Genomic DNA, 114,946 nt, shown 5'->3' on the forward strand with positions numbered 1-114,946 from the left:
ATATAGTACATGGAGTCTCAGTGTAATTAATTGAGATAAAAATACTCATATCTTTTTTTTAGAGTTAAACATATTTTATTATCGTATACTTATGCTATAAATTACTTTATCATCGTATATTTTATAAACTATTTTCTCAAATATGTTTTAGTAAATTTAGTTGAAAGGGTGTTTTTGTACTTGTATTTGTCGAATTAAAAACAGCAAAGTATGATATAAAATTTATCGACAAAAAAGAATCGTCAGATTCCAAATAGCAAATTGTTAATCATAAGAATCATTGAAAATTCGTAACCGATACTTTTCTCATAATTTATTTTATAATCTTAATCTACCATTTCATTAAACAGCATAATGAAATAGATACAGCATTCTGCTTCATATGAAAAAAAAACATCACAACAATCTCATGTGAGATTTTTATTGAGAGCTTAAAATGAACTATGTAAGCAATGTCATTCAAATCTAACGCCTTTCTATCTCCAAATGAATCAAACCACCAATTATTTCTACAAAGGGAATTACAAATTCAAACTTAGACATGGACTAAAGCCTCCATATGTAACTCCTCACCCCCAAAGGACTTCTCACATTATGCTTTCCATCAGACCACACTAAGCTTCCAAAAACATAATCTTTTTCCGTGCCGTAATCTTCTTCCACCTTTAGTTTGACTCTGAACTTCTTCTCCTCACCTACCTTATTGAATGTTAAAGTTGATGGCTTCACTGTCACCTTAACTCCTCTAGGCGGTCTTACACGGACCGTGTATGTTCCTGGTGATCCTACATTCTTTACAGTGCGGATTATGGTCGTTGAATTTGAAAGATTAGGGATTATAATCGACGGATAATTTAGATCTTGAAGCTCTACCCGCTTCGATGGGCATTGATATGGATAGACATTTAACGTTGCAATTTGAGTAGAATTATAGCCAAGAGAGCACAAGAAGTTCAAGTAATCGACTGTCTTTAGGTCATAGACTAAACCCGGATCCATGGCGCGGTTTGGCCAGACATGACCTGATCCATAGCTGAATGGAGTGGCCTTGATGAAGGACGAATTTGACATAGGTTGTTTCTTATTATCCTGAGTTCGCGCTGCAAATTAAAATGAAAAAAAAAATTAAGAATTATATGCCGTTATTTTTTTTTTCAACTTAAGTTTTTAGAGCAGATGTTAATGCGCTCACCGCTGGTCATGATAGCAGATTTGATTGCTGAAGGGCTCCAGTCAGGGTGCAGAGTCCTGAGAAGTCCGACGACGCCGGAGATATGAGGGCACGACATGGAAGTGCCCGAGATAGAGTTGAATTTAACACGTCGAGTGTCGAACATGAGGCCGGTCGGCGCGGCAGCTCCGCTGAACGCAGCGATGACACTAACTCCAGGGGCAGTGATATCCGGCTGCAATGCAGTAAAAGTAAGTTTCAGATTCAATTTTTTTTTTTTTAAAAAGATTTGAATAGAAGAACAGAAATATATAGTAACCTTTAGGATCTCAGGGTTGACTGTGTTTGGACCTTGGGATGAGAAAGCTGCCATGAAGGGTGCTGGCTTTATGTCAAACTCTGTTGTTGCTTTTGTAATGTAACCAATTGGTGATCTATAAATTGAAATTGTTGGAAACTAAGAAGACCAACTCAAATAACTAGCGATACTACATCAGTGAGGATGGAATGAAGAATGCTTACATAGTAGACTCGAGATAAGAGAAAAGAACAAGGCCATCAGAATAGGAGATGTGGGTGGCCGGCAGGACATGCGCGTCGGCGATGATCTCGTTGCCGGTGGTATGATCGTTGGCGAGGACCATCCCAACGCCGCCGGCCTGGCGGACCGCCTCGCCTTTTTCGACCCTCGCATTAATTCCTCGCAGGCAGACGACAATCTTCCCTCTAACTTTCTCCGGGTCTAGAGACCTTAGATAGCACAATTCACTGCAGTAACAAGGGGGGAAATTGGATTCTCTCTTTGGTTTAAGATCACTAAAACAAACAATTGTTAGATTCAAACAAGAATAAAATTTTAATTGTTGGCATTATTTTTCGCATACGCATCGTGCTCCGAAGAGTTCGTGGCCTTGGCTTCTTTGGAGTTGATCATTGGATAGAGCTTGTTACTTGGTAGCCTTGTAGGAGAAAGGCTCTCTCCCTGTAAGCATAGAAGATAATTTAACAGAGAATTATGAATTCAAACACTTTAAAATTGATATAAGAAACCAACCTTAAGTCTCTTGTTGTTAAACAAAACGTAGGCTGGAAACTCCCTGTCCATTGTGCTAGCACCGACTGTAAAGATCCAAGGAGCCGTGTTTGAGACCGAGCCAGGCTGCGGCCCCGAATTGCCGGCCGAGCACACGACGGTGATGCCATTCTTAACGGCGTGGAACGACCCGATCGCGAGGCCGTCCAAGAAGTAATCCGTCGGGTTCCCGCCGAGGGACACCGATAGAACGTCGACGCCGTCATGTATGGCGGCATCGAAGGCGGCGATGATGTCCGCGTCATAGCATTCGCTACCGTTGACAGGCGGCCAGCACACCTTATACACCGCAACTCTAGCCCGCGGTGACCCGCCCTTGGCCGTGCCGTTGCCGTAGTTGAAAACGTTAGCTCCGGGCACAAACCCGCCAGCCGCCGTGGAGAGGGTGTGCGTCCCATGGCCTTCGGCGTCGCGTGGCGTCTCGAAGGTGGCGTTCAGCGGGCCAACGGCCGATTGGTAGCCCTTGTTGAAGTACCTTGCTCCGATAAGCTTCCTATATAACATCAAAGAATTCAATGTTATTAAACACTCATCATTTGGTATGATATCTATTGGGTATAGAATGAATGGAACAGTACCATCTAATTGGAGGGAAACCGTTGTTTAAATTATAAAGACGACTTTATTTGGATTTAATATCATTTTAATATAAAATATACTTTATAATAGTGAGTTCAAAGGTATTTATAACTAATGTGGTGCTTGACTGTTTGTGTGAAATTAGTTTCAGTGTTCTTAAATATGCCGAAATTTTTGACATTTGAAGAAAAATGTTCACATAAAAACACTATGTTGACTAGAAAGAAAATGTTGAAATTTTCACACTAAAAATTTTTAGACTTTTTTAATTTAATACTATTTTAGTGAAAAAAAAAATATTTTTAAATAACGGGTTTAAAATATTTATAAATTTAGACCCCTCTCTCTCTCTCTCTCTCTCTCTCTCTCTCTCTCTCTCTCTCTCTCTCTCTCTCTCTCTTCCTACATAAGAGAGGGAAGAACAGACATGTACATATAAGTTGTTCTCTTTTTTATGCGAGCAAAGAAACCTAAATTCACAAATACTTAAAAATATAAAATTTTCAATTAAAAAATTATTAAATATAGAAAGTTAAATTTTAACGGTTTTAATTAGGACAGTTACACACGTTTTAAGTTTTAACTAATTAAATATGTGAGGAGAGAGGAATCTAAATCTAAAATACTTTGAGTTGACTACTTAAATGTGATCTTTTTACTTTCTGGAGAGAAAAGAACTGAAGTGGGAAACGCATGTCCCAAGTGAGATCTAGTGAAAATTAATTGGCCAGTTAGAGGCTGGCAAATACTTCTATAGCTTTGATCATCTATTTCAGTGCAAATCACACTGGGATGCTGAATGGGCCACATAGAAACAATATGATGGCATTATATTTACATGAGAGATGCATTCATTGCATTGTGGCTTCCAAAGCTAGAACAATTTATATTGAGGGACTTTGTGGATCTCAAAGAGGTACATACAATTAATGACTAAAGAAGCAATTGTCATTGGACAGTTAGGATCAAGACAAAAGATTTTAATTGTCCCAGAAAATAAATAAATGCAATTGTACACTTCTATAATTGTGAGCCTAATTAATTTGACAGGGATAAGGCAGTCTATGGACAGACACAGAAGAACTTTCTTCCTTCCTTGGCTGACCATTGATCCTAATTAATTTGACAGGTATAAGGCAGTCTATGGACAGACACAGAAGAACTTTCTTCCTTCCTTGGCTGACCATTGATAAGGATCCTTAGATATCACAATATCTTAAAATAATGAACCAAGTTGATTTCAAAGATGATCTCTATTAGCAACAGTCTTGCATTAGTTGTCTATGATAATTTAGATAAAACTAAAGCATTTATAGTTATCCATAATTCAACAGTGTTCTATCTTTCTGGAGGTAAGACTTCCATGTATCTGCAAGATTCATCTGCTATTGACTTTGGCTTCTTGAGCATATGCATCAACTTATGACATCATATTCCTTTTGTCCTCAGATTACAGAGTTCTTTGTACTAAAGTTTGATTTCTATTTAATAATAAAATCATGTGAGCAAACAATTGAGAACATACAAGGCTCTTAGAAAAAAAAAATCAAGATGCTTTCCTGATTAGGTGGTCTACCTAAGTTTTACAAAATAGTTTAGTAGCGAGATATAATAATGCAGCATCGAACAAATTGCATAGTTTATTTTAATCAACCATTAAGCTAATAATTGCTTTAAGTTATCAGTGAGAAGAAAAAAGATTGCATCTACTGTATGTGATTTACATTTACTCACTCTAGAAAGTAGTAGAGGGGAGAGAGAGAGAGAGAGAGAGAGAGAGAGAGAGAGAGAGAGAGAGAGCTTCATGTATTAAAAAGGTGTGTGCCTTTGTATGCCCACATTGTTTTTAGAGGTAGAGGGAGTGCATAGTAGACCTGTTGCAAGAAAATCCTTTATCGCTGTTATTTTGGCAGATTCCTCTCCACTTTGATGGAATTGGCCCCATTTCATCATCCTTAAAGCTCTCAGATTCTGGCCAAACACCTACATATCCACAGACACATGCAATAAAGAGGCCAGCAAAAGTTAGATCAGGATATAGCAAGGAATCCAAAAAAAGATAAAGGAAAGGATTGAATAGGTTGGCTAGTCAATGGTCCTTGTCATCATGCAATGTCTCTCAGTTGATTCCTTTCAGAACAGCCAAATTGTCTGAAGTCAACAGATGCCCATGATCTCAATTGGATAATTGGAGCATGCACATGAAGAATTTTTTTTTCTCTTTTGGAAAGAGGCCTAGCAGAGTTCATAATCCACAATTAGATTAAATTACTGAATCCAAAATAGTCAGAAAAGAGCAAAGCATCTCAACTTTCTCATTAACTCCTCTAAAACTTTCTATGCTTCTAGACTTGACAACATCAAGTAAAGCAATTGGAAGAATCAACACTAAATACCATGGAATGTTGGATTTAGCGGAAGAATCAGCCCAAAGTATCTGATGAGAATTTTAACTAAAAAAGTAGAAACAGGAAGAAATAAAGGAGCTGTGAGCATTGCAGAGGCGTCTCTATTTTATCATATCTAATGTGGTTGATGTATCCTAATTATTGAAGAAGATTTGTCAGTAGCTTGGAATAAATCTTATTTCATAGTAACCAGATTATTGCTTGAAATTGGTCAATAACCCAGTAAGACTATTGCAGAAAGCTACACATCAACCACAACTCACTCCATCCTACTATTGAGTGAAGCAGTACCTTGAACTTAGTCAAGAATTCCTTTGATGCCAATAGAAACAAGTGGGCTATGACCTGACTGGGTATTGTAGCTCTGTTAGGAATTCAAAGGTTATATTATAATGCTATAGAAAAAAGTACCAGTATCAAGATTTCCTATGATCGTATCCTCGCCAAATCTCGCCTTCGTCCACAACGACTCGGTTGGAATCCTTCCGTCCCTCTCGAGGCCAAGAAATTGCCATGATCTTGTTGTGTGGAGCTTATATCCTCTATTGGGAAACACTGACACAACTCCAGGATGCTCTGCAATAAAATCCTCAAATTAGAAAAGCGAGAGTGATACCAAATAGTCAAAACAGTGGAATTAGATGCATCACTTGAGATTTCCATTGCCTTCTCCTCTTCGATGGTCGCCGCAAATCCATTGATGCACCTTGTGTAGGAGTAAAAGATTGCATCTTTGGCCTCCTCCTTACTGGATTTGATCCTCAAATCAGTAAATAATATTTGCAGCAAAGAAGGAAGTAAAGAGATTAAAACAAAAAAAGAAAAGAAAAGAAACTTTGCTGATGTCTCACTCTCCCAAAACCGAACCCAAGAGCTCATAATGGGATTCCGTTACTCTCTGAACGACATCTGAATAGTCCTCCTTGGCGATATCAGAATGCCCACCAAGGTAAACCACATAGGACTGCACGAGAAAAATGAAGCAAAAAGAAGAAGACCCAGATGAGCTTCTTAGTTGAAATCCTGAAAAAAAGTTCGTAAAAATGCTATCTTTGGAGGAAGTGAAGCAAGAGAAGCCATTAACAAGTGATTGCCTTTTTGGCAGCAAAGGTGGGCCTTTGCAATAGAAGGGAGAAGAGGAAGGCGCTGAGCAAAGAGTAGGAGCTCCTCTTCCCCATCTCTCTCTCTCTCTCTCTCTCTCTCTCTCTCTCTCTCTCTCTCTCTCTCTCTCTCTCTCTCTCTCTCTCTCTCTCTCTCTATAGAGATTAGGAGAGAACCCCAAAGAGTAACGCACCTGGTGTTCCCTATTTTATAGGTTTGAGAGAGAAGCTTCTCATGATCCGGCTCCGATTTCAAAGCAGCTAACATCTCTCTACTTTGTGATAGATAAAATGTGATAATCCATATAATAATTAATTAGATCCAAGATTTCGATCCGAATTCGGATAGATTATTATGCCGATAAATGCATAATCGAATAATTTTTAAATAGAAGATAGAATCTTAAATAGATATCAAAAGAATCTTAAACAAATTAAGAGACAATTAACGAAATATTAAGAATTTCAAAACAATAATTGTTTTTGTACGTCAAGTACATACAAATTTAATAAAATCGATCTCTATAAATAATATAAACCATTGCTACTAACAATATCAATATTTACGATTTAAATAAACAAATTAAAAATAATAATATGTGGATTATTAGTGCACTAGAGAAGATATCTTATGAAATTTTGGCTTCTGATGGTCGGGAAAAACTTGATTATAATATTTTTTTTGGATTAATAATAAGCTGAGATCTCAGCTAATGATATATACGGTGCCAATTCACTGAGACAAAAATAGAATCCAACTCCGGAGAAAGTTTTCCTCTCTGGATCAAAATATTGAATATTGAGAGGAGAGGATAGAGGACCGTGGCAATTAAGGGGATACTTTAAAATTGCTACATAATTTTGTCATCCTTAAAAGAAAAGTTGATGATAATAATCCTGTACCACTAACATATCTATATCTACGTCTACATCCTTGAGGGGGTATGGCTTCTCTGCAAACTAGTTGTATGGAATTTCATGCAATCTAATATGCAACATAATTAAAAAAACCATAGTATATTTTGTCTTTATTATTTGTAAAATTTGTATATAATACGCTGCTTTTTAACCTAATTGTAATTTACACTCTCTATTTTTAGCCCTATGATTTAGTGAATATGTGCAGAAAAATATCGTGAGTTAGATTTGGGCTAACACTGTGAGAATATTTCGTTAAATAGAGATATTTTATTTCTAAAATGCCATTAAGTATGACTTGACTGAGAATATTTTTATAATTTTCTTAGTAGAGTTAATTTAACCTAGAGGTTTAGTTAAGTTTAATTAACTGATCTAATTGCAAGGTGTTTTCTGCATATATTCGCTAAATTATAAGGCTCAATAAATAGTGAAAATATATGGTGTAAATCGTTTAAAAGATATTAAAAGATAGGGTGTTATATGCAAATTTTTCTTATTATTATTATACACACTCTACTCTATTTATACTTGTAATTGGACTCTTGCATTTTACCTTTAATACATTAGAAATGCATGTCCATTATATTTTTAACAGACAATTATCATATAAATAAATTAAAATAAGTATCGATATAAAATAACCTTCTTAATATTCTTGAGTAAGTTTTTCAATATTGAAGTAAAGATAAAAGGAGAACTACATTTTAAGGTCAAATTAGAGAGTATCTAGATTTTTTTTATTTTTTTTTAAAAGTAACATAATATTCTATATTCCATTAGATATTGTTAGGTTAAAAATAGTTTAGTATGTTTTTAAGGCGTTAAAAGGAAAATGTAAGAGTGGAATATAATAGGATGTGAATGATAATAAACACAATATATATATATATATATATATATATATATATTATCTTCCACTCCTTCTATCAAATTAAAATAAATCCTATATGAAAAGTTTGACCATTGTTCTAATAGGATCAATTTTATTTTTAAATAATCATCTAAAAGTTATTACAAGATAACATTGAAAATTTGATCAAGCTCTTCCTCCATGTGCATCAAAGGGGAAAACCATTAATTCTTGGAGCAATGAAGCTATCCCTAGATGACTCTGGCACTTCCAATAAGAAGCTTAGTTTGATTTGCCTTTTTCTTCCCTGTTCCATGGCTGCAAGTGATTACTGAGATGGTCATACCATACCAATCTATTTTGATCCTTATAAGGTTTTGAACCCTTATTTCGATTAAATTTTTCATCCAAAATATAATCCAGTGACATATTTTTCGCTATAAGTAAGTTGCTAAGTGACCAAACTACGACAGGTATCATCCTCGAATAAGACTATATATTTATGTGGGGGTTAATTTTATCTCACATAACTTCTAGATATTCCTCTCATTTAATGCAATCAAAGCTGTCCATGTTCTGGAAAAAAGAGGCTAAACTCTTGAGTTTCATAAATAAAGTAAATGGTATTCATAGAGTAAATGCTATTGTTTGGGAATTGGGTTTGCCTTCTTGGGAGATTGATCCTGATCTCCATCAAATATGATTGTTTCTAAGTTCCAGGACAAAGAATAATATTGCCACTGGAGTCCATTGCAAGCATTGTGCACATGGAACAAGTTGTCCTCCATCTACTTACTATCTTCAAGTCAGTGCAAGTGGTGAAGAGTTATCCTATGATTAATGAAACTGATATGATCTTCTATGGCTGTGACCAAATAAAAGACACAGAAATGTGCATCAATCAAGGGCTGTGCCCCCACATTATTGCATAATAATAGATGATAAGAGAATTTATAATTTATAATATGATAAGTATATTGAATAGATGTATATTTATAACATATTATTTAATATGTGTTGAAAATGTTATTCAATTCTTTACAACTTTGTGGTTATCTTTAAATTCGACATGTGATTTAATCAAATATAATATAAAAAGTGATAGATGAAACTATAAGAGGGTGAAGTAAAATTAAATTAATCATAGAAAGGTAAAATATAATTTTTTTTTCTAGGTAATAAATTGTGTGTAACAGATAAATAAAAGAAAATTTATATATAACACCCTGGTTTACAACGTAATTACAGTTTATATTCTATATTTTTACTATTTGTAAATTGAGCCATCTGATTTAGTGAATATATACAGAAAAAATTTTGGATTAGATTTGAACTAACACTGTCAGAATATTTTATTAAGTAGAGATATTTTATTTTTAAAATAACTAAAATGCCCTTAGTATGATTTAGTTAAAAATATTTTTGTAATTTTTTAATTTAGTTAACCTAACTCAGATATTTAGTTAAGTTTAATTAACTATACATATTCACTATATTATAGGGCTCAATTTGTAAAAAGTGAAAATGTAGGATGTAAACCACAATTTTATTAAAAAATAGGGTGTTATATGTAAATTTTCCTATTATAAAATATGGAATAAAAGTGGGAAAATGGGATTTAAATCCATGATCTCTGTAAAATAATTGGCTCAGATACTATGTTAAAAATCAGTTGACCTTAAAAAGGTCAAGACAATGGATCCACGAAGCATAGCATACCCCACTTAATAAAAATTTAATCTAGCAAATAAACACTATCAAGAAAACGGCCCCATTCTTGCCCAATCTAATTGGCTAGTTGATTAACTCTATGAATAGTTAAATTGGATAGTGGGTTGATGGTGAAGTATAAATTCTCTTGTTATGGGTTACCAAACTTTCAATTCCTACTTCAGTCAGCTGCTGACTCTTCCATGATATATTTGTAATAATTTCTTCAAGGAATCCTTTGCCATGAGCCCTCCTTTTCTAAGTTGCCATTTTGGACTCTTCCATTGTCTTATTGTTCTTCCTTTGTCACTGCATTATCTAAAAGACAAAAGAAGGTCATACCAACTCATGAGACTTAAGAGAAAACAGGGGATTTCTTTGCATGTGATACAATGTATAGAGATTAGTCCCTTGAAATAAAACTGATTAGTGTTCTTGGAGGAGAGAACTAAGAGAAAGGCAATGAGGATCACACCTTTTGCATTTATTGCTTTGATCATGGTTGCGGTGTTTGCCGTCGGGTTTGCGACTGCGAGACTGGAGGCCATGGAGCATGAAATCCACCCACAAGGTTAGTGATTGTAGAAATAAAGAGTCAATCTGCAAATTACTTAAAGGAGGTAGGAAAAAAAAAGATTTTCTAATTATGAACCTTGCTTGAAGCACTAGAACATAAAGATATCAAGGAACATATGCATAGAAAATTTAATCCCTAATAAGTATCAAGTACTAAATAAGAAGGCCAATTAGATATTAATAAGAATGCAAGATGAAGGTAACAAGTAGCCTTTAAGCTGTGCTTGCATAATAATAGATTTTATTTACTTGCTTTTCTTTTTCTTCTGATTCTTTCTGAATATTTGCTGCAGGATGCAGGTGCTGCTGGTTTGTTCTCAGGCCTTTGATCCACTGTGGCAAAGTTTGCTGTGGAGATGATTGCTGCATATAAACAGTACAAGAATTTAATTACCTTCCTAATAATTGAATTCTATCAAACTCTGAGATAGACTTGTGCAACATGAATGTTGTATGAGATCATTGTTCTACAAATTTTTGTTCCTGTTCTTCTTCACCCTGAATTCATTGATGTAATAGATGTGATACTCTTTCCATAAATAAGAGAAAGGAAGATTACACAGTTAATGCAAAATTAGCTTGAAGTGCTCCATGTTTTGTGATGGGTGGTTAAAACTGATAAATATAATAAATTCTCTTGCTAGTGAAAAATGAAAAAAAAAAATATTTAAAGCACAGAAAGTAGAAACTCATTCCAAATCATGTATTATAAATGATTGCTTCCCATGGTAAGTCATGAAATGTATCTTATGCTCAAAATGTGAGGAAATTGGGTGACAGGTTTTGAGTCTAGTAACCCTAGGAAATGATCCACCGCACACCAAGATAAAATAACTATTAAGCGAAGAAATCAATCACAAGACACAAATTTTTATATAGAAAAATATCTTATAAACTAGGGCAAAAAACTGCAGATCCTATCTTAGAATAAACCAAGCACTATTTTAATTGTATCAGTTACAAGAACAACTTATGGACCAATCGTCGAATATCTATGATTATATGTATAATGATTTCACTCAACTCCCCCGTGATGTTACTATTCTTGAAGCTTAATTTCAAACCTCTATGATTCTCGAGGTTGATCCCTTGAGACAAAGTCTGTCAAGATGCAAAGTAGCCAGGATATATAGAAAATATTTTAGTACCATTCATCGCCTGTGCGTTTGAATGCCCTGAAGTGAGTCTGAAATGGGCGCGAATCACTTTCTTACATCATCCGTTCTGGAAAAAATGAATTGAAACTAATTTTAACCAACTGCCCTCATCATACTTATTGAGAACCACTATCTAACATCTGCACAAAACTTCATATATATTTTCCCATTGCGAACTGCTGCCAAAGAATTAAATTCTTGACTTGAAATTCAGTCTTCCACATAAATATTTTTCATAAAAACTTCATCCAACTTCTCCAGATGTGTGTTAATAATCAAATATAAAAGCTTACATAGATGATTCAAGTTCAACTGTTTAATAACATAATCAAAAGATTTATCATCACAACAGTCATTAATTTTCTCCTCTCAAGGTTGAGATTGAAAGGAAGTAGTTGGCTAAGCATTTAAGTTGGACATGTCATCGCAATTAGATATTCCTGGACTTATTCAGGTTGAAGACTAGTCAACAATTTAGATTACCTAGCATTGAATGCATCTCACAACAGACACCAAGTAGGTATCTTGCAAACTTTCAATTCTTGTGATGTGGCAACTTGGCTCTCCTCTGATGTCTTCCCTTAAAGATGAGAAGGAAGACTTCGCCTATTCTCTTTCTCAACAGTCAGATGTCAGTGACCAACAAGAGATGCAATGCAAGAGTAGTGAGTCCAACAAAGTGGCTCTAACATGTCATACTTCCATCTCTTTCCACTCATGACATGAAGAAACATTTGAATGTTCTGGATTCATGAACATAATTATCCTATATAATGGTTTGAGCAGTGTACATATTCCACAACTAAACATCTTGGCTCTCAAAGAAAGAGAACCATGAGAAGGAAAACTGTGCTACCTCTCATCACTTGGTTCATGGTGGCAGCGTTCTTCATCACCACCACGACTGCATCACTGCGTATATATCTCTTATACTTCTAATATGTGTTAATGCAATATAGTTGACTTCAAGGTAAAAATAGTTTTGGTGCAGGAATTTAAATACAATAGTTTCCAGCCCTCAGAAAAAGTAGGTTGCGTAAACAATTCTTTGTTTCAATCCTTTTAATCTTACTGCAATAGAAGTGAAATATACTAGCTTCTAGGCTATACTGGCTATAATCTTTCCTTGATAGAGGAAGAACAGAAAATTTCTAGATTATTGTCCACAAGAAGATATATAAGAATCATTAATAGCTACCTTCAGAATTAGTTCTCTGGGGGAATTCAATCATAAAACATAATCCAAAATTTTAGAGGAATTCTGCTTGTTTAGGCAGTGCTTGTCGTTTGTTTTGTCATGTAATTGTCGAACAGAAAGAATATAAAGATCACCTTTTCTTGTTTGCTGAAGCTTGCAGGTGCTGCTGGCTGATTCACAAACCTCAACCAACATGCGGGCACGCCTGCTGCGGGTGGGATAATTGCTGCCCTCCGACACCACCACCACCACCACCACCACCACTGATGGGATAAAGTTCAGAACTTTGGAGTCCTGAGACAGAGCAGTTGTAAGGAACTGGGAAGGAACAATGGATAGTTTTGTATGCCAGCATATAATAGTAGCTAGTATTTGCCAATAAATACCCTATTCCTTCACTGTCCATGTATATAATTCTCTCAATGCTAAACAAACTTGATGATAAAAGTATAATTCAGATGCAGGAGTATAACAAAATGACATAAATGAATCCATTTACACGTAGTAAGAACTCTCTTTCTATCTCTACTTCTATAACTGAAGTACATGCAGCTTCAACAAGAGCACCAAATATGCCAAACAAGGAAGCTGTTTTAAATTACAAAGAACCCAAGATTTTAAGGTACATAAATACCCACAAGGTCACAATCCAAAACCCACAGAAGAACCCACAACCAACACATGAACAACTACTATCAGTGACTCCAACAAGAAAGCGACAGTCACCAATTGAAGGGTCAAGGTAAGTTATCATCCCGAGCCCATCAAAATCGCAGCTCTTTGCATCCTGCTTCTGTAGCTGATAATAGCTGTTGAAGGCATAAGAAATATTACCCTTCTCCCCAATAGCATTGCATGATCCTCCATAGTAGAGAGTGGTGCAATCTGCCATACTGCAAGCCAGCTTTATATGATTCCCGACACCATCAAGATTTTGAAATGGGTTGGCGACACACCACCTTGGTGGAAGATATTGAACATTTTTGGCGTTCTTCAACCCTCCGTTCCCTAAACCAAGGTTCAAGGGGTACTTGGCCTGACCATCAAAAGAAAAAATGCCCCAGTGCCTCTCAAAATTACCAGGAAGTACATTCTTTTGCTCTTCATCGAGAAGACCGAACAGATACACATCCACTGGAGGAACTCCTGGTCTGAGTGGGGTTCCTTTATTGCTCAGAACATGGTTGATAAGACCTTGGTTGAAAGCCCTTGCAGCACTTAGGTTTGCACTTGGTGCTCCATCAGTTGGCCAACCCACCTCCCCAATTGCAATAGGGATCTGTCCATATCCAATTCTGCTCAGAGCAGCCACTAATGTGTCAAAGTTGCCGTCAAAGGCATTGTAGTATACATTTTGGCCATCTACAACAGGGTGAGAAGAGCCCTCAAAGAAGGCATAATCTTGTGGAAAATCTGAACTCTGATATAGACTAAGGAAAGGATAGATGTTGACGACAAATGGAGACCCATTGGAGTTCAGAAATGAGACGATCTGGGTCATTATTTGAGTAAGCTCAGTTCTAAACATCCCTTGAGATGGAAGAGAAGCAGACTGATATGCATCAGCATTGCAAGGGACCACTAACTTTATGTAGCCTGCTAGATTTGCTTTCGCTAGTGATTGCTGAAGGTTGGCCATTGCTGGAAGAACAAAGGACTGAAATTGACCCTGGTAGCTTGAGAGGAAAGGCTCATTGCCTACAGCAATATATCTGTTTTTATATGATGGTAATGATGAGCATCATAAAACATGTACCAAAATAAAACTTCAATAAGCAACTTAACAAGAAAATAGAAGATGAGAAATAGTAAATCTCAAAAACTTTCTCAAATATAATTTCAGAAGCAATGATCAATAATCCTAAATTCTCATTATTGTAGTTGTGTGGACTGCACAAAAGAAAATGACAAAGGGATATCATAATAAAGCAGTGGACAAATATCTTATACATCTCTTTAGAAAGTAAACGTATTTTGGATGAAATAGAATAATGTGATAAAGCAGATTGTTAGTTGTACTCAGCAAGAGGCTTTCAAATACTAGCCACAACCATATAGTTATCCATATCCATTTTAACTCATTACACTGGAATTATAGAAAACACCCTAACCACAGGATATCACGCAAAACCAGAAATTGTTTATTTTATCTTTGCATTGGTCATTTACATGTGTAACATTATTCTAACTCATACAAAAAGGACATCATCATACACCAAGAGATTGAGAAATAAGACCAAAATGAGGAACATAAGAAAAGGGGAAAAAAACATGTTATCATCCCATTTTCCAATATCAAATATATTAACTTAGAAGCGTGACAACTTGTAATTTGATAAAGCAGCCTTTTTTTTAAAAGTGGATATATATAAAACAGTAAGATGCACTTACTGAAACATATAAGAAAAAGTTCTTTCATTTTGGCATCAGAGTTTAACATTCCAAACTCTCGATATTTTTCTATAAAGGAGGGATCTAACTTTTCCACTGATTTAAGTGAACCACAAAATATTTGTAGGTGACAAAAATTGGCAACTTTCATGTGAATCAAGTTAATCCCCTCGAGTTGAATGGTTCCACCAGCTGAATACAGAAATTCAAAGAAATCAAGTCAAGATTTCTTCCTTTGGTGGCAACTCATGACAAAGTTAAAATTAAACCCGAACAACTCCCTTTCTCATTTTTATAGTATTTTTAACTAATTAATGACGTGTTTAAAAGAGAAACAGCAATATGCAGGAACTGGAAAATCATTATATCTCATATTCCGGAATAAGTGCTTCAATGAAACTTATACACTCCATTATTAATTATATTTTCTTTTACTCACAGCAATTTACTGTTTTGTTCTAAAATAAGTATCTCGTATTAAATGAACAATAAGAAAGATCGTCAAAGACCCCCACAGATCTTTGGGCAACACTGACTTGCAGCATCAAAAATGCTATATCTGTGCATGGTGTATAGGACAACTCCATATACATCTGAATCACGTAATTGCTTATCCACTGAAATTGGAAAGAACTAGTGAAAGCATATGACATCCTAAAGAACAACATCAGCCATGGATGCTTAACTTACTACTGCATCATAGCTCAAAAAGGGAAATTTGACCCACAAAAGTAAAGAGCTCACTCAAATTAGTGCCAACTTACCTAATATTGACACCTCCTTTGACCATATATCTCGTAATATTCTGAGAAACCCAAACATCAGAAGTAGCAGCGGAAGAGGCCAAAGTCCCCAAAATGTCATTCGGGATCCCCACCATCACCTCAATGCCGCTCCCCATCAGTGCCCTTAAGACGGCCGGATCGGTATCGAACAGCTTCACTTTCCCAATCTTGTTCTCCTTCAAGAGATCTACCACTACGAAGGGCGAGATCTTGTGGGAAGACAAGGTCCCCCAGTTCACCCCAATGGCCGAATCCACAAAAAGATCGCATCTTTGAAGGACCAACAAGAAAATAAGGGGTAAAACTAAGTGGGTCTTCGCCATTTCGTCCCAAACTACGATCTTTAAAAGAGATTTGAAGGGCTCATGGGGAACCAAGGAGCATTGCGGTGGATTTAGGGAGGTGGGATGGTGGTTGCGGCCATAGAGGGTGGGGAGTGGTAGGAGCACCAGTGTCAGTAACTATGAAAAAGGAAATGGGATTCCATGTTTCATCTTATTGTATGAAATTCCTACTACTCCAATAAAATTAAGCTGTCTATAAAGATGTCACTTTTTTATTGATGATTTTACCATTTGGCGGAACTGAGCTTTGAGGAGATAAAACTTTTGTTGCAATAAATTTAAATAGGCTTTTCTTGAAAACGACAAGGTAACCTGCGTGTCTAGAATATATATTATTATGTTCTAATACTTTTTTTTAACTCAGTGGGAATCGTGAAAGGTAGAATTTCTTCTCTTTTTTTCTTCTTTTTTTTCCTCTTTTTTTGGGGGAAAGATGGATTTGAAGGGGTAGATGCAATCAGATATTATCATTTCAAATTTACTTGTTTCCAACTCTAAATAAATCCTTATCTATACTTTTAAACTTTTAATTTATACATTTAAAAATAGTTTACAGATGATAATGCTATGGAACAAGAACAAAGATAGCTTTCGTGTTTATTATCAATGATGTAATGGTGATATGCAAATAATGGACATTTGAGCGAGTATGTCCATTTCTTAGAAGGTATATAGTCAAGTTTGGGACCTATCAGGATTCAGGAGGTATATATGTGCAAAATTATGACAAGAATTTAATGTCTGAAATTACTAGATACCTTGCTCAACAATATGAGCATATGGTCACTATTTACATCTGGTTTCTTTAGTAAAAAAATCCATCAAAAGACTTAAACTTTGATTCGATATGGATATGATAAAGTGTGTTTATAACTTTGTAGAGTATATAGGACTAGAATCAGTATCTCAGAGCTGAAACTAGAATTTGCATCTTTGTGATTTCTTGTGGAGCTCTAACAGTAGAATCTAACAGTACTAATTCAGACTATATTTCACAACCATATGAAGACAGAAGGATGATGTTTAACATCAATTACGTTAGGATCAATGTAATAAATGTCTGAGAATGCTCATCAAAGGAAATATATATATATAATTTAAATCAAACGTGTAAACTAGGAAGCCCCATTCTTGAATCCAGAGTTAGGAAACAAATTCTTGTTCAAATTGCTAATTATCCACCCGATCCCCACACTCCACCGTCATAAGTCATCTCACAATCACATGTGAAGAATGAAGAGAAATCGATGTCTTCTAATCCGAGAACCTCCTTTTTTTCCATGTGTAGAAACTTAATATTTTCTACATGCCCAGAATTGCACAACCTCAAATAAAAACAAGAACGGAGAAAATAACCTCACAATAAAGCACCCAAATAATTACAATATATATAAATCATAATCTTCACCTCAAGAGATAATAATCAAGGTATAAACCTAATAAGGCCAAGTCTTCACAAATAGAAAATTACCAAATTTACAAGACAAGCTCACAAGAGAGGTAGGAGATATAATAGAAGGTCACCAACTTTTTATCTAGCAAAACTCCAAGATGGATTTTTTTTTTTCCCTTGCTCTCTAAGATGACACCAAAATAAAGAAGATGAGCTAAAGTTCTCTTGACATACAATGACTTACTTTTATATGACTAAGAAAACTCATACATAATAAGATAAAATATTATTCTCAAAATGCTCCTAATAAGTATGAGAACTATTAAAATAATCTTGGTAGTAACACACCAATTAATTAGATGAAATAGTAGGATAAAAATGATAACTAAGTTTGACACTAACTTTTAATAAAAACTTGACTCACTTAATGCTTCTCCAGTGACAGGAAGGACATTTGTTCCCTCTTGTTCAAGAAAATCACTATGTAGCTTTCCTGTCTATTGATGCAATAGTGGATTAAGAGCAGTGAAAGAAGGGTTTAGAAGACTAACAAGACTACAAGTCCATGCCCACATGTGGAAATTATGTCTGAAACTAGTTTTTATGTTTCAAAAGAAAACTAGACCACTGATTTGAGTCTCTGCTCTTCTTGTGTGCCTATATATTGGCAGAATCACTTCTTAGTCTTTAGAGGAGAGTTAAGAATAACAAAGGATCCAACTCCTGATGGCCAAGGTAGGTGTTTGAACTTTGAACACGGGCTCTATCAAGTTTAGTGAGCTGAGATGGTCTAAATTCTTAGTTGATTCACTTCCAGCAAAAGATTGTTCTGAAGCTCTACATGGAGGACAAGAAGAAGCGCAGAAAGGCCCTCAGAACTGCTGTCGGCCTCTCGGGTAATCGATGTCTGAATCTCCTCTGATTTATCTTACAAGCAATTGAGCAGTATCTGACATGCTTGTAATCTCCTACTCTACTTCCAACTTTGGTTCTTAGCAACTATTGATTCAAGCCACTACTACCCATCAACTGTAACAAGTTACTTTGTCATATAACTGAATAATACTTCAACTAGTTCTCTCTACCATCAACCTTCTGACTGTCTATTTATAGAACTTGTTGATAATATTAATCGCATAACATCTTGCCATCTTTTACTCTGTTCGTTCTTTTACTAGCTTTAATTTCCATTGGGGAGCTTTCAGATAAGAAAACATCGGCAGATGAAAAGTAATAAAAATTGTGTTGACTATCTATGTATAGGTGTTGAATCTGCATCACTGGAGGAGGACAAAATTGTGGTGGTCGGTGAGGGGATTGACTCGATCGCGCTAACGACGATGCTTCGAAAACGAATGAGCTACGCCGACTTGGTTAGCGTCACTTCAGTTGATGAGAAAGATGATCAGAAGAAAAAACAAGAAGAAACAATACTTTCCTATCAATTTGGTGCCATAAAACCACTCCCTGTTGTAATTCATGAGCCTGGCTATGATCATAATAGTTGTATCATTATGTAAAACGTATGTAGCTTGCTTTCTAAATTATAGATTCTGAGGGTTTATTTGTGTTCATATGATTGGCAAATTATGCTTCATAATTTTGTTCACCTAACGTATCTAGATTTGATGCATGAGTTCTAACAATACGAAAGATGATGAATAGTACTGGATGAACAGTGTCGATGAATATATTAAGGCTTTAGATCGAATCCTAAGAAATCTTTTTTGTACTATTAGAGCATCCACTTTGAAGTTTTGAAGAGATCAAACTTGTACCTTTGGGAGAAACAATTTTTATTTTAAGATCTCATCTTTACGGCATGTTCTATATCGAGAGTCACTAAGGTTAGAAGCTGATCACACGAAGATAAACAATTTTGTTTATTATTATATTGACAACGTGAGATAGATATGTTTCCCTCAAGTTTTGTTGGAAATAACAAGTTACAAACTAAAAACCTATTAAGTGGTGCACCTATTTTTTATCATGCATGAGAAAGACCTCAGCATAAAAATAATGAAAGGAGCTCCTTTTCTCATAGCTTTCATCCTGAGATAGACCTCAGCGTGCAAAATTTAGAGGTCTTTTTCTCAAGCACTGCTAATAATGCTTGCCTATCACTTGATTACATAGAAAAAAAGGAGCTCTGATTTGGATGCTCATCTCAATCTATGTCTAATTTCTTTTGCCATAGTTGCAAACATATTGTCATGATTTCATGTTACTAGATAATTTGCACACACACACACACACACACAGAGAGAGAGAGAGAGAGAGAGAGAGAGAGAGAGAGAGAGAGAGAGAGAGAGAGAGAAGTCTCATAATTAAGACGTGGAAGTAGAAACTAATTCCTTCAAATTTGACTGGTGGATGAGATTAGGCAGAAAAGGTTATTTTTAAGCTCCAAAATGGAGGACGAGAAGAAGAGTAAAACGGCATCTCTTGAAATCATTCAGAAGCGTAATCTTTGATATGATAATTAATTCCCTACTCTTTGGTTTCTCAATCATCTCTCAAAAGTACTCGTCTATTAATTATATCTTCTTAGGAACTACTGGTTCCAGCTACCTACTCATCTCCAATTGTAAAGAGTTCATATGACTGATCTCGAGTTACAACTCTATCTTAAGTACTATTTTCATTTGAGGGGAAAATCTGAAGACGGATATCAGTAGAATTTTTACTAATTGGTAACAACCGGAGACACAAATAAAAAATGGGAAATAGAGGGATTTATATCAGACAATAATAAAACATAATATCGAGCATAGAATAAAAAAATACAAGCACTCATGCACAAAGAGTAGGCCTTGAAAAGTGAAAACAAGCCTCCAACTTTGTCATAATCTGCAGCAAAAATCTTTAATTAATCTTATTCTTGGCGAGAATAAATGCATAGAGGGTCAGTCAGTCTTTGTGGCTTCATCTAGACCAAGATCCTAGAGAAGACAGCAAACAGACAAAGGAATAAATAAAAAAAGGAGAAAATCCCAAATGGACAGAGAAACCTCCATGAACGACGTGCAAACAAAGGAGGGAAGAGAAGAGCCTCTCGTCATGAACTTGGTTCCATGAAGGGGACGTATACACAAATTTCTTCACACATCTTCCAAAAATTGACTTCTATTTGACTTTTCAAATAGCACGAGTCACAATCTAATCACTGTTCTTTTGTGCCCACGTTATATTGCAGATAAATCGTGTTTACTTGGTTTCAAGGTTATATTGCAGATAACTTGATTGATATCACATGAACAAAGTAATTAGAACTTAAGAAGTTAGAAAGCTAGTTGGTAGCAAATTATCAATCTTATTAACAGGAATTTATGTTTACTTCCGCGCAAGCCAATATATATATAGATAGATTTATGCTCGCCCAACTAAGGACAATAAATGTACACTCAGCATCACTGCAGATTTTTAGATATCTAACCTTAAACTTCAAATCCAAAATATTGGAACTAATCAGAGTAATGGCCCTATAGCTAGAGGACACTGGACACCTCATGGAATTCAGATCAAATAGATCTAAGGCATAGAAGATCCAGCTACTAAGATGGGAACAGTTAGGACTTTCATTCTTCTTTTTCTTTTTTCAGTTTTCTCTTTTATTGCAACTAATAGAATGAATGAATCTTATGTCAATTTTTTTAATATTATTCTCTTCCTTCTCTTTCCCATACAGCAAAAGGTGGTCATGAGAGTGCAGATGGAAGACCAAACGAAGCTTACCAAAGTATTACAAGCAGTTGCTGGACATCATGGTATTCTCAAGATAAGCTTTTAAGAGAACTCCAATTGGCTCATAGCCAACATCACACACTTAGCTGATCATATTTACATAACTAATGTTTCAACAAGTTCAATTACTGTAACATGTTAGTATTTATTATTGCTTAGTACAATATTCACAGAGTTAGAAAGAAAGGGAAAAAAAATGTTCCTATAGTTTTGGAAAGCATCTAAGTTTGGATTTATGATAGGTGTGACTAATTTGGCAGTAGAAGGAGATGACACTCGTCATCATCGGTGAAGGACTTGATCCAGTTGCGCTAGAGCTAATTCTCAGGAAGCTGGCTTGTTTCCCGGAGCTACTTTGCGTGGCCGTCGTCGAGGCAAAGAAAGAAGAGGAGAAGAAGCCTGATGAGCCAGTGAGAATTGTGCAACCCTATATGTATGAGGTTCATGATTGCAGATATGAGCCTTTATATTGCTTCATTTGAGCTCCATCTGCAGATATATTGGATGCATTTGGAGATAGGCTATGTATAAGTATAAAACTCTGGTAAATTGTAGTATATATTATGGTAAGAGAAGAAGTAAACAACAATTTATGAATGTTTCTTGGAGAAAGTCCTCTCTGTTTGGATCATCCTTTTGGGCCCAAAGAAACTGTGGCTATATAAGAAAGGAAAGAGAAAATGCAGAATTTTGTGGTTTTCATTCTTCAATAAACAGAATAATAAAGATCACCTCACATAAATGGGCAAACTTGAGCATGGAGTAAGATTCATTCAAACTTGAAGTATATCAGAAGGATTCACAAGAATCTCTGTGGATAAGTCTTACATGAATGATAAATTGGCAAATAAACTGGTTATTGGGTTGTATTCTGCAATGATGCTGTCATTGATCAGAAAAGGAGTTGTAATGAATGATACTTGGCATGACTTCATGCAATAAACGAAATAGGATGATTGTTTTGATCATCACATCACTTCACTTCCTACAAGCTAACATGCAAACAGTACAAAAAGAGAGTTCTACCAACAAAAACATAGAATTCAAGTACAAAACAGGGCCTGCATGACTCCCTTGATGCCAACTAAGAAGTGCATCAAGTCCTTGACAGGCTTCTTTAGATGGCATTCAGGGAGCCAGGCAGACCACCATGGAAGCCATTTTATGTCAACTGGACAAGTCGAGCTACATTAACTCTACTTACCTTCTTCTCTAGAGTAACTAGAAGGGAACCCACAAATCCAAACAAACGCAATTTGGTATCTAGGTTCTCTCTAGCATTTCTACTCTTATTGCTCTTCATAAAGGGAAGGTGGGAGGAAGATCAGGGCAATGTGTGGTAGATATCAGTCCTCTCTTACAGAGGACTTCAAGCATTAAGTCATCTGCAATAAAAGTTTCTGGAGTAGAGCCAAAGGGCACCCTATTATTGTAGGCAGAGATCTTTGGATTCTTCCCTTCTTGTAGATGGTGAAGAAAATTATAAACACATGATATTTATGGTACTTGGAGCTTAACTGTGACAGATATTTGGACCAGTGTACATCCAACTACAAGCATCAGATTTATGGTAGTAATCTCGTGATAAGATTGTAGAATGAACCTTGCACTGTTCTAATCTAAATTAGAAGCCAGAGAGCTAAACACATATCAAACCTCTGCAGCACTGACACTTGAATCCAATGAAACTGGTTATCAAAATGTGTACATTACATTCAACATTTTTAGCATTTTATCCGTAGCTTTACAGACTAAGACCATCATCTAAAGAGAAGTTTATGAGCTTCTAGATGGAAAAACTATGAAAAAAGAATAAAATCTTCTGAAGGTTTCTGTTCATATTCTTCTTTTCTCCTCCTCTCACCATGCTTTCTATTGCCAAATGATGCGACAATTCAACAACTTTAGCCCCTGCTTGTTCCTAGAGCTTATTGAACTCTCCTGTTTCTTTGGTGAGGCTCATTTCACAGGATGAATGGAAGAGGGTCAAGTTCACTACAAAAAACAACAATGGAGCACTACATTATGCACAAGCTTGAGCATACTCTTTTTGCCTTCTCCAAGGTGTATAAGATATAGAAAAAGAGAGTCCTAATTCTCTAGTTTTCATCACCTGTGAGAATTACATCAGTTGTGCAAGTTCTCGTGGTAATATCATTTTCCAAAGATCACAGCCTGCAAAGCCCAAGACAGAAAAATAATTGAGGAAGACAGCTTTATAGAAGGGCAGAAAAAATGCCTTGCAAGAAAAGGAGAACTGTATCCTTTCCCACAAACTGAATCTTAACCAACATGCTCTCAAGAAAAGGAGAATGAAAAATATCATCTTAACCAACATGCTCTCAAGTATCCTTTCCCACAAATTAGGGTCTAGAACAAAGCTTGTATATGGAAATAGAGATAAATTAAACAGTTCCTTTCCCCAAAAAAAATGCAACTCTTTGCATGACTGAAGTACAAAACCAGAAAGAAATCAAGATTTAGCTTTTCGAACCAGTTATACCTTTGAAGTTTGAACATCTGTGCTACAATCATCAGAACAACAAAGAGAATGGTACCGTTTTGCCTCACTAAAATTGGGACTCCAAACGTAACCATTTTTTTTTATAAGAACAACAAATTTCTCTAGCTAGAAACTATACATGTTTTCAGGAACTTACGACTCGCATTAGGACTAATAGTCTCGAATCTCAATCCCATCCTCATATCGCATAAGATAAGATAGCAAGATAAACTCATCATGGATAACACAATGCTTAGATTTCAAATTTCTAACTTGATCATGTCATCAACATATTAAACCACATGCAATTAATGATTTGTCTGAAGATTTTACCTTTACATATTCGTTTTTCAGTAGCAGGCTTCTAGATTTTTATAAAATCAACCTCTAAAATCTAATGTAAGAGGTAAAAGTCCATATACCCATAAAATAACCATTCATAAAACCAATCTTGACTGATCGATTCATGATCCAAATCAATCTGATCTCTTACATAGTTTACAACCCAATTTCCATCTTGACTGATCAATTGGACATCATCTATGTTTTATAGCCTAAGAAACAAGTACTACTGTTGTTGCACTAGATCTTCTTTGCTAGCAATAACGTAAATTTCTCGCCTTCATCTCCAAAAGAGTTTGTATTAGCTTCCATCTAGGTTCTACACTCAAATTAAAAGAACCATCCATGGTTGCCAATGAAGAAGATTCGTATATTTAGATTCAATTTCTCTCAGTGGTATGAACTGGGCATCATCAACAGCTTCGCCATTGACAGAGACTCCAATAGTTTGGTTATGCAAAAAGAAAGCAACACATACAAAAGCTTGATCCTGTTCAAGCTAGAAGCAGTACCCAAGTGTCCAATAGAGAGGACTTCCAATCCATCAACAAAGAGAATAATGATAGACAGAAGAAACTAGAAGATTATAACCGCCAAATAATAAGCAAATAGCATGACAAACAGTTGATATTACAAGAATGAACCAAACAACCAAATTGGGGCACCATACTGACAATTATTAAACCAAACAAAATTAGAACTCTAGAATTTTGATATCACTAACTGTATACCAGAAAGAGAGTAAGAAAATGTATCATATGCAGAGACCCTCGAGGCTTTAATCTCAAATTAGATTTATAAAATGAAGAAAAAGGAAAAGGAGACAAAAGAACCTTGTGATGTCAACTTCAACTCTAACTCTAGACTAGACTTCAGATGGAGTCTTTGCTTCAATGGAGAGTGCATGCAAACCACTATTCAACTCCTCTTGTAATAGATCATAAACAAGCCTGTGCCTCTTCAACAAGCTCTTCCCTTCGAACTCCTTAGAAACCACCCTCAAATTGAAATGGGTTTCTCCTCCACTGTTTCCTGCTACCCCAGCATGACCTGCGTGGACATGCGATATGTCCTCGATCTGCAACTCCGTCGGCGATAACCCCTTCTCCAGTCTCTCTCTTATCCTCTTCTCCCTCCCACCAACCCAACCATTCGGTTTCACAGGATTGGCATCGTTTAAATCCTCCAAACTATCATCCTCCACAGGAACAGAAAAATCCTTACCCAAAGAAATTTCGCCAATTCCATCAGTTTTCCCATCCAAGGTCAAATTTTCCCCCGCCAAGACTCCGCCTTTATCATCCAAAACGCCAAACTCCCCCGAATCGCCGGCGACGGCGTCGAGCTGGAGGGCCTTCTGCTGCATGAGCTTGAGCATATTGAGCATCCCACTATTCCTCGACGGCGTAAGGCTCTGCCGAAGGCCAAGGAGGTCTATAAACTCCGCCGGGACCCGAGCAATCACCTTCGCCGGCTCTCCCGACAGCCCAAAAACGAGAAGCGCGGCGAGACCCTTGGTGAGCGCCGAATCCGAGTCCGCCTCGAATCGCACGCAACCGCCGCCGTCATCCCCTGAGTCCCGGAACGCGCGGACCCAGACCTGGGACACGCAGCCCCTGACCTTGTTGGCCTCGACCTTGTGCTCGGGCGCGAGAGGGGGCAACCGGGTGCCGTAATGGAGGAGCTGCTGGTACTTGGCCTTGGTGTCGTCGACGGACTGGAAGAGGGAGATGATCTCTTGGAGCTTTGCGGGGAGGACGGAGGAATCGAGGTTAGAGGGATGGTCTTGGAGCTGGGCTTTGATGGGTTGTGGACGGGGAAGGGAGGATTTGGTTAGCGATTGGAAGGAGATGGGGGAGGAGAAAAGGAGGGGTTTTGGGGCGAGGAGAGGGTTGACGAAGGAGGGAGGTTTGAAGAGAGGGTTGGGGGAGAAGAGGCGGAGAGAGGAGGAGAGCGAAGTCATGAGAGAGATGGAGAGCGAAGAGAGAGAAAGGTGCTTGTTTTAGTTGATTAGAAGGGGCAAGAGAGAAGGGTGAAGGGAGAAGGAGGAGCGAATATATGGGAGGTATTAAATTTTTGTGAATAAAGTAATCAAGGCCACAAAATTAAAGTTGGAAATTCTAGAGGGTTCCCATCATTTTTTTAAGAAATTTATATAAATTACCCTTATCTATTTTATATAATTTTAAAAAAAAGTTATAATATGATTTTTTTTTTATAATTTTTATTTAAGATTCTGACATAAATTGACTAACTAATATCGACCAAATAATTAAAATATATCTATCATTTCTATTATTTTTGATATACCTCTGGCATATTTTTCACCTACCTTTTTATCTTTTTAGTTGCCACTTTTTCTTATCTTTCTCTCTTTCCCATTTTTTTTTCTTCTCTAAAAATAAAAAAGACATAAATAATTTAAGTATTTATAAATTATTTTATATATTATAACGGAATACTTTTTTTAATTACTGTTTATATTAATTTAGGGTATTAAATAAAAATTATATAGAAAAAAAATATCGGGTTATAAAATTCTCAAAAGATAAATTATAAATCATAAAATAGATAAAATATATGTCACTATTTAATGGTAAATTTTATCATAAGTTTTATATTTCTCATTTTATTGACGTGCGATTGATCTTAATATACTAGAATACATTTTTAAAATTTAAGATGAAAATTATAAAAAAAAACCGATGAGGGATATTTTAAGCTTTTTTTTTATCAAAATTAATAAAATATAGGATTTGAATTATAAATATGGTCGGTGCGAGTGATAATAAAGATAAAATTTAGTTTGCTTCTAATAATGTTCCAAATATTTTTATTCTTATATAAGTTCTTATCTTATCCTTGTAACCTTGTTACACTATATATTGAAGCAAGACTATTAGAATAGCATGTAGTTATGTACAAAAGGTGAAATAAACATTATACTAAAACTAATATACCTTTTAGCCTACACCTCAAATTGGAGGTAGATTAAACATCTCTTTGTAACTACATTTTAACAAAATAAAACTTCAAAGAAGACTCCATCTTAACTGAGATCTGGAGCAAAATAATTTTGAATGTGGGATATGTCAGAATCATAGATAAAATAATGAGGATATGACAGTGGAGACTTCCATTTCATACTAAAACCTCATGTATTACGACACTCTTTTAATTATATAATTTAAGTTTCTTATAGTTCTTAAGAATTAACTAATAAATATTAGTATGATGACCAAGTTCATTTGAATTCTATTTGAATAAAATCCTTCTAATTAAAGTTAGTATGATGACCAAGTCAAGGAGGCTAAATTCATATTGCCATATACATTTATAACACCAATTGAATCTATAGCATAGACGAGTAATATCAGCTCAAGACACAAAAAGAAATGAACTTATAGCATAGACGAGTACACGCCATGCATGCAACCAAACCCCATGCAGCCATCGATCTAATACTTGTAGCCTTTCACGTACAAGCTCTCCGACGCCGCCGCATCCACACTGCCGGCGGCGTACTTCCCCAGCGTGGCCTCGGAGTTGGCCTTGCACCTCACCAATAACGCCTCCTGCGCCGCGCCCACGCTCTCCTTCTTCCCGCCCCACTTCTTGATCGTGCTCTGCTGCAGGGCCCTCCCGAAGGAGAAGGACAGCGTCCATGGCTTCAGCACCTCCAGCTTGTTCATGGCGTTGAGATTCTGGGTCGCCTCCTCCTCGCTCTGCCCGCCGGAGAGGAAGACGATGCCAGGGACCGCGGGAGGGACGGTGCGGCGGAGAGCGGTCACCGTGTACTCTGCGATCACCTCCGCTCCGACCTGAAAAATTTACATCTTGACGTCTGATTAGTATGTAATGAGGGATCCTCAAGAAAAATTTCACATAATTATCACCAAATTCTTTTCAAATATCGCCTCCTCGATCCTCACCTTTGGGCTATCGGATCCAGGGGTGACCATGTTGGGCTTCAATAGAGTCCCCTCCAGGAGCACATGGTGATCATTCAAGGCCTTGTAGACGGCGGCGAGCACTGCCTCCGTCACCGCCGCACACTTCTTAATGTCGTGGCTGCCGTCGGTGAGGATCTCCGGCTCGACGATCGGCACTAGCCCGTTCTCCTGGCATATGATTGCATACCTCGCCAGCCCCTGAGCATTCTGCTGTATGGCCAGCTCAGAGGGCTCATTGGGCCCAATCTTGAGCACCGCCCGCCACTTTGCGAATCGAGCCCCCGCCTTGTAGTACTGCTGGCAACGCGCCCCCAACGAGTCGAAGCCCTGGGTGGTCGTCTCGGAGTTTGTGCCGGCGAGCTCGACGGTCCCCTTGTCGACTTTGATCCCCGGGACCACAGAATTATCGGTGAGCACATCGACGAACGGCTTGCCTCCTGACGTCTTCTGGTATAGAGTTTCCTCGAATAGGATGACACCCGATAAGTACGTCAGGGCGTTCGGGGCGGTGAAGAGAAGCTCCCGGAGCGCCTGGCGGTTGGCCTCGATGTTCTCTACATTGATGCTTGCGAGGCGCTTCCCGATCGTCCCCGTGCTCTCGTCGGCGGCGAGGATGCCTTTCCCAGGGGTGGCAATGTACTTGGCGGTCTTGATTAGCTCATCTACGGAAGAGTGTAACATTTTGTTAGCCAGCACAAGGCGGCAAGAACGGACCAATTCAACAATATTCGGATCCGGGTGGTGGTTTTCATAAATGGATCGGGTATTGGCCAACCCAATAAGTCTTGTATTTTAGTTATGGATTTACCATCATATTCAAGTGTAAAAATATGATGAAAAATATAGTATTTTTTTGTCTCACTATAATTTGGAACAAAATGGATGGGGTTTTCAATCCGAACCAAAATTTGCCATTTTTAATTTTGTACTAATTGATGATAAAAATTACTCACCGTTATCCTCTCCTAAATTATAATTTTATCTTTCAAAGAAGTGCACTACATTTGAGCTATAAAATAAAATTAGAAGTTAATTAGTTAACACACTCACAAGCATATCCTCCTCATTATTGATTACTATCACAAACAAAACATGGAAATGAACTGAAAAATAAAAGTACGAAGATATATACCAATCTATAGTAACACCACTTACCTGCATATTTTCCTATGAAGGCAGACATGGCTGGTAATTACTAAAGAAAATAGAGAGAGAGAGAGGGGGAAAATGAAAGAGGAGATTGGAAGAAAAGATTGAGTAACTGAGCTCAAAACAAAATGGCATTTAGATGAGGAAGCTTTTATAAGCCCCTCAAGACGGAATATATCCATGGAATCTCCTACCTCTCACTGCCACGTGCCGAGATCGTGGCCCTCCGAGGTTTATCAGATTTGGATAGGGAAAGAGTGGTACCACTCGACTGGAAGCTGTGCATGGGCTTATCTTCCCATGGAGGTGCATGTACGTAGATAGAGGATTGAGTGGAATGGGAAATTTTGGATTTTTGGAGGTTGCTCTAATAAAAAATCCAATGTGTGTGAGACTTAGATCTGATCAAACGGCCCAGCCTAGCCCGAGCCCCAATTACCCATGGGCAGCACGGCCAGTCCTTTGCTCGTCCGACCCGGCTCAAAAGTCTGCCTGTTTGGCCCGCAACTAGGCCCGCCCGTTCTGCTACAGTAAAAACAAACAAAAATTTTGGTACTGTACCGTTTTACATTTTTTTAAGCACACATTTAAATTTTTTAATTTATTATTTTTTTAAATAGAGGAACATAAATATATTTTTTAAAAATAAGCTAATAGTAAAAAAAATTCTAAAAATAGCTAAAATGTGGGTTGGGCCGAATGATTGGTGGGTTAGGCCGGCCCGGCCCGACCGGCTAGTCCAATCTCTCACGGACCAATGGGCGATAACGGGCTAAACTATTCTAGCCTGGCCCGAACTCGACTCGACCCGTGTGGTTGGTGGGTCAGGCCATGAACAAATACTTAAGCCCGGTTAGCCCAAAAAACTCGACCCAAACCCAGTCCGATCCGCCCAATGATCATGTCTAGTGAGATTGTGAATCCTTCGTACTCATGTTTTTGGTACGTGCTTGTCCCAAGAACGATAAATTTTATATTTTATATTTTGATACTCAAAGAGATCTCAGTTTGGATATCATATTGACTTATCAACTATTTTAAAATTTTAAACTCATAAAAAGTAATAATTTTTATATTTTATATTCTGACAATATGCACACTAATTAAATCTCTTTATTCTCAATTCTATTGATAAGATGGATAGAATAACTTCCCTGTTGTTAATCTGAATATGCTACTGATTAAAGGATGAGGCCTATAAAATTTGAATCCAAGAGCATAAAAAGACATTCACATTTCTGTTCCTATACTTGATTCAATGTCTCATGCCCTTAAATCTTGCTTTATAATCGAGTAAAATGTAGAATCCCTATCCCCGGCCCGTTCACAAGTTCTAAAATAAATCTCATTATTTTAGTATAGTAACTAAACAATAACTCAGTTTCTTCTACTATACTAATTCATTATTCTATTTTCTCTTGTTCCATATAACTTTTAAAAATTAATTTAACAATAACTTACCGTTACTCTTTTGTTCCTAAATTAGACACCGTCTAATTACTACTACTACTACTTTACATTCAATCAAAAGTATTTCCATCATTTCATTTAAAATGTTATCATTTATCAATATAAATTCACTATTTTTCATTACTTTAATATCAACTTTATATCACAATTATTACTCTTTATACTAATATTAACTTAAATAATAGAATAATATATACCAGTATTAACAATCTTCTTTTGGTATTAAAAATTAAAATACTTCTTCTAAAATTAACTTTATTCCATATGTAAACTGGGAGGCATATTCCAAAATTCGAACACTAATAATAGTTTTGTGTGTAGCATAATATGATAGGTATCTCACTTTTGCATAAGCAAAAAAAGCTCTGACAAGAAACAATGCGGTGATAAACAGACAATGACCATAACTAGAATCATACATAGATAACAGAGGGAAATATTCCTCACATACATAATGTATCTATGCAACAAATGGAACAGATTATTCATTGGTCCACATATTACACAAAAGTACTTATTTGTGACAATTTTATCATGAGTTCATGAAACAAGCCATACAAATAGATAGCTAAGTAAACAAGCCAAGTACAGTGGTGAGATTGACTCCACGTACATATAATCCTAACATGGCATACTTTTTCAGTGCATGCTCCATGAGAGCTCCAGATTACTCGCTGAGATCAAGGCTTCTGTGATACAAGAAGAAAGGCAATGATAAGTAAGTAAATACCAACAAGTGTACCATATTGATGTCCATAAGTGGACAAATAGTAGAGGATACACTTACTTGATGTACTTACTTTCCTCCTGGAAACCATAGCAATGGTTGCTGAAACATCAATGATTTGATTAAAGTGTGAACATCATAATTAAATATATCAGAAGCGAGAAAGAGAAAAATTCTGGAACTACTAAAGCTTGTAACTATATGATTCTACATGGATTCAGAAAAACTGGTCTACATGTCGAGTCCAAAAAAGAAGAGGAAAACTCTAAAAGAATCTGTAAACATATATTTTGAAATGAGGAGAAGAGTAATCACAGGAAACAATGAGGTTCTACGGGATAAACATATATTTTGAACCATTATGAATAAGTTAAATGTAGAGAAAATTACTACGTATGCAGAGGTTAATCTCAACCTCAGTTTCAGGTCAATGGACTGGAACGCAGACCTGGTTGTTAGTTTTGCTGCATCGAAAATTATGAGCAGTTGAAACTCTACAAGAATCTATAACTTTCACGAGTAAGGATAACAAATCTCCATGAGTAATTGAATCCAAAATATTTCTTTCATCTGCTTGACTGAAAAATCAGTGAATTTTTATAATATTTGTCTGACATGCAAGTGCGACGAAAATTTTCTTTCATGTATAATATTGGAAACACATGGAACTTACCACTGAGAGAATTAGATTAATGAAATAGAATGGAGGGGATGTGCTCAACGATCTCCCGATCACTTCCTTCTAGGCTCTCTATGAACGCTTCTGGCATATCCGTTAGGTACATGCTTTGGATTGAGTTAAGGTATTTAATACCTTGTGGTACCCTCCCAAGATTCAGTAATCCAATAAGGTGCAGATGCTGTAGGCTCTTCATTGTGCCATCCTCTATGTTAATCCAAACAAGTTGTAGCATGTCAGCTAAATCAAGGTGCTTAAGCTTAGGGAACCATCCTGCGAGAAAGGCCAACACTTGTCCGTCATACACCCTGTGAAGGTGAAGATAAACAAGATTAGACATGATAGACAAGGCAGGAAGCGGATCTTCTCGTAGTCCAGACCACCCCATTCTTAAGTCCCTAAGCTTTCCAAAGCTGCTAAATATCGAGGGTACCACCCCTTCCTCCAGCCTGCCTCTCAAATACAAAGTTTGCAGACTTGGCAGAGGTTCTAAAGTTTCCAGATTAAGAATTTCATCTGGGTTGCTTGCAACAAGGCCAAATTTACTGAGGTGTGGCATCTTTGTGAGGGAGGCCCACAGTGCTTCACAATAACTTCGTTCCATCTTCATGATAAAGAGATTTCTTAGCAGCGTCAAGTTTCCAATCTTCTGAACTAAAACTCTGCTGGCTTCTATAATTTGTAAAGTTTGTAAACTTCTCAGACGGCATATATCATTGGAAACCGATGCACCACTTAAGCAATCAAAAGTTCTACAGTGCGTGTCATTAATACAGCACGCGATCAGGTGCCTTAGCTTCTGTAGCACGGTAATTTCATTCGGCAACTTCTCTATAGAAGTTGCCCAGAGATCCAATGTTTGTAGGTTCAGAAGCTTCCCCAACGAACTAGGGATATTCTTCACTTTAGTATATCTTAAATCCAGATAATGCAAATTAAATAAGTCAGCCACTACATCGGGCACCTTATCAATATTGGCTGATCTAAGAGAGAGAACCCTTAATAATCTGAAGTTGGATGAAACACTGTGTATGCAAGAAGATGATAATTGCCTGTCAAACAACAAAAAGGAACGAAGCTGTCGTGAACCTATGCTAGGTTGTAAGGTTTCACTACCTTTATGAATGGATACACGCCGAGCTTCATCTCCCAATTGTTTTACCTCTGGATTATCATGTACAATACCAAACATCTCTTTCCTCGATCTTGTTAGAGTTACTTCTCTAACAACATCATGAATTTGAAACACCCTAGCCCTTCCAAACTCATTCCTTTCAACTACTTTTAACAAACACCTACGCACGAGTTCCTTAAGGTAGACTTCAGCCACTTCCTCCATCGTTATCCCTGATCCCCTCTCCTCAATGAATCCTTCAGCTACCCATAGCCTGATTATCCATTTTCTATGAATCATATAATCTTCAGGAAATAGGCCACAGTACAAGAAGCAAATTTTCAGATAGCTTGGTAGATCAATGAAGCTGAGATTTAGAACCCTACTTGCCACCCAATTCAGCTCTGGGTTATTTTCTAGTTGCCAATTAAGTTGCTTGCAGAATGATCTCCACTCTTGTTCCTCCTTTTCTCTGTAGGAGAGCAGACTGCCAATAGCTACTATAGCTAGTGGCAAGCCTTGGCACTTGCCCACAATCTTGTCGGCCCAATTCTTGAGACTTGCAGGACATCTCTTTCCATCTAGTCTTTCAAAGGCTTTCTTACAGAAGAGATCCCATGCTTCCTCTTTTGATAGAGTTGTTAGCTTCATTTTACGGTCTTCGTCTGCTAATGAGGCCACGTCTTCACTCCGAGTTGTAATGACTACTCTACTTCCGCAATTGTTTTCTACGAATGTACGTTTTAAAAGTGACCATGCTTCCTTGTTCCACACGTCTTAAATCACAAAGCTTTACTTGGTAGTTTATAAAAAGATTCATGGAGATTCAAACAGAAGATCAAGATATGTTCAGTTACACTATAAACTACCAAGAAAACAACAAATCATCATTAGAATATATCTAGAAAACTATTTAATTGACACAAGGCAGACATTGCATCTAACACTTATGTATTGGAAGTACCAGATGAAGGTCAGCTTTCTAATGGTTGATCAGAAACCATTACATCTCAGTTCCTTCTACAATGGGTGCTGAAGCTGTGCTGGAACAGATAAGACTGTAAAGTAGTACTCAACTTCAAGTGTGATTTCTTCTTTTTTTTTGTCATCATGCCATGGATGGCATAGGAACAACGCTATACCTCTTTATCTTTCTGACGGAAAAGAATGAAATGCATCAAAAGATAACTACAACCAAAGCTTGGGAGGAAAAATGTGGCCAGTGACCTTCCAGGTACGCTTGAAATGAGAAAGAGTAATAAAGATCCACGATAATTTGGGAGTGGAACGTGACGTGGCATTCGTCATGGGACCAATTACAACCTACAATTATTAAAGTGGGAGATTCTTGTATGCTATCAAACATTTATATCTACGTTTTCTTTTAGGGGAAACTATATCTTATTCTCAACCCAAAATTTATTTCACACCCTCTAATTTCAATCACGGTAATTTACTTTGTTTGGTTATATTCAAATTAATTTTTTTTTTAATATTTGATCAACATACAGGTCGATTAGTATCAATCGAATTTCAGACGATAAATATACCAAACATATGCATATTTTATCATATCTTTGTTATCTAAACTTTGATATATATTGTTTTACATATATTGAAAAGTTTATTTAATTATTTATAATTTATCGTTAGTAAGTATATTTAAATTAGACCTCAAATATGATAAAAAATAAAACAGGTTTTAATTTAATTATAACTGTAAGTGTAAAATGACACAAATAACACCATGAGAGATAAATAAATTTAAGCCTAACTTTAGAGTGGTAAAGATGTGGAAATAAATTTATCATGTGTCTATCATCATATACTGAAAAGTGTTGTTCTTATACACCGCCACAACTAAGAAGGGAGCAATCAAGAAGAGCTGAATGCAAAATTGAGTTCCTTGTCTGTCTGCTCAAGAAAAGCTGAAATTACCAGCATTTTAAAGGGCTTTTTTTTGTCAAAATATAGAATATTCTGAGTATGAGAAGGTTTTCATCAATAAATAATAATAATAATAATAATAATAATAATAATAATAATAAATAATAATAATAAAGTCTCCTGAATTATTATCTTTGGACTACAGAATACTTATGCACACAAATTGAATCTCTTTATTCTCAATTCTTTCGATAAGATGGATAGAATAACCTCTCTTATTGATACTCTGAATATGCCACTGATTTTAAAAGGATGACGCCTATAAATTTTGAAGCCAAGTACCAAAAAGACATTCACATTTCTGTTCCTATACTTGATTCAGTTTCCCATGCCTTTAAATCTTGTTGTATAACCAAGTAAAATGCAGAATCTCTATGTTTACTGGGATGCATATTCCAAATTTTAAACATTAATAGATAGAGTTTTAATTCATACCACCATTTAAATAGTAGAGCTCAGCAATGTGGTGATGAATACAAAATGACCATAACTTGAATCATACGTAGATAACAGAGCGGAAATATTTCCCACTTAATGTATCTAGAAAACAAAAGGAAGAGATTATTCATTTGTCCACATATTACATGAAGTACTTATTCATGGCAATTTTATCCGAGTTTTTTTTGCTCTTATTAGTAGCACAACTGATAGCTCCGCAAACAAGCTAACTACGGTGGCGAGATCAACTCCAAACACATACAATGCTAACATGAGATATTGTTCAGTGCATGCTCCATGAGAGCTTCAGATAACAGGCTTCTCAGCAAAAGTTCTTCTCTGCAACAAGAAATAAAGGCGACGATAAGTAAGTTAAATAGCAACAAGTGGACCGCCGTGATGTCCAGAGTAATCATAGGAAACCATGAGGTTTGACTGGACCATAGTAATAAGTTAAATGCAGGGGAAATTACAATATAATGTTGATTTTGATCTCAACCTCAGTTTCAGTTTAATAGACTGGAAAGCAGAGTTGGTTGTTCGTTTTGCTGCATCGAAAGTTATGAGCAGTTGAAACTCTACAAGAATCTCTAACTTTCACGAGTAAGGATAACAAATCTTCATGAATAATTGAATCCAACATATATCATCTGCTTGACTAAAAAGATCAGTAAATCTTTTATCATAATTGTCTGACATACGAGTGCGATGCCAATTTTCTTTTTCAGAAAGATATGAAGCCTACCTGTGAGAGAATCAGATTAACGGCGGCGACGAACAATCTTGGGGATGTGCTCAACGTACGTCCGATCCCTTCCTCTTAGGCTCATCATAAACGCATCTGGCATATCCCTTAGGTGCATCTTTTGGATTGATTTAAGGTATCTAATACCTTGCGGTACCATCCAAAGATTCTGTAATCCAGTAAGGTGCAGATGTTGTAGGCTCTTCATTGTGCCATCCTCTATGTTCATCCAAACAAGTTGTAGCATGTCAATTAAATACAGGTGCTTAAGCTTAGGGAACCATCCTGCGAGAAAGGCCAAATCCTGTCCATCGTACGCCATGCAGAGACTAAGTATAACAAGGTTAGACATGATAGAGAAGGCAGGAAGCGGATCTTCTCGTAGTCCAGACCACCCCATTATTAACTCCCTAAGATTTCCAAAGCTGCTAAATATCGAGGGCACCACCCCTTTCTGCAACCTGCCTCTCAAGTGCAGTTTCCCAAGATTCGGTAGAGGTTTTAAACTTCCCAGATTAAGAGGTTCATCTGGGTTACTTGCAACGACACCAAACCTACTGAGACGTGGCATCTTCGAGAGGGACGCCCACAGTGCTTCACAATAGCTTGGTTGCACCTTGAGGATATAGAGGGTTCTTATCTGGCTCAAGCTTCCAATATTCTTAACTAAAACTCTGCTGGCTTCTATAATCTCTAAAGTTTGTAAATTTGTCAAACTGCATATGTCATCGGGAACTGATACACCACTGAACCAATCAAAAGTTCGAAACTTCCGGTTTTCAAAACAGAACATAATCAGGTGCCTTAGCTTCCGTAGCATGGTAACTTCCTTCGGCAACTTCAATACAGAAGTTTGCCTGAGATCCAACGTCTGTAGGTTCAAAAGATTCCCCAACGATGCAGGGATGTCCTTCACTTTAGTATATCCTAAATCCAGATAGTGCAAATTAAATAAGTGAGCCACTACATCGGGCACCTTATCAATATTGGCATATCTAAGAGAGAGAACCCTTAATAATCTGAAGTTGGACGAAACATCGTGTATGCAACTAGATGATAATTGCTTGTCAAACAACAAGAAAGAGCGAAGTCTTCGTGTACCTCTGCTAGGTTGTAAGGTCCCACTACCTCCATGAATGGCTACACGCCGAGCTTCTTCTCCCAATTCTATTACCTCTGGATTGTCATATGCAATACCAAACATCACTTTCCTTGATCTTGTTAGAGTTATTTCTCTAACAACATCATGAATTTGAAACACTTTAGCCCTTCCAAACTCATTCCTTTCCACTACTTTTAACAAACACCTACGTACGAGTTCCTTAAGGTAGACTTCAGCCACTTCCTCCATCGTTATCCCTGGCCCCTTCTCCTCAATGAATCCTTCAGCTACCCAAAGCCTGATTATCCATTTTCTATGAATCATATAATCTTCAGGTAATAGGCCACAGTATAGGAAGCAATTCTTCAGATAGCTCGGTAGATCGATGAAGCTGAGATTTAGAATTCTAGTTGACACCCATTTCAGCTCTGGATTATTTCCTCGTTGCCAATTAAGTTGATTGTAGAATAATCTCCACTCCTCTTCCTTCTCTTCTCTGTTGGCGAGGAGGCTGCCAACAGCTACAATATCTAGTGGCAAGCCTCGGCATTTGTCCACAATCTTCTCGGCCCAATTCTTGAGAGTTTCCGGGCATCTCTTTCCACCTAGTCTCACAAAGGCCTTTTTACAGAAGAGATCCCATGCTTCCTCCTTTGATAGATTTCTTAGGTTCATTTTACGGTCTTTGTCCGCTAACGAGGCCACGTCTTCACTCCGAGTTGTAATGACTACTCTACTTCCGCAGTTATTTTCTACGAATGTACGTTTTAAAAGTGACCATGCTTCTTTGTTCCACACGTCATCCAAGACAATGAAGTACCTTCTTCCCTGCAGATGGCTTTGAAGTGTCTCCACCAATTTGGTATGATCCATGGTGTCAATGTCATTTGGAATTGCCTGATTCTTTTCCAAGAGTTTCTTTGCTATTCTTCTTAATAAATCATCAACCTGGAAATTTTGGGAGACAGATACCCATGCACTACACCCAAAGTGCCTTTTAGTTGTTTCATTTTTGTAAACGCTACTTGCAAGAGTTGTTTTACCCAATCCCCCCATGCCACAGATGGAAATAATTGCACGACCTTGTTTCCCATCTGTCAACCAATCAATCAATGTTTTAGTTTCTTCTCCAAAACCTACAATCTCATCCTCACCAGTAAAGTATGGAGATTCTGATACACGCTGCTCCCCATGAGCATAATTATTTAGGTTGCTACTTCCTCCTCTTCCAGTAATTGAAATGTCATATCTTTTTTTCATATTTGTGTGATTCTGAAGACGGGTTTGTATGTTCTTAAGCTCCCCAGCAATATTGCGCAGTGCACCATTTTCCTTGGAATAAGGAAAGGTTTTCCTTAAAAATCCCATCTTGCCGCTTGTCTGTTGTTGCCCAGTAAGATATGTATACTCGTCGATGGTGTCCTCAACATCGCACGCTATCTCTCTTAGTCCTTCCAGCCAGGCCTTGCAGTGGTCATTAATGGATTCATATAGATGATCGTCTACGTGATTTATATAGGTTTGCATTATCGCAAACTCTCTCTTAATCATCTTCATACTATTGTGAACTTCTTTAAGAACCGATGCGTCTTCCACTAGCTTGGAGGTTATTGCAGACAATGCTGATTCAGCCAAGGAAGCAACAATCTTTTCGATCACAAGACACAACAAAGCTTCTGCCATACTTGCTCTCTGAGTTTCAGACTTTCAGGAGCTGGGATTCTAAAATTTGATTCAGCACTGGTATGGTCTAATATATGAAATCTCTACAATTGTTAACATAGCAGTATCAGTATCAGTTGACGAGCAATTGACCTATTTTGTTTTATTGAAGTAGCTAGTTTGGTTATTGATTTGATTGACTATGACACTTGCATCCTTGAATCTAAAATACAAGAAATCTTCTTAAGCCAAGTCAAGATGTATGCAGTCAATCTGTACTAAACGACAACTAGAATTGTGCATGTGATTGGAGGTGATAGGAAATTTGAAATAATAGCAGATAAAAAAAAAAGTTAATCACAAAGAAGAAAATCATCAGTGATAGGAAATTTTATTAGAGTAGTTAAATGACACTTCAAGCATAGTATTAGTGTTTTAATACATAGATAGATGAGTATATTTATGTTGATTTATGAATTGTATTTAGGAAAAAAAATATTTAGCACCCTGCCTTTTAACGCATTTATAATTTTTCTATTTCTGCTAAAATTATATTTACTCAATCTATAATCAACTAAATCTAACTTGATCTAACCTAATCTAACTTGTACCACCCAACTCTACCGTACTCCGGCAGGATCATCGGCCTCTGCCGCCATCCACGAGCGGCACCGTCTCATAGAGAGAGGAGGACCTCTTCATAGAGCAATGTCGATGGATTTGGATCTCGGCGAAAAAAATAAAAATTAAAAGAGAGAAACTATGTAATACATAAAATAACTGTTAAAGATATAAAAAAAAAACTAAAAAAGAGAAGCTAACATTATTAGGACGGAAAATAAATTGCATAAGCATAATGATAATGATGAAGAAAATTCAACCATTCAACCTAATGATGAAGTAAGAAAAATAAGGTAGAGAAGATACATACCACATGAAGGTCACATTCTCTACAGTGGCTGCTCAAGCTGCATTGAAACAGATAACAAATGAACTTCAAAAGTGAAACTTTTCATAGCCATGGATGCAATAAAAAGAACACCATACCTCTCAGCTCGAGGGGAAAAAGGATCAAATGCCTCAAAGTTAATGCCATCTTCATAGCTCTGGAGAAGAATTGTTGCATTCTGGCTACTGCTGCTTGACTTTAGACAGGCAAAACCCAGCAATTTTGAAAATATATTTGGGTCTTCTTAAAACCCAGTATGGCCTACAACTACAATAGAGAAAAAAAAATCTGGAGAAGAAAAGATCAATTACTGAAGCGAGAGAATTCCGTGGGTACCAAACCTGGCTGATCAGAGCAAATACTTTCTTTTAAGAGAAAAAAAAAACGCTGTTCAGGTCGTGCATGTATCAAAAGTTTTTTTTATTTTAAAAAAAGCCATTGAAGAGTAGATGAGTATATTTGATTTAGAAATTTGTTTTGAAATTTTGCGAATTTTCTTTTTAACATTTCATTAAGCATTGCAATTCAGAACAACAAAGGTAATCTCAAGATGGAGAGAGAAGATTCTCTTATTTTTTGTTTCTCCTTGGGATGAAGTTTTATAATTATCAAGGTGTATACAATAGCCAATAAAGTATTAATTTTTTTTTTGTTGGAATAAAGTTTATAGCATAACTCTTACTATAATACTTGGACTTGGTTTCACGTTCCTACCATGTCTTCGTTTGAAGATTTCAGTTTGACTTAAGACTTAATTTTAGTGACATATTTTCTTTTCTTAGAGAATGAATTTAGACAATAATTGTAGGAAAGAATTTAAAGATTTGCAATATTTTGAAGACCATGAGATCGCCAGCCTAGACTTGAAGGAGAAAGTACTATTAGCATTACTTCTTCAGATAGAAGATCCAGATAAGTTGATTTATAGAATAAAATACAAAGAAACCAATAAATCAACATTAGAATATATCTAGAAATCTATTGATTGACACAAGGTAGAGATTGCTTCTAAAATTGATGTTTTGGAAGTATCAGATGAAGGTCAGCTTTCTAATGGTTGATCAGAAACCATAGTAGAAAGAGAGATCAAGAAAAAAATAATATGCTTAATCGTAGCAGAGGCAAGGCAAAGAATTAGATATTACAGAGGCAAGGCAAGGATTATTAATGAGTTTATTCAGTTTATAAGCTATTTTATTTATAAATTAGTCATGTTATAAATAGATTGTGTCTTAAACGAGTTATCATATCATAAACGGATTGGTAGGTTATGTCACAAATAAGTTAAATAGAAAGAGATAATAAATATGAATACGATTTATTTAATAAACGGGTTAGAGAGATTGTCAGGTTAGAGAGATTGACATGTTTATAATCTGAATTTGATTAAGCTAAATCCAAACTCATTTTAAAATCAAGTTATTGGATTGAATCAAATTTTACCCTTTTTTTTTTTTTTCTTTTACCTTATATCTTTCCTTATTTTTATCTTGTCCCTCAACTGGAATTTTTTTTTGACAAAACCCACAACTGGAAAATTGAATAGTCTCTTCTTGTATTACTGGCCTGGTCCAATAAATATTGGAGCCCTCATGCATCACTTGTCCCGAGAAGAGAGAATAAGGTTCTAAAAAATTATTGAACTTTAGTTTAAAAAAAAAACAAAGAAAAAATAACCCCAAGAGGTGATCAGATGATTGAAAGATAAACTAGTAACCAGAGTTTGTTATGTTGTAGGGCAGTACAAAATTAAAGAACTTGAATGAAAAGCTACTTTTATCATTATTTTTCTTGCCATAAGGGGTATCTCTTGTATGAACAATCAAAGAGAGAGGAAACGTATAAAGAGAGAAGAAATTCTTTATTTCCCTCAAGAAAAAAGGTGAAAGTATCAGCATCATCTCTATATTTCAAGTAATGTCCTTTTTCTCTAATAAGAGCTGAGACAACTCACAACAGAGCATACAAGTTAGCAATATTTGTTCCTAATTAGAAATAATCTTCATAAGACAACTTGCTCCACGTAAAAGCAAAAACTCAAACAAAACCTTTCACTAAATTGACTCAATCTCTGCCAGAACAAACAAAGTGGTGCAAAAATATATCCAAGGACAAGAGACTACTGAAACAGTCTGCTTGTTCCAAAACACTGACAGAAGAGTATCACAAATCCTCCTTTGCTGATCATTCATGTAAGAGAGTTTTTGACATCTGAATTAAAACAATCACTAGCTCAAAGATAAACTGATGTATGAACTGTGTGCATTAGATGTTAGAGAAAGAACAAACATGAATGTAGAACTTGTAACTCTGAACATAGCTCTGGAATGAGCTGCAGAAATTTATAGATCATGTGTAAACTGACATGACTAGATATGGTTTTGTAAAATATGACTGAATATTTCTGTGCATTAGACTACAATAGTTAAGTCTTGCAAATATATCAGATTACAAGAAATCACCTTCAAAGATATCATCATACGCAACAAGTGTGCAGTAAGGTGGCTTTTTCTGCTTATCATCATCATATCTCCCCAAGATGTATGCATATAGATGTCAAGTTCATCATATATAATCCCAACATCAACGTGAAGTACAAGCAATCATTTTTACAATATTTGGTGGCACTTGTGCATCAAATTCCTGCAGAAATCTAATTTCTATGGTCATTAACTCAAAGAACAAAGGACATAAATAGTCAACCTTCAAATAGTAAGCTCACTAAATAAATGAAACAAGGAGTCAATACCCTATGCATGTAATATATTATAATATCAAGCATCTTAAAATGGCCCCCCAGAACCAAAAAAGAAAACTCTGCAACAAGTGCAGATGCTTCAGAAACTTCTAAAACAAATGCCAGGTATAAAAAATGAGTTAATTAACTGGCACATGCACTTAAGATTATTTTACTAAAGATTTGTTAATTTTGAAGCTAGATAGTCAATAGTAAAAAACTCAGGTTGTACTTTGTATTAGAGACTAACATGCCTCTCATACCATGTATTACAAAACTTACAACAGGCCAGTAATTAATTCGAACATTTATCTCCATCAAACAGTAAAGCAGGGAGTGTAATGTTGAGTTTGGCAATCAGCATAAGCAAAACAGTTGAAATAATCATTGCATCTGCAAATTCCATACAGATCTATTGAAAGCACAAATAGCCAAATGGTTTCTCACAAGTCATATTGCAGTATCAGTCACCTATTAGTTTTAAATCAAAATTTATACTTGTCATGAAATCAAGGGTACTATGGTACTACCCTTCACATTTGTACAGAAGAAAGAGTGAATGCAGAAAAGCAGATCCAACCCTAAGGGATGTGCATGGAAAAAGATCTAATGGCACCATATGTGCTGCATGTCAGAAATCCAGCAAACAATAAGCCCAACATCTTCGAGAAAGACTGAAATGATCACCCAACCCTTGCTCACGAGGCAAAGGAAAAAGTTTCTAATATTAATCATTAATTCCTTCCAATTGAATGGTATGATGTCACCTTACAGAAATCATAGTTGTAACCATACGATTCATATTACGGAAAAAGTTCCATACCTGACTACATCGCCATTTCTGCTTGTAGTGCTGCTAGTTCATCATCCTCAGCTGTAGTTTTCTGTGGAGCAGGCCGAACTGGTTGCTTAATAGCTGGAACATGCACAGGAGCAGCAGGAGCAGTCGTAGCAGGCTGAAGAAGTTGTTCCTCCAACTCAGCTCCTTCCAACTCTTCAAGCTCTGCTTCCAATTCATCCTGCCAAAAGAATAACATGGTAATCAGGATGTCAATGAAAGACATAAGGTCAAGAAGTAAATCATTTGGCAGAGAGATATTAGAATACTTCATCAAAATCAGCTGCTGCTCCAATAGGTGCAGATAGTGCTTCCTGTATTTGTTTCATGTTCTCGGTCTGCTCATTAATTTCATCCATAGTCTTGTCAACATCATCAATATTCCTGCAGGAATAGAAAACATCAGCAGATATCATTTTGCTTCCTCAATCAACAAGATTACTCCCGACATTAAATAGGCATACTTCAAGGAGTCATAACAAACAAAATGATAAACTAAATGGCAGTACTTTCATTTTTCCAAAGTTCCAACAACCCAGCAGGCTTTATAGTTCAGGAAATAGCTGATAATCAATTATATGTTTTGAAAAAAAAAATCTGGTGCACCTACGACTTACAGGTATATCTAAAGCTTACAAAAGCAGTTTGGGGAAAATGTCTTAAACTGAATAATGGGTATACACTGATTGAAAGTGTTGCTATAGCTACTTACGTTGCTTTCTGCATTGCCTTCATTGCAGACGCCCCAGTTCTCAATGCATCAACAGTCTCTGTTGTAGCTTTCGCACCTTCTAGCAATATCATCTGCAGAAAATGCACAATAACCTCAAACTTAATGACTGAAGGAGCTTATTACACCCATTCCAGGCATTAATAGATTATCAATACTATTTACCTGATCATGAATTCTTAACTGGAAATTCCCAAGTTGTTCAATTTGCTGCTCATAAAGTCTCTTCCTCTTCAAGCATTGTATGGCAGCTAATATTCATGAAAGAAGTTTAGATTGTAATGAAGATATGGTAGCTACTAGCTAGTATCACATGTTAAAAAGATATATTTCAATCAGTATGCCAGATTTTGCATTTTAAGATGCAAAACCAAGAAAACATGAGCCGCATTGGGCAGGGAATCCACATTGTAACATACAAAAAATTGAGGAAAAATAGAGAACAAATTCACAAGTTTATGGAAAAGTTTCTCAAAATTATTTTTGAAGCAACCACTATAAGCAGGTCAAGTCAAGTGAGCCACCAACGATGGATCACTGACATAGTTCAAACAATTTTTGCCATATGTCATCTGTAACTGTAAATAGAGGCACGATCAAAAAGAAACTTGCATAGGAGTAAGAAAGAACATGGTAGGCCTCAAATAGTTTAAGGAACTTGTAAATGGCAGAGGTGAATGGAAGAAACTATAAAATAAAAAATTAGAAACCCAAAAAGCTTAGGACTTGAGACTCGCTTGATGTTGTCGTTGCTTTTTTTTTTCCTTTCACCATTTGTAATTGCTTATAGTCAAAGTAAACCATATTGGGACATGTTATCCTTTTGAGGAAAATATACAATCATGGAAAAGCTCTTCTAAAAAGAGAATGAAAAAAATAGTTAAATACCACTATGTTCTACAAAACAGATGCCACGAGATCAAAAAAAAAATAAAAACTTCTATAATAATGCAAAGCATACCCCTTTTGTTCTTTCCTCTTGTGAATTCCTTAGCCTTCTCAACCTCAGCAGTTGCCTTCTTCTGGAGGACTTTCTCCTTCTTTTCTAGCATCTCAAGTGTCTAAATTGCATATAGAGATTGTAAGTTAGCATTACTCAATGTAAAGTATATATATATATATATATATATATTATACTTCTGTAACTAATACAGGCAGGTTAAACCAAACACAACTCAAAGTTAGGCAAGCTTGGCAGGATTTCCTGCAATCTGATCTGAGATTGGAGTTGGACTGACTGAACGCAAATATTTCAATGAGCTTGAGCTCTACATGGTAAAACTCAAGCTGAAAGTAAAAAAAACATAAATAATCTCATCCTCTCTCTTCATCCAAGTTTCTGTTAGCGTTGTCTGATAGCTAGCAAATCCACCACAGAAGCAATACTCTAAAGCACAGATTCTCCATTTAGGCCTCGTATGTGTATCTGGTATTTATCAGATACCGATATGGCTTCGATACAACATCGATACATATCGGATATGGTTAGAAAAGTATCCAAATTAAAAAAATAATAATCTCTGTTTTTCGATACGGCTCCCAATATGACTTCAATACGGCTCCGATACGGCTTTGATATGGCTTCGACCGGAAGGCATCAAAATCTGTTTCTTCTATTCATTTTCTTGAAGTCAGCTGCATTGGGACTGTGAGAGAAAACTAAGTAAAACATATGTTAGTGTGAATGTTCTCTTTTTCAAGCTTTTTCCTCTCTCTGCCAATAATGTGTTTTTTAATTTCTGCCTTCATAATATTAGATAACTAGTAAATCAGTACACAATGCTCTCGTGTTAGTAAAGGCTTTGATGTTACTATGTTAGTATACAATGCTATGATATGTACTTTTTACCATATGTTGTATTGGTTGACAATAGATTGAAGAAATTTTTTTATTAGTTTATTTATTGGCATGTTCATGTCATATCATATCTTATTTTTTAAGAATTTGCCGTATACCCATATCTATATTCATGCTTTATAAAAGCAATATATTGTGAATTTGTGATAAGATCCCAAGTGGACCTACACAATCTAATCATGGAGATCCAATGTCAAGCCGAGAAATGATGCAACTAGAATGATGTGGAGAATATTTGTGGCAAAGATATATTGAGGCAACCTCAACAAAGATGAGATCTCACCCTGCATAATTGATATAGGCATCAATATCTGATATTCATTTGCTTATTATTTGAGTTAGCCTTGGTGCAATAAGGAGATAAGAGTAAAATATCAGAATGAAGAGATGCATGTACGAAGTTGATAAGATCGATGATATATCAGCTCTACCAACTCAGTACTTAAAGTGACTGGTAGCAAATTAAAATGTTGGTGCTACATAATTAAAAGTGCTTCTGTTATGGAGTGAAATAAACAAAAGATCAAGGTTTGGGCAATTAAAAAGAAAGGAAATGACACTCCTGAAGATAAAACATCATGATCAACACAAAGGTAGCAAGTAAAAGGAGAAATATTCCAAGCATTTCCAAAGCATGTAGCAGCCTGCATAAAAGTATCACTGCGACAGTTGGAAGGAGTGAGCATAATATTATGAGATAAAAAGGCTTATAATAGGAAACTCGATGGAATAACAAAGCAGACAAGAAAATAATTTACACTATCACAATGGATTTAATCCTTGCAGACAATGCCATGCAAATTGTCATACAGATGTATACTGATGCATGAAAAAGATACAAGTTCTATTGATTGGTTGGTTGACCTTGACTTCACCGAATGAATTATTAAGTGACACATAATAATGCCAAAGATATAGTAGTTTGTCCCTATTCAATAAGAATAACCCCCTGGACAATAATGCCTAGAGCAATTAATTGGTGAATTCCACACTGGGAAAATAAAAGGATGGACAATTAGTTGGTATCTATAGCATCGATGGAAGCCCTTCAAATCCCAAATCAAGTTCTTAGAAGTAGCAAATATTTAAGGTATCATGATTCATTAATTACAGATTTAGAGTTTTTCTTTCTTAAAGATCCACCATCATCATCAAATTCCTCTCCAATATATAAGATGGTGGCTATCAAGCATAACTACTACAAAAAGCTGCCTCCAAGTAAGGAGAGCAATGTCTTGTTGTCAGATATAAACCTGACATTGGTCACTGGAGAATAGTTCAATTTTTTTAACCAAGGCAAATCATATACACTTGATATTAGCAAGGAATAGAATATAAATATTGCCATCTTGCATCATTAATAAAGATAATACTATCTTCTTATTTCCATTTGGCCGAACTGTTATTCCTAAATTACCTTCTTGTCAAGGTTAATGCAGGAAACAAGTTCATAATCAGCAAAGTAACCGATCTAAAATCCTAAAACGAACTAGTTCAAGATATGACAAACCTGTATAATGACCACAATAACATAGTATAAACATAAACTTTAAAGTACATTAAATGCAATTGCAATAGGAAAATGTCAAAGCTTACATAACAGAATCAAATAAACCAACAAAGCAAGTCATAAAGTACCTCATTTAACTTGTCCAGAGTAGCCAAGGCATTTGCCTGCTCCTTTGGCTTCCCGAATAGCCTACTAAACATGGTTCCAAATCCCCAAGCTTATTTCAATCCCTAAAAAACCACAAGATTCCCTCTTTAATTCATCCTCCACAAATACAAAGGAAAAAAATAACAATTAGGGTCAATTAAATCAACGAAGGAGAAGAACAAAAACGAAAGAAAAAAAAAATTGAACCAATTCGCATCACGAAATACTACGAAGCAATCAAGCGATCAGTCAAACCTTGGCAATCAGAGTAAGGCGATTGGTGGCGTACGGATTGGGTAGAGGAGTTCGATCGACGAACCGGGGCGGAATAGAGGAGGATTAGATCTCGAGATCGATCGCGTGCGGGCAGACGACGACGAGGTCCGAGGGTAAAGAGAGCGATGATTTTGTGAAGGGCGATGATAAGTAGACTCTATATTATCTATTGTTACTCTTTCGGATCCGGACACGGATATCTAATCGAGCCCGAACTGTATATTAATATATTTACTTACTTATTTATTACTGTATATAAATTGGAGCTCTGTCAGATATATAATCGGATCTTTATTGTGCCAAACCAGATCCGAGTCATTCAATAAATGGATACTACTAAGATACACATCCATGTTAATGGATCCGGGTTGGATGATTCAGATCCGATGACACCCGTTGAAGTTCTACATTGTTAATTGAGGGCGTACAACTTTAATTTAGAGGAGGTGTATATATAAGCTATTTGATGATGGCATCGCTTCTTCTTTTTTTTACTACTTTTAATTTTATTTATTACAAAGTTTATTCTTGTTAAATTCTAACTCTTTCATATATTTCATGAGTGATCTTTGATTCCTAGATTTTTTTTTATAAAATTATTTTTTTATTAGTCAAGTATATATATATATATATATATATATAAGTCGACTACAAGGTAAATTATTTTACTAAACATGAGATCTCGATAATTATTTTGTATGCTATATATGCGCCGCAGTCACCTCCAAACTTTTTTTTAAACAAAGTGTATATATTTTTTTAATATAGATTATAAGCTCACAGGCTAATTTTACAATTAGATAAAAAACATATTCTATCTGATATATAAATTTAATAATTAAATTAATTTTTATATCTAAACTATATGGATTTAATAGTGTCGTATAGATAATTGAATTATTGATAGGACTCCACCACTAAAGCTATAATAGAAACATATTTTTGTCGCTAGACATTTTTTTTACTATCGACAGAATTTGTAAATGGTATATAAAGAATACAAATATAACTTTCGTAATAATCCATGTTGTATAATTAGATTTAGTTAGTTTTTGAAATAAATTTAATTAATTCAAAACAGTTTTAAATTTTCATGTGAATAATAGAAAATGTGACCCATCTTGCGGATTAGAGAAAAGAAAAAACTTGAGGGCCCACCATTTCAAAATTATGAAAAGAGAAGGGCTTTTCCGTAAATTTGAAGCAGCGTCTTCCCTTTTAATATCACTCGCTGAGGCTAACCGATTTCAAATTTTCTTTTCGCCGTCGAGGAACGGACGAGGACGACGACGGCTCGAAGATTCCCCAACCCTAAACCCTAAAACATAACCATTTCCCGGAGGACATAGAGGTAGTGAAATCTCGACATCTACTTGTTTCTTTTCGATTGGTTCCGAACTGTGTTCTTATTACTAGGGTTTTTGATCTCCAATTTATCGTTTTTCTTTCTTAATTTGGTCCGTTTTGTTTGTTTGAGAAGAGAATGGGGCTCGTGGATCCGTCGGCGCCGCTGCTTGCCACGTGCGGAGGCGACACCGTGAAGCTCTTCGACGTCACGGTGGATTCCGGCGATCCGTGCATCCTGAGCTACTCGCCAACCCCCGGATCACAAGTGAACTCGGTGAAATGGAATCACACCAGTAATACCCTTGAATCTTGGATCTTAGCTTTATGTGATTGGTTATCAAATAGAATGGAAACTTGGAATCCAATGTGTGATCTGTTCTGCTTAAGTTCTGGTGATGCAAGTTGTTGTGCGGTTCTATAGAAGCTCGTATTTCAAGATCTTGTTTCCGGGAGTTGTTGGGGTTGTAAAGTGTTTGGTGTTGAAGATAATGATATGGATTTTAGGATAACTTCTACCAGTGCATTTTGTGTTCTTTAGAACGAGACCTGGTTAGTTATTTGTTCTGGATCTGCCCTAGATAGATGTACCACGTTATTTGGTTTTTGGCAATAATTTGTGACTTTCATGGAGTTAACCAGTAGTGGTCTTCAAAATATTTTCCCTAGCATTGATCTTTATTTTGTAAAATAATTCTACAAAAAATTTTGATTCATTGACTTGTTAATTTGATGTCCTTTTTTCCCTTTATGCTTCAAATGTTCGTGCCAATCTATTAACAGAAAAGGTTGGTTCATGATTTTATATGTTGTGTTCACGAAGCATGGTTTTCTTCTTGGTTCAATGAAGGAATCTGACCTATATTGGTTATTTGTGCCTATTAAACCTTTTCTCTCTACTATGTCTCCTGAATGTGGCTATAGCTAGACCATTTCTGATATGCTGTTTCATTCTTATAAATCATGGCTTTTGCTAGGCAATTTTGAACCACATAGCACTTCTTCTCTAGGGTAGTTTATCTGTTTGTTATGTTGTCATTCATATGAAAGTTGAAAAGATACTCACTTATCTAGATGATCCTAATGTACTTAAGGGAAAATGCTAAATACAGGAACTCTCATATATTTCTATTATATACTTCTCAATTTTGCAGATCTGGTAGTTGCAAGCGCAGGAGATGATAAAAAGATCTCTCTCTGGCATAAGAAAGGTCAAAGTATGGGTGTGGTACCACTTTCAAGTACTGATTTTGGAGACGATATAGAGGTAATGATCCAACAGAAATGATAACCAAGTTTTTGTTTCATTTTAGTTTTTGATTATATATTTATTTGTTTTAAGTGGAATCCATCTGTTATCTATAGGAACTTTTCTTAGTCAAAGTTTAAACTTTTTATGCATACCTACATTACGGAAATTTTTACGAAACCTGGACAAGCTGCTGGCCTGTTATTCTTTCTGGATCATAAGTTAAAGTTCAAATTCCAGTTACTCTTGTTGGGAAGTGTAGCTATGCCATCACAAGAAAGAGGGCATTTACTTATCTAACAGAATTTGTGCTCTACCCTTGACTGGGAAATATATGTTGGGATACTGCTCTTCATGTACCAGTAGAACAATCTGAAATAATTGTATTGTATTGCAGTTATTAAGACTATTATTGACGATGGTAGTATTTCTGGCATAGCATATAAGTGTGTAACTATAGCATATAGTACAAGTAATTTGATATGTTTGATGAATTTGCTTTATTGTACATATTCAATAATAAGCATTTGGAAAGAATAAACATCATTGCTAGGACATCAACTTATGTGCAGATGAAATTTGTGGTTTATCTCTATAAACTCTTGGTGATTTTGTTGTCACCAGTAATTCTTATATATATATATATATATATATATATATATATATGTGTGTGTGTGTGTCTTTAATGGGTGTATGTATGTATATGTATATATGTTCATGTTGTTTGAACTTATTTTCTTCCTTATCAGGAATCAATAGGTTCCATCAGCTTCAGCAATAAAGGTTCTAGATATCTTTGCTCTGGAGGCAGTGGTCATATTGTCAGAATATGGGATTTACAGAGGAAACGCTGCATCAAATGGCTCAGTGGTCATACTGGTATAATTACTGGCGTCATGTATAATTGTAAGGATGAGCATTTGGCATCCATCAGTGTCAAAGGTGATCTTATTCTTCACAACCTTGCTTCTGGGGCACGTGCAGCTGAACTCAAAGACCCAAATGGGCAGGTCATTTAGTTTTTTGTTTCTTTATGTCTGTACTCTACCTATTTTTGTATTATTCAACTTCTGATATCTCATTCATATCTATTCTGTAAGCTCAGGTTTTAAGAGTGCTTGATTATTCTCGGCTTAGTCGACATGTGTTAGTTGTAGCTGGTGATGATGGTTCTGTACATCTCTGGGATACAACAGCCAGGAGTCCAAAGGTATAAGATTGTGGAAATTTTGAATCTCCTTAGATTGTATTAATCCTGCCATGATTCTGCCTTCTGTGAACTTGGAGAGGTGCTGCTTTGTTAGTATGTTAAGTATGGTTAGGTGCGATCCATCAGGAATCCAATTGAATTTCTATACTGAATGCCTGCTAATATGAATGGGTTCATAAATATGCACGTGTGTACACTTCTGGATACGTTAAATCTCTCGAGCTGCAAGCTGGTTTCTATATCAGCATTTTGCAAGTTTATGATTGTATTCATGTTTCTAGTCCACTCCTTTTGTGTTAGCTAACAGTTAGGCTTTTCTGAAGGTTAGAAAACAGAAAATGAAGTTTGATTACCCCAAAATTGCTGTAGATAAAGTTGCAAAATTTTAAAAAATGAATTTAAATCATTTTGTTCACTAATGCGAGGTCATTGTTATAGACTTATGGAGGTTCTCTGTTCTTCTATTGTTTATTTGTTTTAGTTGTCATAATTTTCATACATATTCTATGACTTTCTTAGTCACCTTAACATTCTTGACAGATTTCTTGGTTGAAACAACATTCTGCACCAACCACTGGTGTTTGCTTCTCGCCTTCAAGCGACAAGGTCTCATCTCTTTCCTATTATAATATTATTGTGATTGTTTGGATGGATGGATGAGACTTACGACAATTTGCATCTTGTATGAGCTCTCATTTTCCTTTCTTGTAGATAATTGCTAGTGTTGGCCTTGATAAAAAGTTATATATGTTTGATTCTGGGACAAGAAGATCCACGTGTTGCATTCCTTTTGAGGTACCTTTCTCCTCATTAGTATATAAAGATGATGGTAATATTCTGGCTGCTGGAACAAACAGTGGCCGCGTGGTATTCTATGATGTTCGTGGAAAGCCTCAACCTTTCACTGTTCTTCGTGCATACAATAGCTCAGAGGTACTAGTTTTCTCTAATTGTGTTGTAATGTGAATAATCTCGCTTACTATGATAATTGTAACAATGTATGTGCTTCTTTGTTTCTCGCCAGTTTCTACATGGCCTTATTTTTATGTTGGTTTAGTAAATAATCAGTTGCATTGGCAGTATGTGTGTCTCTCTAGTTCTTACATCTGTTATATCAGGTCTGTAGGTATTCCTTTCTTAGTTACTTGACATCATATTCATATTCTGTTGGTGAAGTTTGTTGGTAAAGTTTGAGGGCATCATTTACTACAGTTAGGCTTGCTACCTACCATGCACCACGGCGTCACAAAAAAATATTTCCATGAAGAGATAAGATGATGCAGAACAACTTCCCGATTGCAGATTTTAAAAAAAACAAGTAGGAAAAAGTAACTAAACCCGGACCCGGGGAATTAACCAACCGGTGTGTTGGAATTCACAACGTTGGAATCCACCAACAAATATTTAATATGTGAAAACTCTCAAAATATTCCCTAGTTAAGCCAGAGGGTCACGGGCGTAGCCCTCTTATGCCTACGAGAGTAAACATGACGAATAGTGGTGTTCACACCAATTCTTTCGAGGTGGAAGAAACCCAAGATACCTTATAAGAGTTCGAATGAGGTATGAATTTTAACGTCAAACGAGATACAACGCTAGAAGAGACGGCGTTAATGCAACTTCCACAGTCGATGGCCACCTTGCAATCTTTGGTCTCATATTTAATGTAAGTGTGGAATACTGTATTCCTTCGCTAATCATCGATCTCTCGGATTGCATCAAAGCGCAATGAACGACACCAACATTATAGTCTTCATAACCACGGGCATCGTCACTATCTTGGACGTCATCGGGGTTAAACTCATAAACTTGCTCATCGAGCTTGTCTTTTCCTAGTGTCATTTTGTTCCCCAAGGTAAAAGGCCTTTCGAGGGCTGTTCGAGGCTTCATGACCAACTTGCCTATATTTGTAACATTGACGGGGGTCATTGACAGGTATAGTTTCATGGTGGAGCCATTTTCTTTTATTAAGTTGGGCAAGCACGACAGTTTAGATAGTTTTGAAAACTATCGTTGTCGTTTAAGTTTTTATACCAACAAGTGCATAATTGGGTAGTGTGCTACCAAGTGGTCTCGTATGCTGCCTATTAACCATCTCGTAGTTTGCGCAAGTATAAACTTGATCCAGGGAGATAACCTCCTAAAAAATTAACTCTCTCCGAATGTCGTTGTTAAAGCCATGCCTAAAATGAGTCAGCGTCATTCTCTTATCCTCCACAACATTACACCTCCTCAAATTAGGAGACATAACCGCTTATAGATCTATTTCTTTGTCTAAAATTATTTCATTAGTGTGGTAAGTACTTTTCTTTTAATTTTCTTTTATTTCATGCTGATGAATGATTGAAAGTTGATTTTGTCGTACTAAGATTTGCTCTATACTTTGCCAAAATAATTTGGCTCAGCTTACTAGTTTTATTTGGGCAAATTTAACTCTTCAATTTTCTGGTAAATCATACCACTCAAAGAAGTGGTCCATCTCACGGAGTCAATTAATAAACATAGCGGGATTTAAATGATTGTCAAAAGTTGGGGCATCAACCTTAATGTTCTTTATAAGTTGATCTTCGTGGCTTTGAAATTCTCTAAAGGCAGCATGGCTTCTAAACCCTCTATTGTTGTGAAGATCAAATACATCTTCACAATAATTTTGCTCGATGGGTTTTCTTTCATGACCTCTCTCGTGGTAAGGAAAGTATAAGGCCTGTTAATGGGAGTCGACATTACGAGCAACACGCCTAGCACCCGTGCTAGATGCACCGACATCACTTTTGTTCTCTATTATTCATGATCCATCTCAATAGCTCAAGATGGGCATTGAAGTCGTCTAATCTAGTCGTTTTCAATAGACTCTTGTAAAATTTACATAATCTTTCATAGTATTGGGTTCCATAACAGATTGGGATAGTGCGCTAGAGACTACCCTATCACTACAAAGGGTCATACAATGAGATGCAAACTAGGAGATCACAGCAAATAATAAGAGAGTAATAAACAGGATAATCTATAACCACTTATGAAGTTTTCAATGAAAACCAATTAAATTTAGTATAAAATTGCAAACCAGTAGTACACACTCACGAGATCAAGACGGTAACTTTAGATTTGTCAAAGGTAGTTCTACCGTTAATATTAATTATATTGATTTGAATAAGCAATATATGTATGTAAGCAATAACATGCTCAAGCATTTGTGTTAATGAAACAAATATAGGGTTATGATTTATCACGCTCCCGAGATCGAGATAATGACTTTAGATTTGTCAAGATGTTCACTTTAACCTAGCTAGTTCTACCGTTAATATTAATTGTTTCGATTTAAATAAGTAATATAAGTAGGTAATCAATAGTAGACTCAAGCGTTCGTGTTAACAAAACAAATATAGGGTAATGATCCACACTAAATGAAAGATAGTTGCTATTTAAAGATTAACAAATAACACTAAAGAAAAGGATGGATATTGTCAAATTTCACAAATCCACTGAAAGATGGCAGTAGTGGCAGTGGTGGCAGCTGTCTGACATTGACTGTGGCTGCGGTGGTGGCTGCAACAACAAAAGTGGCTGCCAAGGCGGCAGCGGCAATGGCAATGGTTGTGGCTGCGGCGGTGGCAGCGAATATCATAGAGAATTTATAAAGATATCTATTAGCACTTGGAAATCGACCAACTGCCTTCTAATTTACAAAGAAATCAAATAAAATTTTGAAGAAAAGCAAATTCAGCAAGCAACTTTTAGAATCTCGTTCAAACAAGATCAGTGGCATCTGTGGTTGGAATGACACACCTAAGGAAAATTAGGTATCGTCTAGACAACACGCACAAGATAGCAAAGGAAAATTCAGATTCTGAAACTGACTTGGAGTTTTCTTTGGTCATTTTTCCTAGTACGAACCTCAGATGTTTCTCATGTCTATTCAAAGGATTTAAGTACAAGGGAAACTCAAGAAATTTCTAGTCTTAATGTAGAGAGTTGTGTCTCATGAAGCATAACTTCCATTAAAAGGTGAAGAGAGCTATCACAGATGTCTGAGTGCCAAAATTCAATAGAGAATGATCCTAAAGCATTAGAGGATTATTTAATTGACTTTCACTATCGACCATATAGGCATTTGAGAAGTGACCTATAGCGACGTACTATGAATAAGATGCGACAATCTAATTACAGAGTAGTTAATTGAGACGAACTCGAGCAATGCATACTTAAATACTTAGATGACGAACTATCTAGGGGTCGTAAGTGCTTCTTGTTTCCGTATTAAAAAAAATCGTGGTTGCGTGTTTGTCGTATTTACTTTTCTTTTTTTTTTTCTCGGCATTTCATCTAGTACTCTTACTATGTCTGAGTGCCAAAATTCAATGGAGAATGATCCTAAAGCATTGGAGGATCATTTAATTGACTATCACTATCGACCATCTGGGCATTTGAGAAGTGACCTATAAAGACATACTCTGAATCAGACGCGACAATCTAATTACAGAGTAGTTAATCGAGATGGGCTCGAGTAAGAGATGCAGACTTAAACATTTAGATGACGAACTATCTAGGGGTTGTAAGTACTTCTTGTTTCTGCATTAAAAAAACCGTGGTCGTGTGTTTGTCATGTTTACTTTTCTTGTTTTTTCTTAGCATTTCATCTGGTACTCTTACTCGGCTTTTTACTCACCAAGTTAAGTTTAATTTTCTTACTTCGAGAAATATTTAGATTTTCCTACTTGACTTCAGTTTTCGGATATCAATTCTAAATTGGTTTTCCTAGACCTAGTAGGATTTGATTTTTCTAAACCAAATCAGATTTGACTTTGAATTTTACTTTTCATTTCTCTAAATCTAGGCAAACTAAGAATCCTATCTATTCTAAGTTGGATTTGACTTGAATATAATTTGTACTTAACTCAATATCAACATCATTGCTTCAATATTATTAGATTTTGAGCGATGTATTTAAAATTAAATATAAAGAAGACAATTTATCAAAAGAAGTCTGATAGTGAACAACAAAACTAGAACTAAAACTGATCGAAACTAACCGAAATGTTTCGTTTTTAACTAAGCCAAAATCGAAACCAAAATTTTGAACTATGACTATAACTTATGAATATAGTTCCTCTTTATCGCATATAAGATCATACTGGCATGACTAGTGTTATAAAGTCTCTCTATGCCACTAAGCAAAAAATATTGATTTTGAAATTTTGGGAGAAACATAAGAATCCTAGTTCTACAGTGTACAAGATACGGAAAGTCAAAGATAAAGTCCAAGTCAAACAGTCAAAAAATCAAAGTTTATGAGGAAAGTCTAATCATATTAGGTTTAGAAAATCAATTCATTGAAAACTGAAATCAAATAGGAAAATGAAACTTGAATTCTAGTCGGATTAAGAAATTCAAATCTTTCTAGGGTTAGGAAAATTAAATACTATTCAAACTATGAAAAAAGCCGTATTTCAATCAGAAAATGAAAACCAAGAGAAGGAAATATAAAGCAAAGAACAAATAGGAAAAGTAAAACAGGGCAAACACAACACGATTTTTTTAATGTGAAAAAATCTCCTTTAACAAGGGGAAAATATCATAGATCCGATCAACCTTTTGAATCAATCTATTTCATTACAAACATAAATATAAGATTCTCTTAAAATCACTTCTACCATACTCCAGACTGCTATTGATTAAAGTCCTTTTGCTCGAATTTCTTGCTTCGATGAACTACACAGTGAAGTAGATTGTTCTCGTTGATTGTCCTTAACTCGATATAGATCAAACTCGCTTATTCCTCATGTCAATGTAGGTATTAGTATAGACAACGTCGATTTAGCTCTCGATGATCAATCTCTAAAATAGCTTAGCACGCAAACATATGAAGATTGCTTCCTCACAATAAAATAGGAAATATGTTTTGTGAAAGATCCTAGAATCAAATGATTTACATAAAGCCCCCTTGAGTTGGATGACCCCTTTAAGCCTCTGGATCACTTATATAGAGGTGAAGAACGTATTTACTTCGTATTTGAAGAATCTATAAAGGAGACTCCAAGTCTGAAATTGATTCAAAATTTTCTTTTGTTGTCTTGCACGATTGGTGTGCACCCAACAAATTCAGTACGCACCAAACTTAAAATTCTCCTATGTTGAACCGCGCCACGATGAGCATCGCTCTATGTTCGGTGTGCACCAAATTCTATAGTAAATGCTGAGTTGCTTTTTTTTACTTTATTTATTCGTTCGTTCTTCAATCTTTTTCCCACATACATTCTTCCACAAATTATATGTCTTGATCTTAAATTAAACCTAGAATATACAACATATTTTAAAGTTTTTTGTTCCCGTGAACTTGCTATTACATAAATTGGTATTAACAGATTTCATTCTGAAGACTAATTTATCTGTCTCATCACAAGTAAGCCTTTATATAGATACTTTTAATGAAAAAGACCACCTGAATTCAGTATCTTTGGTCAACTGGGTGGACTTTGAATAGTATATATAATTCTAGGATATTAGCTAGCCATTTTTGATAGATGAGTCCTAATTGATCATTTTTTTCTGGAAGCAACTAATATTGGCATTAATGGCTGGATGAGTAACATTATCAGATATTCGGTTTGAGTGTCCAAGGTGGTTATTTAGTTAATAGGATGGATGGGCAAAAAATAGTCATTCAGTATCTGGTGGGTTTATTCGGTTCACTTGCTGCTTGTTTTTAACAAATGGGACTGACTTGGTCATCTTTTAATGGAAACAACTGATATTGGCATTGGTGCTGTCTTGGTGTGAAATAGTTGGGTAAGAAGCTACAGCCAAGGAAGTAGAAAAGCATTCACGGTCTAACGTAATTGAGTTACTGTTCTAGTTTATGATTATATCTAAATGAAACTCTAAAAGACCTACATTCAGCATTATCTAAACAGAAAGTTATGAGTCAAAGATTACTCCATATCTTCTGCTATTGAGATGTGGATCAGGAAGGAGTTTACCTATAGGGTGCCACAAGTTACTATATTGAAAATTAAGAAAAGAAACATCCCAAAGTACTATTGTTCATGACTTCTGAAAGTTGCTTTTCTGTTATATGCTCATGTAGATTTATTAGATAGCTAGTCCAAAACCTAAAACATGAATTTCTTCAGTACCCCTTGGTCTTTGTGAATCTTCATTGGAAGTTCAATCATTGCGGTAAGTCAGTGTTTACCATATTTGACTAGTTTGACAGATTTTTAGTTATAACAGACTACTATATATCCTTTTTCCATGGGCTTACAGCCAATTGATTCTAAGTTCCCAACAGTGCATTCAGTTAAGTGCTCCATGATCGGCTTGTCAAATGATTTTATTTTTTAATAACTTTGAGCCACCATTTTATCCAATCTGGAATATTACTAGTTGATATGTTGAATGGACAATAAGGTCTACAAGTTACAGTTGAACAGGCTTTAAAATTTTGATGTGCATAAATGCACATCGCTGGCAACATTGATGGACAAATAACTGCATAAGTACTGTCTAGTTAATGCTACTATTCTCTTTATTCATTTTTATTACTATTAACACTCTTAAAAATTTTACCAGGCTGTTACAAGTTTATGTTGGCAAAGATCAAAGCCTGTCCTTGTAAATGAGAATAATTGTACTGCTGAAGTTGCTCTTCTTGGAGGTACTAGTGAAGAATCAATTCTTATGCCAGATCCCTTGCCTTCTATATCAGCCTCAAGTTTTTCATCAGGAACAACGATGTCTAGTTTCCGCTCTTCTTTGACAACAAACACCAGTGGTTCGGCATCAACTACTTTAAACCCTTCTGCAGCAGAGGAAACTCCACATAGAGGTCGAATATTCACAGGTGGATTTCTATCAAAGCTGCAGGCACCTCGGGGAAGCCATAATTTAAAGGATGATATGGATGTTTTTTCTCCACTAGTTGATGTTCAGCCAATTACACCATCCCTTGGCAATTGGTGGGATGACCATGATCAAACAAAAAAAGACAATATTGTTGATAAGAAACCTATACTGCTTCCAACCTCAACCAAGAAGTTTCAGCTTAACGAAGGAAATGCTGATGTACATCCAATCTCAGATTGGAGGTCTATTTCAAGCTCCAGACAGGTTTAATGACTTGTTCTTGCTTTATCTATTGGCTTTCTCGATTTCAGGCTACACTTTGCAACTGTTATCAGAAAAATCTAAATCAAGCTTCTTGAGTTTATGGCCTATGCTTATATTGTGCTAATGGAAAGAATTAACTCGTAAGAAAGTTGAATAATATTGAGTATCCTTGCTGCAGGATGATGCTATGTCTTTAGCTGCTACACCTGTTGCATCCTCAAAAAATGACTCATCTATGTCTTCTGCTTCTGAGGTCTGGAGTGGAAATGCATCAGCAGATAGTCCAAGTTATCACCGTCAACAGACATCACTCTCACGCTTCCTGCCTTCAGTATCAGTGCTCAATGGGTCCACATTTGCAGGCTTGCAAGATTCATCTTTATCCAGTGGCATGTTATCCAAGAATTCTTTAACAAATCCTGGCATAAGTTCTATGAATCTTCAAGGCAAAGCCACCTTTAACAGTACAAATTCTTTGGATTCTTTATCAGCTTATCATCCAAGTTCAGTTTCCACATCCTTGGGGACTAAGACCATACCATCATTAACTAATTCCGAGTTACCAGGGTCAGTTCTATCTAATACCCCATGGAGATATTCCACCTATGCTGAGAGAATAAGCACCACCTCTGCCTTCAGTGAAGGAATAGCTACAGCAGCAGGTTCACCAAAATTGAAAAAAACGGGAGCAGAAACTAGAGAGGAGCTGTTACATAGCTTGCAATTGAGGCAAGAAGCATCAACTGCCTCTGGAACAGGGAGCCTTGTGGCGAGCAATGTATGATCAGATATTTACTTGCAAACAATAAAGCAAAGATAATCCATTTTTTTATCCACTAAAGGTTTGTAAGAGAACTTGACACATGCAAATTTAACAGGGAGTGGCACTGCAATCTTTGCAAGCCTTAGGTCCACGGACAGATCAACAGCAGGGAACTTCTTCCTTTTCACTTCAGCTAGTTCAACGCACTATGGATGAAAGTCTGGAATCTCTTCAGAGGTCCATCCATGAAGATGTGAGGAATCTTCACATTGAGTTGCTAAGACAATTCCATATGCATGAGGTAGGTTCATTAAGAGCTTGTTTTTAAATATTAGGGGAATTTTATAAATAACACCTTACATTTTCTGTCTATCATCTTTTACACCCTAACTTTTTTACCTTCAATGTCTGATCCATGCATTTTTATTGCTTATAAGACACCCTAAATTAAATTTTGACCTAACATTAGCACATTAGTTAAGTTAACAGTATAAAGGAGATTGTTCTGTTTCTTTAATTTGACAAGTGTAAAGAATGTTATGTTTTTTTTTATTTGATAAGTGTAGTTGTTATGCCCCATGTTTGTGGTAAGTGGTAACTCTCTGTTAGGGAACTAATGGGACGGTGTTTTTCAGCCCAAAAAAGCAAAATCTGGTTCATACTTTGAAGGTCCAAAAAGAAAGAATATACATGATATAAATGCAAATTGCACGGTGTTAGTTATAACTTCCAAAATATTACCTCTTCTTCTTTTTTTGTGTATATGTGTGTGTAGAAAGTCATTATTTGCTGACTCTAAATCTAGCATACACCACAAAATAGTGAACATTCAGGCCTAATATATTTGGATTTGAAGTGGTTGGTATCTGTTCCTATTAACAGGAAAAAAAAAAAGCAAAACTCTCCCATTCATCTGTTTAGGCTTACATGGTCTCGCTTTACTGAGGTTGCTTTCAATGTTAGCTATTTGACGTAGCAAACTGTAGCCAAAGTCTTTCATGTGTCACAACCTTCTCCAATTCAGAGCCTGATCCCGAAGTCTCTAATGCTAGCAAACCTTTTAAATGACTAAATCAAAGCCTAATCCAAATCAAAAGGCCAAATTGAGCCTAATTGAGCCTAGCCGAACCTGATGTCCACGTTATCACAATGCACCATAGTGTTTAAGTTTAATGGCATGTAAACAACCTCCCCTCTCCTGCATTAGCAATAACTCATACAGAGATATGCTCTTTCTTTAACCTGAAAGTTGCCTTCCCTATGATCTGACTTTTTGTCATTCCACATTCCAGCCTGTTTACTGAAGTTTTGTTTTATTTTAAGACAACATTTATTAGAGTTACTTTGTATATTTGGTGCCCTGTCTGCTTTCCTTTGCCATTACATTCTCAAATGATTACCTAGAGAGTCATCTAGCAAAATTTACTGTTATTCACTCATTTTACATTATTTTCCCATATTTTAGATATGCAGATGAATTTGTTCAGAACTATATGTTGGAAACAGATAACTAGCTTGAAGTTTATATTAGGAAAAGAGAGAATATGTGTTAGTTGCCTTTGCATTGGTCTACCCTGTCTCACACTGTAATTTATATTAGGAAAAGAGAGAATACCTTGGGCTGGCATACTTAATGGCCTTCATATACTCTCCTATAGCAACTTCTCGATCACTCACTTGCTCACACTGTAAATTTCAACAGATGGAGATGTCGAGTGTCCTTACCTCTATCCTGGAAAAGCAGGATGCGTTGATAAAAGAAGTGCAATCGCTACGGAAGGAGAACCAGCATCTCCGCCAATTACTCTAATTCCTGGTTAAGATTTTTGAGATTATTCTGTTTGTAGCCAATTGTTTTCATTTCATTGCAGCTGTGAGATTCTTGGTTGATATGTCATTTTACCGTCTGGGTATGCATTCTAGATTCTACGATGTGCATGTATATAGCATATACAACAATGTTGTACTTATCGAAGGGTGCCCTTTGAAGTGAAAAGGAAATTCATTTTTGGAGTCCAATATTTGTGCTTCCTGTTCATCTTGCCTTGTAACAATGTTGATAAAACATAATATTTTGCAGATATCAAAAGCTTCAATGAGATTAATCCTGACACACGTATTAGCTTCCATCAGGCAGGGTTTCAATATAAATCTTTTTTTTCCCTTTGTAATTGTCTGATATAAGAACTCCGACTCGTTGCATCTTGTTAGTAGAAGCATTTTTCTTTTTCAGTAGCCTAGCAAAGCAACTAAATGGGTATCCAATTATGTCCATATAAATTTATTACTCTGACCAGCAATTATGTTTACCTATTACCCAGCTACTGACAGTGAACCAGATGAGTATTTAGTTTCTAATCCGTCATCTTCCCTCATAATTTTGTGATTTGTATACGTAAATAGGATGACAATTTCCAACAGGTGGGAAAACAAGGTCGTAGAGCAAATACCCTCAGTACCAATTCATATTAATGAGGCTCAGACCAGAGTTCTCACTATATACCTCTAAGAGGTCAATGGGGAAACCCCAATTGCCCGGAAAGGCACCTTCGAGCAGTCGTTAAAGCAGATAATACTTCCAACTCGAACTAAATCTACGTCCAGCATGCCTCAAGATTCATTCAAGGAAATACACCAGAAAATATAAGAGGATTCCTCACTTAAGAGTAAAGTATTTACCAAGCATTAAAGAGATTTAACCTTTTTAAAAATAAAACTAAAATTAAAAATTAAAAAAAAAAGTCTCAAGAGATTGAGCCACACATCTTAATGCACATACATCAACAGGTCCTTAAAATACAAATTAATCTAAACGATTTTTGGCAAGGTGCCCAGTGGTAAGAAAAAAAAATCCTCTACCTTTTCTTTCATTTCCTTTTTGAGTTTAGCAAACTGACAATTATCAGCACCTTAAACGTAGCAATAATGTGCATACAAGTTAATGACTCATCCACATAACTTAGAAGCATTAATTCCACAAATTGCAACGTCAAATCAAATTAATAGCATCTTCGGAGGATGAAGGGTACAGCACACAGTTGCAATGCAATTTGGGCCTTCCAGACAACAAAAACTCATGCAATGATCATGGCACAAATTACCACTAAGGCATTTCACTGAATATCATCAACCATGGAATACCTTATCTTCAAAAACAAACCTGCATGAGAACAAAGCAGAAACTTGCAAGCGTTCCCTACAATCTTTTGATGGCAAATCCTGGAGCCCAAACCAGATTATTGGAGCCACACTTTGCTAGCTTTAGCTGCAAGAGAATGTATTAGAAGGGAATGTTCTTCTGTTTCTATTATACCAAGTACAACAGTTGCGACAAGTTCTCATACAACCAAAAATTACTTTACAGGTAAGGCAGTGGAGAGAATGAAAATCCACTAGCTTAGTTTCTTACCTTCCAAAGTTTCTATAACCTCATCAGACAGGACAGGAGAACAAAAATCACGCTTTTCACCACCCACAGTAATTTAAAATGAGAGAAAAGGATAAATGACCAAAGAACGAGCAGATAACAAGCAAAGAGAGAAAAAGAAGAAGAAAAAAAGAACCTGAGCAGACCACTTAACTAACTTAAAAATGGTCAGTATCAGTCACAAGTTGAACCTCAACTATCAACTTCTTAGAGACCTGAATCCTCCACCACTAACTGTAGGTTGGCCACCCCTTAGATATATATATACACTCCTTGATCAGGCTGCTCTATTTTAAACTCTGGATACTCTTTTAAGTGAAAACCAAAGTAGCCATAAAATTTCACGATATAATTGGTAACTTCTTGTAGTGGTGAATCAAGTGGCTACTGGCGACAAAGATCTGCTTTCCGCTTTCAATAATTATTGGTCCAATTGATCTGTCCACGTTGTGGCTGTTGATAAACACCTGCCGGGGGAGCGACCATTTCAACAGCTCCAGCGACAGTTTGGGACTGCTGGAGTAGAGGATGAACAGCAGCTGCAGCAACAGTCTGACTTGGGTGATAAATTCCACCAAAGGCACCATGACCAGCTTGCGCAGGTGCAAAGGCCACATGTTGACCCTGAGGTGGGAGTCCGTAGAAGGAACTGGCCTGCATACTGGAAAGGTCCCGCCCAGGAGCTGGTATCCAGACAGCAGAGCCTTCGCTCTGATTAGAAGAAAAAAAAAGTAACACATTAAATACAGATATCAGATCAGCAAAATAAATATAAGATAAATTCAAAATAAATCATAAGATAAATTCACGCCAGCTGACAAGAACTGCATCTAACAAAATCATAATGGGGAATCAGTACCTAACTATAACAGCTGAATCAATCAACTAAACGAATATACCAATAATAAATATTGCTCTCTTAAAGAATCTTTTCTTACAAGACTAGAATTGTGCATTGTCACAGTCAATTTCAAACTATATAAGTGAAATATTTCTTCATCACAAGAAAATGAATAGGCAAAAATTTCATCTCAGAAATTGACCTTCATCCAGTATTACTATATTTCTTTATCAGTGCTGACCAAGAAGCAGGCAGAAAACTTTAGAAACTTTATTGGACTATCAGAAAATGAAGTCATCAATTTCATCACGAAGTTGTTTTGGTGCACTCAGATGTAGCAACACCAGAACCTAGTGACCCAATGTTATTGAAAATCAAAGAACAATATTTTTCCACTAGAGATGTATGCTAATACAGTCCTGTACTTCCGCTGAGGGCGAAGACCTAAAGGTACAACAGATACACATTTATTGAAGTTGTTTCCCTGGCACACCAAATGCAGCAAGCCATAACTAATATCCTGGCATGAGTCTCTTTTCGAAAAGAAAAAAAAATCTTAACTATGATTTCAATGTAAGGTGAGCAGGCTACAAATGTCTCAATATTGCTCATATCAAAATATTCAAATGATAACTAATGTCCTGACAGGTTAAAGAACATTTCTTTTTCTCCAAATAAATTACAAACTATGGTTTCAGCCCAAACTGAAAAGGTGACAAATGTCCCATTACTGCTCTGTATCAACTATTCAAATGCATTGTCATATCAAAATTCGGAAATCTTGCAATTCAGCTTCTAAAGAAGGTGTTCTGATCACTGGCAGTAAGGCAACATATTAACTTGCAAACTGATACATATTCGAGGAGAAAACAGGATTGCATGTGAAAATAATGAGCAATGTAGAGAACAGGCACCTAGAATCATCAAAATCAGTATCAATCACATGAAGTATACATAGAAGCCATAACTGAACAGCTAACTGCCAAGCTGTCATTTCCAGTGGCATGGCAACCTATGCCACCAATCACATAAAAATCATGCATTTTCCAACAATATATCCTATATTTAAATAATAACACGACTAAAGTGCATATCTTCTCTATATGTCTACAAGAAATTTCAAGTGACTCAGATTAGTGATACAGGAAAAGAAAGTTCTTATGCTTTTATGTTTTCCACACTCTGGATTCCTGGTGTTACGTTTTCAGATTATCATGTAGGAGGCAGAAAATTTCTGTACCCTTAAATTAAAATGCAGTAATTGAAAAATTACTCATTTCTATAATTCTACCAAATGCTTTTACAGTTTTACCAGCTATCCAACCATTGGATAAAAATAGGAAAATTAAATTTCACACCCTACACTTCTCATGATTTTTATGGTTCACACTATACCTTTTGATATTTACACTACAGGATCAAAATATATAATAATCCACTTAAGTAAATTTTAAAATATAATAAAAGTATAATATAGTACAATATAGTATAGTATAGTATAAACTGTATTACTCAAGCTTGGCTCAAAATTATTTTTGAGCCTATTTTGAAGATCAAGCCTCAACTCATTTTCGCGCCGAGCTTGATCGAGTCGGCTTCACTATTTTACAGCCCTAGTTGGAGATAGTGAAATACAGAAAACTGAAAGTAGGCATTTTAATAATTCAATATCAGCTATGGTTAAGCACTACAGCTCAAACTAAAGAGAACCTTTTGACAATTTTTTGTATGCAGGGCTGAAGTTGCAAATACTGATAAGTTAGCATTTGAAACAATATTGATGAATATTAGGGTGTTAAATACACTCCCCTAAAATAGCTAACATATTACACCACCTGAAACCATTATTAAAGTAGGTTCAAATTATATTTCATTGAGTGATGACTAATGAGTGATTCTAACCAACAGAAATAAACCATGGTTCCTAATTTCGGCTGATACCCGATTCATTTTGGGTCGGCCGAGACGAGCATCGGTAAGAGAGAAAAAAGGGGAGAGAGAGAGAGAGAGGGAGCAAGAGAGGAAGCAAGAGAGGGAAAGAGGGGGGGAAGAGAGAGAGGGAAAGGGAGAGAAAGAGAGAAAGAGATGGAGCAAGAGAGAGGGAAAAAGGAAAAAAGAGAGGGAAAGAGAGAGAGTTTGTGGGTTGCGGCAATAAGAGGGAGAGAGAAGAGAGGGGGAAGAGGAGAGAGACGTGGAGAAAAAATGAAAATTAAAAAACTATGTTAAAGAGGGAAAGAGGTGGTAGACGGTGAAGAAGAGGAAGAGTTTTTTTAAGGGAGAGAGTTAGTAAGAGAGAGAGAAAGAGAGAGTTAGCCGGAGAGAGTTAATTAGGAAGAGAGTTTGATAAGAAAAAGTAGAGAGAGTTAGTGAGAAAGAGAGTTTGATAAGAGAGAGTTAGTGGGAGAGAGTAAGAATTATTTTTAATTTGTGTGGGAGAGAGAAGAGTGTGAGTAGTAAAAAGGGAGAGAAATAGAAATTGAGAAAATAATATTTACTTTTTAGTTTTTAGACTTTTTATATGAAAATTTTATATTTATATCTTATTATTATTTTTCTAAAAAATTAAGAATTTTTCTGTATTTTAAAAATTATTTTAAAATATAGACCGATACAGACGGCCGATACTACTGATACGTATTGTTTTTTCAGACGGCCGATTTCGATCCCGATACTTGGAACCTTGAAATAAACAAACTTGGTCTCTCAAGATAGCAATAACTAAGATCCTAATATGTTATAAACATCTTCCCCACCTGTACAGTTCAATCAAAGAACAGAAAATGATAAGATGGAAAACAAAAAATTAAATTTAATCAAATCATCTGAAATTTTTTATGGTTATAACTTTCATAGTTTAAATATGAAGTAGAAAAGCTACCTGCTGCCCAGCTATATAGACATTGTTTTCCTTAAACTGTGAAGCACCGATGTCATCATTTCCACCTGTATTTCCACTGGTAGCATCAGCACTAGTAGTGTAACCTGCTGGACTTGAGCTATACGTTCCATAGCCTGTTGGCATTCCAACATGAGTTGGATTACCAGTGTTAGCACCAGGTTTGTATTGAGAAATGGAGTATTTGACGGGGTTGGCTGCTGCTGCAGCTCCAGGAGAGTATATGCTTCCACTTGGGGGTTGTTGGGGAAATGCAGTATTGCTTAAGAAATGGTGAAGAGTAGGAGGTGGAACATAGAAGGGTGAAAAATATTGATTGTATGGAATGTAGTTGGGAGGATAATGAGATATATGTACACCAGCAGGCTGCCGAAAGAAAGGAACTGGTTGCTGTGGAATAGCAATAGAACTTTGTAGAACGCCAGCAGCTTGGGTGGCAAGAGGAGTTGCCCCAGACGAAGATAGAACCACTGAGTTCCCACTCTAGCACCACATAAATAACGGGATCAGTAATATAACAAGAAGGCAAACCCAAAGGGTCAGACAGGGTAAAAATAAATAAAAAGAAAAAAGAAAAAAGGTACTTATATGCAACAAGAAATTATCATGCAGCAAACCTTTACAGAAGAAATATTTCACAATAGATTTTATAGCAAAAGGTAGGAAAAGAACATTTCAGCCTCAACATGCTTAAATACAATTATACAAATAGAAGTTTTTCCCATATTATAACCGTAAGATAGAATTGCTTAATAAAAGAGCAACCTAAGAAAATCTAAAATGCCAAAGTCCTATCATATATCATAATATAAGCATATGGAGTTGGCTGATGAAACAAAACAAAAGCAGATTTTAATTGATGGATAAACTTATCACGGTTGCATGTGAAAAGAAGAAAATTGGAAGATAACCTTATAAACAATCAGATGGTTCAGTTGGGTATTAAGAGTTAGTATACAAACCTCTTGAGCAGCCTGACCAGTCTGAGCAGGCAGGACAGCAATGTTCCCATTGTACTTATTAGAAGCTCCAGGTGCAACAAAAGGAGAGAAACGGCCATCAGTATCAGTAGTTGGTCGATAGAATTGGCTATAATAGTTTGTGGACATATCAAATGGTTGCTGGACCTGCATAACAGAACAGCATAGTGCCATATCTTCAGTGGAATGAGATAAAATAGAAAGTGAGAACAAAAGGAAGGTTCACCTACTCCAAACATAACATGACACCCTTTAATCTAATAATTAAAGTAAATGGAAACCACCTGCAGAACAAAAAAGGGTAGAGGCGTGCAGAGGCTAGTTATGTCAAAATAATAACAGATAAGTGAACATTTAGATGATCATGGCACATGAGTTTGGCAAATATCTACGATATATAAAGACTGTTCTCTAAGTTCGAAGATAGGAACAATAAGATGCACAAAGAACCACAAAACTAAAGGTATACCATATAGTTCGGTAAGCGACTGGTATCACGTGTCTGAGATTCGGAAGTTTCAAAGGGAGCAAATTGATTTCCAAGCATATGGGGCATTAATCCAAATGTTGAATAAGAAGGTACAGTTGGAACAACCGAGTATTGGGGACCTTCTGGAGCCAAAGCAGCTTCTTCTTTTAATTGATCAGATTCTGCAGTCTCAGGGATGTTAGAGGACTTCTCCACCTCCCTGGATGAAAAATTTTCACTCATTTTCATAGATGAATGCTGATGATCTAAGTTATCTGCTTCCTGTACGGTAGAGGATGCATTCTGAATGCTGCACATGAATATTAAGAAAAAAAGAAATAAGGACAAATAAGCACACTACAATATATGGCATATAAAAGAATTGTAAGGTATGCCATCTACAAGATACAATAAATAAATAATCTTCTTAGCAATTGTAATAGCCATGAGAGGATGTCTATGTGTGTCTCTTGTCTGTGAGTGTCAGTACATGGAAATTTTCAATGGATAACAATGTTTTCTGAATACAAAGTACATGTCAATAACAGCAAATGCATCCTCACTTATATCCCTAACTTATATCAAGAAAAACATCCAAGTGCTAGAACATAAAAATTTAGAACTGAACAATTGTCTAGATGAAATAAGTGGGATCAAAAAATCTGACCTTGATGAAGGCTCCTCAACTGTTTCGTCAATCCCCTGAGATGACTCGGAGTCAGATGGCGCCGAGCTCTTCTCACTGGCCGGGCCACTGGCAAAACCAGTGGTCAGTTCAAAACTGGCATCGAAGCTCCCAAAACTCAGACCACATCTTTCAGATTCTGGGACCTGAAGGTGGTCCGGAATGATGACATGTTGTCTGTCAGAAAACTGCAACTCGTCAAGCTTTTTCTCCACTTTTGAAATAGTTTCCTCAGTAGTCATGGAGCTTGATGCTGATAGTGACTGAGTAACACCTTCAGCAGCTATAGGTACAACATCGGAAGTACCAGAAATACCAGATGCTTGAGCAGGAGCTACATTTGTTGATTTTGGTTTCCACTCTTTGTTAGGACCAACTCCTGAATGAAATCAACATGCAATCACTTACATTTGGAATAAACCTCATATTTGAAAATAAAGAACGGCATAAATTTGTAAATAAACAGTAAGCAGAAAGATAATGCAATCTTAGTATAATAATGAAAACAAAAAAGAAAGCAAAACTTGAAAACTCGGATTGCGTTTTCAAGGGCAGACTTGTGAAATTTCTGGCTTCCCAATTTTCATAGTTTTGGATATCAGACTGATTATCAGAGTTTTATTCAAGAAAACAAAAAAAAATCCGAATAAATGAGAAAAATAAAAAATAGATAATAGATAATAGAAGAACCTTAATGAGATATCATTTTACAATTCAGATCACAATTTCTTGCCTAGGTTACCTGTTTGTGTTGTTCCTATATGTATACGCTTAGTCAGGCTTTAATTGAAGTGCAATACTGCAATGACAAACTAATATCCTATTAACTTCAGAAGGGTATAGTACTAAGAAACTCCAAGATACTTAGGAGACTTGCATGTTAATAACAGTAGTATTTGTGGCTATGCTCACATTCCATTTCATATTATTGTAGATTACAATTTCCAGTTTCGGTTCCCTATCTGTGTTGTTTGGTTGTTCCTATAGGTTATATGTCTAGCATGCTTTAAACGGAGTGCAAGCACAGAAAAAGTACCATAATAATTTCAGAAGGTTAAAATATGAAGCAATACACAAAACTCAAAGACTTGTATGTTACCAAAAGTACTACATTAAAAGACAATCCATGATTAGAAGATCATATTGAGGAAATTTTAAAGACAAGTATAATCCTGCAGATGACCAGAACTTGACATGTTAACTGAAACAGTTTGCTCTGTACTACCAACTGCAGTACAAATGCCAATTGGTTGGGACATGATGGTAAGAATGATATGCTGATCCATTCCAGATCAAGACAAAGTTTACTAGGAACTCCATGTAATGACTTTTTCTCATTAAACTCAGCTTTGAAGTTTTTGTGAGAGAGCAAATTCTCTAAGAGAAACTGAGAAGCAGAACATTCCACAAATCATGGGAATAAACATAGCACAGTTCCATGAGAGAGAGTCAGGATTCTCAACTTCAATCAAACATGATTATGCATTGTCCAACCAGATCCAGGGATCAAAAGATTTGAGGTATAATAAATGTTTCAATTACACCTGTGCTTCATTTTCTAACCTTTTAAAGTGCATAGAATTACATCAATTGAAAAACTCCAAACTGATTTCTTTTATCGTAGATTAAGTAAAGCAACAAAACATACTGTCTTAATATCTTTCAATAGACACCACATTATAGTATTATACTGATAGTCCAGTATGGCATGATGTGCACGGCAGATAAACAAAAATAAATGCTGTTAAGCACAGATATGGATACATTTAATGTATGACCATAAAATATTTAAATAATATATATTATATTTCATATCAAATATGAAATCAAAGCATTTCTACATTAAACTTCAATTACAAAAGATTATTTACTACAAGATATATCTAACTGACTAGTACTTTATTAAAGAAAAATCAAACTGACTAGTCAAAGTGCTAATATGACCTCTCACTGCAAAACTGATGTCAAATATTGAATATTCTTTCCTCCTCAGATTATGAAGATCCTACTAAAAACTGATAGCATATAATATATGTGGTGTGCAAAACGGCATTTGATGGAGTTATTAGCATAGGCTGCAGCAGATTTGAGAATTGCCATACACAACATTTCATCAATGATAACAGCCCTCAACAGATTTGAGAGACAAAAGGAAAGGAGAGGGAGAAGAGGAGAGAAATGTTGCAATACAAGAAAAGAGAGTATACGAGGAAGGAAGCACAACCAACAGGTATAGAGGAAGGATGATCGTAGCCGTGGTTCACTGATCCTCCATTCATTTAGGGCACAAAACCTATCCAGTGGGATTTGGGAACTATTATATGTAGTGAGCGGGTTTTATGGTTCAACTTTTGACCCAAAATTGGCCCATTATCAATAAACTTGAAGCCTCACATATATCCTCTCATATCAGCCCCATATCCCAAATGTATCCAATTAATTTTTTATTTTTTAAAAAAAATTAGGATATTTCTACCACGTATTTGATACGTACTGGGGCCGTATCCATGTTTCATAATGTAAATGTCAATAAGTGGTTCGCCTTTATTTTTATGCATGTCTCTGACTAAATTTGTGTTCTTATCCAGTTATCCCTCCACTCAAATAATCCTGTATTTATCTCTGAAATCTATGACTGTTAGATTTTGACATCAGCAGCATACTGAGTAACATAGTCCATTTCTTCATATATATGTATAAAGCACTTATGCCATGAAGACCTAGCCTACAACTCCTCTTGTTTCCATCAAATAGTTACCAATAACTCATTGGACTATCAAGACTCTTTTCTCCTTTTGTCTTCTGTCAACAAACTCCTCTTTTATAAAATCTGGAGCCAGCTCTTCTTTTCCATCTTCCTGTCAATTTTCGTATCCTCCCAATAACTTTGGAAGTTCTCTTTCCTTTTTCCAGTTCCTCCATTAAACAAATTTCTGAGCAATTGTAACAGATTTATTCCTCAAGTTCAAGTTCACCTATAACAGAGGTGAGGCAAGGTAAGAAGGCCGCTTTTAAATCTCTTTCTAACCTTAACAAGTTGATAGAGCTAGGGAGTGGTCTCTACTCTGTACTTATTCTCCTCCTAGTCCATCTTATGTTACCCCTTTTGCATCATTACACTTCCAAACCATCCCCAGCCGTGTTCATAGCTCTAACAGTAAAGAAAAGGCATACAAGGATCCATAGCTCCACTTCACAGTCCTGTCATTTATGCTACGCTGCATTCCAGCTCCCAATACATTGGACCTTTGCTTTTCTCAGCAAGAGAAGTAGCAACTAGTGACCACATGAAATCATGGAATGCAAATTTTAACCATGGCAATTTTCAAGCTATTCATAGCAAATATGTTATATTGACCAATTTCTTGTTTCATATGCCATCTAGGGCTGTCAAAATAAACGAGTTGCTCACTTGCTCGTGTTCGGCTTGGGCTCGGCTCGGTTGTGGCTCAGCCAAGCCTAAATAAAAAATAGAGCTCAAAATTTGATTTCGAACAGAGCATGAGCCAAAGCCGCCTCGCTCAAGCTCAGCTCGATAACCTCGAAATTATATATATATATATATATTAATATACTCTTTTACTCTCTATTCGACACTTGGCTAAAAGGACAAAACCTTTTTAAATCTCCTTTTGACACATGGCTAAGAGTACAAAACCCTCGTAAATGCTTATTCTTTCTTTTCTATTGATATGACCGACCTAGTCTTCATATTATTTTTTTGAGCCACCATTGCACCTCTCCCATCAATCACTAATTCTCATTTCCCAAACACCACTAACTCCTCAAATAACCAATTGTTCCAAAAAATTGAATAAATAATATTTTTCTTCTTCCTTTTGGTGGTGACCGATTGTCTTCCTCCTCTATCGACATCCTCTTCCATCGACAAATGTTGTCGTCGCCTCCTCCTCCGACGGCCTCCTCCATTGGAAAGCAGCCACTCCCTCCTCCGTCGACCTCCTCTTCAGCAAGATGCCTCCTCCTGTTGGCCTTTTCTGTCAGCCTCCTCCGGCAAGCTGCCTCCTCCGTCAGCCTTCTCCTCCTCCTTCAGCAAGCCGCCTCCTCCTCCATCGGTCTTCTCTTCCTCCGGCAAGCCACCGTCCCCGCCTCTGCCGCCTCATCCTCTAACCAAGCTCAGGCTCAACGTAGGCTCGGCTCGGGCTCGGGCTCGGTCTAGCTCGGCTCGCCTCAACGCGAGCCGAACCTAAACATCAAATTACGGCTCAAAGCTAATTTCTAGCCGAGCCTGGGCTAGAGTCGACTCGCTCAGGCTCGGCACCCATAATACTATCTTATTATTACCCTTTTCAAATCGCTATGCTTTCATTCTCTCCTACTTTACCTTCAGATAAAACCTTATGATAGATGTCTAGAGCTTTTCCAATGAACACTACAAGAGAGACTATACCACAAGGCTTAGAGATACTAAATGTAAGTATTAAAAATTTAAAAGAAGTACACAATGTTAGCTCTATATGCCTACTCGAATAAAGGGATGGATCTAAGAATACAGGTAAGAACCTTTTTGTGAACCACTTAATTGTTGTGATCGACTGCTGTAACTAGAAGAGGGTCTACTCCCAGAAGGTCGACCATGTGAAGATGAACCAGCAGCTTGGGATGTATCTGGAGAGTTGATACACATCAGATCCATGAACTATCCATTTATATATTGTAACGGACAAAAAATACTTGGTTCCAGAAATTACCTTTAATAAGAGATGACAGCTCAGAACCTGTTATATCACGAGAAACCACTTTGTTGAAAGTCATTTCACCAACTGTTCGCTGACTCCCTACAGCACGTTTGATAGCACTGGGGCTACGTGCATCAAGAGATAGCACTAGCACTGGATCTGAGGCCGAAGCATAAACCCCAGAAACAGATAACACTGAACCTTTTGGTGGGAGAACTGTGTCTGGACCTGATCCAGGTGCTAATTGTCCACAAGAAGAAACAATTTTGGCATCAACAGGAACAGATGAGGCAGAACTTGTCTTATTACTTTCAGAAATAGAACTTTCTTCCACTGAAATAGTACCGTCAAATCCAGAAACATGAGGTGCGCTTCCCTGAGATACAGGTGGATGATTGGGATTGGCAGGACCATTGGCCAGGCCATCTGCAGAGCTGAAAAGCACAAGGAGAAGTACAAATTCAGTAGTGCTTGCGTCTTGAAAAGATGTAGACGAGATGATTATGTACATTAGGACACCAACTGTCTGCATGATTTCACTGTTGGTGGCCTGCCCAATTGTCCTGATGCATGACTATATTTAAGACCCTAATATAGATGGTGTTAAAACAAGAAGCCTAAAATCAGCTATATGCAGCCAGTTATTGAGAAAACAGGTGACATGGTTTTCCAAATTATGGATCTTGAATAAATGAAAGATGCAACTATGTTCGTCACTTAAACCAGTATGATTATCATATTTCCCCAGCAAAACAACGTGACAAGAAAATAGAGTAGAAATCTATAGAATATATAACTTCATTAACAATTTGTTACCCCTAGAACAAAATAGGTACCTTGATACCGAGATTGATGATTTGTTCTCGGTGTCTAGAGAGATGGGTGGAGAAGATGTACTGCCTTTGTCTGTTCTCTGATTCACTCCATTCTCCTTTCCAGATAATATATTTCTCCCACCAACATCTGATAGAAGTGTCAACACATTCCATTTAAATCTCATAACACAGCAAAACCTGTAGAAACTAGAAAGTAACCTGTGGCACATGATAGTACGATACAAATTCTAATACACCAAACAATGCCTTGAACATCATAAAGTGCAACACAAGATTGCGCAAGACAATATGGAACACTGATAAACTACAAATATTTCAAAGTGATAAATTCCAAGGAAGAAGAAGCACACAGATTGTAATATATAGACTTCTAAACTGCAAAATAATTCCTTGCAATATCCTCTCAACTCATCATCCAACACTTCCCCGAGCACCAAGCTAGATCACAAATGAGAAGGTTCCAGAACAACTGATAGGTTTTTATGACTGGCTGCCAACCTAGTTCAAATCTCTGCAAACTGGTGTCATATCTGGGGAAAGGACTTTCCTACAAATACAAGTGATGACGACCAATCTACAATTCCTGATGCAGTTTGGCAACATGCAACCCAGAAGGAGCAATTTAAATCAATCAAAAAAAAAAATTTCTAGACATGGGAAGTGGAAACACTCTAGACAAGGGAGAAAGATGACAACCTCACAATTAGGGATTTGACTTTATAACTATTGTACACTGACGAAGACAGATTCTAAATCAAAATTCATCATTTTTCTCCCTCTAAACCTGCCAAAATGCCATATAATTAAAATATATTGGTTCGTAAAAGAACATTTAAAATAGACAAATAACATAAGTATTAGTACACAAAAATGCATAAGGAACTTTAAATGCTAAGTCATGACCCAGAACTGCAGGAGAAGTCCATGCTCATAATAGTCACACATAGATGAAACTCAAAATTCACATAGTAGAAAATGTACATACCATTAGCAAAGTTGCGTGAAGAATAGATTCCGCGACCACCCCTTCCTCCTCGCCCCTGCAAACCCGGCCTCCACCTAGAATCAGCAGATTCTTTATTGCTCTGTTAGGCACAGAAAGAACATTATTGAATCACCTGAGCCAATTGCAATTAATAGAAATGTCCTAGAAAAAGTTTGACACTCTGCTTACAGCACAGAAACAAAAAAGCTTGACACTCTGCTTACAGCACAGAAACAAAAGTATATCTCTAACAAAATCACCAGTAAATCTCTAAGCAACAGTGTGTAATTTAACAAAACAAGCTTTCAGCAAATGAAAATGTGGAGCCTGAAACAACAAATTGACAACTACACAGAACATCCTTCAGGAAGAAAAAACAAATGTAAAACAAAAGCAATCATATATAGGTCAGGAACAAATTTCCCGCATACACACATAAAACACAAATATATAGACATACATGATACACCCTACACTCTCAAGAATGTTCATCCAAAGAAAAATTCAACAACAAACCACATAAATTGGAAGAACTAATTACTGATTAAAAAGAATCTAAACATCTCTCAATAATGACAATATATCGACATTAGTGGACAATAAAACAAGATAGCATCTTATCTTAAACTCTTAACCATTCAAAAAGGATGATCGTACTGTAACACTGAAGCTACAGATTAAGGTTATAATGCTAAAGACTGACATTAATTTTCGAATGACGACTACCAACCAACTATCAAGAATTTGATCAATACAAGACGATATGCTATATCCAACTTTTGCCGACTCTTAACTAAAACTTCAACAGAGTCATAGGAGTAGCTTTTCCTTTTCATTTGTGAGCTTGACAAAATTAAAGAGTTATACATGGCACTTCACAGCAATTTAATTTCTGACATTCTCCATCTTCCTTTGGAAGCAAATAGGCCCAAGATGACGCTGGAAGTTCTATGGAAAGAAGATAACTGTCGACGACATGACGAGATACAAGGACACCACTCCAGATGAACCCATGAGATATAGAATGACTCCTTGTTTGCCATTCAAAGATGATGACAAAGAGATACAGACCAAAGGGAGATCACAGGAAGAAACACACATGAGATCAAGCAAAATTTTCCGAGCACACTAGGGTTTTCATAAAAGGGAATAAATTATAACTTAACTTTTCGGACACAGGCTTAGAAGACTAAATATAGACTAACTGAAGACTGAAAATACTAATTGACAAAAAGACACTCATTCTATTTATGGAAAGTTTTCACCCGGCTTCATAATATCCTAATTTAACCCAACTTAAACACACTGGAACAAATGGAATCGTTTCAAGTTTTACATTGAAAGATATAATCAAAATAAAACTTCCCTAAAATGCTAAAATTGCTAATTTCAAGGCCTAACCGTTGGAATTTGGTTGAAATCCACTTTGGGCCATAACAACATTTGGTTGTGACGAGTTTTAATCAGAATCACGTCTTTCTTTGGAATAAGAAATCTCGTTCAATTCTGATCTCGATCTCGTGAAAATCTTTTTTCTATTCGAATCCAATCTCTTTCCTTTTCAAACATGATATTTGATTTTTGATCCTTATCTCTTGAATAGATCGGTGAATAAGATTTCAATCATGGATCTTTTGAGTACATCCAATTAACCTTCTTTCTTTCCACACCACAAGTGCTACTAGAGAACCCTTATCGGTGGTAATGTGTTAGCTACTCAGCTATGTACCGTGCTCTTGAATTTTATATCTTTAATTTAAATGGATTGTTGGATTCATACACGCAACTAGTTCAGCACCTATCTATGACCAGCCCTACATTTATGGGATCTAAAAGTGTGTTGAGGAACTAAAATAAATGGTCAATTGTTGATAAAAAAATTATTCTTCTGGACCAAAAAGAAAATGACTTCAGTTGTAGTAATGTTCGACAAGAATGAATCTAAGATTGTGTAACACCTTTTCAACATAAAAAATCAAACAAGTTACAGTGCCTAACAAACTAATACCACTACTCTAGTGCTAGCATATTATAGCTTTCACAAGGTATGTTTGAATGCTTCATTAGCTTTTTATAATTTGTCCCTCATGCTCATTGCTTAGAGAATTTAAGTTATTGCACTAGGATGCTTGTTTTTCTTGCTTAGAGTGCCAAATTAACACCTGAAATCCAATCTACAGCATTATCCAGTCCAAGCAAACATTGCAGCAACATTCAGCATAGACAATAAAAATAGTTTATCTCATTAATAAAAGAATGTCAGCTAGATTTTAAAGCATGTTTGCTCCCAAAGAAAAAGGATTCAGTTCATAACCTAATTCTCTATGACTAATGCAATCAACTGAGATATTGTTGTAGTTCAAAACAAAAACCTGTCCATCTATCTAACAAGAGTAGAAGACTACAGAAAATCAATCAAAAAAAAAAAAAAAAAAAAAATTGTGTCATTGTCCCCTTCTTGAAATAGTAATTTAAATCAAGCACAACAAAATGTTAGGAAAATAAGAAAATGCAAATGTGAAAGACTGAATTTGAGTACCTTACATTACATATATATAGTCTTCATGTTTCTTTTCCTCTCCATTTTCTTTCTTTGCAAGGACATCGTTACAATTTACCACGTATCAAGAACTAGACCTTCCACTATCTGTAAAAGGCAACAGCCTTACCTATCATCCTATAATTTCTAAAACATTAAGTTAAACGAAAAACTAGCAATAAAGCCTTTCAAATCTTGCAACATTGCCCATGTTTAAAAGAGGTCTATGAGATTCCACTCTTCAAAAGATAGCATCTCTTAGACCTCATGCCTTCAGTTTAAGGAAGGATAGGGCCCAAATCTCACCCTTCAAGTAAAAGACACAGACACGTAATCTTTGTAACTCAGTAAGATCTTAAAATCTTTGACCGCTATAATCCCACACACCATGTTATCCAATGATCTCACAGTGATTCTTAAAAGTGTGCTTCCAGAAACGTACACAAAAGAGACTCAAAAATAGATGGCAGTATGGCACAACCAATATATTATATACTATGAAATCCTTTACACCCCATTTTTCAGTTATTGCCTGAAGCATACAAGTACAGAACCATATCAATGTCCGTGATTTACTAGATTGGACTTTGTGCTTTGCCACATGATATCGTATACTTCCAATAAAATGCACAACAGAGACCCTTTAGATAAATCATTGCCTTAATTTCAAAAGACTTTTGATCAGGCTTAGCACACTCCTGCAAATGTCACGTGCACATATGATCTCCGTTCTATCAACAATTCAACATATACGAATACAAAACATATGAGGAATATAAAGAAGACATTTAAAATTAAAATTTAGATTATTCTCAAGTTATGCACAGTACTTTCTCACATCAAATGCATATACAAACTATTACTTGCAAGAAGCTAACGATGTGTACCTTAATTGCCATCTAAAGTGAGAAGAACAGCAAAGATATATATATATATATATATATAGAGAGAGAGAGAGAGAGAGAGAGAGAGAGAGGTTTCACCTCCTTTTTCTTGTCCCGCTTCCTTTTGACCTCGTGGAATGTATCTGAATAAACATACACTTGTTATATACTAGCTATATCAGAATTTTTCTCCAATAATCATATATAACAAATATGCCCATTTCTACATATAAAAAGGTCAAATAATAAAGAGATCGATGAGAAAAATAACAGGCTAACCACACAAATTAGAATGCTTTTCTCCAATAATCATATATAGCAGATATGCACATTTCTACAAACAAAAAGGCCAAATAATAAAGAGATTGAGCGAGAAAAATAAGAGGCAAACCACACATAATAGAATGCCCTATCACTACGTCAATCTCAAATATCTCAATCCACTATGAACTGAACAGTTTATTCCACTAGTCAGTGATCCTTTTGGATTGTTGGAAACCTCGACCTACTTTAAGACCTCGAAGCTTACTTACTTTGACTTCATAAATAATGCTAGCGCTCTCAGCCTCTCAGGGAGTGCCAGTGCTTGTAAATAAATGCCTACAATTAAATCCATCGAGCATTATATAACTAATTAATATCAACCTTCAAGCGGACTGCAGAGATATAATCATTGAACAACTCCAAGCAAGCACACCACAATTATAAAACCCTAGAATCACCTTCCATGAAGCGAGGGTGACCAGATCGGCAGTTGAAATATGAAATACAAGAAAAGTACAACAGAATAAAAACAAAAATGGAGAGAAATATAGAATACAACTGCAAAAACGATCCATCCTCTTCCAACATCTAAAAGTCTACTTCTTTTCCATTCCAGATACATGTATCTGAACCTACTGAGACGAAGGGAAGAAAACCCATCACGCCTAATACACGAATCACCTCAAAGAACTGAAGGACATGAGCAGATGCGCTCAGTGACTACAGGACCAAAAAACCCAAGACGGTATAGCTCGATTCGTGCGACAGACACCATTTCCCAACCAACCAACGAAAAGCCACATCCGAATCAACCCCATAAACGAGTAAATCGAGTCGGAAGCAGCCAAATAGGTACACTGTGGGGGATAGAGAAGGGAGGAGAGAGGAAGAGGACCTTGGAGAAGAAGCTTCTGGGCGGTCTCGTTGGGATCCATGGAGCACTCCTTGAGCATTGCGTAAATCTCCTCGTCGCTGTGGTTGCCGGCAATCTCCTTGATGTTTTGGATCGTCTTGCGCACCCCGGCCGGGATCGAAACCCTAAATCCGCCACTACCCTTGGACGCCATGAGCGAGAGAGCGCGGCGATAGACCAGAGAGAGGAGAGAGGAAGAGAGCGGTGATGTTTATAAGAAAGGAGAAGGGAGGGGGGAATTGGGAAAGAGAGGAAGAGGGGAGAAAGATTTGGGGGGTTTTGAGAGAGGAGGACAGAGCGAAGGAGTAGAGAAATGAAATATTAAAAAATAAAATAAAATAAAAAAGAATACTTGAGACAATAACAGGAGAGGGTTAGGGCTTCTTAGGTTTTTCCTACACAAAAAAATAATAATAATAAATAAATAAATAAAAATCTCAATTTTATGAGACATTTGAGATAAAATAAAAAGGAGATTTGAGACAATGGCATGGAAGATTGGGGCTTCCTTTTTAAGTTCTTTTTTTCCCTCTCCTAGGGATGCTTGGATTATGTCTGACTTGGCTCGATCTAAAAATTTATTGGGCCCGAATTTGAAAGAGAATTTTTCTTAGCCTAGTCTCCAACTAGTTTTTGATTAGGTTTGAATTTAAGTCGAGTTTAAATTTTATGATTCGAACCTCAATTAATTTAAAATTTTATTATAAATAAAAAAATCAGGAGCCAATAACTAAGCCTCTCATGTAATTATTTTTTAGAAAAAATAAATGGGTCAATTTCTATCTTATATATAAATCTTTAAATAAAAAAAACTTACTATTACATGCATTTTATTGAGTACATTTTGACCTTTTTTTACCGTTGTGTTTTTCTGTAAGTGATTTCACCATAAGAATATGATAAATAATGTAAGAAATTTAAATATTTATTTAAGAACTTAAAATGAGAATTTAAGAAATCGAGCTAATTACAGGCAGATAAGCCAATGCTCAATAGACGAGTCATTATCTTCAGACTCTAATAGGTAGGTCAAACTATAACTTAAGCTCGAATAAAATTTGATCCGAGCCAGTCTAATAAACTTTCGGGTCAGATAAGTTGAGTCAGAATGGAGTTGAACTTAATTTTAGCCTAATTTTATCAACTTAAATATCTACTAATATCAAGCCCATACATAAGAAAAATTGATGGACGATATTTAAATATTAAAAAAAATTGTATATAAATATGGGTTATATCATTTTTGTTCAAATATTTATCAAAGTAGGGTCTACTTGAGTTTGTATCCCTTTATAGTTAGTAATTAGAACTTATGGATTGAGTGAGTTGGATTATATCGATCATTAAGCCGATATATAGACTTCATAATACCATCACTTTGCTGGAAGGATACCACTTTGCTAAGATTTATTGAAGTCAATGCAATATCAGTGATTATTAAATCATTTCGCTAGATATGTCAAATTTGAATGAGATTATTGCCAAGTGACTGAATAATTAATCAGTGTTTTATGTTAAAAACATGGAATTATTACTGTTTGCGTCTTAATGAAATCCATGCTAATTAACGCAATAATTAGATAAAAAGGTGTGCAAGTATCAACAAACTATTTTAAAATGTATAGTTGAAATATTTTCTAAACCATATATATACTATGCTGAGATAACTTTGGCTGCTGTAAATTATTTAATGTTAGATATGTGAATAATCTTGCAATTGCCAATGGAAACTATGAAGTTGGGATTCACAGTGGATCAAAAGCAACCATATATAACCCACTTTTTTTTATATAATTCTCGTTTAATATCCTCTCTTAATTTTAAGAGTACCAGCAAAAAAATATTATATTATAATATATAAAATAAGTTATAAATACCTAAGTCAATGCTTTCTTCAAACGAGGGGTGAGGAGGACGAAAAATATTGGTGAGGATATTTTAGTAATTTAGTCGATATCTGTCAGTTAAAATAATATTAGGGTCTAATACGAGAATTATAGAGAAAAATCAGGATTCGAATTTGTTAGGTTTTTAATTGTTGGCAATTGTGTACAAAATATTCTAAGTGTATTTTTACATGTATACGAGCTTTACTCAAGTCTAGAATATATCTGGTGTGAAGAATTGCAAGATCATTGGAGAAAAGCCGTCGCGTTCACACCGCGTTCACAAACGCGTTCGAACGCGGGCACTGCGTTCACACAGACCGAGAGCCGCGTTCACAAACGCGTTCGAACGCGAGCACTGCGTTCACACAGACCGAGAGCAGCGTTCACAAACGCGTTCGAACGCAACCTGAAGAATTCAAGCTGTTGCATTCGAACGCACTTGGGGCCGTTCGAACGCACCTAAGATCAAGTCAGGCCGTTCGAACGCACACGGGCCGCGTTCTAGCGAGCAAGACTTCAATCATGAGAAGTAGTGAATCGTGGGTTCTAGCGAGCAAGACTGAGAGGAACAAAGTCGTTTGGATCGACGGGTTGTTTTGTGAGTCAGTCTTGTAACTGCTACTATTCTAGTTATTGGTTTTAATCCGAGTTTGGATCAGTGGTTTTTTCCCGTTTGGGTTTTTCTATGTTAAAATCTTGGCGTACATCTCTGCTTTCGTTTTTAATATTTCGTCTATTGTTTACTTAAGCAAACGAAAAATATCATTGCCTAGTGTTTAGATATATACGTGTGTCTAGGGGTTATTTCAGAATTATAAAAACTTTAAAGACGGAGTGTGAATTACAAAATAGATAAAATATAATGTGTGATTTATAAAATACCATATTATTTAATCAAAACACTACGTTCTTGTTCACTTAGAGTAGAAAAAAAAACTTATATTGGTATAACCAATCAAACCAAAAGAAGAAAAATTAAATGAATTCTCTAAATTGATCTAATTTAGAAAGCTAAATGCATTTTAATCCCTATTAGCTTGACTATAGCTTACCTTCTTGAACTTTTATTTTATTTTTACTAAACTGCTCATTACTTAAATTGAACTGTAATTAATTCAGAGATAAGGAAATTGGATCGGAAATTGGAATTGAAGATTTTGGATACTAGAGATTATAAAAAAAAGGGTTTGCATTATTAATTTTCGATGAAAGATTTGAGATATAATATACGAACTATTGTTCAATTTTAGATGCATTTTTTTTAATAGAAAATCTTTCACATTTAGATATTTATTTTACCTTTTAATGTTTCTTTTTAGCATGATTCCCAGAGGGTTTAATTATCTAACACCGATCACATAGACTCTCATATATTATTTTTTAACAAATAAAAACTAAAAATAAATTTAAAGATTTTATATAATTAAGAGGGTCAACGGGGAAAAAATTATAAGTGAAAATGGGCAATAATTCAGCAATAATTACGTACTTTTTACTTGCAATCGTCTTACGACAAGTTGTTTAATTCCAACTTTACTTTTTAATTTAAGAATTTTCTGATGATATATGTTCTATAAATTTAAAGATCTTTACACTTTTTTTTTCAGTCGATTAATTTCACAGCATCACTTGATTTGATGGTGTGTTGGTGCATAAAAAACTCCAGGATTATTGCTAATCTTGCATTAGCATGCAAAATTAAATGCCTTTATATTTCATGCTGATTAATGATACTATAATATACGTGTAATCAAAATTTATGAAATGGGACATATAATTACATTTTTCTAGCTTGTGGTTTTCTAACATTAAGGCTGATATTTTGTTAATGTTGTAAGATTTATATGATATACTTCTACTAATTTTACTATTAATTTCTTTATACCTAACATTGAGTATTGGGTTAAATTTTTATTAAATATAAATATTTTCTAACTAAGTGGTATCATAAACCCCCTTGGAAATTTAACTGTAATATTTGAGTATATATTTTCAAAGTATTTTGACTATATTACTTTATTGACAACAATTTTTAGTTTCTTTTAATTGCTCGCTTTTAGAATGAGTATTGACAACTATAGTTACTTTATTGACAAGAATTTAATTCTTTCATTTTTTTACTTATATTTGTGTTTTTTACTTATATTTCATATCGATCTATTATGCGCCTCTGCATCTAGCATTGGGTAGACCTCATATAATAATTGTCCTAGTTCTACCGTATCTTTTGTTTCACTTCTTCTGGAACAATCACAAAAACTTTTTGGATTATGGATCTACTACCAGAAATTCAATGAGTAATCTCAGCATTCAATGTGTATTCCTGAATAATCTAATTTTTCAATTACTCCTTATCGAAAAAATATACACTTTCATGTTATTAAACACTGAGTACATTTTGCCTTTACTATTAAATCCATAGATTTAATGGCTTCGTGTTAAATATGGAAGATTGGTGTTTAAGACTTTAGGTATAATGTATCAGCAGAGAGGATGAAGAACTCAATTATCCAGGGTAGCTTGTGAATGCTCTTCAAAGTATTAATAAGAAGTAGGAAGTTAGCTTTCATATGGATGCTAGTGAAGTAGTAAAAAATCTCTCATAGTTTACAATAGCTTTTGAGAGACAAGAGAAGATTGAAAACGATGGCAGCGACAACCAGCAAAGATAGAAGTGCCAACAGAGGACCACCAAATGTTCTTTAACCCTACATGATTTATAATAAAGTTGTTTTTAATAAAATTTCCCCTATTTAGGCTAAGCCATTCATATCGAAAATATTTTTTTAAGTTTTTAAAACCTAATATGTATATATATATATAATATTGTTATAAAAATACATATAATTTATATAAAAAAAAAGTGCACATAAAAGCCCATTCTTTTTATTAGTAAAATTTAATAGTTTTTTTTAATGCAAATAATCCTAAGTTAGCAACGATATGCAAATAAAAATACAAATAATATTTAGCTACTAATTTTGAGACAAATAAAAAATTTACACGACTCTTATGAAGAAGAATCATTTAATCCCACGTGGCAGAATACGACGACATGCGCATAAAATTTGGCACAATATGTGAATATTCTCAACCTATCTCACGCCTTAGCCCACAGTCCACAGAGATGCTCCCGTTTGCAAATTACGTTACTCTTTTAGTTTAATCTCATAATGACTTTCAAAAATAAAATTGAAACAATTACTCTTAGACTCTCTGTCATTTTTTTTTTCAACATAAATATTCTCATTTATATTTTTTTTATCACATTCATCTACGTGATTAATTTTACGTATTATAGGGACTATTCTATCTTTATTTTTTTAGAGAAGAAAAAGAAGAAGAAAAGAGATATTAAATAAAATAGTTAAAGGAGTAAAAGTGTCACAGAATATAAATGAGACAGTGTATATAAAAGCAAGTGATAATATAAAAGATTAACGTGTAATTAAACATTACTAAAACCAAAAGTTGCATAATAGTAAGATGATTATTTTTCGTACTGAATGCGGCTCTTGGGGGGATAAAAATGTAATTTAGTCGAATAAAGGCTTCCAATCTCAAGTTGCCTATAAGTGTGCTCAGGAACCGGGACATCGCCCAAGGAAGGAGGGGTGAGAGGAAAAGATTCGAAGTAGAAAGCAAGAGGGAGGAGAAGAAATGATGGCTAATGGTATCGAAAAGGAGGCAACTTTCCAGCATCTCACTCCTCAATCCGCGAGATATCTCGTCGAATCCGTTGATGCCTTCCTCTTCGATTGCGATGGTCTCTCTCTCTCTCTCTCTCTCTCTCTCTCTCTCTCTGGCTCTTATTTCATCTCTTCGATTGCGTGGATTTCTAAGTCTATTGGTTTCTGGTTTCTTCTCAGGTGTCATTTGGAAGGGCGATAAAATCATCGAAGGGGTTCCGGAGGCATTGCAGTTTCTTCGGTCAATGGTGATCGCTCTCCTCTCTCTGTTTCTATGTTTTTATATTGGGTTTCGACCAAAAAGTCTTTTTTTTCCTGGTACTTGGAAATGAAAGCGATTTTTGGTTCTTTTTTATTTTTCTGCATTATATACAAAAAGATTGATTTGTGTGTGTGTGTGTGTTCTAAAAGAAAAGGAACAATTTTGCTTGGACATGGATAGAGAATTAGATTTATGGGAGTTCGAATCGTTTGAGGAAATGTCTTTTTATTGGGTTTTGTTGTTGGTTGTTGATATGGTTCTTTTTTTTTTTTTTTTTGCGTTAGTATACTTTGGTTTGCATTACATATAAGAGGTGCTATACTTTTGGAAACGATTTCATTGGATTAATTTGGAAAATGGCTTTTTTGATAGGTTCATTTGTGCCTAGTAATGGATTACAAGTGTCTGAGTTTTGCTTGACATGTGCAGGGAAAGAAGTTGGTTTTCGTAACAAACAATTCTACAAAATCAAGAAAGAAATATGCAAAGAAATTCTCCATGCTTGGACTTGAAGTTAGTGAGGTATTCTTTATGATTTCTTTTCATGGAATTCATGTATTATGTTATACTTACCAATGTGTGCCTGCAGGAAGAGATCTTTTGTTCTTCATTTGCCGCAGCAATGTTCTTGAAGTTGAATAACTTCCCTAGAGAGAAAAAGGTCAGTTATTTTCCAGGGCTTCTTGGTGTTATCTTCTTTGGTTACAATTTCTCAAATAAACTGCTCTACATGTAAGTTTGTATATTCGAATTTTTTCTGCTAGCATCTCCAAGTTTAATTATTTGACGTCTTGCTTTCACATTCTCTTGGATCTCTGAGATATTGAAAAATCCTGTAATCATGAATTTGTTAGAGACTTGTATATTATTATGATTTCTTGAGATTGTTGCTTGATATATTGGAAATCAGTTCTACTATTTTTGCTCATGTGAATATGGTTTCCCTCATTTTATGTGATTACTTCTCCCTAAAAAGGATGTGTACATTTGCAATCTTAGCTGTCCTTTTTTTTCTAAGTTATGTTGTCTGATCTTCTTTATAAAATTTTGCACTAAATTTGTCGAATTCTTTGAACCAGATGGCAAGCTGTAACTATATGGTGTCATCATTGAGCTGCAACTACTTGTGTTTTCAGGTTTATGTTATTGGTGAGGAAGGCATCATGGAAGAACTCACACTAGCTGGTTTTGAGTGCTTAGGTGGTCCTGTAAGGCATAACTAGCTTACTTATGTTGTTATACATCTATGAGATTCCAGCTAGTTAAAGAGGAAACTTGAAAGCTTACTTCATTTATCTTTTTAAGTGTTCCTGTTTTTACATTACCACAAGTGATCATTTTCTTTCTGAGTGTACAATGACAGGAAACAGAATTAAGCCTTTAATCCCAGCTATTTGAGACTTATATGGAGTCTTTTCCTCTATTCATTTCTATTTAGTCCATGGGATCCATCCAATGAAGAACTATTATATTATTAATTCCTCATACATAGTTTTGGCCTTACCCTTCAGTATTTTATTTAACGGAAATCACTTACTTGTTCTGATACATTCCGCAGTCTCTATTGGACAAAGCAACTGTTATGTAAATCTCCACACTCATTCAACTCAACATCGTTATGTCAGCAACGTAACTTTTACATATGTTAGCTTCCCAACATTCTGATCTATAAAGCATTATTGGTCTTGTAGTTTTCCAGAAAAGAGGTCTTTCATCTTAAGTGGTGTATGCTGAGCAACAACACATTAGAGACATTTACCATACCTTTTATAATTTTGCGTCCTATGTTCTCATCAATACCCCTTTCTTTGCCAATTTTGGTACTAGATAAGAAAATTACTCCCTGTTGGTTACTACTTCTCCATCAAGAGTAATTTCCTCTCCATTTTGATGTCTTAATTGATTAAAATTGCATCTGCATTCCATATATTTGGTTAGACATACTATTTGAGAACCTTAACATGGTTCAGAAGGACCTTAGTATGGTTCTATTTCCTAACGCAACCCACTTTATATTATAGGTAATTGCATTTTTCATGGCTATTCTGCAAAATTGACTATAGACTTTCTTTTCCAGTATACTGAAATGCCTGATTACCACATCTTAATGTCCACATTTTCTAGTTTCCTCTTAGTTAAAAATTTCTTGAACTCACAGGAAGATGGCAAGAAGAACATACTGCTGAAGTCAGACTTCCATTTTTATCATGACAAGAGTGTAAGACCAGCTGATTCTTCTTCTGTTGTTACCAGCTATTTGGCATATAAATAAGATGTTTCAGTAGTTCAGGTAGATGACCTATAACCAAATGAAATTTGCTTTATTCCAGGTTGGTGCTGTTATTGTTGGTCTCGATCAATATATTAACTACTACAAACTCCAGTGAGGCACCTTATCTTTCTTTCATCTATATAATGTGATAGCATAAATTTGTTTTTATCTTTTTGGCAATAATGATAGTGACTACATATTAAGAGGTCCATGATATGGCATTACCCTGTCTGAACCAGTTCAATGTTTAGTCAGATCATAATGTTGATTTCTGTTATTAGGTTTAGTAGAGCTGTCTTGTTGGGACCTAAATGTTGAGAAGCATTAATCATCACGGGAATGAAAGTTCAAAATGTTTACCCATGATCTATACTTAAAGTGGCTAGAATGAAAAACATATTACATGTTTGACGACTCTTCTGGCCTTTTTCTTGTTATCAGTTGAGTTTTTCATGCTATAATACTTAAATAAATGGTCTAGAAAATCCAGCAGGCTTATGTTGGACATCTGGTTATTTATTTGTACTCATAATGGAATCATGTTACTGTGGCAGGTATGCAACTTTGTGTATCCGGGAGAACCCTGGGTGCCTTTTCATTGCCACCAACCGTGATGCTGTTGGACATTTAACAGATTTGCAAGAATGGCCAGGTTTTTCTCAAAGAAAATCTTCTTTAACACTATCAAGATGTTTTAATTCCTTTCCCCAATACTTATCTGAGGTTGCAGGTGCGGGATGCATGGTTGCTGCAGTATGTGGATCAACCCAGAGAGAGCCTATAGTTGTGGGGAAACCGTCAACTTTCATGATGGATTTTCTGTTACAGAGGTCTGCAAGCTGTTAGTCGTTGTCAGCTTATTTGACTTACGGATTTTTTGGTGCCTGAATGAAGTTATAGGGCTCAAGTTAAACAGTTTGGAAATGGGGCCTAAAACATAGGAAAAACAGTCTGTTGTGGAGATGTACTCTTCCTTTATAGGCAACTTTTGTGTGAGAAACACTCGTACTGATATATCTTGGTTTTTATCCATTGCAGATTCCAGGTTGATACTTCAAGGATGTGCATGGTTGGTGATAGATTGGACACTGACATACTATTTGGACAGAATTCTGGTTGCAAAACACTTCTTGTTCTATCAGGTCAGCTGTATTTATTTCAGTTAGTAATACCTATGTTCTGGTCTTTGTATTACTCTGTTCTTTCTATACTTTCTTAAATCATAAAACTTAGGGAAATGTGCAAAGAGAAAAATCAAGTATACTTTTACTGACTTATTTAACTCATTGTAATTGCAGGTGTGACTAACTTATCAGTACTCCAGGATCCATCAAACAACATCCACCCAGACTTTTACGTGGATAACCTATATGATGCCATTGACTTGTTAAGAAGATGATCCAGTTGTACAACAAATTCATTTGCTATAGTTGAGATTGTTCACTAGCAATGGAATTTATAGTTGCTAGTCTAGAAAAATAAGCTGTATAATTCATCTACTCCATTGATACACTCGATCAATTTGTTTATGCTAAGTCTCATTATTATTTTGTTAGATTAATCCTTCCATGTCACTTGGGTTTCTGTTTGTATTTACTCGTTTGAACTTAAGGGTCTCATTCCTTGGCGGTTTTCTTCAGTCAGAGAAATGCTGTGACTTATTCAAGTATGATAGGCAATGGAAGTCTAACTTAGCTAGGTTTTCTTCTGATACAAAAACACATTGGATATCTTGAAAATTATAGACAGCTCTTCTTCATCTCAAACATACGCAATATTAATAGGTAAATAGGAAAAAAAAATACAATCTTATCATTTGGTGTATGACTGAAACATACCTGTAGACAAAAGTCACAGAACTGAAATCACATCATTGACACATCTGAAGTCTAAGCAATTCCATAATTCATTTCAACCACAAGAAAGCAATTATGCTAGTCTTGTTATATGTTATACTCTAATTCAACCATATCTTTGCTAGCATTTTTCCACAATGTCATCGATACGGATACTAACAAGACCAACCACAAAGAAATCAAAGACTAGCAGCAAATAGTGAAATATTTACATCCATTTGACACTTAAAACACACCCTTCCAAGATAATAATCTTTCTCACTGAACCGCTGGGCAACCAGGTATCAGCACCCCTGGAGCAGTAGGGCAACTTGCCAATGGACAATGATCATCCTCTAGTCCTCCCCACCAATCCATCCCATAGATGTTAAAATACCCCAATGCCAAGAAGGTCAAAACACCCATGAAGGCAATGCCGGCGTCAAGCGCCGCCGCCAGCACATAGTTATGCCTCAGCCACCACTTCTTGTATCTGTTGTATATGAAGTAGTTGAACAATATACCTACAATGCCCCACATGATGAAGTTCACCGATCGCGCCGGCAAGAGGCCACTGGCGCCTCCCAAGAGGATCGGCATGCTGATCAACTTGATCCACTCCTTGTCGGGGTAGAGCCGCGCGAGGAGCCAGACCGGGAGAGGCGAAAGGAGTCCGAGGAGGAAGAAGTAGTTAAGCTTGGAGTACAAACCGAGCTTGCCAAACATGCGAAGAGGGCCTACAACGCCCCAAATTATGGACGCGTTGTAGAAGACGTCGTCGCCCGGGCACGTCCATGGGCTGCCCGGCGGGAGGTTGTTCACGTCGCAGATGCTCTCGACGGTCGATAGCAGCCACCATGCAGTCATGAAGTGGACGGTGGAGGCTACTATTGTTCCTACCAACTGTAATGTAAACATAACATGCATGAAATATGAATCATCCTTCGTTAATAATTCCTAGTAACTAGATTGAATGAAGATATTTTTCTCTACCTGTGCCCAGAACATAGCCCTTGGAGGAATCTTCATGTAGTGACCCAGCTTGAAATCTCCAAGGAATCCAAGAGCCTGAGCCATGCTGATATATCCATAGGTCTTGAACACCACATTGGCTAAAGGTTTCCCAGGGTAAATATACCCAATAACCATTTCAGTAATGATGTTTAACCCTGGTTGCTGCATCACAGTGGAGCAATAGATAGTATAAGATTGTATCACGATTTACTTGCATGTTCTTTCTCTTCACTTTGAAGAGGATTTCATTTCTGCCTTTATTCTCCTAATGTTCTATTCAAATGACAGAATTTTTTTTCTTTTCTCTTTTCTTCTATAATCTCGTTCGAAACAGAATACTATTAGTTCTACGATGGAATTGAACGCTAACCTGATTCGTCGTCGCATAAATAACTCCGACGGGGAGTGTAAAGATGAAAGCCATGGCACATGCAAGCAAGAGCCCCCACCAGGGAAGCTGCAGTTGTTTACCAAATCCTTCGCACGTATAGAAAGACAGCGCAAGGACTACGACCAGCATGAGATGGAACCACCATTGGGGAACAACCTTGTAGTTCTTCTTCATCAATCTTGTGTGCACATCCCCAAATTTCTTATTCGCCTTCGCTGTGGTTCGAGACCACATTTGCCAGATTGTTCTGAGGATTGCAGAGCAGTAGAATTGGCAGATATTTATCAAAATGACTTTAATACTATGTTAGACCAATATTATATATCATGCATTTAATATATCTCCCATGCGAGAATGTTAGATAACCAATTAAAGCTTTTGTTTACCTTCCATGGAAGAGTGCAACATGCGAGATAGTAGCCATCAGCGCAGCGAAGCCGAACCCATAGGTATACACAAACACGACGCTGATGTTAATCTTGCTATACGCATCGTACTCCTGGAAGTTCAACGAGAAGGTCTTGTCGTCGAGGACCCGAGTGGTATTATACGGATGCCCGGAGGAATCAAACACATGAGAGGAGAACAACGGGAACCTCTTGGCGTTGTAGGTGTTAGTCCAGTAGGATATGGGGACGATGATGTACATGGTGAGGATGAACCCCGCCATGGTGTTGAAGATGGCGAAGGCCGGCGTCGCGAGCGGGCTGCCGAGGAAGGAGACGACGGTGTTCCAGTCGAGGCCGAAGGAGCCGATGCCGAGGCCCTTGAGGCCGGAGCCGAGCTGGTGGGCGGTGATGGAGTCCTTCCAGATCCAGCAGACGAAGGAGACGGCGGTGATGGAGGGGAAGAAGTAGCTGGGGATGATGTAGTAGGCGAAGCTACTGATAAGGGCGATGAGGAAGAACTGGAGTCGGCTTAGCCGCCCTTTGGGCCTCTTCTCCTCTTCATGCAATGCTCTACACAATGAGCAAGTTAAGCTTACTACTGGAACTGAAACTGAAGCAATTGTGATACTATAAGGATTTGCATGCGAATTACCGGAAAAGGGAGACCTGGACGAGGTTGGCAGGCCACCACATGTAAGGGGAATCGACCAAGTACTTCCTGAATAGGCCGGCCCATCCATAGCCGAGCAACTGGATCAAGAAATGGAAGAATTAAGGAGGAGATAGAGATGGTGTAAAATTTTGTATCATGCAATATACTAATAAGAAGGTGGTGAACTAATTCAATTGATTTGGAATTCTTGGTACACCAAATGCCACTGTTTGGAACTAATAAGTGATAAGCTTGATTTAGATTGATCTCAGTGTATGTAATCACATTTGATTATTTGAGCTCAGATCTGGGTTGTATTTTATTTACCAGTTAAGTTATCTTTTTCTAAACTAATCCTTAATTTGTTATTCTTACTGAAGCTCATGAGTAAAATTGAAATATATATATATATACACATATAATGAAATATATTGCTACCTTATTTCAAACCATAACATTAAATAGATTTCATTTTCAGTTTTATTATTTTTCAAACAACAGAATTTATTTTATTTAGACGGTTAGAAATGTGATTTGGAGGGCCTTAACAAAAAAGTCCAACAGAGATTTCAGGGCATAAATTTATACTTTTAGTATTTGATATGGATTATATTTAAAAGTTCTCCACAAAACTAGGTTTTCTCACAAATTTATTTACCTAAATAGTTTACCTCCTAAATTTATTATCTAAAAGGGTTATAACTAAATAGTCAAGTAGAAAATTGCTTATCTCAAATGTAAAACACTAATCTCATCGGTGCTTTATAAAAGAAATATGTGTAAATATAAGAAATGTAACAATATGTGAGGGCAAATTGAGAAGGCTAAGGAGATTTGATTTATATTTATCTTATCTAATTTTAAATCTAATAATGTTCTCTAGTTTATCTAAATTTAAATCTAATATCTTTTCCTAGTTTATCAAGATTATAATATGATAAACTTTTCCAGTTATCTATAAGCTTATCCAATTAGCATGATAAATATAAATTACATAATAATCTTTTCACTTTCTACCCTCGTCTAATAAATAAAAGCCAAAGAGATTAGTATTTAAGTAATACTCTAATCATTTTAGTATTTTTGGAATTATGAGGTGAGAATTAATGTAAGTTTGGGAGTAGATTATTTGAGTAAATTAAATTGACGAGGGCCAAATTGGTCAAAAACTCTACCTTTTAATGGTCGATCTCTTTCTGTACATTGATAGAGATAGTTGTGAAGAGCTACTAGAATTATGGCAAATTGCTTATAAGAATGTTTGTATAGATAGATAACATACCTGCGTGGTCTGGGCTAACAACATAGCAGCGACGGGATGCAGCTTCCTCTTGTAGAACGCCTTGACGATGGCGATGATGTTGATGGCGTACACCCCACTGGCGCCGGCGCCGGCGAAGATGGTGATGAGGGCGTGCTCCTTGAGGTTGAAAGGCCCCGGGTTCAGGGTGAAGGTCCAGCCGGTGAGGGGCACTCTGAAGGCCTTGGTCGGCAGCGTCGCCGCCATCAGCCGCCCGATCGGCAGCGTCACGATCTGCACGCAGACCGTGCCGATCGACAGCTGGTTCTCCCGGTAGGTGAAGAACTCGTTGATGAAGGAGAGCAAGATGCACGACAGCAGCCCCAGCGTCCATGTTCGGAATGTCAGGGCCGCCTGCGACGGGTCGTCGGTGCTCACCACCGTGTGCCGGACTTCTTCGATCGGGCTATCGTTGATCTCTTCTTCTTCTTCTTCTTCTTCTTCTTCTTCTTCTACTACTACTACACGCCATTACAAATGCTCAACTAGTTTACAGATCATGTGAAAATCTTTATAAACAAAATCACCATGAAACAATCTAAAATCTTCTCCTTGAAGAAAGCGAAAAATAAACAAATAAATAAATAATAATTACCGTTCTTCGAGGAGGCGGAGACGATGCCGCCGGACTCCGACTCCGACCGGAGGGAAAGAGGGAGATCACCATGAAGCTGAGGCATTGCTCTCCTTCTCCCCACTTGATGAAACTAAACAGTAAATAATATTCTACCAACCTACGTATAAATAGAAATCCCTCCGCTACCCAATTACCTCTATCTCTCTATCTCTCTATCTCCAAACTATTTATTTATTTTACTTTTTAAAAATTTGGTCCTTTTTTAGTACATTGGAAAGAGTCAATAATCAAAACGTCTCCTAACTTAGTGGGGGTTGTCCATGTTCAAATGAACCCATAAATGTGGGAATTCATAGCGAAGAGTTACGCAGCATTATTACGTTAGCTGTAGTGTCAAAGGATGCATGCCATTCTTGGAAAGATTCATCGCTGGACTTGTGAAGTTTTGGCAAGCTATACGAATTGGAGGAGTAGAGAGGAAGACTAGGCGTTGAGAGATCATATGAAGCTAATTTTGGATTGCAACTAATCCTCCGTCTCCTAAATTAAATCCAGCCCACTAACTTGGCCGAGGTGGAATCCATCCACTGCACCTTGGACTGCAGGAATCTCCTACGTTCTCTGCAAGCCGTTGTATCTTTGAATCTTTTGGGGAGAATTTAGGGCAGCCAATAGCATCCAGCCACTTTTCTTTGATCCCAGCCGTCCAATTTGTGGAGTCTCATGATCTGACAATTAGTTACTATTTATATAATCAACATTGTTGAAGCTGTTAACCTTTCTTAGAAAAATCTCTACGTATAAATTTAAAATTCATATTTGCATATGTACAGAGGCATTATTATAGTAATATAATTAAAAAAAAAATTCTATGTACAGCAAAAAAAGGAGGAGAAAATAAGTCTAAAATATTTTTTAATTTTCAATACTAGAATGGATTCATTTGGAAGGAAAATAGCATATGGAAAGCGTTTTTAAACAAGAGTGGTCAATTTGTACTATTTATATAAATTTACTATAAAATATCTATACCAAATAAAACAACTTCTAAATCTAGGATATTCTTTGTATCAATTTTATACTTGAATCTGATCCGATGTCAGTTGACCGGTGTGATTATTTCTCTGAAGCTAAGACTTGAAATAGGTGTAGCCCGCTCGGTCATTTGACCTTTTTCTTGTGATAATTTTGTTAGTCTATTCGATATCGTGTCCGATGATTGGGTCAAGCCTAGCTTGATCATAAGTCTACTAGCTCAACTCAACTCGGCTCAAAATATTTATCCATATTTATCAAATAAAGTATGAGATATTAGACTTTTGGATGAGTGGAACTACATGTTGGTGTTGCACAGGGCTCGATCCGAACCCGAACTCGGACCGGTCAAATACTACTAAACCCTTCCCTCTCCCAATTCAAAACCCTAATCGTCGTGTCTCCTTCACTCCTCCAAAACCCCTTAATCCTACTCCTTTCTCTCTTCCCCCGAACCAAAATGCCGAGGATTTCAGCTCTCGACATGCCCGACGTCCCCATGGGGCAGCTCCCGGAGCACCTCCGGCTCCAGAGCACCCGCGCCTTCTGCAAGTTTGACGCACCAATCCATGTATGGCTTCGATCACTTGGCCTCACCTCCTTGTAAAGCCAATCTCGATGTTTTTGGATCGAGTTTTGATTATCTGGATGGAAAAGATAGGATCTTTTCCACTTCTCGGTTCTTATTATTTATGACTATTGACAAGAGAAGGAGCTTTTGATTTGCTGAGTTTTCTATTGATCTCATTGTGAATTACCATTGCTAAAATGCTAATTTACATGAATACGATAAGAATATTATTGCCGTGAGCTGATGCAGAAAGGTGTGAATGTTTATGATGGTGTTTACCGTAATAATCTTATAATATTTGTTTACTGTGCTAGTTGGGTTTTACTAGTTTCGCATGGGACTGTGCATGAAAATATTATTCTGGACTGACATGGGTGATACGTTATGCAATATAGATTCACGGTATTATGCTTTAACTATTTAGTTATAAAACAAGGTTATTTGTTATTATAAATGAAAAAAAATATACTATATCTTTTTACAGAAATTTATATTAGCATGAGTTCACTCTAGAACTTGCATTTTGCACTTTCAGAATTTAGAATTTCTTTAAACTAAAAACACTATTATTGATATGTTTCATGGATTCTATGTTGATAATATTCTTTATACATGAAGTCAGAAGGTATCCAGTACGGTGGGGCTTATGCCTCTATGGGAGTTGATAACGGCTTATCATTGGATAGGTTCTGCAAAAATTTTAAAATTGAAGTAATCAGGCTTACGGAGGATGAGATCGAATTTGATATGATTGGCATTGATGCATCAATAGCTAATGCTTTCAGGAGGATCCTCATTGCCGAGGTATGCTCGTATCTGCATTTATGTATCAGATTAGTGAGAATAATAAAAGGTGTCTTAATTTCATTTCATTGTTCAAGTGACTGCATTTTTGTGTTCAATTTTGAGATTTTATGCATGTTATCAAAAGGTTCCTACAATGGCCATCGAGAAAGTCTTTATTGTTGACAATACATCAGTTATACCAGACGAGGTGCTTGCACATAGGCTGGGCCTTATCCCACTGGATGCTGATCCTGGACTGTTTGAATATCTCTCAGGTTTGTACAAATAATTAATCGGTCTTTTATTTCTTTATGATGGGCTTTCTCACTGCACCTCCTTTATGCTAATACATGCATATGTTCTTTTCTCTTCTGTTGCCTAGAAAATGATGTTCCAAATGAAAGAAATACTATCGTTTATAAGTTGAACGTGTCGTGTAAAAGAGGTGATCCACGGCTTACAGGTATCTTCTACTTGCACTCAACTCAGTTTGCGCAACATAATTTTTCTCATTATAGCGCCTATGTACAATGTGAACATTCTCCAACTATAATCAGGTAGTGATATCAGATTAGTCTGATTTTAGTATTTTTCACCTAAGTTCATGTAGTTGTTAGCTGGAAAATTTTTCATTTTGTATTTGTTTGTCTTCTATGTTGTGTGGTGAGAAGATATTAGAGGGTTGGGAATTTTTAGCTTGTCAGATTCTGCATAAAAGATAAATCAATCTTCTAGCTAATCTTTCTGTTGTATGTATTTGAAGACTAACTCAAGTCTGGTTCCGAACTCACGTAATCCTATTATTCCGTTTCCTATTCTTTCAAATGGTGAAATATAATTTTGACTAGCGCACTAGTAATTTTGCTTAATGATGCAGTGAAGTCAGATCAATTGGAATGGTTGCCAGAAGGTAGTCAACTCAAAATGGCATCTTCTAACCTATCCAGAGAATCAAAAACTTACACTTCTTTCAGTGGAAGTCAACTAGAAATCTCTAAAAAGCCGCTGGGAGTGAAGCATAAAGATATTATTGTTGCTGAAATCGGGCCAGGGCAGGTGCTTCACAATTCCCATCTTTTAGAACTTGTTCTTAAGTAAATTGCCATGGCCTGTTCAAAATAGCATTTTAAGTTATTATGAAAAGATTGTGATACTATTTGCTGTATGAACTCTATAATCTATATTGGTCATGAGATGTGTAACCGTGAGGCTAATGATGCAGCACATTGGCTTGTTTATCGTGGCCGCACTGGCTGTTTTTCCATTTGCTGGTCAGGTGATAACCCTAGTACCTTAAGGCCTATTTTGTATAGGGACACTATGGGTGTACATATAGATAAATATGTTTGCACCTATTTTGAGGTATGAACTACCTTTTTAAAAAAATAAAAGAGAAAAAAAGAGAGGCTCCTTATGCTTTTGCATATACTTCTTCACCTTGAGATGTTGTGTGTAAAATACTGAATCAATTATTCAATTTTTTAATAGCTTTATTACCACCCTTGGGAAAAGAAGCTATATTACCTTGTAATAAGGGAACCGTAATATTGATGATGGATATGGAAAACAAATGATTAAATGAAGCAAACTGTTCTTTTCTATGATGAGATGACTATTAGTAATGTGGATTCATGGTTACCTAGCAATAAATTTTTAACATTAGCTGCATTGGATTATCTTGTATCATATATAATGCAAACTCTAATACAAATTAAAGAGGAACAAGAGCTAACCTGATCAAAACGATTCCTCCATATAATGCCAATAATTAACTTGTATTATTGTTTTTACATTATTGAGCTGGTGGGAGCATGGTGCTTTAGCTACATGTGGCTTGCCAGTTGCTATCATACTCTATCCAAGAAAAGCAGTCCACTTTTTTTTTTTTGTTGTGCTGTTAGGATACTACCAGCTCATTCATCCCTTCATGGAAGCTAGTTTTGGCTGATCCCAGGTGGGATTGGCCGAAACGGATCAACTTCATAGCCGATTCCGATTTAGGGCAGAAACTAGTCCGGTGAGAGAGAGAGAGAGAGAGAGAGAGAGAGAGAGGGCAGCTCATCAGAGAGAGAGAGAGAGAAAGAGAGGGAATAAAGGAAAAAATAGCATATCTAAGGTTGTCGGAGTTAGATTTGTGTCGGAAGAGTTTGCCTAACGTAGATGGAGGCCAGAATTACGTCAGAGAAGCATCGATTTAGATAGAGAGAGGGAGTGGCAAAGGAAGAGTGTGAGTGCTATGGGGGAGAGAGAGAGAGGCAGATGGAGAGTGTTAAGAGGGGGATCGGAGAGGGAGAGATGTTTTATTTAGGGAGAGAGTTAGTGGGGGGAGAGAGAGGTAGTGAAGAGATAGTTGATAAGAGATAGAGAGAATTAGTGGGAGAGATAATTAATGGAAGAGAGTTTGATAAGAGAGAGAATGGGAGAGAGTTAATAGGAGAAGGTAAATTTTTTTTTTCATGTGTGAGATAGGGAGAGAGAGTGTGAGTGATAGAAAGGAAGAGAGATAGAAATTGAGAAAATAATGTTTAGTTTTTATTTTTTAGACTTCATACATGAATAATTTATATTTATATCTTATTATAATTATCTTTAAACTATATATATATATATTTTCTGTATATTAGTAATTATTTTAAAATATAGGCCAATATGGATGATAGATACTGTCGATATGTATTATTTTTTCGGACTGTTGGTACTATCGATACATATCATTTTTTTCGACGGCCGATCTTGATCTCGGTTCCGATACTTGGAATCTTGAATCTCTTGACTGCGAGATCACAATTATCAATTGGAATGCTCTTCAAATAATTCAAGGGTTTTATTTATATATTCTGATTTATAAAAGATAACATCCATTATCGACTTTTTGAGATCTCTCCAATTTTCTGATACCATTATTCTGATTTGGAAGCACCTATCAAACTTTGGGAAATATGTATTGTTTTGCACCTACTAGTACAGCCCAAGTACCTCTGGAAAGGGAGCATGTAAGATTTTGTATTGCCCTATTTGGATCTTCTTGGAATTTGTGGTGTTAGTCCAATATATGGTTGCTGGGTTGAGCATCTGATTTATTCTTCTCTTTCAATTCTTTTTACTTTATGCTATATGAGGTAGTCCTTTAAATTTGTCTACTAAATTGGGGAAATATGGGCATAAGCTTTTGTTGCCATTATTACCTTTCTTTAAGTTAGAAATTTAGAATATATCCCTTTTCTCTTATATGCTTTTATTACCAAGGTATGGCCTTTTATCTCATCTGCTTGATTGACAAGTATTTGTGTGTTTTTTCCCTTCGCTTAGTTCATTGACTATATTCAGGTTGTAAATCTCTTGCTCAGCATTCCACTTTTTCCTCCATAATTCAGTATATGGGAATCTCTACGAGCAACATTACTGATGCCTAAGTGCATGTGCCACTTACTTCTTCATTTTATTTGCCTAAAAGATCTTAAACATGCCAATATTTCAATTTCTTTCTGTATCCTCCTCCAGGCCATTGAGCTTGAGGCTCATGCTGTCAAGGGTACTGGTGAGGTTCATGCCAAGTGGTCTCCAGTTTCTACAGCATGGTATAGAATGCTTCCTGAGGTGAATATCTACTTTGGTTTAACTTTTGCAATTACAAATGCATGTATACCATTTATTTGTCATTCTTTATTTCTTTCTATCCCATCTTAATTTATATTCTGTTGGAAGGTTGTAATGCTAAAAGAAGTTAGAGGAGAAGATGCAGAGGAGCTCGTAAAGAAGTGTCCGGTTAAAGTTTTTGACATTGAAGACCTTGGAAATGGTGAATACTCTTCTCTTTTTAGCACAGACGGTTCCTTATTCAGAATAATATGCTTGCACCAAGTGTACTGTATATTGTTTGGGTGACTTTACTATCTACTGTCACAATGTAGATAGGCCAGGTAGTATCTGGAAAGCATGGAATTCACATGATTTGACTGATTGAGCAAGAGGGATCTAAATAAGTCAAGGTGCCCATACTTAATTCTGAAGTGCATAATAGATTAAGTTAGATAAATGTCCAACTGTCCATGCATTTGTCATTATAGTGTGATGCATTTGGCTACATGCATCATCCTTCATGACGACACATTTTCAGCATGATGTAAGTATGCGTCAAATGCGATTCCCACTTATCCGCGGGCATAAATGAGCACACTCCATAGACAAGGCCGCTGTCAATGTGAGGTTGAGGAGGGCAAGATGTGTATGTAGTGTTACCTCAATTACTATTGTTTCCATGCCTCGGTAATGTTACCACTTACATGCAAGGAAGTAGTTTTACCTTAACATTAAGTGAGCACCTGGAATTCCCACAAGCTTTGGAGGGCAGTAATTAAATGTAGCACTGGGCAATGCATGTAATAACAGGTCTCACAATATAATTTAAATCTAGTTCTTGTTTTCTATTTCACTTTTCTCAAACATGATAAGAGATCAGATTCCCAGGCCAAATTATCTCGTTTTCATAGTCTCGCTAGGTTTGTTATCTAGTTCTTTCATAGTCCTTTTAATGGGCATCTTGGATGCTGGGGGAATTCTGTGTTTTTAACTTATATAGATTTTTTTTGTCACGATCACTTTTCTTCTATATTGAGTCTTTCGTACTCTTTCAACTTCATCTTAACTGTTTTTTAGTGAGGTAGTTAAGAAGGAGATATATGCAGAAGTTTCACCAGAATTACGGCAGTTGCATCTGTTGCTGTGGGTCACTGTCATAATAATACATGCATCTCTTATCAGTGTGAATGTTTGACTATACTCGGTCAGGAACTTAACATTGTCAGGAATTGTACTAAGGACTAAAAATAGTCATGTTGTTAAGTGTGGAGTGATGTTTATTTGAATCTATTAATTAGGTTGCTTACTTAATATGGCTACTAATTGCCGAGTTTTCGTGCTCTTTAGGCTGCTTTTCTGCTTCAGATGCAGATAGATTGATTTAATGGGAATTCAGTAATGATACCATTAATCTCTTAAGACAATTTTGAGTACTTGTAGGTCCTTGTCATTGTACAAAATAATCAGGCACCGAGTTTATTTTGTTAAAATTTGGAGACTGTTGGATAGTGGGACTACTATTTATCTTTGCCTAATAATGTTACTAAGAAGTAGCATTTGATATTTTGTCCTGATGTTCAAATTAGAATCGGAGGCATTGTCAGCTGTCTCCTTGTTCTTTTGGATCAGGGAGTGTGTCAATGATAATTATGTTGTGATTTTGATCTCCAGGATGCATATAGGGTTGATGACAGGAATTAAGTGAATGGAGTCTATATCTTATATATTTTTGGATATATTAGTGATCTTGTGTTACCCTAGCAATCAAGGAGTTGTCTGAGTTGAGAAGTGATTTTTCATATTCAATCATGTGGTAGAATAATATTCTGTGATAGGAAACCTGACAGATATATTTAGATACAGTTCCCTCCCTTTTCATTACCACTCATATAGACACATGGATGGAAAAGAAAGTAGCAATACGGGCATGGGGCAGATGATCTAATATATTGTCACCAAGGACGGTGCAAATGACTGGCGCTCTGGTGCCTAAACTCAGATCCATTTGTGAATCAGCTCATCTTGGTAGAATCTGGAATCAAGGTAGGTTTGTATTTCTGTAACAGTATAACCTAATTCGATACATACATGGATGTCATCAAATTGGTCATTATTAAAACTTGATTCAACATGACTATTTCTTCTTGAAATGATTCTGTTTTCTCCTGGTTTCCTCTAATTTCTGGTGCAATTTTTGAAATTTTCAGTATCAGTTATTTATCTATCCTATTTTTTTCTATACTCAGCTTTCCTTTTCTGGTTTATATGCAGGTGAGAAAAGAGCAGTGGCATCAAGACCGCGTGTCTGTACACTTTGTAGGGAATGCATCCGTGGAGTAAATGATGAAACTGTCGAATTGAGGCGTGTTTTAGATCACTTCATCTGTAAGTACTGCAACAGTAAATAGGTACACAAATGAACACATATCACCAGGATTAACACAATCTGAATAGTATCAGCTGCATATTTTTGTTATTATCGTTAATATAGAAATTTTCATGAGATGTAGATCATAGAACACTGTTGTTCTATAAGGATTATTTTGCTTTCATCTTTTCTTTTCTTTTTCTTGTTTCTTCGAAGCAAACATCAAATTGTTGGACTCTAATTCGGTGGAAATCTATCCAACATTTTATAGTCCTAATACATACCCCTATAATTTGCTCATGCAGTTACCATCGAATCTGCTGCATCTCTGTCTCCAGAAGTTCTTTTCACTGAAGCGGTGAAGATCTTGGAGGAAAAGTGCGAGCGAGTGATATCTGAACTTTCTTAAAACTTGTGGTGTCCCAGGTAACCCATGTTTCATTTTTCCAATATGGTATGCGATTTGGATGCTTGGAAGACTAACCGCCTCAAGGATAGAGCATAAGATATTGTTACTGAGGATTGTAATATGTTAATTATGTAAGCTTTCTAGATTTCTATTGTATAGAGCAGTCGAGCTAAATAGCCTAGGGACAAACTCCTGTTAGTAGCCATCAGATGAATACGACAGCTCTTTAAGTTATCGCCCACAATTGCGGTCCTAGATATATTTATTAAAGGATGTACACATCTTTATTATCTTTTGATTGTGATATCGTACTCAACTTGTTGGAGTATTGGTTTTCAAAGTGTGTACCATTTCTTCAATCATGTGCCCTTGACTTGCTTTATAACACAGAATTTGTAATTATTTCTTCTGTTATCTCAAGAAGAAAAGCTCAATATATTCTCTTGCTGTGCTGGAGACTTGAGGATTTTATGTTCTGTTGCCTTTGTTATTCTAATGACCTAATTTTGACATGGTAGTAGAAGTCTGAAGGAATACAGCTAATTTGTCAGTTATGAAGTCATTCATCAGACACTACTGTGTGGGCATATTAGTACTCTATGATGAGTTGCTTAAGAAGCAATCTTTAGCAACAGATTAATCATTAAAGTTATTATGTGGCTTTCTAGCTTTGCTTCTTTTCTGATAGATGGTCTCTCATCTTGTGTTGAGAGTAACCTAATGGTTGATATTTGATTCTGATTGGTTACTGAAATTATATTTTGCTGATATCAAATTCAACTTCTCATTCTTGATGCTCATTCTTTTTTTCTTAAAAGAAAAAAAACTCCAAATTGTTTGGGAGTTCATTGCTTTGGTGTTTGCACCTTATTGATGAATGGACTCCATGATGAGGGCTTTGTCTCTATGGACCACCCCGCCCCACCCATGTACTTTTATTTGCCTCCTTAACTATAGAACTCCATGTGCAAAAGATTTCAGGTATTGACTGGACTTCATATGGCCAGACTAAAAGTAAAGCTCTACAATCCTATTCATGCTCATAACTCTCTGTCTCTCTCTGGTCGGATTACTACTAGCCCTAAACCAAGAGGAAGAAGATTACAATGAAGTTTGTCAAATGTGAGGTGATTGGATTTCACCGGTTGGTATCGGTATTTACTCTATTGTCGAGTCTATAATTTATAGCTGCAAAATACTCTCTCTCTCTCTCTCTCTCTCTCTCTCTCTCTCTCTCTCTCTCTCCCTCCCTTCTTAAATGTTAGCAAATCACACTCCCAGCTTATTTGAGTGTCATTTAATGTGATAATAAGCTTTGCTATTATGTACCCTAACAAGCTAACATCGTCGGGAATTACAAGAGCTTGATACAGTTGAGCATATACCAAGCTAAGTCAAGATCATGATTTTGACTAAGTTGGGATTTTTAATTGGAACTTTTTTTTACAATGACTTATTAATCTCTTTTTTTTTTGAACTATCAGAAACACCTCACTTTAATATCTTCCATTAGAAGATCACTGTGTATCAAAAATAAAAATTTAGAAGGTTATTAGGTAAAAAAAAATTAGGGTCATTAGTAAAAAAAGGATATAGTTTAAGGAGTGAATGGAGAATTATCACTGTCCAATTTCACCTCGTTTTTAAAGAACTTTCAACGTAGGGTACTTTCTATTAATAAAAAAATAAGCCAAACTAAAAATAGTGAAAAGGCGGCGAGGAAACTAAAATAATTACATAAGATAGGGTGTCAAATGAAAAAAAAATCCTTAGGCAGTCGTGCCACGTGCCCATGACTGTTAATAGGTACGAAGCAAGCCAGTAATTTTCCCCCCTTTAAAAACTAACAATAAAGATAATTTTCTATTCATTTGTCCGTTTCACTGTTTATAATATAAGAAATATTAAGAGTAAATAAGGCAAAATAATTTTCACAATTTTTTTTATAAAAAAAAACGGCATTTTATTCCTTTTATGTTAAAATTAAAGTCTGCAACTAGTTGTATATAAATTAGAACTATAAACAGATTAAATGATTCCAATAGAAATTGCACTTTGAATTTGAAGGACTATTTGCTGAAAAAATTCTTAAATTTTGGTAATAGTAAAATTGAGCTCTTTTTAAATTACACAAGTTAATTTTTATACTAGATGCATATTTTTTTTATGATAAAAATATACATAGTTTATATAAGAGATAAGCGCAAGGACTTGTTTTTAATATTTTAAAAATTAAAAGACTTTTGTGCGAATGCCTAACCACCGGATAAATTGTATTTACCCGTTGTAATATGAGGGCTTTCTACACATATATTGGAAAGTTGGGGGTGTAAAACGTGAAAGTGCATTGAAGCATGTGACAACGGAGTTGTTGGCGTTGGTGGTGGGAGAGAGAGTGGACAGTGGCTCTCCCTATCCTATGTCTAATTTGGGCTTTTGGGTTAGGGGGGGACAAAGTTAAAGCGATTAGATTAAATCTAACGAGGGAGTGGCCCAATCTATTGCCTTTCCTCTTCCCTTAATTGCAATGACCATATGGGTCACACTAACCATGTATGCACTTGCCTCTTTTTATCTCTCTCCTCTCGTCTGTGGACACTGGCGAAGAGGGGAGGAGCACTAAAGCTGTGATTTTTTTTGGGGGGTGGGGAGGAGGGAAGAAGGTATGCTTCTGATCCTTTTGGGCACTTTTGAGGTTCTATGTTTTGTTTTCTTCGATTCTATGCTGCATTTTGCTCCTTTTTTCTGTGCCTCTGAAGGTTCAGAGGTTGGATCCGAAGAGGGTCTGAAGGTGGGAGGTACGATTGGAGTTGCATTTCATGAGGAACTGATTGAATTATGGAGATTTTTATACTGCCAGTTGTGATGTAAATGGGTCATTTCTTATTGGGTTTTTGATTTTGTTTCCGTTTCTGAGATAAAGATTGGATTTTGATGCGGTTGGTGTAATCGCAGATCGTTGTTTTGCGATTATCTAATATTTGAGTACTCCCCCTCTTTCTTTGTGTTTGGTTTTGTAGGACCCTGCGCTTGATGAGGTGTGGATAAGTATAACCTTCTCTTAGTCAGAATTGCATGACATGAGGAGCCTTTCCTAATTTGATTTTTATTTTATTTTATACCTTTTCTTGGTGAAAGATTGGATTCCGTTGTGGTAAATGTGATCTCAAGTCATCGATTTGTGATTTTGTCAAAAAAAAAAATGTCATTGGTTTGTGCGCATCTCATGTTTGGGTTATCTCACTCTTTCTTCATTTAGGGTTACCGAAGCCAATATTTGATGAGGTGCGGATGATAATCTCCTATTGGTTTTTTTTTTCTTGTTTCTTTTTCTTTCAAAGTCAGTGCGTTGCTAGTTGGGTTTCTGTCCACATTCAGTATTCTTACGGACATATTGTTTATCTGAATCGATTTCTTAAGGGTTATAATGAATCCATGTTCGCAATATGCTTGTTATCCTGTGAATTGTTGTATATTAAATAAGTCGAAAATGTTAAGATATAGGCGACCATTAATCATGTCGACTATGCTACTAGTTCATCTAGTCCTTGCAGTCATTCAAATTGCACCTACTGATCCATATAAAGCAGGAGGATCTCAAGTTATAAGGACAAAATTTGTGTGCTTGTATTGACATGTTTCTTGCTGTCCAATTTTCAGGAACTTGTAATTACTGATGTCATTGTCAGATTCCATTGGAAAATGAAATATACTGGTCAGAAGCATGGTTGAGGATTATGATTACCTTCATTTCTGATGACATACTAAGTTTTGTTTGTTGGTAGATTCTTTGGGTACATATATAACGACAGGGAAGGTTGCACATTATATTACAAAAGGTCGTGCCCTGTGGATTTCATTGAAAACCATGTAACTTGTTTCTAGTAGTTTTCATTTGACATATGCAACAGGAATTTCAGAGATTGATGGCGTCGAAGTCTATATCCAAAACCTTATCTGAGCAGCAAAATAGGAAACCTGATAACCAGATAGCAGAGCCAACTTCTCGGAGGCCTTCATCTTTGCAGATTCCTAAGCCAAGCAAATCTGAGCCCAATACACCAAGAGGGCTGCCAAAATTTCTTCGTCAAAATTCACCTAAGAAAACGACTAGCCAGGTTTTACAGGAACAAAAATCGAATCAGAATCAAAACGACTCTTCAACGGACAAGTCTTCTACAAAGGTTATCCATTCTTCACCTCCTACCGACTTGGATCCCTCGTCTGGTGGTCTGGAACAACCTCTCCAACAAGTTGATCCTTCACGATTAAATGATTCAACAAGCCTGGACAGAGATGTTGACCAAGAAAAGAAGAATTCTGAGCTAGGTAGCATAAACCATAACTCAATATCTGCTAAAGGCAGTGCTGGTACAAGCAGCCCGATGAAAGCTATTGGGGGTGTTAAGATCAATGATCGTTCTGATTTAGTCGAGAGTGGGAAGAGTAGCATGTGCAGAGCCAGTACTAGCAGTGATGTGAGTGATGAGAGTACTTGTAGCAGCTTCAGTAGTAGTGTCAGCAAGCCGCACAAGTCAAATGATCCAAGATGGGAAGCAATTCAATTAATCCGAACTAGAGAAGGCATCCTTGGTCTAAGCCATTTCAGGCTACTTAAGAGACTCGGCTGTGGTGATATTGGTAGTGTGTATTTGTCGGAGTTGAGTGGGACAAAGTGTTACTTTGCAATGAAGGTTATGGACAAGGGCTCTTTGGCTAGCCGTAAAAAACTTCTTCGGGCCCAGACCGAAAAGGAGATATTGCAGTGCCTGGATCATCCCTTTCTTCCAACATTGTATACTCACTTTGAGACAGATAAGTTCTCATGTTTGGTAATGGAGTTTTGTCCTGGAGGGGATCTGCATACTCTTCGTCAGAGGCAGCCTGGGAAATATTTCACAGAACAAGCTGTCAAGTAGGGACCTTTATCTTACCTCTTTATTCGTTTCAAGTCATACGCGCATTTTGTAAATCTAAACTTTTGTTCTTTGCTAGACCTTAGGAATTTTGTGCTGAAACTAATTGTTTGAAAGTAGTGTAATCTAGAAAAATTGCACGCTAAAGCTTCATAATGGATTCTGTCAGTTAGCTGTAGTTTATTTAAGTTTCTTATGTTTTAAGACATTGTGCTTGTTATGGTTACTCATCTGTACATGGTATGCATTATCATTTTTAACTAATTTTATCACTGCTGACCATGGTAGTTCTTTTTCAACACCTGTTCTTCAAATGCCAAGATAAGGCATTTTTTTGGAAAAAAAAATTCTATAGTTTTAATACTCGTTCATCCTCACATGGATTGCATCATTTCAATCTTTATGCTTTGTTGTCCTCTACATGCTTGGTAACTTCTCCAATTAGTGAATCTGATTAACGGTAGCTTGTAGGATTGTCTCAAACCTCGTACAAGTAATCTCAATATAATGGAAAAGATCTATTTGCATAGAAACCAGACAGCTTATTTATTAGTTGTGCATTATGGCGAGCCTGCTAGTATACTTTTCTTCATTGAAATTTATTAAGGCGCAAATTGTGATCTATTAAGTAATACTTATCGTGATGGAGACTTCAAAATTACACACTTATCTATGTATAGGGACTCCTAATGTTATTGTTGTTGTTTTCCAGTTGTTGCTAAGTAAACTGCAGTGGTATTGGTTTCTGTCATTTGTAAGAATTAGGTCAAATACAGTTTCATGTATTGTGTAAAAGCATCAAGTTTATGTATTAGTTCTAATTAAGTGAAGTGGAGCATAATTGCTGCTCCAGTATCTGGTTCATGCCTACGCTAACTTGCAATGCAGGTTTTATGTAGCAGAGATACTTCTTGCTCTGGAATACCTCCACATGCTTGGTATCATCTATCGTGATCTCAAGCCGGAGAATGTCCTTGTCCGAGAAGACGGCCATATCATGCTTTCCGACTTTGACCTATCCCTCCGCTGCTTAGTTAGTCCTACTCTTGTCAAATCTGCCAATCCTGACTCTGAATCATTTCGAAAGAACAATTTGGTATACTGCGCCCAGCCTGCATGTATTGAGCCATCCTGTATCCAACCTTCTTGTGTGGTCCCCACATCGTGTTTCTCTCCTCGATTTTTCTCTTCCAAGTCCAAGAAGGAGCAGAAGACAAAGTCTGATGTTGGCAAACAAGTTAGACCACTTCCTGAGCTCAATGTGGAGCCCACTGACGCTCGGTCCATGTCTTTTGTTGGTACCCATGAGTACCTGGCACCAGAGATCATCAAGGGTGAGGGACACGGGAGTGCTGTGGATTGGTGGACATTTGGAATTTTCTTGTATGAACTTCTATTTGGGAAGACCCCCTTCAAGGGGTCAGGAAATCGAGCCACCTTGTTCAATGTGGTTGGTCAGCCCCTCAGGTTCCCGGAATCACCTGTGGTGAGTTTTGCTGCAAGAGATTTGATAAGGGGATTGCTTGTGAAGGAACCACAGCATCGCCTTGCATATAAGCGCGGGGCAACAGAGATAAGGCAGCATCCATTCTTTGAGGGTGTTAATTGGGCCTTGATAAGGTGCGCTAGCCCGCCGGAGATCCCAAAGCAAGTTGTGATTGAGCGTAACCCTGGGCCTGTGGCATCAACAAGCCAAAATGCCAACCCAACTGTGGAGAAAGGTTCTGACAACTATCTAGAATTTGGTTTCTTTTAGTGTTACTTGTAGAGTTTCTTAAATGTTTTCAAGAGGTGCTAGTGATTTCTTATACAGATTGGGATCTGTTTGGTAGTGTTGCTTTTCCCCTTTAAATTTCCTTATAAAATTGCCTACAGTTCACAATATGTATTCATTTTAAATGCTTGAAAGTCATTGTACTTGTAATGATTAGCAAGTCTCTGATATTATTGTTCTCCGATTCAAAAAATGGGCTGGTTTTGAACTTTTATGGTGCAAATTATTGGGAGATTAACCCTGCCACAGAATAATACTCTTATATCAATTGATACAGGAAAAGATTTTCTTTTGGCTCGTGAGCATCTTGAAAATATTAATATGCATAAGTTTAGAGATTATTTTTTCCTTTTCCACTTTGGATTTGTACTGCCATATGCAGGTTCTACCAAATAGCTGCCAAGATAAGCTGCTCTGCTTAAGCTGAAGCCGATGGGCCAATTTTGTGCAATCATATGGTATGTTACAATACTTCGCCTTCTTCAAAGTTCTCTTTAAAATTTCAATATTCAACAGTATATAATGACACACAGGTTATAATCCCAAACTCACCTGGTAGGTCATTTTGAAAGCTGTTAGTCATATGATTACGTCAATGGTCATTAGCGCAGTTTTATATGTTCATCTAGTAAGTACTCTGTGATCAGTTTCCTATAGCATCAAACATTAATAATTCTTAATACCTAGGAAAGTATACTTGATGTTTAGCATATTGTTCCATTATTTACTTATTTTTTTAGATGCAGATAATATTGATGGGATTTACCAGTCTCAAAAATGATGACATGTATGATATTGCTTGATAAACTACATATTAATATAAGCTATTATTCTGCACAGTATTTTAAGCTCGATATGACTTAGTTCGTAATGTCTGATTATCGATTAGATCTCCTATTTGATAGTTCTGTAAATTAGACTTATAATTCTAACTCTGCTTTCTTTTTATATTTGATGTATATAAGATTAGGGACAACTAATTATTGATTGCTTGACTTGCAAAACTACAGCATTTATAATGAACTTATAAAAATGTTTTAAGATATTTCAGGGATTCAAAAAAACTCATTCCAAGGAGGGAAGAGATAAGTTTAATAACTTTTTCTTTCTTCTTTCTTATTAATTTCAGACGAGTATATATATATATATATATATATATATATATATATGTGTGTGTGTGTGTGTGTGTGTGTGTGTGTGGTCGAGAAAAATTTGTTAGTGCTTGTTTGGGTACATTTGCAAAATTTCCTATAAGAATTTTAACAGTAGAAGTGCAAATGAAGGATCTCTCATGTTGTTTTCCTTGAGGACTGACTCAATTTTTCTTGTTTGAGTATAAGAATTTTAACAGTAGAAGTGCAAATGAAGGATCTCTCATGTTGTTTTCCTTGAGGACTGACTCAATTTTTCTTGTTTGAGTATTCTGAGACACTGAAGGACAATGGAAGAAAGTCTGAGTAGGCATGGGAGGACTCCCACTCAAAGGATAGGGTAAACAAAAGAGAAATTAGCTCAAACCTATTGTTCTTTCTATCATATTTAATCAGACTAGAGATAAATTATAAACGACAAAGTTTTAGAGGATCTAAATTAATATCGATTAGAATTAAGATAATAAAAAGTATATCTATTTAATATAATTATCATATTTTTATTATCTAAAATATGATCAGTATTATTTTAAATGCGTCAAAAAGTCTAACAAATCTTCAACAACTTTGTCTCTAATACGATTAAATTAGAAATAGAGAAATAGCATATATAATTTCCCCCTTTTTCTTTTTCCTTAGGAAATAGCCTATTCTCTATGGAATTTATTTTGTGAAATATTATGCAAATAATTAGATAGGAAAATATTACTATGGGCCCAAAAGTCTCCTAAGGAGACCAACTAAAGTTTCCTATGGAAATTTAGTGTATCTAAGCAGGCCCTTCTATGTTTTAATGTCCCTATGTGACCAAAATCCCTAGAGAGAAAAAGAAGTAAACTAGGCAATCCCATGTTCCATCAACTGACTTTTTAATGCTCATTAGCTAATAGGATATGATACTTTTTAAAGCTTTTGCCATGGAAACAGGTCATGCCACTGAAAGAATAAAAGTGATTTCATTATTATTAGTTTTTAATCATATCCACTCAATGCAAGTGTGAAATCTAACTGCCACATTGAATGGTTATTCTCACTTCCACTATCATCCCACCTATCTAAGAAGATGACATGGATAGCTATGAGATTATTCCCAAAGCCTTTCGGTTGGAATCCCCATCCTCTATACCTTTGCACTCAAACCAACATAACAATAATAATGTAATCCGGTGGGTGATTCTGAAACCCGATGGCTAAAGTTGGTCGGCCAGTTCTTTTAAGTTAACATAGTATCAGAGCTAGATTGATGAGATTTGTTAGGACGTCAGCACAGATTGATGAGATTTTTATGAGGATATAAAACGGTACTCAATCTATTATTTGTCTACGGACCAACTTATAATCCGTTTGAATAAATCTTACGTTAATTCTATAGAAAATATAGCAGATCTCTCTCTCTCTCTCTCGCTTAGTAACCATAGTTACTGATTCAAGAACTAGAAAGAAAGTTATTGAGTAGCAGCTACGTATAATTTGCATATGACTCTGATTCACACTGATTTCAATTCTCAGTATGTATGTATTTGTTGACTCTATTGGCATTGTACTACAAAAGGCGCAGACTTTTCACAAGGAATCATTATTTGGTAGGTGTCTACGGTGCCGATGTTCTTTGGCGGATGTCAATGAATTCGTGCGTTTTTGTGATGCTGAATGATAATAAAAGTAAAAGTAAAATATAGGGTGTTTTTAGTAAATTTCTCGGTGTTAAAATCAAAATAAAAAAATTATGGGTACTTACCTATAAATAAAACCAAAATTCCATTTTAAATTTAATCCACCAACCAGACCTCAAATTCAACTTCTCCAACGGGAGGAATATCTCCTGACGTCATCTCCTGACTTGGTGACACGTGCCGCCTTTGCCATTTACCAAAAGAGGTGTCCGAAGTTCTTTTTTTTTATTTTACTACTTTTATTTTTATTTATTTATCTTGTGGTCCGAAGTCAAGATTCCTTCGTAGCGCTCTCTTGTCTCTTTCAAACATTTTTTTTTTACCCATTTCAGGACAAAAAGAGTAAAACGAGTTGGGAGTGCTCCCATACGTAATCAAATGGAGGGGGCAAACTGCAAAAAATAATACGTACCGAAAAGATCGGAAAATTTAATTAAAAACACCCTATATTTTATTATTTATAGTTTACTATATGGATACCTATTATTTGAGTCCACCTAACCTTATGAAATAATAATAATAATAATAATAATAATAGAGTACTAAAATATGCCTCATTTGATATTAAATGGTAATGCTTTTGGAACATTAACGACTTTGTTTGTAATCTTTAAATTAGTGAAATTTAATTTATTTTAGTGGATTTGGATGTAATTCATTTACTGCTTAAGTTAATTTTATTATTTTTTAATAAAGGTAAATTATATGGTGCTTTTAATAAATTTCCCAAAAGCTTTTCTCTAGAATTTTTTTTCCCATTTCACAACTTCTCTGTTTAAGTTTATTACGATTTACACCTGTCTAAATATTTATAATTTCCCTACAATCAAGGTGTCTTTTTAAAAGTGCAGCAATTAATGGATGTAGGATTTGCTAATAGAAAATTGTCACAAGGTGTAAATAGATAAAGCTAAGAGTATATTCAAGTAGTATCTCAAACCATGATAAATTTCACTGGTGAAAGGTGTTAACATATCAATCAATATCAAAGAAATTTAGTCCAAAGCTTCATTATTATTGTATATAG

At 36.1% G+C, this 114,946-nt stretch overlaps 14 protein-coding genes and 4 long non-coding RNA genes across 29 annotated transcripts; 7 read left to right on the forward strand and 11 right to left on the reverse strand.

Moving 5' to 3' along the window:
* Positions 1 to 396: 396 nt before the first annotated feature.
* Positions 397 to 6,531, reverse strand: LOC140795703 (subtilisin-like protease SBT5.3). The gene is made up of 11 exons (XM_073148428.1): positions 6,346 to 6,531; positions 6,103 to 6,215; positions 5,902 to 5,999; positions 5,663 to 5,827; positions 4,718 to 4,826; positions 2,226 to 2,757; positions 2,056 to 2,153; positions 1,694 to 1,939; positions 1,491 to 1,605; positions 1,193 to 1,406; positions 397 to 1,100 (listed from the first exon to the last, which is right to left on the reverse strand). Exons 1-11 carry the CDS (start codon positions 6,427 to 6,429, stop codon positions 547 to 549), a joined length of 2,328 nt encoding a protein of 775 aa, XP_073004529.1. The 5' UTR covers positions 6,430 to 6,531; the 3' UTR covers positions 397 to 546.
* A 3,245-nt stretch (positions 6,532 to 9,776) lies between these two features.
* Positions 9,777 to 10,747, reverse strand: LOC140795646 (uncharacterized). The gene is made up of 3 exons (XR_012110331.1): positions 10,658 to 10,747; positions 10,308 to 10,432; positions 9,777 to 10,150 (listed from the first exon to the last, which is right to left on the reverse strand). It is a non-coding gene; the product is annotated as an uncharacterized lncRNA (long non-coding RNA).
* On the forward strand, positions 10,262 to 10,982 carry LOC140795644 (uncharacterized). Its single transcript, XR_012110329.1, has 2 exons — positions 10,262 to 10,403; positions 10,702 to 10,982. It is a non-coding gene; the product is annotated as an uncharacterized lncRNA (long non-coding RNA).
* A 1,414-nt stretch (positions 10,983 to 12,396) lies between these two features.
* LOC140795645 (uncharacterized) lies at positions 12,397 to 13,210 on the forward strand. Its single transcript, XR_012110330.1, has 2 exons — positions 12,397 to 12,535; positions 12,917 to 13,210. It is a non-coding gene; the product is annotated as an uncharacterized lncRNA (long non-coding RNA).
* A 55-nt stretch (positions 13,211 to 13,265) lies between these two features.
* Positions 13,266 to 16,365, reverse strand: LOC140795643 (glucan endo-1,3-beta-glucosidase 5). 2 transcript variants are annotated; one of them, XM_073148330.1, is made up of 2 exons: positions 15,919 to 16,365; positions 13,266 to 14,475 (listed from the first exon to the last, which is right to left on the reverse strand). In XM_073148330.1, the coding sequence occupies exons 1-2, from the start codon at positions 16,260 to 16,262 to the stop codon at positions 13,362 to 13,364; spliced, it is 1,458 nt and encodes a 485-aa protein (XP_073004431.1). In that variant the 5' UTR covers positions 16,263 to 16,365; the 3' UTR covers positions 13,266 to 13,361. The 2 variants fall into 2 exon arrangements, with proteins under 2 accessions (XP_073004431.1, XP_073004432.1); XM_073148331.1 differs by having other exon boundaries at positions 13,266 to 14,461; positions 15,919 to 16,361.
* A 1,916-nt stretch (positions 16,366 to 18,281) lies between these two features.
* On the forward strand, positions 18,282 to 19,250 carry LOC140795361 (heavy metal-associated isoprenylated plant protein 16-like). Of its 2 annotated transcripts, none has more exons than XM_073147878.1 (3): positions 18,282 to 18,411; positions 18,494 to 18,581; positions 18,940 to 19,250. In XM_073147878.1, the coding sequence occupies exons 1-3, from the start codon at positions 18,403 to 18,405 to the stop codon at positions 19,194 to 19,196; spliced, it is 354 nt and encodes a 117-aa protein (XP_073003979.1). In that variant the 5' UTR covers positions 18,282 to 18,402; the 3' UTR covers positions 19,197 to 19,250. The 2 variants fall into 2 exon arrangements, with proteins under 2 accessions (XP_073003979.1, XP_073003980.1); XM_073147879.1 differs by having other exon boundaries at positions 18,494 to 18,572.
* A 2,141-nt stretch (positions 19,251 to 21,391) lies between these two features.
* On the reverse strand, positions 21,392 to 22,802 carry LOC140795378 (uncharacterized). The gene is made up of 2 exons (XR_012110293.1): positions 22,625 to 22,802; positions 21,392 to 21,909 (listed from the first exon to the last, which is right to left on the reverse strand). It is a non-coding gene; the product is annotated as an uncharacterized lncRNA (long non-coding RNA).
* A 291-nt stretch (positions 22,803 to 23,093) lies between these two features.
* Positions 23,094 to 26,320, reverse strand: LOC140795728 (sufE-like protein 1, chloroplastic/mitochondrial). Its single transcript, XM_073148465.1, has 3 exons — positions 25,099 to 26,320; positions 23,534 to 23,595; positions 23,094 to 23,415 (listed from the first exon to the last, which is right to left on the reverse strand). Exon 1 carries the CDS (start codon positions 26,226 to 26,228, stop codon positions 25,131 to 25,133), a length of 1,098 nt encoding a protein of 365 aa, XP_073004566.1. The 5' UTR covers positions 26,229 to 26,320; the 3' UTR covers positions 23,094 to 23,415; positions 23,534 to 23,595; positions 25,099 to 25,130.
* A 1,235-nt stretch (positions 26,321 to 27,555) lies between these two features.
* On the reverse strand, positions 27,556 to 29,521 carry LOC140795509 (fructose-bisphosphate aldolase, cytoplasmic isozyme 1). Its single transcript, XM_073148119.1, has 3 exons — positions 29,374 to 29,521; positions 28,198 to 28,880; positions 27,556 to 28,086 (listed from the first exon to the last, which is right to left on the reverse strand). The coding sequence occupies exons 1-3, from the start codon at positions 29,399 to 29,401 to the stop codon at positions 27,724 to 27,726; spliced, it is 1,074 nt and encodes a 357-aa protein (XP_073004220.1). The 5' UTR covers positions 29,402 to 29,521; the 3' UTR covers positions 27,556 to 27,723.
* A 1,714-nt stretch (positions 29,522 to 31,235) lies between these two features.
* On the reverse strand, positions 31,236 to 34,583 carry LOC140795508 (disease resistance protein RPM1-like). 4 transcript variants are annotated; one of them, XM_073148118.1, is made up of 4 exons: positions 34,322 to 34,583; positions 32,238 to 34,085; positions 31,625 to 31,666; positions 31,236 to 31,526 (listed from the first exon to the last, which is right to left on the reverse strand). In XM_073148118.1, exon 2 carries the CDS (start codon positions 34,006 to 34,008, stop codon positions 32,254 to 32,256), a length of 1,755 nt encoding a protein of 584 aa, XP_073004219.1. In that variant the 5' UTR covers positions 34,009 to 34,085; positions 34,322 to 34,583; the 3' UTR covers positions 31,236 to 31,526; positions 31,625 to 31,666; positions 32,238 to 32,253. The 4 variants fall into 4 exon arrangements, with proteins under 4 accessions (XP_073004219.1, XP_073004217.1, XP_073004218.1 ...); XM_073148116.1 differs by having other exon boundaries at positions 32,238 to 34,147; XM_073148117.1 differs by having other exon boundaries at positions 32,238 to 34,152.
* Positions 34,584 to 36,915: 2,332 nt separating this feature from the next.
* On the reverse strand, positions 36,916 to 39,272 carry LOC140795042 (disease resistance protein RPM1-like). The gene is made up of 2 exons (XM_073147401.1): positions 37,025 to 39,272; positions 36,916 to 36,941 (listed from the first exon to the last, which is right to left on the reverse strand). Exons 1-2 carry the CDS (start codon positions 39,270 to 39,272, stop codon positions 36,916 to 36,918), a joined length of 2,274 nt encoding a protein of 757 aa, XP_073003502.1.
* A 3,230-nt stretch (positions 39,273 to 42,502) lies between these two features.
* Positions 42,503 to 48,490, reverse strand: LOC140794876 (vacuolar protein sorting-associated protein 32 homolog 1-like). Of its 2 annotated transcripts, none has more exons than XM_073147144.1 (8): positions 48,276 to 48,490; positions 48,002 to 48,103; positions 45,467 to 45,566; positions 44,671 to 44,756; positions 44,488 to 44,579; positions 44,045 to 44,159; positions 43,761 to 43,956; positions 42,503 to 42,853 (listed from the first exon to the last, which is right to left on the reverse strand). In XM_073147144.1, the coding sequence occupies exons 2-7, from the start codon at positions 48,071 to 48,073 to the stop codon at positions 43,765 to 43,767; spliced, it is 657 nt and encodes a 218-aa protein (XP_073003245.1). In that variant the 5' UTR covers positions 48,074 to 48,103; positions 48,276 to 48,490; the 3' UTR covers positions 42,503 to 42,853; positions 43,761 to 43,764. The 2 variants fall into 2 exon arrangements, with proteins under 2 accessions (XP_073003245.1, XP_073003244.1); XM_073147143.1 differs by having other exon boundaries at positions 42,503 to 42,843; positions 48,276 to 48,431.
* A 1,047-nt stretch (positions 48,491 to 49,537) lies between these two features.
* On the forward strand, positions 49,538 to 62,987 carry LOC140794856 (protein NEDD1). Its single transcript, XM_073147112.1, has 11 exons — positions 49,538 to 49,647; positions 49,777 to 49,936; positions 50,795 to 50,907; positions 51,639 to 51,899; positions 51,995 to 52,099; positions 52,640 to 52,705; positions 52,811 to 53,032; positions 59,669 to 60,205; positions 60,384 to 60,983; positions 61,084 to 61,269; positions 62,671 to 62,987. Exons 2-11 carry the CDS (start codon positions 49,780 to 49,782, stop codon positions 62,776 to 62,778), a joined length of 2,355 nt encoding a protein of 784 aa, XP_073003213.1. The 5' UTR covers positions 49,538 to 49,647; positions 49,777 to 49,779; the 3' UTR covers positions 62,779 to 62,987.
* Positions 62,988 to 64,248: 1,261 nt separating this feature from the next.
* On the reverse strand, positions 64,249 to 81,734 carry LOC140794857 (GBF-interacting protein 1-like). Of its 2 annotated transcripts, XM_073147114.1 has the most exons (12): positions 81,370 to 81,717; positions 80,310 to 80,353; positions 76,788 to 76,887; positions 75,803 to 75,929; positions 75,312 to 75,400; positions 74,979 to 75,206; positions 74,791 to 74,895; positions 70,249 to 70,645; positions 69,582 to 69,891; positions 69,095 to 69,259; positions 68,115 to 68,615; positions 64,249 to 65,106 (listed from the first exon to the last, which is right to left on the reverse strand). In XM_073147114.1, the coding sequence occupies exons 1-12, from the start codon at positions 81,539 to 81,541 to the stop codon at positions 64,810 to 64,812; spliced, it is 2,535 nt and encodes an 844-aa protein (XP_073003215.1). In that variant the 5' UTR covers positions 81,542 to 81,717; the 3' UTR covers positions 64,249 to 64,809. The 2 variants fall into 2 exon arrangements, with proteins under 2 accessions (XP_073003215.1, XP_073003214.1); XM_073147113.1 differs by having other exon boundaries at positions 74,979 to 75,400; positions 81,370 to 81,734.
* Positions 81,735 to 86,876: 5,142 nt separating this feature from the next.
* Positions 86,877 to 91,060, forward strand: LOC140795178 (phosphoglycolate phosphatase 2-like). The gene is made up of 11 exons (XM_073147607.1): positions 86,877 to 87,042; positions 87,146 to 87,213; positions 87,657 to 87,749; positions 87,817 to 87,888; positions 88,364 to 88,435; positions 89,386 to 89,445; positions 89,558 to 89,610; positions 90,054 to 90,151; positions 90,230 to 90,329; positions 90,538 to 90,641; positions 90,798 to 91,060. Exons 1-11 carry the CDS (start codon positions 86,937 to 86,939, stop codon positions 90,896 to 90,898), a joined length of 927 nt encoding a protein of 308 aa, XP_073003708.1. The 5' UTR covers positions 86,877 to 86,936; the 3' UTR covers positions 90,899 to 91,060.
* A 233-nt stretch (positions 91,061 to 91,293) lies between these two features.
* LOC140795179 (oligopeptide transporter 5-like) lies at positions 91,294 to 95,782 on the reverse strand. Of its 2 annotated transcripts, none has more exons than XM_073147608.1 (7): positions 95,676 to 95,782; positions 95,063 to 95,541; positions 93,781 to 93,878; positions 93,126 to 93,698; positions 92,719 to 92,986; positions 92,328 to 92,510; positions 91,294 to 92,237 (listed from the first exon to the last, which is right to left on the reverse strand). In XM_073147608.1, the coding sequence occupies exons 1-7, from the start codon at positions 95,758 to 95,760 to the stop codon at positions 91,614 to 91,616; spliced, it is 2,310 nt and encodes a 769-aa protein (XP_073003709.1). In that variant the 5' UTR covers positions 95,761 to 95,782; the 3' UTR covers positions 91,294 to 91,613. The 2 variants fall into 2 exon arrangements, with proteins under 2 accessions (XP_073003709.1, XP_073003711.1); XM_073147610.1 differs by having other exon boundaries at positions 95,063 to 95,538; positions 95,676 to 95,764.
* Positions 95,783 to 96,988: 1,206 nt separating this feature from the next.
* On the forward strand, positions 96,989 to 104,764 carry LOC140795180 (uncharacterized). 2 transcript variants are annotated; one of them, XM_073147611.1, is made up of 9 exons: positions 96,989 to 97,263; positions 97,882 to 98,067; positions 98,195 to 98,324; positions 98,432 to 98,512; positions 98,927 to 99,105; positions 101,551 to 101,646; positions 101,755 to 101,848; positions 103,900 to 104,013; positions 104,302 to 104,764. In XM_073147611.1, the coding sequence occupies exons 1-9, from the start codon at positions 97,153 to 97,155 to the stop codon at positions 104,403 to 104,405; spliced, it is 1,095 nt and encodes a 364-aa protein (XP_073003712.1). In that variant the 5' UTR covers positions 96,989 to 97,152; the 3' UTR covers positions 104,406 to 104,764. The 2 variants fall into 2 exon arrangements, with proteins under 2 accessions (XP_073003712.1, XP_073003713.1); XM_073147612.1 differs by having other exon boundaries at positions 97,123 to 97,263; positions 97,886 to 98,067.
* A 2,134-nt stretch (positions 104,765 to 106,898) lies between these two features.
* On the forward strand, positions 106,899 to 111,387 carry LOC140795251 (serine/threonine-protein kinase D6PK-like). Of its 3 annotated transcripts, none has more exons than XM_073147713.1 (4): positions 106,915 to 107,068; positions 108,066 to 108,244; positions 108,317 to 109,320; positions 110,210 to 111,387. In XM_073147713.1, exons 3-4 carry the CDS (start codon positions 108,332 to 108,334, stop codon positions 111,075 to 111,077), a joined length of 1,857 nt encoding a protein of 618 aa, XP_073003814.1. In that variant the 5' UTR covers positions 106,915 to 107,068; positions 108,066 to 108,244; positions 108,317 to 108,331; the 3' UTR covers positions 111,078 to 111,387. The 3 variants fall into 3 exon arrangements, with proteins under 3 accessions (XP_073003813.1, XP_073003814.1, XP_073003816.1); XM_073147715.1 differs by having other exon boundaries at positions 108,326 to 109,320; XM_073147712.1 differs by having other exon boundaries at positions 106,899 to 107,068; positions 108,066 to 109,320.
* The last annotated feature ends 3,559 nt before the right edge of the window (positions 111,388 to 114,946 follow it).

This window comes from Typha latifolia, chromosome 9, assembly GCF_019914945.1.
Source record: "Typha latifolia isolate L0001 chromosome 9, TyphaL0001v2, whole genome shotgun sequence".
NCBI lineage: Eukaryota > Viridiplantae > Streptophyta > Magnoliopsida > Poales > Typhaceae > Typha > Typha latifolia.

Bases quoted from the DNA above. Each gene is read 5' to 3' on its own strand.
- LOC140795703 (XM_073148428.1), bottom strand. From the start codon at position 6,429: ATGGGGAAGAGGAGCTCCTACTCTTTGCTCAGCGCCTTCCTCTTCTCC. The intron at 2,758-4,717 runs GTCTACTATGCA...GATGTTATATAG, and splicing joins AAAGGATTTTCTTGCAACAG to GAAGCTTATCGGAGCAAGGT. The intron at 1,101-1,192 runs GTGAGCGCATTA...TTTAATTTGCAG, and splicing joins ATCTGCTATCATGACCAGCG to CGCGAACTCAGGATAATAAG.
- LOC140795643 (XM_073148330.1), bottom strand. From the start codon at position 16,262: ATGGCGAAGACCCACTTAGTTTTACCCCTTATTTTCTTGTTGGTCCTT. The intron at 14,476-15,918 runs GTAAGTTGGCAC...ATATAAAAACAG, and splicing joins AAAGGAGGTGTCAATATTAG to ATATATTGCTGTAGGCAATG.
- LOC140795361 (XM_073147878.1), top strand. The intron at 18,582-18,939 runs GTCTGAATCTCC...ATCTATGTATAG, and splicing joins CGGCCTCTCGGGTAATCGAT to GTGTTGAATCTGCATCACTG.
- LOC140795728 (XM_073148465.1), bottom strand. From the start codon at position 26,228: ATGACTTCGCTCTCCTCCTCTCTCCGCCTCTTCTCCCCCAACCCTCTC.
- LOC140795509 (XM_073148119.1), bottom strand. From the start codon at position 29,401: ATGTCTGCCTTCATAGGAAAATATGCAG. The intron at 28,881-29,373 runs GTAAGTGGTGTT...ACTCTTCCGTAG, and splicing joins CTTCATAGGAAAATATGCAG to ATGAGCTAATCAAGACCGCC. The intron at 28,087-28,197 runs GTGAGGATCGAG...TAAATTTTTCAG, and splicing joins CTGGATCCGATAGCCCAAAG to GTCGGAGCGGAGGTGATCGC.
- LOC140795508 (XM_073148118.1), bottom strand. From the start codon at position 34,008: ATGAAGCTAACAACTCTATCAAAAGAGGAAGCATGGGATCTCTTCTGT.
- LOC140795042 (XM_073147401.1), bottom strand. From the start codon at position 39,272: ATGGCAGAAGCTTTGTTGTGTCTTGTGATCGAAAAGATTGTTGCTTCC. The intron at 36,942-37,024 runs GTAACCCAGATG...GGCAGGTTGCAG, and splicing joins TAGGTTTGGTGTCGTTGCAA to AAAGGGGTGGTGCCCTCGAT.
- LOC140794876 (XM_073147144.1), bottom strand. From the start codon at position 48,073: ATGTTTAGTAGGCTATTCGGGAAGCCAAAGGAGCAGGCAAATGCCTTG. The intron at 44,757-45,466 runs GTATGCTTTGCA...CATGAATATTAG, and splicing joins AAGAGGAAAGAACAAAAGGG to CTGCCATACAATGCTTGAAG. The intron at 44,580-44,670 runs GTAAATAGTATT...CATTTTCTGCAG, and splicing joins AGTTAAGAATTCATGATCAG to ATGATATTGCTAGAAGGTGC.
- LOC140794856 (XM_073147112.1), top strand. From the start codon at position 49,780: ATGGGGCTCGTGGATCCGTCGGCGCCGCTGCTTGCCACGTGCGGAGGC. The intron at 50,908-51,638 runs GTAATGATCCAA...CTTCCTTATCAG, and splicing joins ATTTTGGAGACGATATAGAG to GAATCAATAGGTTCCATCAG. The intron at 60,984-61,083 runs GTATGATCAGAT...CAAATTTAACAG, and splicing joins GGAGCCTTGTGGCGAGCAAT to GGAGTGGCACTGCAATCTTT.
- LOC140794857 (XM_073147113.1), bottom strand. From the start codon at position 81,541: ATGGCGTCCAAGGGTAGTGGCGGATTTAGGGTTTCGATCCCGGCCGGG. The intron at 75,401-75,802 runs GTACCTATTTTG...TGTGCTTTTCAG, and splicing joins TCATCAATCTCGGTATCAAG to CTCTGCAGATGGCCTGGCCA. The intron at 74,896-74,978 runs GTAATTTCTGGA...TCAACTCTCCAG, and splicing joins GCTGTCATCTCTTATTAAAG to ATACATCCCAAGCTGCTGGT.
- LOC140795178 (XM_073147607.1), top strand. From the start codon at position 86,937: ATGATGGCTAATGGTATCGAAAAGGAGGCAACTTTCCAGCATCTCACT. The intron at 87,750-87,816 runs GTATTCTTTATG...GTGTGCCTGCAG, and splicing joins TTGGACTTGAAGTTAGTGAG to GAAGAGATCTTTTGTTCTTC. The intron at 87,889-88,363 runs GTCAGTTATTTT...TTGTGTTTTCAG, and splicing joins ACTTCCCTAGAGAGAAAAAG to GTTTATGTTATTGGTGAGGA.
- LOC140795179 (XM_073147608.1), bottom strand. From the start codon at position 95,760: ATGCCTCAGCTTCATGGTGATCTCCCTCTTTCCCTCCGGTCGGAGTCG. The intron at 93,879-95,062 runs GTATGTTATCTA...TTCTTGATCCAG, and splicing joins TGTTAGCCCAGACCACGCAG to TTGCTCGGCTATGGATGGGC. The intron at 92,238-92,327 runs GTAGAGAAAAAT...TTTACATTACAG, and splicing joins GGGCTATGTTCTGGGCACAG to TTGGTAGGAACAATAGTAGC.
- LOC140795180 (XM_073147611.1), top strand. From the start codon at position 97,153: ATGCCGAGGATTTCAGCTCTCGACATGCCCGACGTCCCCATGGGGCAG. The intron at 97,264-97,881 runs GTATGGCTTCGA...TTATACATGAAG, and splicing joins AGTTTGACGCACCAATCCAT to TCAGAAGGTATCCAGTACGG. The intron at 98,068-98,194 runs GTATGCTCGTAT...TGTTATCAAAAG, and splicing joins GGAGGATCCTCATTGCCGAG to GTTCCTACAATGGCCATCGA.
- LOC140795251 (XM_073147712.1), top strand. From the start codon at position 108,308: ATGCAACAGGAATTTCAGAGATTGATGGCGTCGAAGTCTATATCCAAA. The intron at 109,321-110,209 runs GTAGGGACCTTT...CTTGCAATGCAG, and splicing joins TTCACAGAACAAGCTGTCAA to GTTTTATGTAGCAGAGATAC.